Genomic DNA, 140507 nt, shown 5'->3' with positions numbered 1-140507 from the left:
ATCTCTAGGTAAAACAAGGCAAGGTGAGAGTATATCCCTTTGCCTGTCACATGCCTTAGTGGTGAATTCTTAAACAGACATCTCATTCTGAGACATCTCTTTTCTGTTCCTGTGCTATCAAATTTTATATTCGATGTTATTAAGCGCATTCACAATGCACATTTGAAACAAACTTTCTCCATGTTGTTCTTCATCTCCACGATGCATATTTTTATTACATTTCGTTCCTTTTGGTTTGCAAAGATGCATTAAAGTCTCTAAGTAGCACCTCACCTTTTATTTTACATTATTTTCTTAAAAAATTGATAAAGATTTACGGTTCATTGCAGTATCCACAACTGCCTGAAACTAATTAACTCATTAGTTTCAATTTTAAAAAGACAATTTTTGTGTTAAATTCGAAATATAAATAATCTGCTTTAGTAGCCACATCATTACTATAAAACCAAAACGGATCTAATGAAATTTTTTTAAAATGGTCAGCAAGGGTCACCTATTAATTTTGTGGAAAAGAAATTTAATAATAATTTTAAAAAGTAATTATAATTACAAGCCTGCTCGTAATTATGATTATTTTATTTAAGAGTAAATAATTAATGAAACCTTATAATACTATGATATACAGAGTATATGATAATATTATGAGATTTCTATTATTTGGATTGACAGACTTATTGATATTGGGTTCACTGCCTGGAAAGACAGGTCGCGGGATAAACTACAGTATTTGAAGCGGATCTCGCAGCGGTTCAAGGCTGATAATAAGAACAATGCGTATTCTTGAAGTGACTAGTACTACAAATACAAATAAAATCCCATGAATAATGAGCCTGAAGTTCAGCGAAGATTAAGAGCGTTAATTATTATCTTTATAACAATTTTCTGGTACAATTATCATTGATTGCCTTATGGCCAGGAGACGCCTACAATCAGGAGAAAGTCTCCGGTTTCATATTCTCAATAAAATTCTGAACTATATGAAACAAGGATAATATAAATAGTCTTGTAGTTATTTGATTCAGTTCATATAACTTATGGAAATTCTTTCTTAAGTACGATACAATTTTTATAACCAAAAAGATTCTCCCATGAGTAAGCCCACATGAAATAATTTTCTTCCAACAGTAGCCACTAGCTGGATATGGACAGGCCAGAGCAGCGCTGAATGCAAACTTTATACTGTATTATTAATTTTATATATATCAGTCAAACTGTGCCATTAAAAGTTTTATGTCATCTTCTTCTCACAACATTTTCTTTATTGACGGTCATTATCATACCTTTGTGGATCAATATTCATTTCCGAAGCGTATGGTATGTGAGCACTGCACTATAGTTTTACGTTTCCTTGAGCAGGGCAATGCAAAGGGGGGGGGCGCTGGATGCGATGCATCTGGTCCCCGACACAGAGAGAGGGCAAAAAGCATTTCTTATAACACATCTATAACAAAAGAAAGGGGAGCTGCATTGCATCCAGCACACCTCCACACTTTGCACGGTCCTGCTCATGGGAAAAAGCGGTTCTTAAGTGGTATAACACATCTATAACAAAAGAAACGGAGGCCCATAACCAATTATGCACCATGACGCCTTGCTGCTAGTTCACGGTCCTGCGTGTGTGTGTGTGTGTGTGTGTGTGTGTGTGTGAGAGAGAGAGAGATAGAGATTTGTTTTCCCTTAATCACATAATAGGATCCTCCAGTGACAGATTTGGAGTATCACTGATGACAGATATAATTTTCATGGGTGTATTGAGTCTGGTTTAATGCTTGGTGGACTTTACTTTTTCAGTGGACTTTAAGAGAGGCTAGTCGAGAATTATGGGGTGGATAACTTTAAGACATCGTTGCCTAGATGACATCCAATGGAGATACCGGTGCTCACCAGGGATGATCTTTTTAATGTTAATTGGATGGTGAACTCCTGATTTGTGCTCCATAAAGTGAATTAGGATGAATAATGTGGCATACAGAGGCAGTAGTAGACTTCAGATCTCTGTGTGGAGGCTATGTTTCTTCGTACTCCATCTCAGCTTAGTTATCTTGAAATGCAATGCATGTATCTGGTAATGAAAGTTTATTCTTGTATCTAATATTGTGTAATATCTTCTTGATTGGGATATTTGGGATCATGTAATATTCATTTTTGTAGAACTTGTGTAGGATACAATTTTTGAGAGAAAAGACAATTGAAGCTGATTAATCTGAAATTACCAACATTGCAAATTCAGAAATGTAAATTTGTATGCTTCTTGAATAGGCGATTCAAGTCTTTAATGAAATTATTTCGATCCTCGGATTGATGGATAATTCGAATGAGCCTGATATCATCACCACTATAAAAAACAATATTTTTTGTTTGGTTTTGTGATTTTGTGAATTTATTTGAAAAGCAGATAAGGCCAGCAGACATCACTATATTGCATATATTCGTTAGCTTGTCTGTTTTCTTGAACGAAAACTGATTTTCTAGGAGATAAACTCATGCATCAACTGACTCGGCTACGATGTGAAAAATATAAAAACTCCTCCCATCTCGACGGAAATCGAGCCTGACCTTTTCCACACAGTATGGAGGAAAAGTGGCAACGATATTGCTAACCATGAAAGTTTAACATATGACATTAGATTTGTTTTACGGAGAAAGGATGATGCAAGAAAATAAGGGGAACAGAAGGAAGTTTTTCCTTGTAAAATATCAACATCTGTTTGAAATGAATAAGTTGTTTCATTGATAGATAAGGTAAGTTCGCTTTTGAGAAGAGTGATGCTGGAAGCGCAGTATATTTCCCTTGACTTGATAGTAGTCTTCTAGTAGCCCTATATTTCTTGAGTTAAATTTAACTTTAATACTAATATATATATACGTCTCAAAAATAAGCTATTTTTAAAAAAATTGCGTATCAACAATTATCACTATCAAATAGGTAGCAATTGCTTGGTATAAGAGTTCTGAAACTCCAGTAAGTTTTTGAAAATATGAAGAATCACATTCCATACAAGAAATATGAAAAAAAAAAAAAAAAAAAAAAACTCGTTCTTTTTTATCTTTGCATTCTGTGCATTACTCCCCGAGAAGGCAAAATTCTTCTGTCCAGTCACGTTGCAACCAGATATCCGATGGTTCACAACCCTGCTTATTTAGCAAATGGTTATTTGGAGTTCCCAATTTGAGGATTTTCTTTAATCAGAACTGCTGCTATCCCTTCCACGACCGTTCTGCTAGTGGTGAATGACTGCAGCCATGAATTGAAAGAAAAGGAGCTGTGGGGCAAGGAGGAGTATTACAAATTCCCATAAGTTTATGTAAACTCCGTTTTATATCATGCAAAATTTCTATGGAAAAAACGGGCATCTTGATTATGCAATCTAACTTCTACTTTCGATTTCGCGACACAAGAAATAGTATAATAAAAATTACCATTAATTGATTATCCCAATTAATTGATTAAAAATTATTTGAATTTCTCCCCAACCACTTTCCAAGGTCCATCTTAAAATCTCATGATCTGAAAGAGAGAGAGCGAGATCGCCCCTGAGATCTTGCATCGTGCTTCTTCTCGAGTTGAATTGAGTTCTTGGCAAGACTGGAAGTATAACCGATAGCCCGTCAGTGCTCTGCTGAGGGAAAAGCGCAGTTCTCAATCCTTGAAAGTATCGAGTTATTCGACTGAGATGAGAGATTTAAAAAAAAAACATTTTGATCACATTTTTTTAAGAAGTTATCACCCGATAGTTTGACGAGTACAAACACTGAATCAGGGGCCGTGTTGGTTTACCAGGAGAATAATTTTTGCAATGACATACTGATGACAGGAGTCCTCACATTATCTTAGAAATGGAATTTGATATCTTTAGCCTGTGAACACAAATGGCTACATCTGGTAAGCAGTTTGGGTATTTGTGTTTGCACAATGAACTAATTATGACAAAAATAGTGCTTTTATTTAAAAAAAAATTATACTAATTATTTCCATTTTAACATTAATATAACTAATATTTTATTAATATAAAATTAATAAAACTAACTTTAACAGTAATAAAACTAGAATTTTTTATGACAATTTAAAACACGGTAAAAATACAAATTTCCTGTTTTAAGGCTGTCCCCCACTAACCCCTGTTTTTTTTTTTTTTTTTCATTATAGAAACAGACAAACGTCTTAGACCACACAACAGTTTGCAAACAAGACACTGATGCTTCATGACATGCGTTTACTTGGCGATAATTAAAAACAAAAGGAAATAATTAAACTTAAGGTTGTTGAATCTATTGGGCAGTCCTCTTAGATGTGTTAGATAAATAAGAAACTTATCGAAATTTTGAAGGACATAATTATCAGGAAATACCTGTGGAGAAAAGCTATTTCAATAAAGTAGGAAGGAAGAAGGGTAGTTTACAATAAATTAATCGAACGGAATAGTGAACGGGTGGGCTGTATGGCAAAAGTAGAGTTATAGATGGTAATTCGGACGAACGTCAAAAAACAGAATTTCTAGAAAAAGCTCAAACGAGAAAGAGGACCTCTGTGTGTGGTGCAAAAGTAGAGAAACAATGAAAGGAAAATTTTTCATTAATTTCGAGAGTGGAGAACTCTCCACTCTCGAAATTAATGAAATGTTTCTGCCAAGTAGTGAAACCGGAAACAAGAAAATTCTCTTCTAAAGTAAATCGTCATTGCTTTGGCAAATGCCATCCTGATGTTATGTTATGTTTACCTCCTGCTGATTATTATTATTATTATATTAAAATCAGTTTAATGAGCTAATAAATATGTTACCCCTTACACGGCCATTCAGCCAGCAGCGCAATCTGTCATACAATTAATTACAGTATTTACATTGTATACACTCTCTTAAAAGAAATTAAGAGAGTGTATATAATGCAAAGATATAAAATAAAAAGATATAAATCAGTTTTTTACAAACAGTAGATTTAACAAAGTCAACTTAAGTAATTAACCTAAATAATTACAAATTTAGGTAGCAGACTTAACGGCAAACAAATTTAGGTACAAATTTAGCAGCAGGAGTCAGGGGCGAACCGTGACACTCTTCAGTGTCTTGGTTTCTCGGGATTTTTCGTTAAGTAGTAGATATCATGGCTCCATCCACATGAAGGTTTACTGTAGTTTCTCCGATCTATATACTGTACACTGAAAGGACAGAATTCATGGGATATTTGGTTCCTGGGCAACCCGACGCTGTCACCCCTCTCACTAGTGGACGAACCCACCGCTTGGCAAGTATATATAGGTACACTGCGCATTCACGTAGACGGTAATTCGATGTCAGTATGGATAAACGTCGTGAGTTAACTGACTTTGAAAAAGGGATGATAGTGAGTGCCCAACGCATGGGTCCCTCTATCGTAGAGGTGGTACAGAAATTCCACTATCCTCGTTCGACAGTATAAAGAATGTGTTGGGAATGTGCCATTTCCGGAATAACATCTATCTCATCGTGGACAGCGTTGTGGGCGGAGAAAGGTGGTGGATGAAAGTGGCCGTCGACGTCTGTTTCGCATTGTTTCAGTCAACCGGAGAGCGACATTGGCACAAATCACCGCGAGGAGGGAGGTGCCAGAAACGTCTCCACCAAGACCATCAGGCGATCATTAGCCGCAATTGGTTATGAGAGCCGCCGACCAACCAGAGTCCAATTGCTAACACCACGTCATAGGACTCTACACCCCGACTGGGTTAAAGAATATCGGCACTGGACCTTGGATGATTAGAGACGGGTCTCCTGATCCGATGAGTCCCGTTTCCAGTTATTTCGAGCGGACAGGAAGGTGCTGGAAACCGCATAAAGCTATGCACCTATCATGTCAACAAGGAACTGTTCAGGCTGGTAGACGGTCGGTATATGGTCTGAGGCGTGTTCAACTAGTACATGTTGGGACCTCTGGTATGTCTAGACGCATCTGTGAACGGTCCAGGTTACGTGTACATCCTTGCAGACCATCAGCATCCCTTCATATTCATCGTACACCCACAGGGCAATGGAATCTTCCAGCAGGACAAGGCGCCTTCTCACAGAACCGTGGTGACTAGAACATGGTTCGAAGAGCATTCCGCAGATTTTACCACCATAGAATGGCCTCCCCGTTCGCTGGACATGAACCCTGTGTGAGCATCTTTGGGATGCGGTGGAAAGGTCCGTTCGAGCTTTGGATCCTCCGCCCAGGAATGCGACGGAATTATGGACAGTGGTGCAGCAATCATGGAGGGAAATACCTGTGAAACGCTTTCGTGAATTAGTGGACTCAATGCCTCGCCTTGCGACTGCCTCTATCCGGCCGAAAGGTGGGCCTACCCGTTACTAGGTAGATATCCCATGATTTCTGTCCACTCAGTGTACTTTTGATTCACAGAATTTGTTTAGGTCAATCGCTAGTTTGTTGATAAGCTGAATTGCGTTTCCGGGTTACATATTACTTGGGTGACCTAGACATCGATGCTTCCGGTTATAAGTTAGTAAGTGTTATGATATTTTGGGCAGGATATAGCTGCTGTTTCCAAAATGAAGAGCAGAACCCATCCGGACCTACTACTGACTTTAATCATAACTTTTTAATGATCTTGATCAGTTGGTCTCTGGAGATGGGGAAATTAGTGAATGCTGGTTTGCTCATGGACTATATCACTGGAAAGACGGATTCGTTATGCCGTTCATTGGGCTGCTCGAATGCCAATTTTGCCCATTTCACGACGGTGTTCTCTTCCCCTGTCGACTGTTTTCGAGTAAACGCGTGTATTTTCTTTTTTTCTTTTTTGAGTGTTGCATTCTGTCAATAATCAGTTTCCTCTGGGCCATTTCTTTTTTGTCTTAAAAATAAAGCTCTTTCCCTTTTGATGAGATCCTCTGATTATTCGTCCTTTTCCATCGTAGGTAGGTAGGTAGGCCTTCTGCTTGCGATGAAAACCGTTTGCTTCCCATAGTTCAGCATTGAGCTATGGGCAGGCACCTTCTCGATGTGGTCCGAACTTCTTTTGATGCCCCCCCGCCATCTCCTCTAGCCAGCGCTGTTTGTCTCAGTTCGTCAGCTAAGCAGAATAAAGCTTCCTTCGGAGGGAGGATTTATAGATTCTGCCAGTTAAACTCTTAGGCATTTAAGAATTATTTCAGGTTTCAGATACTTAACTGAAAAGATTGCGTTTGTCGTTATTTGCGGTTTAGATTGAAGGGAGTGGTATGCAGCATGAAGCATTTGCACCAGCAAGAATTCGCGGGCGATCGGGATGTATGATATATCATATTGATCCCTGATAGCCTTAGCTGCCTAACACACATAAGAATTGTATATTTCTGATATAATCTGGTGTGTGTGTGTGTGTGTGTGCGCTCCATCATGGTCAACGTTAGAGTAATATTCTCAGGACCACGTTGGCTCTGCAAATTCGGTTGGGGCACATCGGTTTTCCATTTACTTCCCAAATGTACCCGAATGACTAATTAAAATGCCGGTTTTTAGCAACGGCGGATTTGCCAATTGGCAGAATAAGAAAGCGTAGGGGTTGTTCCCCTGGGACATACGTAGGCGTAGGTCCAATTTCCTGGAAGATGACGCAGTGCTCGTAAAAAGTTGTCTTCTGAGAGCATATAATTCGCAATTTCCTGAGATTTATATAATCAAATTAAATTCTTTTAATTTTATTATATAAATCTCAGGAAATGACGCGAATAAGAAATTAAGCTAAATGAGCCTACAATTACCCATCATTCTTAAAGGAATGCTGCTTTTTTTTTTTTTTTTTTTTTTGTTAGTTTTTGGCGCATCGGCTTCTGTGGCCATAGTGCACCTCCCAAGGTTTTTGCAGTACTCTGATCCAAGCCCGAGGCGGGATTCGAACCCGCTACCTTTGGGTTGCCAGGCAGGCACTTTACCCAACCGTCTAGCCCGGTTGGCATGCTGCTTTGTTTGAGTTGCTTAGATTTCAGTTGTTTGAGTTGCACCGAGGCAGATAAGACCATGAGGTGCCAAGAAAACATAGTCTCCTCACTGAAAACCGATTAACTCTGCTATGGTGAAAAAAATAAGCCTATAAAAATTCCCTACATTCGACGCGAATCAAGTCAAGGACTTTTCCATACGGTATGAAAGACCATCTGCAAAGTTACTGTGCTTGTCAAGGGAGCGAGGAGGAAGAATGTCGAAAACACTATAATATTTGACTATATAGATCATTGTGGAAGGGAACATATATATTACGAAAACCAATATAAATTCGTTCAAAGAATTAAAAAAAAAAAAAAAATACTTGAAGCAATGTTGTCATAAATTCGGTAAATCCTCCTCTCTTCCTCCCCTCCTTTTCCATACTCAATTTGTAATACAAATTTGTATTTTATAACGGTGCAGACATAAACTACATTTCCGAAATCTGCTGTTGCTCACCAAATTGTCACCACTCTCCCAAATATAATCAGTTCTACCGTGAAAATTTAGTACTATTGTAAAATGTTTCTAGGTTCTAAATTGCCGCTACTAGTAGCTCCACTCGAAGTTAAACAGCAGCTGCAATTCTTTAGAAGCCAAATTTAACTTACAGCTCCCTCTAATGGCGGTGTAATGAAGGTGCGCGAGACAGAACTAGTAAAGTTTGTTTAGACTGAGCAAATAAATGCAGCGTGTTTCCGTACGTTCGGAAAGAGTGAAAGGAGCTGATGGTTAAAAGGTGGTGTGTCGAATAATTCGCGTCTGCCTTCATCCTTTCGCCGTAATGGGCTACATTTAGGCACCGTTCCGTCTGTCAATTAGCAATCGCGTTACAAATATTTAGGGCTCAGCTCCGAGGAAGAGATGCTAAGGCAATAAACAGACATCCCCGAGATGGAGACCAGAGCAGCGTCTTTTAGAGATGCTCGCAGCTTGCACGGGGCAATGATAGGCAGCGCGTGAAGTGATATGTCCCATGCACGTGGCCCAACGACCCGTTCGGTGGCCGTATGCGTGCCATCATCTGGCACCAATGACACATCTATGATGCTTGATGAGACCTACGAGGGAAACGAACGAATGACGGAAGACTGAGGAGAGTCCGTCACTGGCTCGGTGTTAACCAGCCCAACGATTAGACTCGTACGCAGGTGGGGGGAACCCGCTTTGTTTATCTCGATAAACAGCAGTGTGAACAGCACGTGCTTAAAAAGATTACTGCTAACGACTCTTCTGAAGGAACGTTTGGCTAGTGGCATAATCAGGACATTGGAATGGAGAATGACTTCGGCTAGTGTTGTAGTCAGATATTTTTAATGCCAGGTGGGGAGAATGTGAATTGTAATCCTTCGTCTTTCACTTTCCATTCCCAGCTGACACGTGTGCCTAGAAACGTATATGTTCAATAAGAATAGAAAAATAAACGCCTCGAATTCAACATGTAAATATTTTTAAAATTCTAGTGTGGAAGATGCGAAATAGCAGAAGTAAGCAATCGTGTGTATGGTATATTTTACGCTCTATCCGAACTGTTCAACCATTATGTTTAAAACAACACAATGGATGATCCTGGGGCAATCATATTATTTTTAACCGGATTTTAAGAGGGAGTTAGACAACTGCAATATGTTTTCAGACGGCTTGTGCAATTTCAAAAATTCGTTTCAAAATGTTATTTTGCAAGTTATAAGCCCTCTGAATTTGAGCCCGCTAAATTAAGTATATCATTTCATGCATTCCCTGACTTAGAGATAAAATCTGATCTAAACCGTCTAAATTCTATTTATGTAAACAGGCAGTGGCGCGTTATCCTATAGGCGAAAAAGACATCTGCCTAGGGCCCGATAAGTAGGGAGGGATCCTCAAAATCACTGCTTCAAAAACTCATTGCTGTTTTTACTAATATTTTTAAGTGATTTTTATCGGAAACTGAACATTCTACCTACCAAGGTCAATGAACTTTACATGAAGATTAATTTGAAAATTACGTTTTTTTTCAAAAATGGTTTTCCTGATTTTGATAAAATTTTATGTTTAGTTCTTATGTCATATAATTTGTTTAAATAAAAAACATTCTGTTTATACTCCGGGACGACCAAACGATCAGAAAAATTAACAAGATAGACAGAATACGAGAAACAGCACAGTATTTAACAGTCACAGGCTCCAACCGTGGTCACTGAAGGCACGTGTACTTATGCTCCCGCGTGCCTGATCACTCGGCTACGACGGCAGTTAAATTTTGTTTTGTTGTCACAATAATATGAAATTGAAAATGTTCTTTATTAGTATTTTCTTTAGATGGGGCCTCCAAATTCTACTTTGCCTTGGGCCACAATGAAGGTATAGATGGGGCCCCCAAATTCCATTTTGTACTGGGCCCCATGAATGCATAGATGGGGCCCCAAATTCCATTTTGCATTGGGTCCAATGAAGGTATAACACGCCACGTGAATTGTAGTTAATAATAATAATACAGGGCGCTTATAAAATCCCACAATTCCCACATAAAAAAAAAAACTGATAATTTGAAAACTATAAGTAGCATTATCGAAAAATGTTTTTTTGCATTGTAATCAGTAACTGTGGGAGCTTTTTTTTAACAATAAAAAGTTAGTTAGAAATTTAAGCACCAGGGGCTAAGTGATTTACATGTATTAATTCTAATAAACAAATTAGCTTTTGCGCTCGTGATTATGGGATCGTTAAAGTAGTCAAGTCAAATACGTTTTTCCCGTGTTATATTTCAGGCATGTGTTAGCAAATAGTAATAATTAATGATTTATAACAAAAAAAAAAAAAAAAAAAAAGGGAGAAGCAGAGAATTTTTTGCACGAACAGAGAACATTTCTTTTCTGTACCAGCCATATTGCACAATCATTTCTCCGATCAGCACTTAGGCCCTTGGACTTGGTAGCACAAAGCATAATCGGTCTAGGGAGGAACCGAGCATCACAGATGACATTCGGGTTCAGGTACGGTCCGGTAATATTCAGAGGTGTATTGCTAAAAAAAAAAAAGTACCGTAAACGCTCGTTCTCCAGAAGACTATATGATAACGCCACATCGACTGTACAGTAACTGAATCAGACTTCAGATTCATGGTTCATAGAACAACCAGTTCTAGCATTCAGCTCATGGCGAATCAAAATGCAGCATTCGAATGTATCACAGTATATCTCGTTCGCCGGATCTCTTTATCTAACACATTGTACTTTAGTAAGAAACGTTCAAGTTTCATTCCGAAATTTATATTTTTGTTTTTAAATATTTTTTTAAAGAAATCTATTAATTTTAAAGATTACTCAATATATATTTTTAGTAGAAATGGGTAAAATAGATATTTCTCACTCCCCTTTGATTATGCCATTGTTTCATAATATTAGGTGTATAAATTTAAGGATTTTCTATTATGACATTTAGAAAAAAGGACCGGAACGTCATTCCGGCCGGAATACATCATAAAATTTAAATCCAATATTTGGGTTTAAATTTTATGAAACGTTATAAGAAATATTTCAGGCTTCTCCGAGACATTTTTTATTCCAAAGAAAAGTTATTTGAATTAGAACGTAGCTCGTGATAGAGAAAACGTACAGCATAAAGTTATCTGGCACTGTTTGTGTTGAAATCGAGGACAAACGTGGCTATGAATACCTGATTGGTACTAGAGATTGAGCAGAGTTATTATTATTATTATTATTATTATTATTATTATTATTAGCTAGATGGTGCAAGGAAGCCTGAGGCTTATGCTGCACCAGCCAAAAAAAAAAAAAAAAAAAAAAATTCCCAAGTTACCCTAAGAGAGAGAGAGAGAGAGAGAGACAAGGGAATCACCAAGAAAGAGAAGAATGATGATGTCCAGCTCAGGACCCTGGGTGTGCCAAGCCCATACTCACCAGATGTGAGCCCCTGGGGTAAAACTTCTGTCAACTCAATCAATATGATATTTCATCCTTGTTACCCTAACTGTTTGGGAAATCCTAATGGTTTAGGATTTTTCCAAATAAAAACCATAAACCATTAGGGTTTAGGGTTTTTATAAATAGCTTGATTAATCACATGATACAGCTGTGATGAGGAAAAAATATCTTAACGAAATTGGCGGTTTGTATAGAAGAATTCACTTCTCGACAGCCAAGTTAACAGGTCTATACGAGTTTGGTGGGGCCTGGTCTTCATGCTTTGGCGCGGCTCGGGCGAGGACCGAGTACGTATCGGGTAGCAATAGCAGAGTTCGAGTACGAGCGGAGTGGACTATATTCGGGCCGAGCCGGATAAAATTTTGGCTTATGCAGGCCTCTGCTTCAGCTACAATACAAGGTAAATAAATTAGCCAATTGAAAAAATGAAATTATAATTGCTGGATTTCTGTTTTTCCGATTTGAATGAAATTTCGAACGAATCCACAAATCTTTTCTAAGTGAGTCAAATATAAAATTTCATGGAAATCTATCCATTAGGAGTCGAGTTATTGCATGACGAGCACGAACGTTGCTTGAATACGAGGGGCCTTTGGGCAAAGTATTATTTGCCCCTCCTCCCAAAAAAATAAAAAATAAAATAAAATAAGAATAAATAAATAAAGTAAAATGAAATAAAATATTAACTAAATATTAATACATAAAAATTATAAATAATAATAATAATCAATAAAAATAATAATAATAATAAACAATTGTGGACAGTTATTTTAATATACTTCGTAATCATCAATGAACACATAACTAATACATTTTGGAATTTAAAAAAATACAACTATGTTGTAACATAGTTGTAGTTTTACAAAAATAAAAGTGTATTTTATCAGAATGCTTCATTCTGTTTCTTATAATTTACGGCTCAAAATAAATTTTTAATTAAAATTTGCTGCTTTGCTAACTTGTTAGTAATGTTTATAGTAAAGTACAAACCAAATCAAAAATAATCATTCTGGTTTTCATTGGAGATAAGAGCCATGAAAGCTGAAGAGCAGAAAAACGTACTATGGAAGGATGAATCTAAATCTGAAATTTTTGAATCCAAGCATAGAGTTTATGAACTGAAGAAAAAAATATTTTATTTTGTGCCTACAGTCAAGCACGGTGGTGATAACATCACGATCTGGGGTTTGCTTCTGTTTTACTGAAGCTGGCCACATCGTCAGAATTGACGGAATTACAACAAGATACTACAAGAAGCTAATATTTCACCCATTTCACCCATCTGGTCACTCCAAATGTTTGTCTAGTCCAGCCTTAAATTTATTTAAGCTATCAACATCCACAACAACAGATGGAAGTCTGTTCCAGCAATCAACTACCCGATGGCTAAAGGCTCCCGCACATCTATTCTACAACTGTCTTTCCTCAATTTGAATCTATACCCCCTCAGGTTCTTAATCTGAGCAAGTGGAAGTATCCCGTCGGCAATGAGCCTGCTCAAACCATTCAAAGCCTTATACCTCGATCAGATCACCTCGCAGGTGCCTCGTCTCCAGATGCTGCAACTTTCAGAACTTAGCTTTTCTTCGTAAACGCATCTCTTTGTTCCTTGCATCAGTCTTGTTGCCCTTTTCTGTACTCGTTCTAGCAACTCTATATCCTTCCAAAAGTGAGGCCTCCAGACCTGTATACAGTACTCAATGTGTGGCCTGACCATTGCCTTATACAAAAGGGTAATCACTTCATTGTCTCTGCTAGCAGAATTCCTATATATCATTGAAAAAACTCCATGATCTGCTGTGGCAGCCCATCTGCACTGCTCAGGGAACTTCATATCTGATTGCACAATCACCCCCAGTTCTTTTTCATTCTCCACCTCCCTGAGTGTAGTAGTACACAGTTGGTACGTTTCTCTTGGGTTATTGCTACCCATATGGAGTACAGGCAGTTCTCGGGTTTGCGAGTTTTTTCCCCCAAGTATCAACAAAATCAAAAATATGAACATTAATTGCAAAAAATGAATGCTAAACATTCATAAATAACACATTTCAAACCAGGTGCGTAACTATACAATACAGTGTACCCAGCTTTACGATATTAATCTGTTCCAGAGACACCATCGTATCGTTAAAATATCGTAATGTGAACCCAATAACATTGTTTTTTGGTAATTCGTTTCAAGATCTCGGAAGTTGAAATTTTTGCTGTATAACTAAGCTATTTATCTCTATAAAATGTCATTTTTAAGGTCACGAACGTGACCTTAAGGCCATATAAAAGGTCGTGAGCATGGTTTGTAAATTGTATTAGTTACCAATTCAGGGGCTGACATCCGATGAGTATGGACTTGGCACGCACACCCAGGGTCCTGAGCTGGATATCATCATTCTTCTCTTTCTTGGTGCTTCCTTTCTATTCTCTTCTCTCTCTTTCTCTCCAGGGTAATTCACAAATTTTTTTTTTTTTTTTTTGGCTGGTGCAGCATAAGCCTCAGGTTTCCTTGCACCATATGGCTAATTATAATAATAATAACAAATCATTAAAATGCACTACACTTTCATCCTTATCATATGTTCCGTTATAAGAATCAATTTTAAACGCCTTTGTGATATTTTTCTAAAGCACATTTCTGGAGGTCACGACCATAAAACAATAAAAACAATTTGCGCTTTCCGGTTTATTGGGCTTTTCTGTTACTGCAAGCAATTATAAACGGGTAGTAAACTCGACCTTCTTGCATTTGCGAGTATACCGATAGCTGGAATTGTGTGGCGTTATTATGGTGAAATGTGTTTCTCCTTTACTGAAATCTTCAATCCTATAAAAAACATTAATAAATTTTTAGAATCTTCTCTGCATTCCTTTTTTTTTCAAGCTTCATAAACTTTTTACTCCACGCGAATCATGTTAGTTGCAATTTGTGTGCGCCATTAAAAAATGCTTATGCATGCAATCGTGAAATTTATAATTAAAACAGATTATCTTGGAGACAAATGCCTCTTGAAACCTTTCTGAAGAAGACGACTCCTTGTGCAACACACCAACGAGTGCCGAACCAATAGTGAGTGATAGTCGATGATGATGAAGAATAAACATTAACATTTGTAAGTAATTTCTCTATTATTATAATTTGCTTGATTTTACAGGCTACGTTTTCCTTTCTTTAAAAAAATCAATCATTGTTTAAACATAAACTAATTAGCTAATTTCATTGTTGAGAATGTACCCGTATTTTTAACCTTATGTCTATGTGATACAAATTCCCGCTTTACGAGCGCGCACTAGGAACGAATTAACTCGTAAAGTCGAGAACTACCTGTACTTTGCATTTGTCAATGTTAAACTTCAGTTGCCACTTCTCAGCCCATCTGCCTAAATTTTCTAGATCCTGTTGTAGTAGCATACTGTCTTTACTGTCATTAACAACCCTGCCAACCTTTGTATCATCTACAAACCTGGACTTTACGCCTGATATACCTTCATCGATATCATTGATAAATACACTAACAACAATGGGCCCAGAACCGAACCCTGAGAGACTCCACTAATAACATCAGTACATGTAGAACAGTGTCCATTTATTACCACTCTCTGCCGTCTCGCACTCAACCATCTGTTTATCCATTGCAGTAAATTGCTCTTAATGCCATACCGCTCCAATTTGTACAGCAGTCTTCCATGTGCAACAGTATCAAAAGCTTTCCTGAAATCCAAGTATATGATATCAAAATTATTTTTGTATCCAGTTCCTTTGTGACCACATCATAGTATCCAATCAAATTGGTCAGACAAGACTTCCCCTTAATAAACACATGCTGTGTCTGAACTATTACTGCTGTCTTGTTTGGGTGATTCTGTATCACCTCTTTAATATGTGCCTCTATTATTTTCCCCAGAACATAAGTAAAACTAACAGGTCTATAATTATTTGTGTTACCCTTTGAACCTCCTCTGTGAATTGGGGATACATTTGCACATCTCCTGTCCATGGGGGACCACCCCTGGTCTAAGGATGTTCTCATAATTATGGCTAAGTGTTTGCTTACTTCTCTTCATTATAAATGGATTCCATCCACCCCAGGTGCCTTTTTTAAGTTTAACTATAACAATTTCTCCACTACTTTGCTCTCAGTTATTACAAAATCACTTATCTCCCTTTTAGAGTTTGATAAACTTCTGGCATTCCTGTCCTTAAATAACTCCTCATGTGTGAATGTAGATGCAAAATACTCATTCAGTTTATCAGCTGCTTGAGCAGGATCATCAATAGTCGAATCATCTATGTTAAGTGGACCACTCTGATTCGTACCCTTCCTTCTAGAGTTTACATAAGTAAAGAACTCTTTGCTGCTTTTCTTTGCGTCATTTGCCAAATATTTCTCGTAATCTGCCTTCGCCTGCCTAACCTTCTTTGTGACTTAATTACAGACTAGCTTATATCTGCCATAGGCTTCTGTGTCGCCTGATAATTTATATGCATCCCATCCATTTTTCTTTTCTGCCACGAGCCTCAGTAATTCATCCCACATCCATTTAGGCCTAAACCTTGAAGAGTATTTCTTAGTTGGTATGAAAAGCCTAGTAGCCTCCAAGATTAAATCCCTGAAGGCTTCCCGTTTAGAATTCACCGTTGGTAACATCATCAGTTGGTCCCACTTAATAAAATATAATTGTAAATGGAGTTGTCTAGAAATGCTACCAGCAGACACATGGGGTTTGTCTAGACAGCACATGGCGTTTGGTCAATGATTTATACGGGAATTTTGCATGGATAAGGAGGTGATTATTCCCTTGTATAAGACAATGGTCAGTCCATATCTTGAGTACTGCATGCGGACCTAGAGGCCTCGTTTTAGAAAGGATGCGGGGCTGCTGGAGCGGGTACAGAGAAGGGCAACGAGAATGGTGAATTAAAAAAAGGATTGTCTTACGAAAAAAAAGCTTCAGGTTTGCAAATTGTCTGGAGACTAGTCACCTGCAAGGCTATCTGATTGAGGTGTTAAAGTTTTGAATGGATTGAGCAAGCTCAGTACTGATGGGATTCTTCCTCTTGCTCAGACGATACACACGAGTGGGCATAAATTCAAATTGAGGAAGAATGGATTCAGAACAGCCTTTAGCCAATGGGTGGTTGATTGATGGAACAAATTTCCATCCGATGTTTTGGAAGTGGATTATTTGAATAAATTCAAGGAAGAACTAGACAAACTATTGGAGGAGATGGATAGGTGAAATGGGATTTTTTTGCTGATGCTCTATAAGCTTGCTTTCTTGCATCATTTTCACCATTAATACTAATACCCTGCACACAGCTCAGGGAAGTTTTAGCAACTAAACAGTAGGAGCGGTATTGGAAATTATGGTTTGGCCACCCCAAATGCCTGACTTAAACACAATTGAAATTTTATGGGATCATCTAGACCGTTAAGTCTGTGAATTTTACCCATCTTCGCAAAATTTATGGGGAAACTTTCCGTTCGCTTGGAATAATGTTAGTCAAGACACTATTATAAAATTATTCGCCAGAATTCCACCTCCAGTTAAGGCAGCGAAAAAATCTCATAGAGGATATTTTGATGAAAAATTAGTATAGTTGTCTTAATTATTTCAATATTTTTTTGTTATGTATAGTTCAATGCTTAATAAAAAATCTTAAAATACTTTGTATTGTTTTGTTCTTTTGTAGTAAACTTTACGTTATCATAGCTAAATTGAAAAACAATTAACGGAAACTACCGCCACATGCTGTGATTCCAAACTTTTAGGTGGAAATATATGAACTCTAAAATGGCCGTCTCGGAGTTTTCCCAGGGAGTGGGCAACCAAAATTCCCTTGACACTAATGAATGAATATGAGCAAGGAACAGAGTGGGCAACCGTCCAGATATGGCCGGGATTTTCCCGATTTAGAACTTCAACTTCCGCTTTCCGATAATACCATCATTAGTCCCGATAAGAGAGGCAAAAACTTAATTTATTGATTTTACGTATTTTTAATTAATTCTTATTGGAATCTAACGGAAGTTTTAAAAATTAATTCTAATAACAAGAGAAAAATGAGAATTGAGAAATCTTTTTTTATCTCTGCCATACATTATTTTAGTAATAATTCTTAAATGAATTTTATTTTTTTTGAATTGTTAAAATGAAGTAATTTTGAAATCAATAAATTAAGAGATTCAAATTAAATGTTTCAAATTTTCATCAGAAGGCTATTCCATATCTAGAAAAGTGGTTTGATTTGCTATTTCTCTCTTCAAGCGAAGGTGTCAACTCTTCAACTCTTCCAACAACCAGCTCTCAACCAGGGGCTCACATCTGGTGAGTATGGGCTTGGCACACCCAGGGTCTTTAGCTGGATATCATCATTCTTCTCTTTCTTGGTGATTCCCCTCTACTTCCGACTCTCTCTCTCTCTCCCTCTAATTAATTCAGAATTAATTATTTCTGAATTCTGAAAAGTAATTCTGAATTTTTTTTTTTTGGCTGGTGCAGCATAAGCATCAGCCTTCCCTGCACCATATAGCTAATAATAATAATAATAATGTTTCAGCTTGCCACTAAGTCATTACTCGACGTGTTCTCATTCTCTTCTCTACTCCTTGCTGACCTGGATACATCCTTCATGTGCAGGTGGGATTTAAGTGCAAACGGCACAATGCAAACTCTGGCCTTCTCTCCTGAGTAGGATCTACTGACGCCGAACTCTCCATTGTGGGATTTATATGCTGTCATGCTAACCCCTTCTGGGATCAGGAATGATACCTGCCATGTGAGCAGGTATCATTATTCATATGGCACTCCAATGGGAGCATGTCTCCCATTACGATCTTCCTTGGGGCCAGTTCCTTTCCCCACTCCTGTTTCCATCTCTAGCAGGCCCCCTTTGCTACAGCCTGCTCTTATTTAACTACATTATGACCCGCCTTTCTTCACTACTTTCTTGCTCATTCCTTCCAAACTTTTTTTGGCAGAGGCCAGCCTGGCTCACCTCCCAGCGGTGGTGGTAGGCAAATTAGAGTCCCACTAGGAGCCCTGCAGCCAAGTAGCCAGAGACATGACAACAGAACATAATATACTAGTGTGCAAAACTTAAGGACCAACACTATTTCTAAAGGTTACAACCACAAAATCTTTACTTAAGGTACTCTTTACCGATGAGAGTAGATTCAGTCTCAGCAGTGATTCTGGACGTCAGCTAATCTGGCGAGAGGTTGTCACATGGTATTACCCGCAAATATCACTGAAAGGGATTGATATGGCAGTCGAGGTGTTCTCGTCTGGGGAGACGTTACCTTGGATGGACATACACCACTCCAGATACTGGAAAGCCGTGCTGTAATCGGTGCATGCTACTGTACTGAGGTAATTCTTCTCCATGTGCGTCTGTTCCGAGGTGCCATTGGCCCCAAGTTCGTGTTTATGGATGATAACGCCAAACCCCATCACACTGTAGCTGTAGATATGCTTTTGGAAATCGAGGACATTGTTCGTATGAATTGGCCTGCCCATTTCCTGACCAATCTAAATCCCATCAAACACATACGGGATGCTCTGGGGAGACACCTAGCGGCACGTCCACACCCACCAGAAAATGTTCGCCGGCTGAAGATGGTGCTGACAGAGGAATGGAAGATGTTACCACAAGAACTTATCAACATCATTATTCTAAGTATGGACAAGCGGTGCAAAGCGTGCATCGACATTAGGGGTGGCTATATCTTCTACTGAGGACCACCTCCTTCCTTTGTTCCATCTTTGGCAGTGATGCATCTGTACCATGGCAGTCAGTGCTATGTTGCTATATTTGAATAAAGTCCCTCTGTACCTTTTGTTTTCGTTGTTGTTTCCTTCATCATTTCTGTACCTCACGAGGTTCCTTTGGTAACTTAAGACCATATTACATTGTATATAATGTCTATAAATTGTGTTCTGTGGGAGAGTTGCTGTTTGCTGGAAGAAAAACCAGTTTCCATGACAAAATCACCAAAACCCATAAAAATTCCTTTGCATCATTGATGGGATTTGAACTCTGCCCTTTTCAACCCAATCTGGGAAGGATGGTGACTATACCAGCTGCCCTACCCATGAAGATCCCCCATATATACGTGATCGATAAGAAACCTCCTCAGATAATACTGAAGTTTACTTAGCCAGTACAGGGGAGAGCTTTATCAAGTTGATAAAGAGGGACTGCACCTCAAAAGCTTTTTATTTTTGTGCTTTCATTCATTGACCTTATGTTTTATTTGTTATTTTGCATCCAAAAAAAAAAAAAAAAAAACACTCTCATTCTAAACATACAGATAAGGGAGATATTCTGAACTTGGCAGTTGCCAAGTTCAGAATATCTCCCTTACTTATCTGTATGTTGTAATGCAATACATTGCTCTTCTGTTGCATCAATATTATATGTAAATTTATTTACATCATTTATTATACATACATTTTAATCTCATATAAAAAACAAACACGTTGACGACCTCAATGTTATTTTCTGCAATTAATACACTCCTACTTACACCCATTCTATTTTCTATTATATGCACCGATGAGCCAAAACATTATGACCACCTGCCTAATATGATGTTGGTCCTCCACATGCAGCCAAAACAGCTCGTACCCAGCGAGGCATGGTTGCTACAAGATTTCTAAATGTGTCTTGTGATATCTGGTACCAACACGTAACCAGCAGATCCTTTAACTCCTACAAGGTCCGTGGTTGAGACACCGCATATCGGAATTGCTGTTCCAACACAAACCACTGATGCTCGACAGGATTGATGTCTGGGGAATTTGGAGGCCACGGCAATACCTGGAAATCTTCCTCATGTTCCGCAAATCAGTCTCAAACAATCCGGGCAGTGTGGCATGGCGCATTATCCTGCTGAAAAACAGCACCGCCAGAGGGCAAGACAGTTGCCATTTAAGGGTGTACCTGGTCAGCAATGATGTTTAGGTAGGTGGTAGACATCAGTGCCAGACACATGGATGACTGGACCCAGGGTATCCCAACAGAATATCACCCAAAGCATGCCATTGCTGCCACCAGCCTGTTTTCATCCCATGGTGCATTCAGGTGCCATTTCTCCAGGAAAACGATGCACACGTACCTGGCCGTCCACATGGTGCAACAGGAAATGTGATTCATTGGACCAGACGACTTTCTTCCAATCACTCAAGGTCGTTTCGATGCTTGCGTGCCCATTGTAGGCGCTGTCACCAGTGGACTGTGGTTAGCATAAGTAGCAACCTGTGGCTACGCAGCCCCATTTTCAGCAGGGTTCGATATCCTGAAAAAGGCCTCTGAGGTTGGGAAAATTCATATTTTAGCATTAAATCAGCTCACACCAACCATAAGAATAAGTATTTACTGTAACTAAAATATTTACATATTAAAATAAAATAAATATTTACAAAAACTGCTATTATATTAAATTAAATTATATACATGTAAAAACATTAAAACTGTGATAAAATCCTTGAGATAAAATACACTAAAATAAACCGGATTAAAAGCGATAAAAATCTCTGGGGCTTTCGGAAGCTTCCGCTTCCTTCCTCAGCAGTAACAAAACTTCCTACAGCACGTCCATATATAACAGGCTCACGGTACCTATACACGTGGTGCAGTCGGCGCATGGTCTGAACTGGAAGCGGAAATAGCTCGGGAACGTGTTAAGCAAAACCGTTCATCCATACTTAGGATGATAGTTTCAAACAGAGGATGCATACGCATACCTCTGTCCCTATTCATAATATTGTGGTCGGACGAACAGATTCGTAGGCTCTCGAGCCATTTACGGTTCCAGAACCCATGCGTTCGATCCACGATAACCGCATCCTCTGGGGAAATTTGATGCTGCTTCTCCCAAAAATGTTCCGCCACAGCAGACTTATTGTAATCAGCGGTTTTTATAGCATATTCCTGTATACTACTCCACTTAAATGGCTCGAGAGCCTACGAATCTGTTCGTCCGACCACAATATTATGAATAGGGACAGAGGTATGCGTATGCATCCTCTGTTTGAAACTATCATCCTAAGTACGGATGAACGGTTTTGCTTAACACGTTCCCGAGCTATTTCTGCTTCCAGTTCAGACCATGCGCCGACTGCACCACGTGTATAGGTACCGTGAGCCTGTTATATATGGACGTGCTGCAGGAAGTTTTGTTACTGCTGAGGAAGGAAGCGGACACTTCCGAAAGCCCCAGAGATTTTTATCGCTTTTAATCCGGTTTATTTTAGTGTATTTTATCTCAAGGATTTTATCAGTTTTAATGTTTTTACATGTATATAATTTAATTTAATATAATAGCAGTTTTTGTAAATATTTATTTTATTTTATTTTAATATGTAAATATTTTAGTTACAGTAAATACTTATTCTTATGGTTGGTGTGAGCTGATTTAATGCTAAAATAGGGTTCGATATACTGCGTGTTGTAACACATTACTCTCGTCACCAGCATTCCAATTACCAGCGAGTTGCACCAGTTGCCACGTACCATCCAGGAGAGCCTTCACTCATCATGAGCATCAATGAGCCGTGGTCAACACCTTGCCGACGGTTCATGGGTTCCCCTCCTCGGACCACTTTCAGTAGGTACTAACCATGGCTGGCCGTGAGCACCCCACCAGCTGTGCCATTTCAGATGTGCTCTGACAGTTGTCTGGCCATTACAATTTGGCCTTTGTCAAACTCGCTTAAGTCCACTGCCTTTCCCATCTGAAGAACAAGAGTAACACTGATTAACAGAGCTTAGTATCAGGTGTTTTTTATACCATGTCCTGACCCATAGTTCATTTGCAGTTGCTTCGATTTGCATAATGACTCAATCATAATGTTTTGGCTCATTGGTACAGTTTGCCACTAAACTGTAATGTTCTTAATTATTCTTTTCTTCTCTGTATGTGGTTTATTAACTTTAGGAGCCATGTAAGTTTTTAATTTAAAATAAATGTAAAATAGCACTGTAATCCGTGATATCAGTATAGAATTCACTTTCAAAATGGCGAATTTAAACAAAAAAGTAATCATGTGATGCCGTTTTATTTTTTTTGGCACTGCAAGACATCTGTGCTATATATAAACATCCAATCTCAATGTGCCGTTATCTCGAATGTGTTGTTATTTCAACAGTCTACCGTACATTTCCATTAAACAATATACAAAATCATTTAATGTTCCTTCTGGAAATCGAACTAGGCTGTTCATATAATTGCTATACATGTAGAATCGTTTTTTTATAAAATTAAATTACTTTGCACTTTATATAATATTCAGAACATTTTAATAAAATTACCATTCCAGAAAATGTCTAGAAGGCAATTTTAATAATTTTATTAAAATATGCTGAAAGCACACCTCTTACTCAATGTTTAAGTGAACAAATGAATCAACTGTCTGTATAAAAAAATAGTTCGCCTACTTCACCTTCAACATCATAATGTATGATACACCCTTAAAATCACTTATTTAGCAATATAACTTCCTGATTTTAAATTGGCATTGCTGAATATTCAGTTCTCGCAGCAGCACAGTGGTTATAATCACTGTCACCAAACAAATGTAGAAAAGTCCCAAGTTCGAATCCACAATGCAGCAGGGTTGGTTGGTTTCGGATGAGGGTTACATGGTTTATCTTCTGGGTTTTCTGTTCGGAAAACACGAAATAGACTACAGAATACTTGTAATTTACAGACATAACATACCATTGCTTCACAACTTTAGTTTTTATCGCTTAATACACATGTTCAGGATTTCCATTATCTATAAATATTACAGTAGTCAATTGATAATTGTATCCAGAAAGATGGGCTCACATTTGTTAAAATATATTGGTAAAAAAAGCAAGGATTTCTTATACCTGTAATTATCTTTGTATACTTCATTCTTACATCTATTTTATTATTTTTTTAAATTTTTTATACCCTCCTTAGAAACATAAAATGATTGAATACCAATGTTGTGATTGTTTGATGATGTGTATATTGCAACCATAAGTAAAGTTTTGTAAACTAGCCTCACTGCCAGTGTCTTCATAGGGACTCCCTACAACATCACAGATTTTTTACACATTTCTTTGCAATATTTAAGTAAAAATTAAATGCAACAAGGTATCATATTTTAAGAGTATAATAATCTATATATATTGGTGTAAACACAACATAGACAACTCTTAAACAAAAAACTACATTAGTGTGAAGGGCAACATTTTATCTGTATCTCATATTGTGCTTTCCTTCACAAGTTGCCATGTATTGCACTACCTCGAATAAGCAATGCTTCACTAAAAGAGAAGACTATTGTTACTTATTCTCGGTGGGCACCACCACCCAGACGGCACCGTTTCAAGGCTTGTTTGTATATGTGTGGGATAATAATTCTACTATCCACTTGTCCCTATTAGACTTAGAAAGGCAAAAAAGTATGGGGAAAGTTATAGTAGGAGTGGAAGAAGAAAAGAAACGATGTAGAAGAATGAAAGGGACAGTAACTCCTTCGACTCGCACCACTCAAAAACTCAAATTCCTCGAATAGGCAACACTTCCCCAGTAGAGAAGGCTGTTGTTACCTATTCTCGGAAATTCTGTGAATATCAGGCTCCCCCTGGTGACCGTTTCAAGGCTTGTTGGCCTTTCATCTGCGTGGGCAAGTACCCTGGTATTGCAGACATGACAATCCAGTTGTGAAGATAATCCCACAATATGAGAGATGCCAGAAGGTGTACGTGATAATTTTTTAAATGCCTTGTTGCATTTAAAAAATTAAATGCAACAAGGCATCATATCTTTAAAAGTATAATAATCTATATAATATTGGTGTAAACACACCATAGACAACTCTTAAACAAAAAACTACATTAGTAGTGTGAAGGTCATCATTTTATCTGTATCTCATATTTGTGTGTCAGGAACAGCACAATATGAGATACAGATAAAATGATACCCGTCACACTACTAATGTAGTTTTTGTTTAAGAGTTGTCTATGGTGTGTTTACACCAATATTATATACATCTCTTTGCAAAAAAAAAAAAAAAAATTCTACACATAATCCAAAATCATAACGCATAAAAAGATTTAAGTTTTTATACTGGCTGGTAGCACTATTCACTGAAATATTTTACGTTTAATGAAAGGCAGATTCTGTTTTATATAGTTATAATTGATTGCATATGATCATTAAAACTGACAGCATCATAAATTATCACTAAAAAAACAGACTGAGAACATCACCAACTTCATCACAGTAATATAGCTTAACTTACTATAGTACACAATATACCTTAAAACAGCATGTAGTAGAAATGCATGCTATAGAACAGAAATTTTCATTTAATAGTCAGGGATAGATTCCACAAAAGTAATATTCATTACTTACTCCATTTTTGTATTTATTTTTATCAATATATATTACACTATGATTGGTAAATAACATATTAAAACTGAAAAGATTATTAAATAAAAACTTACTGAAATAAAACATACATGAACAGTATTTTTTTTTTTTTTTTTGACAGCTAGTTTTTCATTTTCAATTGGAGGAAGGGAAAACCTTGTATTTGGCCAATTTCTTAAATGAATGAATTAAGGTTGGTTTCAGAGTCTCTCTCTCTCTCTCTCTCCCTCCCTTCCTTCCTTCCCCACTTCTAAATTAATCTGTAACCGCTCATCAGCTAATCCAATTTTATTTTGAACATGCAGCATCATTTGATGAAAGAATCTGTTTGTTTGCCAAAACTTTAAAACTTCCATTTTTATTTCAGCATTTAATGCTTTCTGTTTTTTTGAAACTATTTTACACTCATTTAAAGTACAGATTGTAAGAATATGTATATATTAGGTACTGTACATAAATTTTTTACACACAAAATGTCACAAAGTGAAATATGCAACATGTGCTGATTGACAACCATATGCTGAAATGATGATAGTGACTGTAGCATGGCAGCTCATAACTTTAAATTTTTGTGCATCTATTAATATTAGCAGTAGGAAGTCCTAGGCTTTTAGTGCACTAGCCAAAACAATAACAACAAAAAAAATAATAAATAAAAATAACAGATAGAAAATAAAATACCTATGTGAATCCTTTCTTAACAGTCATCTATCGAGCTGTCTTTTTAATTTCCCCAAGCTGTCAGCTTCAGCATTATGGAGATAACTTATTCCAGAAATTAACACAGGCCAAAAAAAAACTTCCTTGTACAGGTAACCCTCGTATAACACGGTAGTTTGGTTCCTACAAAATCTCGTGTAATGCAAAACTGTGTTATACGGGACTAAGAACCAGTACAAAAAAGGGGGAGGGGTTACGTTCCAAAAGCCAAAAAAAAAAATACTCTATTTTTTTTTATAACTGTCGCAAACTTAATTTTTATAGTAATAATAACTTAAATAGTAATAACTGAACAAAAGTTCAAACCTTACAAACTGTGATACTTATATGTGAGATAATATAAGCTCATTTAATTTTCTTCCTCTTCATCGCTGCTAAGCACAATCTCTTCTGCAACATCTAGATTTCGTGTACCTTCTGCTCTCTTTAAAACTCACGAACTGCACTCTTCGTAGTCACAATTATTTTTTATGGTCTCAAACAAGCAAAGTTCAATAGCACAGAACCTAACCCAGGGATCTCCCAACAAAATACAGTGGACCCCCCCACTTTAAATGAAATTTATTTAATATGTGAATGGAGAGTACCTAAACCATTTACGATTTGCAAATGACATTGTGATCATAAGCCATGATCCCAAAGAATTGTAGGAAAATTTTAATCAGTTATGCAGAGTTAGTAAGGATTTTGGACTAAGGATGAATATGGTTAAAACAAACGTAATGACAAACAAGGATGCCACAGAAAGGGATATAATGATTGAAGGAGCAGTAATTGAAAAGGTGGATTCATACACTTATCTGGTGGATTCATACAAGTCAATAGTTGTAATAATGATAAATGGCTGGAAGTGAAGAATAAATTTCAGATGGATAACATTCACAAAATACAGTCACCTACTGAGGAGCAATATCCCAATTTGTCTGAAATGTAAAATAATGAACCAGTGTATACGTTCCACCATGACTTATGGAAGTGAAACTTGGGCACTCACCAAAAGAATGGAAGAAGAGCTGGAAACCACACGGCAAAGAATGGAATGAATTATATTAGGAATCAGACTATTGGATAAGAAGAAAAACACATGGATTAGGCAGAATGAACCAAACTGAAATGGACTTGGGCAGGACACATAGCTCGAAGACATGACAGATAGACTAAGAAAATAACAGAATGGTACCCAAGAGGAGCTAAAAGAAAACCTGGAAGACACCAATGGAGCTGGATGGCAGTGCACAAAACAGAAGGAACTGGAAAGTTGCTTGAGAGGCCATCATCCTGCAGTGGATTGATAATGGCTGATGATGATAGGCAGAAAAAAAAGGTAAGAAAACATTCAATCATAGTTATGAGAGTATGCTTGGATTCAGGGAAACTCCCTATGGATTAGAGATGTGCAAATGTCTCCCCAATTCAAAAAGGGGTGGGGATCTTGAGTGCGGTGAGTAATTACAGACCTGTAAGTTAAACTTCTCTTCCAGGGAAAATAAAATAAATAGTCAGATTAAAGTATGCACAACCATTTAGATAAGAATGTGGTTATGCAACAATTACAGCATGTATCTGTTAAGGGATGATCTTGCCTTACCAATCTGATTGGGAACTATGACACAGTAACAAAGGAACCAGATGGATAAAATAATTCTGTCTTTATATACTTAGATTTCAGAAAAGCATTAGGTACTATTCCACATGAAAGACTGCTACAAATTGGAGAAGTATGGTATTAGGGGCAAGTGGAGTGTCCCTGTAACTGTACCTCTCGGCCCACGCTAATCAGCTGAGAGGTAGCAACTGAAGTTTAATATTGACAAAGGCAAGGTAGTGCATGTGGGTAGCAGTAATCCCAGAATGACATAATAAATAAGTGTGACAACACTGAAGCTGGTGGAGAACAAAAAAGACCTGGAGTAACTGTGCAGTCAGACATGCTGCTAGGACAGCACATGGGATTTCATCAATGATATACAGAATTTTGTCAGCAGGGATAAGGAATTAATTATTCTGCTGTACAAGGAAATCATTAGGCTGCATTGAGTACTGTATACTGGTTTGGAAGCCTCATTTTAGGAAGGATCTGTTGGAAGAGGTGCAGAGAAGAGGGGCAATGGAACAAAAAGGATATGCTTACTAAGAAGCATTTCAGTTCTGCAAATTGCAGAATCTGGAAACTACGCACCTCATAGTAGATCTGATTCAGGTGTTTAAAGCTATGAATGGATTTAGTAAACTAAATGTTGATGGCATCCTTACACAACATGTAAACTTATTAATATTTTGAAAATAATATATAATACTAGAAAAAAACAACACAACCAATACATAATACTAATTTTTTCTTTTCTTTCCCAAAGGGGCATAAATTCAAATTGTGAAAGGATGGCTGCAGGATATAGATGTGCATTAATTTTCTTTCAGTCAGAGGGTAGCTTTTTGGTGGAACAAACTTCTATTCAGTGCTGTGGATAGTCTGAATACACATATGGAAGAATAAGATAAATTATTAGATGAAATGGATAGGTGATGTGCGAAGCTTTTTTCTTTGGCTGAAGCTATATAAACTTGCCACTAATAATACTAATTTTTTTATTTCCTTGGATATTTTATCTGGATATTCTCGAACACCATAATAAAACATGAATAAGTTAAGAGAAGACATTGACATTGCAGGATTATTATGTTTCTTTATAACTCTACAAACTATAGGTTAAAAAATTAATTCAAACTATTAATTCCAATTTTTAATTTTTATGAATTGCACATTTAATGAGTAAGATCATTTTAGCATTAATAGCAGCATATGATACAAGAAAGCAAGCTTATACAGCATCAGCAAAAAAAAAAAAAAAAAAAAACCCACTTCCCATTCACCCCAAAAGTATTTCCAGTTCTTTGAATTTATTTAAGCTATCGACTTCCACAGCAATAGATGGAAGTTTGTTCCAGCAATCAACCACCCACTGGCTGAAGGCATACCTCTACACTTGCAGAATAGATGTGCAATTTGAATTTATGCCACCTCAAGCACATATTCTGAGAAGAGGGAGATTCACATCAGCATTGAGCTTGCCCAAACCATGAAGGCCTTGTACACCTCAATCAGATCACCTCGTAGGTGCCCAGTCCTCAGGATGCTGCAACTGTAGAACTCAAGCCCTTCTTGGTAAGAAAACTCCCCTGTCCCCCCCCCCTCACCAATTTCATTGCCCTTCTCTACACTCATTCCAGCAGCTCCACATCCCTGCTAGGAAAGTTTCTGTATATTACTGACAAGACCACATGAGTTCTGGCAGCTTGTCTGCACTGCTCTGAAAACTTCATATCTGACTGCACAACTAGCCCCAGGTTCTTTTTACTCTCCACTACTCTGAGTGTAGTACTGTACAGTTGGTACATTACTCTGGGGTTATTGCTATCCATATGCAGTAATTTGCATTTGTCAATGTTAAACTTCAGTTTCCACCTCTCAGTCCATTTGCCAAACTTTTCCAGGTTCTGTTGTAGCAGTGTACTGTCGTTACTGTTATCAACAAACCTGCCAATCTTTGTATCATCTGCAAACTTGGACATTAAGCCTGTTATACCCCATCAATGTCAATGATAAATATAGAACATATTGTTATAGTGCACACTTTTACAACTGAAAATCATATTTTCACATTATGTACAAATTTATTACATTAAATTACTTTAGTTTACCATATTTCAGTAAACATTTATGGAATTTTATTCCAAACAAAAAAAAAAAAACATGGCTTTAACTCTTTTGGATACAAGTGTGGCTGTGTACTTAAAAGTGAATGTCTTCACTTTAATAAATTAAAAGAGAAAACAATAAATAAAAACTATTAAGTTAAAAATATGTACAACTGCCCAACTATGGCAGTGAAGAGGTATCTATCAGCTGCCTACTTTCTGAAATATATTTTTACAATACAAGAAGCCATTCAAAAAAGTGAGTGCTAAAAAGTTTATTTTAACTTAATGATACAACAATTAATAATTTATGTGTTGACCCAAAGTCAAAACTGGTACTTTAATTTACGTGGTGTCATAAAGAGATCTACAACGTCACTGGTAATTTGTTTCTTACATTCTTGATGTTTTGCTACTATGTGTTGCAATATCCTAATCAACTCTTTCTTGAGGTGACCTGTTAATAACTGTCCACTGGAATAGTCCTGCAAAAAAAAAAAAAAAAATATATATATATATATTTATTTTTATTATTAATTTACCTGTAGAAAAGGTCACAAAACAAGTAATATCTTTAATTCAAATACTCAATAAAGTGCTAATTATTATACAATGAAACCCAGTTAAGACAAAATGCTGGGGACTAATAAATTTTTGTGTTATCTGAATTTTGTGTTAACCATATTTGATGTGCATGAATTCTGCTGACAAACTGAGATAGGAGGACAACACCCAGCCAGGCATTCTAAAGGTCATTTTTATCAAAAAGATCAAACTTATATTTTAAAAAAATGGTGAAATTCATGATACTATCAGTAATGGGATATGATTAACAAAATAAACAAAACTCAAAAATGAGCAAAAATGAGCTTTGGGGGGGGGATTCACAGACTAAAAGGTTAAAAGTAGCCGCAGGCAGAGGTGAAGGTGATTCTTGCACAACTTCTATTAGAATAAGCAGCGACCTGGAACGAGGGGTGCTGGGGGTTTCAGGGACTGATGGCAGTCATCGTGAAACAGGTGGGTATATGGGATGTGTTAGGGTGAATAGGAATAGGTGCATGTATACCAATGCTAGAAGTATAGTAAATAAATTTGATGAATTTGAGGTGTTGGTCAAGACATCAAAGGTGGATATTGTTGGGATATCAGAAACGTGGTGTCACACTGATATTAGGAATGCAGAATTGGAATTTGGGGAGTACAATGTGTACAGAAAGGATAGACAGGATAGGAAGGCAGGAGGTGTTATGCTGTAAATTAAGAAAAACATAAAATCAAAAGAAGTGCATTCAGTTGATATAGATGAACAGTGCACCGTTGAGTCAGTCTGGTGTGACATAAGCACTGCGAAAGCAAAAATAAGAGTAGGAGTGTGTTATAGGCCTAATGACTCGAATGAGTACAATGAACAATTGTACAGAGAAATAGAGTGGGCTAGTAAATCAGAATGTCAGAATGAGAGGCAAACCTAACAAACCAACTTTCCTTGTCCTTTTTCTCTCAAATTGCAGCTTTTAACTTTGGAATAAGGCTGGCACAACATTCCATGTTATTGTGGTTTTAGGTGCAAGGCTATCAATTAATTACAATCCACTTGTGTTTCAGAGAAGGATTCCAACACTGAGGCCAACACTTTTCCAGTTGATGGTTGGGTTCAATTTTTTCAGGGTTGGAGATCTCTTACAGTTCTACTGCATGCTTTCTAATTTATATTCGGGATCATAAAAATGTAGCTAAGTTTCAATAACCAGTCATCAAACAGGATAAAAATCTAATGCCTTAGCAAGAATTAATTTTAAATTCTCTTTTGATGACTCCATACTTTCGTGTGTTCTGTGAATAGAAATGTTTCTGGGAATCAATCTCACACTCTCTCTGGAACAAACTCTGGATATTCCCAAATATTTTTAATTACTGTTAAAATGCTTTCATGGGAAAGCTTAGATATTTTTTTAAGTTCAGACACTTTGATTTTTTTTTGTTTTCTCAACTTTTTTCTTCAACAATGGCAAGTGTTTCAGAATTGATTGCTTCAGATGCTGAACAGATCCTGGATCATCTTTAACAGACTCCCATCCTCTTTTAAACTCTGCCAACTATCTTGCAATAGTAGCATAACTGGGTGATACTTCTCCAAACAATCTAGTCATTCTTTCATGGTTTTCTTTAGCATTTCTGCCCTATGGTCAAAAATTCGATTATTGAACAATGCTCAATTTACTGGTATTCATTCTTCTTCTACCTGCAACATAAAAAAATTAAATTTTAGGAACTTCATAAGACACTGACATAATTTTTTCATGCTATTTTTAGGACATTTTTTCATGTTATTTTTAAGACATTAAGCTATCAAAATAACTTATTCTGTATCCTGTTCTCAGAACTTTTTGACCACCCATTGTAGCTATTGATGATCCTGTTCATGTTGCTGACAAAGTGAATAAATATTCTGCATCTACACTCGCAAGTGAAGAATTTTTATTATTAATTTTATTTTACTTATTTAATTTTTAGTCCCATGAAGCAAAAGCTTGTGGTTTTTTTGCACTACATGTTTACTAACTAATACTAATACAAACACCAAATTTAAAACAATTATGGAAGTAAGAATAAATAGACAGAGATATAGTTCACTGAGTTTTCAACGTCATATTTTTTGCTACCAAAACATTTTCTACTCCTCATTTTAATCATTGGGGTAAAATGATGTACCCATTCCGTTTTCTGCTACTAAGGAAAAATGAAATACAAATGTGGTATTACAGTCTAATTACTACAATACAAATAAGTATTATTTCTTATAGTGACTTAAACCACAATTTGTATAATACAATGGACAGAAGTCTAAATTTGTTTCTTGTGAGGGCCTTAGATTTAAAAAAAAAATTTAAGTACCTTTACTTTTAAAATAAAATTTAAAAAGACCAAGAATAGAAAAAAAAATATATCCACAGGAAAATTTAGGACCATTTAGAAATCTTGTTTTTTCTGTAGTAAACTAGAGGAGAACGTCAAATTGTAGAAGCACAGAGAAACAGGACTACGTATTTCTTTATATACTAAGAAATAAGAACTGGGTTGTATATTATCTCAGATGAAGTCAAACTGTTCACATGGCATGTCTCTTGACTTAAGAAATGGGGGAAGCTTCAGACAGAAAAATAGAAATATGATAGTCTAAACCTGTTGAGTTTCCAAACTTGTGAGGGAACCATGTTATTTCATAAAACAATTAACTGCTTTTCCTATACAAATTATAAACACACACGACTATATTACTCTTCTATTACATTTTGACATCCATAATGACATAGATTAAACCTTCAAAACCTAAACATCTACAAGCTTTCAGAAGTGAATATTAGCATTAGAATCTTGCATATGATGCAAGAAAACAAGCTTATACAGAATGAGCCGAAAAAAAAAAAAAAAAAAAATCCATTTTACATAACCATTCACTCTAAAAGTTTGTCCAGTTCTTCCTTGAATTAATTTAAGCTATCAACTTCCACACGACAGATGGAAGTTTGTTTTAGCAATCAACTACCCGCTAGCTAAAGGAAAATTTCCAAACACCTATTAGCATTAGCATTAGTAGTGGCATTTGATGCAAGAAAGCAAGCTTATGCCGCATCAGCCAGAAAAAAAACAAAAAAAAACCCACTTCCACTTCACCCCTCTGTTCGTTCAAAATACCTGTCCAGTTGAGCCTTAAACTTATTTAGGCTATCAACCTCCACAACAAGGGATGGAAGTCTGTTCCACAACCAACCAACCACCTGCTGGCTAAAGGCAAATTTCTGCACGTCTATCCTACATCTGTCTTTCCTCAATTTGAATTTATGCCCTCTCAGGTGATTATTCTGAGCTAGAGGAAGAATCCCATTGGCATTGAGCATGCTCAAACCATTCAAGGTTTTATACACCTCTATCAGATCACCTCGCTGGTGCCTAGTCTCCAGACACTGTAATTTGCAAAACTTAAGCCTTTCTTCGTAAGAGCACCCCTTTGTTCCATTCACTAATCTTGTTGCCCTTCTCTGTACTCGTTCCAGCAGCTCTACATCCTTCTTGAAATGAGGCCTCCAGACCTGTATACAGTACTCTAGGTGTGGCCTGACCATTGCCGTATACAAGGGAATAATCACCTCCTTATCCCTGCTGGAAAAATTCCTGTATATCATTGACAATACTCCATGAGCTACTCTTGCAGCCCGTCTGCACTGCTCAGAGAACTTCATATCTGCCTGCACAACACCCCCAAGTCCCTTTCATTCTCTACCACTGTCAGTGTAGTACCACAGAGTTGATACGTTGCTCTGGGGTTGCTGTTTCCCCATGTGTAGTACTTTACATTTGTCAATGTTAAACTTCATTTGCCACCTCTCAGCCCATCTGCTCAACCTTTCCAGATCCTGTTGCAGCAGCATAGTGTCAGTAGTGTCCTTGACAACCCTGCCAACCTTTGTATCGTCTGCAAACTTGGGCATTAAGCTTGATATACCATCATCAATATCATTTATAAATACAGAAAACAATAATGGACCCAACACTGAGCCCTGAGGGACTCCACTAATAACATTAGTCCACGATGAGCAGTGTCCATTGATTACCACTCTCTGTCTTCTCCCCCTCAACCACCCCTTTATCCATAGCAGCAATTTGCCTCCAATGTTACACTGCTCCAATTTGTGCAGCAGTCTTCCATGTGCAACAGTATCAAAAGCCTTTCAAAGATCCAAGTATATAATATCAAAGCTATTCCCTGCATCCAGTTCTTTTGTGACTGCATCACAGTATCCAATCAAATTGGTCAGGCAAGACTTCCCCTTAACAAAACCATGCTGTGTCCAAGCTATAACTGAAGTCTTGTCTAAATGATCCTGCAGTGCTTCTTTAACCAGTGCCTCCATTAATTTTTCTGGAACAGAAGTTAAGCTCACAGGTCTATAATTACTTGTATCAGCCTTTGATCCTCCTTTGTGAATTGGGGTCACATTTGCACATTTCCAGTCTATGGGTACCTCCCCTGAGTCCAAGGAAGCTCTCATAATTATGGCTAAGGGTTTGCTTACTTCCTTTGCTGCCTCCTTTAATATAACTGGATAGATCCCATCCACCCCGGGTGCCTTTCTTGTGTTTATCTTCAACAGTTTCTCCTCCACTTTACTCCCAGTTATTTCAAGATTCTGTAGCTTACTGCTAGAGTTGAATACACCTCTGGCATTCCCCTTGCTGAATAACTCCTCATGTGTGAATGTCGATGCAAAATATTCATTTAGTTTGTTAGCTACCTGAGCAGGATCATCAACAGTTGACCCATCAATATCAAGTGGACCAATCTGATTCATCCCCTTCCTTCTAGAGTTTACATAAGTAAAGAACTCTTTGCTGTTTTTCTTTGCATCCCTTGCCAAGGATTTCTCGTAATCTGCCTTCGCCTGCCTAACCTCCTTTGTAACTTGGTTGCATATCAACTTGTATCTATCATAGGCTTCTGTGTCATGTGCTAATTTGTAAGTATCCCATGCATTTTTCTTCTCTGCCATATGCCTCATCAATTCATCTGACATCCATTTTGGCCTAAACCCTGAACAATATTTCTTAGTTGGTATGTAAAGCCTAGTAGCTTCCAAGCTTCCTATTTAAATTCTATACATCACTGTATAGAATTTAAATACTGTCTCAGTCCATCGTAGTCGCCTTTACGGAAGCAATAACCCTTCCCTTTACCCCTAATGGTAGTTACCTCTTTGAGTAAATCCCACTTCAGCACACTGTGATCACTGCCACCTAGTGGTTCATTTATCTGCAGATTCTTAATGCATGAAGAATCACTGCTGATAATCAAATCAAGAGTATTACTCCTTCTAGTTGCCTCCCGAACATGCTGATGTAGAAAACAATCATCCAATAAATCCACAAAAGCCCTGCTAGTGTGTGAGTGACCAGCCCCCAAATTCCAGTCAATATCGGGGAAATTAAAATCTCCCATTATAAGACTCTCTGATTTACTGGCCCACTCTATTTCCCTGTACAGTTTCTTATTATACTCATCAGAGTCATTAGGCCTATAGCACACTCCTACTCTAAATTTTGATCTCCCAATGCTTATGTCACACCAAACTGACTCGACACTGAACTGTCCAGCGATGTCGACTGGCTTCACTTCCTTGAATTTTATGTGTTTCTTAACTAATAGCATAACCCCTCCTCCCTTCCTATCCTGTCTATCCTTTCTGTAGACATTGTACTCCCCAAATTCCAGTTCTGCATTCCTTATATCTGCGTGACACCATGTCTCTGAAATCCCAACAATATCTGCCTTTGATGTTTTGAGCAATACCTCAAATTCATCAAATTTATTTACTAGACTCCTAGCATTGGTGTACACGCAAGTATACTTGCACCTGTTTCTATTCTTAGCTACCCTAACACAACCCATGTGTTTACTTGTACCGCAATGGGCCCCAGCAGTCTCTGAAATATCATGCGTCTTGTTTTTCAGGCTTCTGCTCATTCTAATAGAAGCAGTGCAAGAATCTCTTTCATCTCTGCCAGTGGCTACTGTCAATCTATTGGTCTTTGTCTCCCCCCAAGCTAGCAATTTTCCGACCCACCTAACACTGCCTCGATAACATCAGCAAATATTCTTGCACCCTTTCTACTTAAGTGTATCCCATCCCTGTAGAAGCAATCTGTCCTGTTAACAAGTACAGTCCAGGCTGAAAAAAATTCTACCCCTTGAGCCTTGCACAATCTTTCCAGGGCCGAATTGATTCTACAATTGTCCTAGTATTCTACAATTGTCCTTCCTCAATTTGAATTCATGCCCCCTCAGGTTTGTAATTTCAGCAAGAGGAAGAATCCCATGAGCTTTAAGCCTGCATTTAAGGCCTTATACACCTTGCAGGTGCCTAGTGTCCAGATAATACAATTTGCAGAATTTAAGTCTTTCTTGGTAAGAGCATCCCTTCGCTCTCCTCACCAATCTTGTTGCCCTTCTCTGTACTCATTCTAGCAACTCTACATCCTTCCTAAAATGAGGCCTCCAGATGGTTGGTTTGGTTTTTTTTTTTTTAGGAGCATTAGCAACTAAGGCCATATTGCTCTGGGGATATGCAGTGGTCATTCCCTGACCTTCCCACATCCTCCGTATTTGGTGGTCACGGGCTCGAACCCCGGTCTAATCAAGAAGCATGTGCTATGCACTGCTGTTCCTGCCCACCTGGCTATGGAGCCCCCCCAAGAGGCCTCCAGACTAGTACACAGTACTCAAGGCGTGACCTGACCACTGCCTTATACAAAGAAATAATCACATCCTTCTTCGTACTAGCAAAATTCCTGTATATCATTGACAAGATCCCATGACCTGCTCTGACAGCCTGTCTGCACTGCTTAGAAAACATATTTGACTGCATAATTACCCCCAGGTCTTTTACATTCTTTACCACCCTGATTGTTATACCACACAGTTGGTAGGTTTCTCTTCGGTTATTGCTACCTATATGCAGTACTTTGCATTTGTCAATGTTAAACTTCAGTTGCCACTTCTCAGCCCATCTGCCGAACTTCTCTAGATCTTGTTACAGTAGCATACTGTCATTAGTGTCCTTAACAACCCTGCCAACCTTTGTATCATCTGCAAACTTTGACATTAAACCTGATATACCTTCATCAATATCATTGATAAAAATACAAAACAACAATAGGCCCAATGCCGAACCCTGGGGAACTCCACTAATAACATTAGTCCATGAAGAGCAGTGTCCATTAATTACCACTATCTGTTTTTTCCCACTCAACCACTCTTTTATCCATTGTAGCAACTTGCCCTTAATGTCATACTGCTCCAATTTGTACAGTAATCTTCCATGTGCAACAGTATCAAAAGCTTTCCTGAAATCCAAGTATATGATATCAAAATAATTTTTTGCATCCAGTTCCTTTGTAACCACATCTTAGTATCCAATCAAATTGGTCAGACAAGATATCCAAGTATATGATATCAATTTTTGAGTGGTCAGTGGCATATGCAGGCCACTGACCACTCAAACCATATTGGTGTTCAATAAGTAAAACTGGGATGCCACAGTAAAATTTAAAAATTTCAATAATCCCTTTTCCTACACTTGTGACCAATAAAAAGGGTACATTCGAATGACAGAGCCATGGCAATTCATGCTATCATCAAACTCAATGAATTCCAAGTAGAGGTAAAGTAAACTACCATAACATGGCAAAAATTGGAGGAGGAGAACAGAAAAAGTCAAAGCAAATGCAGCAAACCAAAGGAAAATAATAACATACAATTTCAATTCACAATACCATTCAGGTAAATAAACAGCAGACAAGTAAAGGAAATTGTTATCTTAATATCTTCATTTGTCATCACTATTTACTTTTCAATTTTAATCAAATCATAAATTTAATACTAAAGAATGGAAGTCAAGGATAGATAATGTATGCCAGAGTCTAATATTTAATTTTGTATCAAAGATGTTATACGATCAATATAAAACAGTTATTCTACTTCCTAAAATTTTTTTCCCTACAATGAAACTGCATATATAACTTTTAAATGCCTACACTGGAAAGTTATATGTGGGAAATATTTTCCCGTTTATTTATTTCATTGGCAAGGTGGAAAAATTATGCAGAAAGTACTTATTTTATACTGCTGTCTGAGAGGTATGTGTTTTTTTGTTTTTTTTTGCGAATAGCCAAATTTTTCTTGTTGAGGTGGATTTAAATGTGAAAAGAGAGTGGTGATGATGACAGCTGCAACTCTTCTATATGATCTTAATTATTTATGTGAAAGCATAATAAAGTTTTCATTCTTGAACTTGTAAAATTACGAGTTCAAGAATGAAAACTTATTTACTCATAAAAATTCACAGATCATCTGCTTTTACATTAAAAGCAAAAAGATAATCAGTAAAATTACTCTTTATAAATATAATTGGTCTTCTATAATTAATTATATGAAAAACACTATAATCCATGTGATATTCACAAAATAATTAGTTTATTGACTATAAAACAGGAAACAAAATTTTTCATATTTGATTGACTAAATTAATTAATTTTCTATCTGCTGGTTATGTTTCTGAGCCTAGTTTAGGATTCATGTATACATTAATTTGCTTTTTATTTAAGAACTATGATTTATATAAATTACTGTAACTATAGCGGTATAGTACATACTTTTCTAATTTGTTCAAGCTCCTCATCATCTTCCATAAAGAAACGAAGATACTGATAAGAGATATCAATATCACAGTTTCCTCCTTTTTCACGATGTTCTTCAACTGTAGCACCTCCTCCAGAAAATGCATATTTGTTAATCTAAAGGAACAAAGAAATTAATTAAAAAACATTAGTACTCAAACTATAGGTGTAATGCCCCCAGGAGATGAGAGAAAAATTTCAAATGGGAGGGGGGGGGAACAAGAAGTGTGGATTACAGAAATCTCCAGATCAAATGCAATTTGGATTTTTTTATTTTATTTTTTAAAAAATATATATGTATTCTAGCTATAATTTACATGGCTGCCAAGTCCAGGTTGGTTTCTCTTCACTGCAAATAACAGTAAATAATATGAAAAAAAAATGAGTAATAGAATAAAAGACATATAAAAGTGAGAAAGTGTTAATATGAGTCAATCGTCTGCTAACGAGGCTAGTGGGAGCCAGACATGTTCAAAGCCACTAAGCAACTTTTTTTTATTTATTTATTTGAAATTATTGTTTTTGTATAACTTTTGATATAGTATTTTTCATTAGTAGTATAGTATTTTTTTGTGATTTTCTGATTAATTTTGTGCATTTATTCTTTACTCGGCCTTGTAATCACATAGAAACCACAGTCGATTTTGCCAGCATTGAATCGACTAGCATTCAAATCTGCTGCCATTGTTTTCCTATCAATATAGTAGATACTGGAAGTTTCTACATAAATTGTAGCAGTGTAATCAGTATTAGCAGAGGATTAGAAATTATAGCGCTACTTACGTGTTTTAATAATTTAACTTATTACACATCATAACATGTGACAGTAATATTCGTAGAGCTTTTAAAATTGGTGATTTGACATAGATAGCTAGCGTGAGAGGTTGAACTGGGTGGCAATAGATAGTTAAATTTATTATCTATTATAACTACTTAGATTTTACAAATGTAACGTTATAACTTAATACATATAACTTAACTTGATAGGAGATACGAAATTCATATAACGTATATTTGGTAGGAGATAAAACTCGATACTGAAATATATATATATATACATAAATATAAATATACTGCTTGTATGATGTTTGTGGAGCTATCAGGAATGGGACATGATATTGCCAAGGGGAATGTCTTTGTGTGTGTGTGCTTGACGTAAGGAGCGTGAGAAAATCAGGTGTCCACTCAGCATTGTTATGGGTCTTTATGACAGCTTGAAGATCAGGGTAGATGCCTTCAAAGGATTTAAATCGAGGGCCCGTCAAGCTCTCAGCTGCCATATCAACACCAGAGCTTGCACTTAAACATCAGTCAACACAGCGGCAATGCCCAAGGCAGAATGTGCTGGTCCACAGGAACTAGTTGTTGTCAGTGACTCTATTGTCAGGGAAATGGGGAATATATTGTGCAAAAAGGATAGATGGAACAGGATCAGAGTATTTCTGCCAGGAGCAAATGTTGATGACATTGTAGAGGAGTTATCTTTTAAGGGCACAAAAGGTAATATGTACACGTTGGCACTAATGATATTAAGAGTAGGAGAAATTACTTAACAAGTACAGGTCAATGTTGAAAAAGAGCCTTGAGTTAGGGCTGAAAATGAAAATGCCTGCAATTCTTCCCAGACACGATAGGAGGGAGTATATGATGAGAGCCTTGTCAATCAATTCGGCCCTGGAGAGACTGTGCAAGGCTCATGGGGTAGAATTGTTTTCAACCCAGTCTGTGCTTGTTAACAGGAGAGACTGCTTCTACAGGGATGGGATACACTTAAATAGAAAGGGTGCAAGAATATTTGCTGATGCTATTGAGGCAGTGTTAAGTGGGTTGGAAAACTGCTAGCTTGGGGTACATGGACTAATAGATTAACAATAGCAGTTGGCAGAGGTGAAAGTGATTCTTGCACTGCTTCTATTGGAATGAGCAGCAGCCTGAAAAACAAGGTGTTAGGGATTTCAGAGACTGCTGGGAGTCATTGTGGAAAAAGTAAATACATGGGCTGTGTTAGGGTAGCTAACAATAAGAACAGATGAATGTATACTTGTGTGTACACCAATGCTAGGAGTTTGGCAAATAAATTTGATGAATTTGAGGTGTTAGTCAAAACATCAAAGACAGATATTGTTGGGATATCAGAGACGTGGTGTCACACAGATATAAGCAGTGCAGAATTGGAATTTGGGGAGTACAATGTGTACAGAAAGGATAGACAAGGTAGGAAGAGAGGAGGGGTTATGCTATTATTTAAGGAACACATAAAATCTAAGGAAGTGCAGCTAGTTGAATTGGGTGGACAGTGCAGTGCAGTGTTGCGTCAGTTTGGTGTGACAAACACTGGCAAAGAAAAATTGAGAGTAGGGGTGTGTTATAGGCCTAATGACTCGGATGAGTATAATGGACAGCTGTACAGAGAAATAGTGGGCCAGTAAATCAGATTGTCTTATAATGGGGGATTTTAATTTTCCAAATATTGACTGGAACTTGTAGGTTGGTCACCCACACACACTAGCAGGGCTTTTGTGGATTTATTGGATGATTATTTTCTACAGCAACATGTTCGGGAGGCAACTAGAGGGAGTAATACTCTTGACCTGATTATCAGTAGTGATTCTTCATGCATTAAGAATCTGCAGATAAAGGAACCACTAGATGGCAGTGATTACAGTGTTCTGATGTGGGATTTATTCAAAGAATTAACTACCATCAAGGGTAAAGGGAGTGGGCCAGTAAATCAGAATGTCTTATAATGAGGATTTTAATTTCCCAGATATTGACTGGAACTTGTGGGTTGGTCACACATACACTAGTAAGGCTTTTGTGGATTTATTGGATGATTATTTTCTACAGCAACATGTTCGGGAGGCAACTAGAGGGAGTAATACTCTTGACCTGATTATCAGTAGTGATTCTTCATGCATTAAGAATCTGCAGATAAAGGAACCACTAGATGGCAGTGATTACAGTGTTCTGATGTGGGATTTATTCAAAGAATTAACTAACATCAAGGGTAAAGGGAGTGGGCCAGTAAATCAGAATGTCTTATAATGAGGATTTTAATTTCCCAGATATTGACTGGAACTTGTGGGTTGGTCACACATACACTAGTAAGGCTTTTGTGGATTTATTGGATGATTATTTTCTATGGCAACATGTTCGGTAGGCAACTAGAGGGAGTGATACTCTTGATCTGATTATCAATAGTGATTCTTCATGAATTAAGAATCTGCAGATAAAGGAACTACTAGGTGACAGCAATCACAGTATTCTGAAGTGGGATTTACTCAAAGAGGTAACTACCATCAAGTGTAAAGGGAAGGGTTTTTGCTTTCATAAAGGTGACTACAGTGGGACCAACTGATGATGTTACCAACAGCAAATTCTAAGTGGGAAGCATTCAAAGAATTAATCTTGGAAGCTACTAGGCCAGGGGTGGGAAACCTTTTTACATTGGAAGGCCATTTTTTTTAAAACCAAGATACTATTAGGCTGCATTTAATTACAGCCTATTATTGTATGAGGAATTTAAACAAAAAAATTAGCAAAGACATTTATTTGTATAGCAAAGATGACAACAAAACGAAAAATGGACGAACTTAGACAACAAACCATTTCAAGACTTTCTTGTGACTGTTTAATGCCAGATGGTAGTTTGATATTTGGTTCCAATATCATTGAGCTTAGTTTTAACTGGTCCTCCAAGTGAATATCCATGACCTGACATCTCAAGCTTGTTTTAATTTGTATCATATATGAAAATGTTGATTCACAATAGTAAGTTGTGCCAAAACAAGATAGCATTTGACGAGCATGTTGATGTAAATGTGGGTATTCAACAGCTTGTTCGTTTGTACTGAGGTTTAGTGGCACATGCACTATGTGGGTCATAATGCACCAGTTCATGTATTCAACAGCATTTTTCCATATTTCAAGAGAATCCTTCTTTGTGTCAAATAGAGAATTCAGAATATTATCTTCTGAGAGCTCAATTAATTCCATCTGTAAGTCATCAGGGGTGCTTTGGAGATATCAATCAGGTGTGGTTGAAAAGCTAGTTTCAGTTTGAGATCATGTTTCTCAAAAATCAGCAAACCTTTCATTGTATTCTTCAATCAGGGATTGTAGAACAGCTGTGTATTCTTTCATGTTGCATTTCCTTAATGATTTGTTTGTATCCTGTTCATTAATTGCTCTTGCTAATTCAGGAAAGTGTTCAGCTGAAAGTTCTGATTGGGTAAGCAAAGTTTTGAAAAAGGTCAGCTTTTTCCGAAATGCCTATTTTAAACCATATATCATATATACATTTGGTTTTACCTTGCAAAAAATATTCAGATCATACTTGATATCCTTTCTGATGAAGTAGAACATGCATTGAAGAAAACAATTTTAACAACTCTACAGTAACATCATCTTCCCGGGGGAAGATGATGTTACTGTAGAGTTGTTAAAATTGGGAGGAAGAGACATGACACAAAGACTGGCAAGACTCTTCACAAAATGCATTAGAAAAGGTGTGATGCCTAAGGAGTGGAATAACGAAATCATAGTTTTGATGCATAAGAAAGGAGATAAATCAGAAATTGGAAATTACAGACCAATTAGCTTGTTATCCCACATCTACAAGTTGTTCACAAGGGTTATTACCAACAGATTAGAAAGAATACTTGATAAGACTCAACCAAAAGAGCAAGCTGGCTTTAGGACACGATTCTCAACTATGGATCACCTTCATGTAATATCACAGCTAACGGAGAAAGCAAATAAATATAAAACACCATTATGCCTGGCATTTGGGGATTATGAAAAGGCATTTGATTCTGTACAGCATAAGGGAATGTTTTGGGCACTGGAAAGACAAGGCATAGATACCCCATATAGTATGATTTTGAAGAAAATCATACTATATGGGGTATCTATCTAATCATAAAAACTTGAAATATGTCTTTAACTGTATAATGAATATCATAGTATATTACCTTATGACCAGTATTATTGGGACTGCATCATAAATTTATGTTTATTTAACTGCTACATCTTTAATGGTAGTAATATATATAAACAGCATATAGGAATAGCTATGGGGACATGCAGTTCTTGCATAGTAGCAAATCTTTACCTACAATATTATAAAAGAAATATAAATATCATTACATTGATGATCTTATTGTAATAAACAAACCCCACTTTCAGAAAGATATGGCACCGCAGTATCCTGAGGAGTTACAACTGAAAAGTACTAATAAAGATAGCACTATAGCTGCAACATATATAGATACAGATATATATAAAATTGATAATAAGTGGTATACCAAAGTATATGACAAATATAAAGATTTAACTTTGAAGCTATTAGCTTAACGCATTGGCATTCCAATATTGCAAAAAGGATTCATAGTAACATTATTATTTCACAGAGTTTTAGATTAATAAAAATAAGAAATAACATCAAAAGTATTATAGAATCACTAAAAGAATTAAAAGCCAAACTGATTAGAAATGAATTCCCAGAAAAGTTCATAGCAATATGAATACTGTAATGGATACAATTCTGCATTCCACATCTGTTATATACTATTGTTATATATATCGATGGGTCAACTGTTGATGATCCTGCTCAGGTAGTTAACAAACTAAATGAATATTTTGCATCGACATTCACACATGAGGAGTTATTCAGCGAGGGGAATGCCAGAGGTGTATTCAATTCTGGCAGTAAGCTAGAGAATCTTGTAATAACTGAGAGTAAAGTGGAGGAGAAATTGTTGAGGATAAACACAAGAAAGGCACCTGGGGTGGATGGGATCTATCCAGTTATATTAAAGGAGGCAGCAAAGGAAGTAAGCAAACCCTTAGCCATAATTATGAGAGCTTCCTTGGAGACAGGGGAGGTACCCACAGACTGGAGTTGTGCAAATGTGACCCCAATTCACAAAGGAGGATCAAAGGCTGACACAGGTAATTATAGACCTATGAGTTTAACTTCTGTTCCAGGAAAATTAATGGAGGCACTGGTTAAAGAAGCACTGCGGGATCATCTAGAAAAGACTTCAGTTATAGCTCGGACACAGCATGGTTTTGTTAAGGGGAAGTCTTGCCTGACCAATTTGATTGGATACTATGATGCAGTCACAAAAGAACTGGACGCAGGGAATAACTTTGATATTATATACTTGGATCTTAGAAAAGCTTTTGATACTGTTGCACAAATTGCAGCAGTGTGGCATTGGAGGCAAATTGCTGCTATGGATAAAGGGGTGGTTGAGGGGGAGAAGACAGAGAGTGGTAATCAATGGACACTGCTCATCATGGACTAATGTTATTAGTGGAGTCCATCAGGGTTCAGTGTTGGGTCCATTAGGTGCCTCCATAGCCAGGTGGGAAAGAGCAGCAGTGCGTAGCACACGCTTCTTGATTAGACCAGGGTTCGAGCCTGTCACCACCAAATACGGAGGATGCGGAAAGGTCAGGGAATGACCACCGCTTATCCCAGAGCAATATGGCCTTAGTTGCTAATGCTCCTAAAAAAAAAACCAAATAACAAATAACAAAAAATGGGTCCATTATTGTTTTCTGTATTTAAAAATGATATTGATGATGGTATATCAAGCTTAATGTCCAAGTTTGCAGACGATACGAAGGTTGGCAGGGTCGTCAATGACACTACTGACACTATGCTGCTGCAACAGGATCTGGAAAGGTTGAGCAGATGGGCTGAGAGGTGGCATGTTGAAGTTTAACGTTGACAAATGTAAAGTACAACATATGGGAAACAACAACCCCAAAGCAATGTATCAACTCTGTGGTACTATACTGACAGTGGTAGAGAATAAAAGGGACCTGGGGGTGGTTGTGCAGGCAGATATGAAGTTCTCTGAGCGGTGCAGATGGGCTGCAAGAGTAGCTCATGGTGTATTGTCAATGATATATAGGAATTTTTCTAGCAGGGATAAGGAGGTGATTATTCCCTTGTATAAGGCAATGGTCAGGCCACACCTAGAGTACTGTATACAGGTCTCGAGGGCTCATTTCAAGAAGGATGTAGAGCTACTGGAACGAGTACAGAGAAGGGCAACAAGATTAGTGAATGGAACAAAGGGGTGCTCTTTCAAAGAAAGGCTTAAGTTTTGCAAATTACAGTGTCTGGAGACTAGGCACCAGCGAGGTGATCTGATAGAGGTGTATAAAGCCTTGAATGGTTTGAGATGCTCAATGCTGACGGGATTCTTCCTCTTGCTCAGAATAATCACCTGAGAGGGCATAAATTCAAATTGAGGAAAGACAGATGTAGGATAGACGTGCGGAAATTTGCCTTTAGCCAGCGGGTGGTTGGTTGGTGGAACAGACCTCCATCCCTTGTCGTTGAAGTTGAGATCCTAAATAAGTTTAAGGCTCAACTGGACAGGTATTTTGAACGAACAGAGGGGTGAAGTGGTTTTTTTTTTTTTTTTTTTTTTTGGCTGATGCTGCATAAGCTTGCTTTCTTGCATCAAATTCCTCTACTAATGCTATCGTCTGTTATTTTCTGCTATTTATTTTCCAACATTTTCGTTTTATACCAACTCTAGCAATTTTCTGTCATTATCTTCCATGGAAATAATTGTTTAGCATTAGCATTAGTAGAGGCATTTGATGCAAGAAAGCAAGCTTATGCAGCATCAGCAAAAAAAAATAATAATAAAAAAAAATAATAATAAATAAATAAAAAATAACCACTTCCACTTCACCCCTCTGTTCATTCGAAATACCTGTCCAGCTGAGCTTTAAACTTATTTAGGCTATAAACTTCCACGACAAGGGATGGAAGTCTATTCCACCAACCAACCACCTGCTGGCTAAAGGCAAATTTCCTCACGTCTATCCTACATCTGTCTTTTCTCAATTTGAATTTATGCCCTCTCAGGTAATTATTCTGAGCAAGAGGAAGAATCCCATCAGCATTGAGCATGCTCAAACCATTCAAGGCTTTATACACCTCTATCAGATCACCTCGCCGGTGCCTAGTCTCTAGACACTGTAATTTCCAAAACTTAAGCCTTTCTTCGTAAGAACACCTCTTTGTTCTCGTTCCAGCACCTCTACATCCTTCTTGAAATGAGGCTCAATTTATTTATTTAAGTTGGTCTTAAGGTAACCAATAATAAGAGTGTGTTGCTATCTTTCCTTGTCTTATCTTACTGCATAATCATACTACATTTTCTTATATTTACTTATATTCTTATAAGTAAATTTGTAATTCTACTGTTTTCTGCCTTTTTCTAACATCGTAGGTAGTTCAATTAATAATTTCATTTTTCCACATTTCAGTTATTAAATTAATTAAACTTTAATTGTTCACATAATAACCAAAAGTGAGAGTATGTTGCAGTCTTTCTCCATCATATATAAGGCAGCAAACTGAGTTATAAATCCTTTTAGCTAACTGGGCTATAATTATAGCAATTAATAAATGGCATGAAAATATTAACCCTAAATTAATTATAGCAGAATTACATAAAAAATAAAATTAATTCTCGCTAAGGTTATTCTGAGAGCTTGTACATATGTATATAATAGGCACTTCCCTTTGAGCATATTACATATAGCTTACACTATAGAAAGGTTGTACCTATATTTGTTCTAGTGGCAGTAATTAATTTTTGAATTATTTAGCATTATTCGCTCGTATTAAGGTACCAACTAATTTCTTTTAAAGTAAGTTAAAATATAACAGACATTTTCAGTTGTTTTCTGTAATGGATACAATTCTGCATTCCACATCTGTTATATACTATTGTCTGTTATTTTCTGCTATTAATTTTCCAACATTTTCGTTTTATACCAACTCCAGCAATTTTCTATCGTTATCTTCCATGGAAATAATTGTTTATTTATTTAAGTTGGTCTTAAGATAAACAATAATAAGAGGGTGCTGCTATCTTTCCTTGTCTTATCTTACTGCATAATCATACTACATTTTCTTATATTTACACAATTTCTAATACTTATTTAGGTTTTCGAATTTTTAATTTCTAATTCTACTGTTTTCTGCCTTTTTCTAACATCGTAGGTAGTTCAATTAATAATTTCATTTTTCCACATTTCAGTTATTAAATTAATTAAATATTTAATTGTTCACATAATAACCAAAAGTGAGAGTGTGTTGCAGTCTTTCTTCATCATATATAAGGCAGCAAACTGAATCATAAATCCTTTTAGCTATGTTATCCACAGCAAGAAGGTATAGTTCATTTTCTATTTATTTAATTTCTATTTTTACAGAAAACTAATTTTGATTTGATATTTAAGTAAATGTAAATTTCAGTAAATTTCCTAAAGAGCTTCTATATTTTTATCTTATCCATAAAACTTCTATAATATCAGGTATTTTCTATTCATTATTTTATTTTATATTATTTTTCTCTTATTCATAATATTCATAAAACTTCTTTCATATCAGGTAATATTTCTGTTCATTATTGGATTTATGAAACATTGGGTATTCTAAGATTTCTTCTAATTTACAACAAATATCACTATATACTGTAATACCGGGATCCTTACTAAAAGGTCGGGCAGTTACGCTCCCAGTAAATCCCAAGCATTTATGTAATATGCTGTTTCGATGCTTTTGCTTTCTGCTTGCTAACTCTAAATTTTTATACCTCAAAATCTATTAGAGTAATTTGAGGTCTGTTACTATCCTTATTCCTCTTCCTCTTCCTATTTTGGCATAAGCCTTTACTTTTCACCACATAAATAAATTACACTAATTAATAGTTAGTACTCACTTTTATTATTCTTGATTCACTTCCATTATTTTTTATTAATAATTTTCACTGCTATCTGTCGGGCTAGTGCTTATTCTGCCAAATTTAATCTATATTAAAGTAATTAAACTAAATTGATAGAATATTTGCAGTAAATTCTCAGTATATTTGAACCTAGAAAAGCTGGCAAATGACAAACAAAAACAGATAGCCTCAGCTAATTTATTGATGGGATATACTGAGTGGAGTTAGTCCAAGTTAAAATTCCATTCAATGTATCCAAATATCAATAATTAGCTACATCATCATTTTAATTTTACTATTTTATTATAATCTACGGGTTTATTTATAGGGTACAACAAAGAAGCCCAACTTAGGTTACCTAAATACTAGGCCCTTTGGCCTCATGGGTATAGTTTTCACCCCTAATACTTATATTCTAAATTCTTATTAAATTGCTCCAGTTGTATGCAATTTCTCCAATTTATCCAGTTGGTATAAGTTTAAAAAATACGGTTATATACAGACTGATGTAATGTTCAATCATTATTTTGATGGCATTAATCTGTTCTTATACTCTTTTTCTATTTCTATTCCTCATATTCCATATTCTTCTACATAATTTCATATAGATATATATACAGTAAACCTCCGCTATTCGCGGGGGTTACGTTCCTGAGAAATGCTGCGAATACTGAGTTATGGCTCCCATAGTAATAAAGGAGTTCCGTTCCAAAGTATGAAATATATAAGAAAAACTAGTCTAAAATTTTGTCTATGTATGTATTATATGTATCTTCATAATATGAATATGTACATAGACAGTACATAGTGAAATGCAAGCATATGGCATTGAAATGAAAATAAGAAACAATTTAATATTAAATGTAATATTTATTAGAAATTTCAAACAAATCTTTCAAAACAGCTAAAAAACTTATCCTGCCAGTGCTATCACCAGTTTCGCTAAAGTGTTGATAAAGCAGTTTTGCCTTTTCACGAATGATGAGTGAACTTAACGGAATTTTATTTTGAGTTCGGTCTTCTATCCACAGATTTAAAGCCTTTTCCATTTTTTCTAATTTAACATCACGAGTTACAGAGCAAATTTTTGAAGCAATTAGCACGTTTTCACTGACACTACGGCAGATTTTTTCTTCCGATTTTTTGACTGATCGTACCGTTGACTCATTGATTTTATAATGTTTTGCCACTGAGAAGACACTTTCACCATTAGAAATTTTGTCCAATAACTCAATTTTATTCGCTAATGCCATCACCTTCTTTGATCTTTTCACATTTCCCTTGTTATTCGTAGCCATATTTTTGTACGGGTTAGAAAGAACTTGTCCACAATAAAGTCACTTTCTTCCGTTAACACACTCAAAAAAGTCTGTTTTACACTGCAAAACGGTAGATTTATCACTTTTGTAAGCATATCAATTTATAAATTGATAAATTTATTCAATTTATAAACATATAAATTAAAAGCAAACGACGAAACCTTCCATGGCAAGCGCATAACACATACTGAACAAGGATTAGCAAGAAACATCCACGCTCGCGATTTTGTCACCCCTCTCCCCCCACCCACTGAGTGCTGTTTTGACCGGGAAAGATAATTTTAGCCACACCCATGTTTTTTTATGGCGGAAAATGTTCACGGCGCTTTAAAATTCACATTTTTTTAGGTTTCATTTTATATTAAATCAGCAACCGCGAATAGCGGGGTTTACTGTATAATAAAAAATAAAAAGTTTAACATTATGTCTAATACAGAATATATACTGGTTTTTCTTGCACATTAGAATTTCAAGCAAAAATTTTTTGCAGAATGTTTTAAAAGTCAGATATCTGTGTGTGTATTACCTTATTTTTGATCTGATTTGGTGAATCTGTCACAAAAATAGAGCTGTTAGGATCACTTGCACTCATTTTTGTTTGGGAGCCTTGCAAAGCTGGGAAGAAAGTTGAATGAATAAGAGCAGGCTTCTTAAATCCTAACTTTGGAGCAACATCTCTTGTCATACGAAAATAAGGATCCTGAAATTTCATAAAAAACCTTTTATGAAAACACCTAATAGGAATTTTAAATAGTTATTTCAAAAATAATTTATATTTATATTAATAATTAATTAATTAATTATATAATTATTTAATAAATATAAATAATTAATCTACATTTATATCAATATAAATACTTTACGATATATTTTTATATGGTACAGGGCAAATCTGCAGCTGTAGTTTTACATGCATTCTAGTCATACCTTTTTAGCTCTTCCATAGTTAAAATTTTTTATTAAGAAGATTTTTAGAGATTTAAGTTAAAGAAGATTTTTTATTTCGAGAGTTCTTTAACTCTGAAAATAAAAAATCTTCTTTAACTATAGAAATAAAAACAAATTGTAGGATGCAAGGTCAGGGATGTAGGCCAGATGAAGAACACATCCTGACATTAATGCTGACTAAGTACTCAATGACAGTATGCACAATGTGAGGTCTTGCATTATTGTGATGTAGCATCCACCTATATGCATACAGTTGTGATTGTGATCCTGCAGTGTGCAGTACAGTCCTGTAGTAAGGTCCTGCAACAGTCATATAACATAGCACTACATGCTAGTAAACCATTCCTTGAATGTAAAAAAAAAAAAAAAAAAAAAAAAAAAAGAGATGGCCATAACCTTTCATGCAGGTCACAACTTTTGCTTTTTTCAGTGTTAGACATCCAAACAGAGCTTGGTTGCTTACTCTCTGGGTCAAAATGATTGATCCCTGTCTCAACTAACTTTATTATCTTGTGCAGAACCTCACAGCGAAATTGCTGTTGCTCATGTGCAAGTAGTCTTGGAACCCAGCATGCACAAACACATATCATACGCATATGGTCATGGAGAATACTGTGCATGCTTCCTACTGATATTCTCAACATCTCTGCCAGTTGCCTTACTGTTATACGACAATTTTCTCTCACAATTACACAAGTGTTTATGGTTTCTGTGGTGACAGCAGTGGTTGGAGCTCCAGGAACACTGATTATTGTGGTTGAATGTTCATCTTTAAACATTCTAAACTGCCTACAAGCTATGTTATATGAAAATGTAGATTCACCATAAGCCTCTTAACATTTCATATACTTCAGCTGATGTTTTCTTGAGATGAAAAACAAATTTGAGAGCAGAAGCATACTGTTCCTTGCATGTCATGTCCATTGTTACATAGGCAGAACTGAACAGATATAAACTTGACCAACTGCCAACTCACACTATGTGCATGAGTCAACTGCACAGTTGCTATGTGATGCAGCCTGGTTTGATCTCAAATTCCACATCTCAGCTAGAAACAGCAAGCAGTATATGGTTGTTCATGAAAAATATGATCATTCTTTATTGAACAGCCCTTTCCTTTCTTTTTTTTTTTTTTTTTACTTTCTTAATATTCTTTACTTAACAGTATTAAGTAAAGTTTCTTAACAGTATTACTGTTATTCAATTATGTCGCTTCCAACATAAGCAATGATGAACATCAAAATCAAACTTCAGTTGAAAGCAAAATTCAATACATAAGCAGATGCATATCACATTTTGTACATCAACACCAGAGATATGATTTTTTTATGGCTGCACGCCTTCAATTAAAAAATAATCAATGTTGCAAATTACATCCAAAGACCATACTAGAAACATACTAAATTACAGAGTGATGTAATTCTGATAGTTATTTTAATTTTCAGACTTATTTATTGAGATGAAATTATATTTTAACACAGATTAAGAAATAATCAAGATTTAGAACTGTCACTGGTTTTCAAAGTATTTCATGGAATCATGAGGTTCTGTAAAAGGATTCAAAAAGGTTCTGAAACTGGGTTCCATGAGGTTTGGCAACTGTTCATTAATTTGAACACACACACTTATTACTATTTTATATTGACCGTATATTACTGTTATTAAAAATATTAGTGTTCTATGAAAGATTTAGATTGACAAAAGAGTTACATGGAAGACATTTTTTTTTTTAATGAAAACCCCAAATATCTATGGGGGGGAGAGAAAGAGAAAGACAGAGAGAGAGAGAGAGAGAGAGAGTTGTTGTTATTTGGTTTTTAGGAGCATTAGCAACTAGGGCCATATTGCTCCAGGGATATGCGGTAGTCATTCCCTGACCTCTCCGCATTCTCCGTACTTGGTGGTCACGGGGCTCGAACCCCAGTCTAATCAAGAAGCGTGTGCTACGCACTGCCTGCTCCTGCCCACGGAGGCACCAGAGAGAGAGAGAGAGAGAGACTGTTAGAGATGGACTACTAATTAACCTAACTGCCTTCTTTTGAATGGAATCTAGAAGCCTGAGAGATGCTTTGGGGCACCACCACAGATGTGGGAACAACATTCCATGGAGCGGCAGATATGCAATTTGTACAGAGTGAACACCTATTTGGTGTCCACTCTGTATATAAGAAAAGTAATTCCAAGAGCAAAAGAGAAAACCCAGTTTTTTTGGATGAAGTGGAAGCAATATTTGTAATGTGTTTATGTCAAGAGAGAGAAATTAGAGGTCATGGTAATTGACAATAGAGATATATGATCTTGCCTAGAAATCAGTGTCTTCAAAGATAAGCATAGGAGCAGAATTACCTGGAGATGAGTATTTAAGATTTGGTAGTGGATATTTGAGAAGTCAAAGCTGTTCATGCAGGGCAAGGTTTCTCAAACTGGAAGATGGAATTCAATGTGCTATCAGCAGCAAAACTATGGATAGGATTTCCGGTCAATGGAAGGACATTAATATAAAACTGGAAAAGAGTGGGAGAAATAACTGAACCTTGGGGAACACCAGCATTAGTGGAGAAGTTAGAAGACAGAGGACCATCTATTATCACCTACAGTGAGCAGTCAGAGAGAAAACTGGATACCCAATTACAAAAAACAGTTGGCAAACCATAAGATGGAAGCTTATTTAGAAGACCTTTATGCCAAACATGACCAAAAGTGTTTGAAATGTCAAGAGCAATTGCTTGAGTTTCAGCAAACTTTTCCATTGAATTTGTCCATAGATGGATAACATAAGCCAGAATATCACCAGTGGATCGACACTGAAGAAATCCATACTGGTGATTGTTGATAGATGGAAGGTCATTAGATAGTTTAAGAGTTGGCAGTTAATTGATTCCTCCATTGTTAAAGAGTAAAATTAAGTACAATGGGACAATAATTGAATGGGAAGGATTTGTCAACTTTTAGGAACTGGCTGGACACGAGCAAACTTCCAAGCAGAAGTAAAAACATCTTTGAAATAAGAAAGTGAAAATGGGGGACACAGAACAGAAGTAAGTTCGGGAGCACAGATTTTAAGAACAAGTGGAGAAATACCACGAAGACACGGATCTTTCTTGGCATCAAGACTGTTCAAAATGCTTATGACATTCTTTTGACGGAAGACTAAAGAGGGCATTGAATGGAGTGTACTGGGAATGGTGGTTTACCAAGATCATCAATACATTAGTTGGAAAAAAAATAGAGTGCTAGCAGGCCAGATTTATCTTTAGCTGAAACTGGCAAAAGTTGTCGAGAATAGCTTTGGCAAGAAACCAGAATGCTCAACTACCATTTGAATAAGAAGCAAGTTTTCTACTTTTAGCCTGTTCGAAATCTAGTTTAGACTGATAAATAACTGCTTTACAATTGTTGCGAGCTTTGATGTGGGCAGAAAATGAACCTGGAGATTTCTATGCAACATTCTTATCATGAACAGCCTTAACACATTTATTGGAAAATCAAGGCTTAGATGAAGGACGAGATTTTAAGGTGAAGTGTGAAATAAAGGATTTCATCCCCATAAGAATAATTTCACTGACATAATCTGAGCAAATATTGACCAGAAGATTTGAAACAATAATCCGACCAAGGAAAAGAAGAGAAAAAATTTCACAGATCATGCTGTTTTGCATCCTTGTAATGCCAAAGATGCATGAAGTAGAGAATGGCCATGAGAGAAATGTTCCATTGAAGAAGAGATCATCACAAGTTATAATCTCAGGTGCCTAAAGGACCAATCACCTGACCGTGCACTTAGAAGGTTTAGATCGTATACTAAAGAACCATGCAGCCAACAAGCTAACCTCATCAAGTGTGTTGGCGGTGTGGTTAGAATTGTCTGGTATTCTGGTAGGTAAATGAACATCTGTGCGAAGATAATCCGAACTAACTGGGACCACGGGTGTTCAGACTATCCGATTTGTTTGGATTTTCGAACTTTATCATAAATACTGTTCTGGAGACTATAAAAAAAAAGGTCTTGGAAGTTTAGAAATAAAATCACTAAGTTGTACCTAAGTATTTTTATTCATAGGTAACAATCATGATTTCTTATAATAGGCAATTTTAACTTTCCAGATATCGACTGGAACTTGTAGGTTAGTCAATCGCACACTAGCAAGACTTTTATGGATTTATTGGATGACTGTTTTCTACAGCAACATGTTCAAGAGGAAACCAGAAGGAGTAATACCCTTGATCTGATTATCAGCAGTGATTATTCATGCATTAAGAATTTCCAGATAAAGGAACCACTGGGTAACAGTGATCACAATGTACTGATGTGGGAATTACTTAAAGAGGTAACTACCATCAAGGCTAAAGGGAAGGGCTATTGCTTTCGTAAAGATGACTACAGGGGTCTCAGACAGTTTTTAAATTCTGTACAGTGGGATCAGCTGATGATGTTACCAACATTGAATTCTAAGTGGGAAACCTTCAGGGACTTAATTTTGGAGGCTACTAATATTTTCATTCCAACTAAGAAATACTGTTCAAGGTTTAGGCCAACAACTACTAGTTCTCACAAGAACTAGTAGTTGTTGGTGACTCTATTGTCAGGGAAACAGGGAACATGGTACGTAAAAAGGATAGTTGGGACAGGACCAGGGTATGTCTGCCAAGAGCAAAGGCACACTAGCAAGGCTTTTGTGGATTTATTGGATGATTGTTTTCTAGATCAGCATGTTCAGGAGGCAACTAGAGGGAGTAATACTCTTGATCTGATTATCAGTAGTGATTCTTCATGCATTAAAAATCTGCAGTTAAAGGAAACAACTAGGTAGCAGTGATTACAGTGTGCTGAAGTGTGATTTACTCAAAGAGGTAACTACCATCAGGGATAAAGGGAAGGGTTTTTGCTTTCGTAAAGGCGACTACTGTAGTCTGAGACAGTATTTAAATTCTATACGGTGGGACCAACTGATGACGTTACAAACAGCAAATTCAAAATGGGAGGCATTCAAAGAATTTATCTTGGAAGCTACTAGGCTTTACATACCAACTAAGAAATATTTATCAAAGTTTAGGCCTAAATGGATGTCAGATGAACTAATGAGACATATGGCAGAGAAAGAAAAATGCATGAGATACATATAATTTAATGGGCGACATGAAAGCCTATGATAGATATAAGCTGGTCTGTAACCAAGTCACAAAGGAGATTAGGCAGGCAAAGAAAAACAGCAAAGGGTTCTTTACCTATGTAAACTCTAGAAGGAAATGGATGAATCAGATTTGTCCACTGGATATTGATGGTTCAACTGTTGATGATCGTGCTCAGGTGGCTAACAAACTAAATGAGTATTTTGCACCTACATTCACACATGAGGAGTTATTCAGGGGAGGGGAATGCCAGAGTTAAATTAAACTCTGGCAGTGAGTTAGATCATTTTGTAATAACTGAGAGGAAAGTGGAGGAGAAACAGCAAAGAGTTCTTTACTTATGTAAACTTTAGAAAGTTGTTGTTATTTGGTTTTTAGGAGAATTAGCAACTAAGGCCATATTGCTCCAGGAATATGCGTAGTGGTCATTCCCTGACCTTTCCACATCCTCCTTATTTGGTGGCTCACGGGCTCGAACCCCAGTCTATTCAAGAAGTATGTGCTACACACTGCTGCTCCTGCCCACAGAAGCACCACTCTAGAAGGAAAAGGATGAATCAGATTGGACCACTTAACAAAGATGAGTTGACTACTGATGATCATGATCAGGTAGCTAATGAACTGAATGAGTATTTTGCATCTACATTCACACATGAGGATTTATTCAATGAGGGGAGTGCCAGAACTTTATCAAACACTAACAGGGAGCTAAGTGTAATAACTAAGAGCAAAGCGAAGGGGAAATTGTTGAAGTTAAACATTAAAAAAGCACCCGGGTGGACGGGATTTATCCAGTTATATTAAAGGAGGCAGCAAAGAAAGTAAGTAAATCCTTAGCCATAATTATGAAAACTTCCTTGGACTCAGGGACTGGAGGTATGCAAATGTATCACCAATTCACAAAGGAGGTTCAAAAGGTGACACAAGTAACTATAGACCTGATAGTTTAACGGGGAAAACAATGCAATCATTGGTTAAAGAAGCATTGCAGGATCATCTAGACAAGACTGCAGTAATATGTGGCCTGACGTAGCTGAGTGGTTAGGAGCGAGAGTGCATAGCATGCGTTCCTTGAGTGGACAGGGGTTCAAGCTCGTGACTACTAAATACGATAAATATTTGTACTAACGATTTATTGTAAACTCTACTGACTTGGTTGTTGTGCTGGAGTATAAACAGGAATTTTTTTTTAAAGACACACCATGGGTTTCTTAAAGGAAGGTCTTGTCTGACCAATTTAAATAAATAAATTTTCTGTTTATACTCCGGGACAACCAAACAGTCAGAGGAGTTCACATGATAGATTGAATACAAGAAACAGCACCGTATTCAGTAGTCACGGGCTTGAACCCCCGGTCACTCAAGGCACGTGTACTTAGGCACCCGCATGTCTGACCACTAGGCTATAGCGGCCTATTTGATTGGATACTATGATGTGGTCACAAAGGAACTGAATGCCAAAAATAATTTTGATACCATATACTTGGATTTCAGGAAAGCTTTTGATACTGTTGCACATGGAAGACTGCTGTACAAATTGGAGAGGTATGGATTAAGGGAAAGTTGCTACAACGGAAAAAAGGATGTTTGAGTAGGAGACGACCGAGAGTGGTTATCAGTGGACCCTGCTCTTCGTGGACAAATGTTATTAGTGGAGTTTCCCAGGGTTCAGTGTGGGCCCATTGTTGTAGTAGTAGTAGGAGTGGCATGTGATGCAAGAAAGCAAGTGTATGAGCTTATGCAGCATCAGCCAAAAAAAAAAAAAAAATCACACCATTCCCTCCAAATGTCTGTCCAGTTCCTCCTTAAATTTATTCAACCTATCAACTTCTACAATGACAGATGAAAGTTTGTTCCAGCAATTAACCACCCGCAGGATAAAGGCAAATTTCCGCACATCTATTCTACATCTGTCCTTCTTAATTTCAATTTATGTCCCCTTAGGTTCGTAATCTGAACAAGTGGAAGGATCCCATCAGAATTCAGCTTGCTCAACCCATTCAAGGCCTTATACCCCTCAATCAGATCGCAGGTGCCTAGTCTCCAGCCACTGCAATTTGCAGAACTTAAGTCTCTCTTGGTAAGAGGATCCCTTCATACCCCTCACCAATCTTGTTGCCCTTCTCTGTACACGCTCAAGCAAATCCATCCTTCCTAAAATGAGACCTCCAGACCTGTACGCAATACTCAAGGCATGGCCTGACCATTGCCTTACAGAGGGACAATCACCACCTTTTCCCTGCTAGCAAAATTCCTATATATCATTGACAAAACCCCATAACCTGCCCTGGCAGCCTGTCTGCATTGCTCAGAAAACTTCATATCTGACTGCACAATTACTCCCAGATCTTTTTCATTTTCTACCACCTTAAGTGTAGTACCACACAGTTGGTATGTTTCTCTGGGGTTACTTCTACCCACATGCAGTACTTTGCATTTGTCAAGGTTAAACTTCAGTTACCACTTCTTAGCCCATATGCCAAAATTATCTAGATCCTGTTGCAGTAGCACACTGCACTGCTGTCATTAACAACCCTGCCAACCTTTGTATCATCTGCAAACTTCGACATTAAGCCTGATATACCTTCATCAATATCATTGATAAATATACAAAACAACAGTGGACCCAACACCGAACCCTGTGGGACTCCACTAATAACATTAGTCCATGAAGAGCAGCACCCACTGATTACCACCCTCTGTCTTCTCCCACTTAACCATCCTTTTATCCCTTGTAGCAACTTATCCTTAATACCATTCTGCTCCGATTTGTACAATAGTCTTCCATGCGCAACAGTGTCGAAAGCTTTCCTGAAATCCAAATATATGATTTAAAATTATTTTTTGCATCGAGTTCCTTTGTAACCACATCATAATATCCTATCAAATTTGTCAGACAAGTGGTTCCTTTATCTTTTTCCCTTAACAAACCCATGCTGTGTCTCAATTATTGCTGCAGTCTTGTCTAGATGATCCTGCAATGCACCTTTAACCAATGACTCCTTATTTTACGCGGAACAGAAGTTAAACTAACTGGTCTGTAATTACTCGTGTCACTCTTCGATCCCCCTTTGTGAATTGGGGATACATTTGCACATCTCCAGTCTGTGGGAACCTCCCCCGAGTCCAAAGATGCTCTCATAATTATGGCCAAGGGTTTGCTTAGTTGCTTTGCCGCCTCTTTTAATATAAATGGATAGTTCCATCCACCCCAGGTGCCTTTCTTATGTTAAATTAACTTCAACAATTTCTCCTCCACTTTGCTCTCAGTTATTACAAAATCATTAAGCATCCTTAATGATTTGTTGTTTTTCTTAGCATCTTTTGCCAAGGATTTCTCGTAATCTGCCTCCGCCTGCCTAACCTCCTTTGTGACCTGATTACAGACTAGCTTATATCTACCATAGACTTCTGAGTCGCTTGAAAATTTATATGCATCCCATGCATTTTTCTTCTCTGTTACGAGTCTCATTAGTTCATTTGATAACCATTTAGACCTAAACCTTGAACAATATTTCTTAATAGGTATGAAACTTTTAGTAGCATCCATGATTTATTCCTTGAATGCTTCCCACTTAGAATTTACTGTTGGTAAAATCTTCAGTTGATCCCACTGTACAGAATTTAAAAACTTTCTGAGACCACTGTACTCACCTTTACGGAAGCAAGAATCCTTTCTTTACCCCTGATGGTAATTAAATCTTTAAGTAAATCCCACATCAGTACACTGTGATCACTGCCACCTAGTGGTTCCTTTATCTGCAAATTCTTAATACACAAATGATCACTGCTGATAACCAGATCAAGGGTATTACTCTCTCTGGTTGCCTCTCGAACATGCTGCTGCAGAAAACAATCATCCAATAAATCCACAAAAGTCTGACTAGTGTGTGAGTGACCAACCCACAAGTTCCAGTCAATATCTGGAAAGTTAAAATCCCCCATTATAACACATTCCGATTTACTAGCCCACTCTATTTCTCTGTACAATTGTTCATTGTACTCATTCGAGTCATTAGGACTATAACACACTCCTACTTTTATTTTTGCTTTCACAGTGCTTATGTCACACCAAACTGACTCAACAGTGCACTGTTCATCTATATCAACTGGGTGCACTTCTTTTGATTTTATGTTTTTCTTAATTAACAGCATAACACCTCCTCCCTTTCTATCCTGTCTATCCTTTCTGTACACATTGTACTCCCCAAATTCCAGTTCTGCATTCCTTATATCTGTGTGACACCACGTCTCTGCTATTCCAACAATATCCGCCTTTGGTGTCTTGACCAACACTTCAAATTCATCAAATTTATTTACTATACTTCTAGCATTGGAATACATGAAAGCATACATGCTCCTATTCCTAGTTACCCTAACACATCCCATATACCCATCTATTTCACGATGACTGCTATCCGTCCCTGAAACCCCCAACACCCCTCGCTCCAGGTCGCTACTTATTCTAATAGAAGTTGTGCAAGAATCACCTTCACCTCTGCCTGCGGCTACTGTTAAACTATTAGTCCTTGAATCCCCCAAAGCTAGCAGTTTTCCGACCCACCTAACATTGCCTCGATAGCATCAGGAAATATTCTTGCACCCTTTCTATTTAAGTGTATCCCATCCCTGTAGAAGCAGTCTCTCCTGTTAACAAGTACAGACCAGGCTGAAAAAAATTCTATCCCTTGAGCCTTGCACAATCTTAACCAGGGCCGAATTGATCGACAAGGCTCTCATCATATACTCCCTTCTATCGTGTCTGGGCAGAATTGCAGACACTTTCAAATTCAACCCTAATTCCCGGCTTTTTTTCAACAGTGACCTGTACTTGTTAAGAAATGCTTCCTGTCTCCTACTCTTAATATCATTAGTGCCAACGTGTACAACTATACCACCTTTTGTGCCCTTAAAAGATGATATGCGCTGTACAACGTCATCAATCTTTGCCCCTGGCAGACATACCCTGGTCCTGTTCCACCTATCCTTTTACAAAGCATGTTCCCCATTTCCCTGACAATATATATTGTTTTGTATATTTATCAATGATATTGATGAAGGTATATCAGGTTTAATGTCCAAGTTTGCAGATGATACAAAGGTTGGCAGGGTTGTTAACGACAGTAAAGACAGTATGCTACTCCAATTGGATTCAGATTAGTTGGGCAAATGGGCTGAGAAGTGGCAACTGAAGTTTAGCATTGATAAATGCAAAGTACTGCATATAGGTAGCAATAACTGAAGAGAAACCTACCAATTGCGTGGTACTACACTCAGGGAAATGGAAAGTGAAAAAAAAAAAAAAAAAGACTTGGGGGTAATTGTGCAGTTAAATATGAAATTCGCTGTGCATTGTAGATGGACTGCCAGGGCAGGTCATGGAGTCTTGTCAATGATATATAGGAATTTTGGTAGCAGGGACAGGGATGTGATTATCCTGTTATACACGGCAATGGTCAGGCCACACCTAGAGTACTGTGTACAGATCTGGAGGCCTCATTTTAGGAAGGATGTAGAGTTGCTAGAACGAGTACAAAGAAAGGCAACAAGATTGGTGTGAGGAACAAAGGAGTGCTCTTACTGAGAAAGGCTTAAGTTCTGCAAACTGCAGCGTCTGGAGAGTAGGCACCTGCGAGGTGACCTGATTGAGGTGTATAAGGCCTTGAATGGGTTGAGCAAGGTGAATACTGATGGGATTCTTCCTCTTGCTCAGATTAATAACGAGGGGACACATTCAAATAGAAGAAAGATAGTTGTAGAATAGATGTGCGGAAATTTGCTTTTAGCCAGCAGTTAGTTGATTGGTGGGACAGACTTCCGTGTTTTGTTGTGGAAGTTGATAGCTTAAATTTTTTTTGGCTGATACTGCATAAGCTTGCTTTCTTGCATTGTATGGCTCTAGTAATGCTAATGCTAAAAACAAATGGAACTTTCAGCCACAATAACACATATGTATAGGTTTAATGAAAATAATTACTTATTTTTTGATGCACCATTATCAAACTTTGTTTCTTTGCTCTCTCACTCTTTTCAGAAAGAGTAATTGAGTTGGACAGTATTCAGTCTATTGCTTGTACCAAGCTATCGCAGTCTCTGGCACGGCTAATGCCTCAGGAAGAGTAGGGCCAGTGTTGATGTAATTTTCTTCATCATCACCTTCGTATCATTTTCAGAAGCTCCAGTTTCTTCATCATTCACAATTTCATTTTCATTTAAAACAGGAAACCCTTAGCATCAATATCACTTTCCATCCATGCCCTTGCATCACCTTCATCAATCTTCAAACCGAGGGATTAACTGAAACAAGTTGATCATCTCATTTAGTATTTGTCCTTCATCTCCTTCTCTTCGATTCTGCTCATCTCCTACAGTTTCTACTGCAATATGCCACAGTTTTTAATAAGCATTTTTTAAATTCTGCACGGTGAGTGATTCCCATGCATCAGCTTACATGTAGCATCCGTCCTTGGGACCGAGCTTTTTTGAAAAAGCTACAATGCTTTCTTCATTGCTTTCTGCTAAAAGTAAATGACACAAGACTTGTTTTTTGTAGATTCTCTTCAACTTTTCGATGACTCCCTGGTCCATCGGTTGGAGTGACATAACGATTGATGGAAAAAACAACCTCGAATCTGTTGTCTATTTTGTTTGATGTTTCCACTGAAGGATGAGATGGTACGTTGTCAAGGATAAGCAAGGCCTTGCACATTTTGCCTTCTCGTTCACAATACTTCTTGACATTCAGAATAAAATCATTGATAAACCATATCAGATTACAAAGTGTTATGTTTAGTTAGTACTGAATGTCGTAGGGTTTTAGGACCATCAGTGACTAAGGCCATATTGCTCCAAGTATACTGTCTGTAAATTGCATATGTACTGAGGTCAATTTTCTGTTTGCTGGACGAAAAACCAGAGTTTTACGGGAGAAAAAAAAAACCATGCTGCCCTTGCCTGAGACCAACTAACTCAGCCATGTTGTGAAAAAGGCACATAAAAATTCCTGACGTCATTGATGGAATGTGAACTGAGGTCTTTTCCATCAGTTGTGGGGAGGATGGAAATCCTACCAACTGTGCTACCTACGAGGTCTAGTTAGTATCATATGTATATTAATTCTTCTACGTATGTAAGCGTAACTTTTTTATTTTGCTAACCTGTGGATAATATTCTTCCAATTTCCACGTATCATTTAATTTTGTCAATTAGTAAGGTAATAAGAGAGTGCACATTTGTGCTTTACATCTTCATTTTTATAGCCTGTGCATAATATTTCTCAAATTTTCGCTTATTAGAATTGCCGTTTAATAGAACCAAAATTCAACTCGCAAACGTAAACACAATAACTAGTGCTTTTTTTTTTTTTTTTTTTTTTTATGAAAACCGCAAACACGAGGTATTAGAACCTACAGTACTTAGTACCGTGCTTGGGTTGGAGGCTGAGAAGATGAAATAAGATATTTATTGACATTAGATTTGAACTTCTGTAGACTGCAATTTTCAGGAAATACGTATGAAGGAAGGTTGTTCCAGAAAACAGCAGTTTGAATAAATAAATGAGGAAAATGAAAAGTTGGTACTGTGAGTTTGAAGTTGGACAGTAAATGGATGTTGGCTGGTGGCGGTACGTGTATGGACTGTTTTGAAAGAGAGAGAGCAGGAATTATAGAAGCCAATTCAGAAGAACAGTGACCATGGAAGTATCTGTAGAAGAGGCATGCAGCAGAAACAGTACGTCTATGAGACAGCAAGTGGAGAGACTCTGTTAGAGATGAATCATTAATTAACCTAACTGCCCCTTCCCAATGGAATCTAGAAGCCTCAGAGAAGTTTTGGGGGCACTGCCCCAGATGTGGGAACAATATTCCATGGCAGGGCGGATTTGCGATTTATACAGAGTGAGCAGCTGTTTGGAAGAAAAGTAACGCTGAGAGCAAAAGAGAAAACCAAGTTTTTTAGCTGCAGAAGAAGCAATATTTGTAATGTGCTTGTGCCAAGAAAGATTAGAAGTCAGGGTAATCCCCAAAAGAGATATATCATCTTGCCTAGAAATTGGAGTGTCACCAAAGTTAAGCATAGGAGCTGAAGAATCCTTTTTGCGAGATATAAGACATGACTGAATTTTAGAAGTGGAATGCAATGTGCTATCATAGGAAAAACTATGGATAGGATTTCCGGTCAATGGAAGAAGGTCATTAATATACAAGAAGAAAAGAGTGGGGGAAAGAACTGAACCTTGGGGGACACCAGCATTAGTGGAGAAGTTAAAAGACAGAGAGCTATCTACCATCACCCTCAGTGAGCGATCAGAGAGAGAAAACTGGATACCCAATTACTAAAAACAGTTGGCAAACCATAAGATGGAAGTTGTTTAAAAGACCTTTATGCTAAACACGATCAAAAGCCTTTGAGATGTCAAGAGCAACTACTTGTGTTTCACCAAACCTTTCCATTGAATTAGTCCATAAATGGGTAACATAAGCCTGAATATCACCAGTGGATCGACACTAATGGAATCCATACTGGCGATCATTGATCAAATGGAAGGTTTCTAGGTAGTTTAAGACTTGGTGGCTAATTGATTTCTCCATTGCTTTAGAAATAGTAGAAGTAATTGCAATAGGATGATAATTGGATGGGAGAGATTTGTCACCCTTTTTAGGAACTGGCTGGATATGAGCAAATTTCCAAGCAGAAGAAAAACACCTTTGGAATAAGAAAGTGAAAAAAGGTGGAGCACAAGTTTTGAGAACAAGTGGAGAAATACCATCAGGACCTGGAGCTTAAGCAGTATCAAGTTTCATCAAAATCCTTCTGACATCGTTTTGATGGAAGACCACAGGAGGTATTGAATGGAGCATGTTGGGAATGGTGGGAAGTGTTTTACCAAGATCATTAATACATGACTTGGAAGAAAAATGGGATGCTAGCAGGTCAGCTTTATCCTTGGCTGTAGTGACAACAGAACCATCTGGTTTTGACAGAGGTGGGCAAAAGTTGCGGCCAATAGCTTTGGCAAAAGACCAGAATGATCGGCTACAATTAGGGCAAGAAGCAAGTTTTCTACTCTTGGCATGTTCAAAATCTAGTTTGGACTGATTAATAACTGCTTTACAATTGTTGCGAGCTTTGGTGTAGGCAGAAAATGAAACTGAAGAATTGGAAACAAGCCAATTACGATATGCAATATTCTTCTCTTGAACAGCCTTAGCACATTTATTAGAAAACCAAGGTTTAGATAAAGGACAAGATTTTAAAGTGGAATGTGGAATAAAGGATTCCATTCCTACAAGAATAATTTCACTGACACGATCTGAGCAAACGTTGACATCAGAAGTTTTGAAACAGTAATCTGACAAGGAAAATAAATCTTGCGGGTCATCCTATTTTGCATCCTTGTAATGCCAAACAACACGAGGTTGGGAATAGCCATGAGATAAAGGCTCCATTGGAGAAGTGACAATCAACCAAGTTGTGATCTGAGGTGCCTAAAAGACCACTCACTTCGAAAGTGTACTTAGAAGGGTTGTTTGTGAGAAAAAGATCAAGCATGTTGGCTGTATGGTTAGGATTGTCCAGTATTCTTGTAGGCAAATGAACAATCTGTGCGAGGTCATTAGTAATTGCAAAACCCTCAGCATCTTGACCAGCTGGGTCGGTGTGACTAGAAAACGGAAGTCAGCTGGAGTTGTGAATATTAAAATCATCAAGGAAAATTACCTCACTGTTAGGAAAGTTGGACTAGAGAAAGTCAAGTTGCAAACAGAGGAAGTCAAAGAGCTCCAGGTGATTAGTAGGTTTGGGAGAATGGTAGAGACAACAGATGAATTTGACACAATGAGGTAGAGAGATTTTAAGCCAGAGAAGATCGAAAAGAGGAGATTCCAAATTATCAAGTCTCTGACAGGGAATATCAGAACAGACATATACACAAATACCAACTTTGAGGCGAAAAGAATCATACAGCAAATAATTTGGGCAACTGAGGTGAGCAGTAGTTGAATCAACTGATAACTGAGATTCTGTCAGAAAAAGTACATGGGGTTTGGCAGTCTGCAAGTGGAAATAGACATCATTGAGATTAGAACTGAGATTAGGTATATTTGTGAAATGAACTAGGAAGTGTTTGGGAGGTTCGGATCTTTTCGCAAATAAGCTTACTTTATTAGTTTGACAATTCATGATGTATTCAATAGTAAGAAAAAGTAGAGGTGGGGGGGACATGCTCTATGAAATAATGAAATTTTTGGATATGGTGTACACAGGCAAGAATATATCCAGAGCCTTGAAATAACGTGGCCTCGACAGTGCCCCCCCCTTCCTGCATACACACTACTCGAACTCCCTCCAGTCACTATATGGCAGAGTAGAAATAGCAAGATTATGCGCTAGCTGATCCGGAAGCCTCCTAGAGAGTTACCAATAGGTTTGGTCTGGTGTACTAACTAGTGGCTGGTCTGTGAACACTGTTTTAGAGCTGTACCCTCGAAATGTAAGGAAGATTGGATCTCGCCATGATGTCCATCATAACCTCAAAAGTTATCAGTCATACTGCATGATGGAAGAGATGGGAAAGGTTGACCAGAACTTAGCTCTGGAGACTAAACATGGGTTCCACCACTTCAAGCCTCCAATAAGCAAAATGGTGGTATTGCATCTGTTGATGAGAGTCATCTTCCACCTAGGTATTGCCTGGTAACACAGAGAGGTGGCATTCCTCCATGTGGTGTGGGTGGCACACCTCGACCCCTGATTACGTTGGTTCACACCTGGGTGGTAACGCACAATGCACTTGTGCATGGGGGTTATACCCAGGATTACTAACAGTCCCACATTGTGAAGGTGCAAGCAGAGGATTTGGCTGTCACAGACCATCCGGACTTAGCTGAAATTAGGTCCACTTGACTTGAGTGTCACCCTAATATCAGTTCCATCAGTGTTTTAAACTCCCAGGCAGTGTTGCCATTTTAGCGGTTTTCCCACTAGATTTAGCGGAATTGCTTCAGGTTTAGCGGATAAAAATATGAAATAGCGGATAGCGGATTTTTTTTTTTAGCGGGAAGAGTATAAATGTTTAGCATTTTATGTATTTTGGCAATATAACATTTAAATTAAGAAATATTCATTTAAGAAATATTAAATTAATTGTTCAATTAATTATTTAATTAACAATAAAAATAATTCATAATTGAAATAGTAGGGATAACATATTTCATAGTTTTTTTTTTATAAAGTGAAGAATCGGTTTTATATTATTCTGGATTTCCCTGAGGAGAACCCCAACAATTTTACGTAGTTATGCTCGCGGTCAAACGACCTGATCATTGTGTCATAGCATTAAATTGTTGAATCAAATCTAAAAATGTGGAAAAAATTCTAATGACGCCTTTTTTTGAAACCGTGAAGGAATGGCATTGGATAATTTTTCTTCGTCGTATTTGTTTGGCTTCCAAGAAATGCGATCCGAATTACCGACATCTCTTTCAACGTTTCTAATAACCACAGAGCAATAAGTAATAAGAGTAATAAGTAATAATTATTTCTAATAACCACAGTGTAATAATATCTTAGTATAGTCAGTCCTCGTATAGCACGATAGTTATATTCCTAGAAACCCTCGTGCAATGCAAAATCGTGCAATATAAACAACAGGCCCTATGGGAAAAATTGGGTTAGGTGCCGACCACCCAAGATTGAAGACACATTTGTAACCAAAACATTACCAAACACAATAAATAATCGTAATAAAATACATAAGTATTTTATTACGATTATTACGTATTTTTTTATTACGTAAAGGTCGTAATAAAATATTGCTAATGCTTTTGCTTCTATCGTAAGCAAACTTGTTTTTTGTTTGATTTTCTATCCAAACAGATGACAGCCGTTCCACCTCTTCCAATTCTTTGTCTTAATCTAATGGATTTTAATTACACTTTTAGTTGTTCCTGCTATCAAAGTTGTTTTTATTTTCTCCGCATTCTTTGTAATTCTCGGCATTGCCTCATTTAGGTCTGTAGCACGTGCAATATCACATGGTCTTTCATTTCGCTCAAAGTGTTTCACGATTTCATATTTTTTTCTCTATCGATAGAGGCGATAAGCCTTACCGTGGAAACCCCGGTGGGCCGGAGGCCTGTGTGATTTTGGCCATAAACCATAGTGTGAGGCCACTATAAATTTTCCCGGGTAAGAATTTTTGACCCAGTCCGCCTCTGTTTATCGATATTGCTTTTCTTTTTCTCTCTGAATCTGCAGTGTCTTCACAGGATGCTTCCTTTTCACACCTTTTAAGTATTTTACCCTCGAAATGTAAGGGAATAAAGCACAATTACAAAACGAGGAGGCACGCTTGATTCAAATAAACAAAGCTGCGCGTGTGTAGCAACTGAATAAACAACACGATAAAGGCAGAGATACACTATTAACACCTCACATTTTACTAAAGCACATTTCTAGGGGTTACTACCATAAAACAATAAAAACAATTTCCAGTTGCATTTCTGCTAGTGGAATCTGTTATAAACTGGTAGTAAACTCGATCTAATTGCATTTGCGATTATACCGATAGCTGGAATTGTGTTGGTTTTTACGTTATTATGGTGAAATGTGTTTCCCCTTCACTGATATAAAACACATAAATACATTTTCAGAATCTTCTTCATTTCTATCGTGTTGCGTTCAGTTGGGGTGATTTTGCGTTCGACTGCCATTTCTTGTAAACACAAAGGCGAATCGTGCATAAGCGAATTCGGTTCATGTTATAGAAGATATCATTCCCCTATTTATAAATCGTGTATGATCGAATTCGTGTAGTGTAAACACGTGTTATACGAAGACTGACTGTATTCTGTGCTAATAACTAAATTCAACGCTTCTAATAACTATTCACAGGTGAGTTTTAATACTATTTAAAAATATATTTGTTATATATTTTTTATATTATATATTAATTTAATTAATTAATTCGTTATATTAATTTAAATAATATGTTGTTAAAAAATTAAAGTAAGATATTTAAGAATATTATAAAGAATATATAATTCTTTACTGTTTTTATCATATTTTTACAGAATTTTGTATATCTAATATGACTTTAAAATAGTAATAATAATAATTTTTATCTGGTTACTATTAAAATATAGATAACTTTTTTTTCTAGGGATGGCGGACAAAAACAAAACGAAATATACCCAAAATTTTTGGAAAGAATGGTTAGCTTTTCCACAATTCAAAGACTGGTTAGTAGAGATTCCAGGACATTCAACTCGAGCAAGATGTAAATATTGCAAATCTGATTTTACTGCTAAAATTTCGGACATTAAAAGTCATTTAAAAACTTTCAAACATATTAAGTCAGCAGAACCACTTTCACATAATAGATCAGGCAACCAATCTAAATTAAATTTTCCCACCAAGAATTTACAAACAGTGGAAGCTGAAGCAAAGTTAAGTTTGTTTGTTTGTGCTCACTCATCAATACTGGCAATAGACCACCTTGGTGAATTATGTAAGAATGCATTCCAAGATCAAACAGCCAAAACTTTAAAAATTCATCGAACAAAATGCAGCGGCATTATAAAATATATCCTACACCCCCACTTTCAGAAAGATTTATTGAAGTCAGTGCTCAGTGGCTTTTCAAACTATAGTTTGTCACTAGATGAATCAAACGATATTAGTGTAACAAAACTATTAGGTATTGCAATTGTGTATTATCATGAGCAATTCGATAAAAGAGTTTCTACATTCTTAGCTCTTGTAGAATTAGATCAGTGTAACGCTGAAAATATTTCAAATTCAATTAAAATAATGCTGGAAAATTTTAAACTTCCTTTAAATAATCTTGTGGGCATTGGGACAGATAATGCTAGCGTTATGATTGGAGTTAATAACAGCGTTTATACACATTTGAAGTCCGATGTACCGAACTTGATATTAATTAAATGCGTATGTCGTTCTTTGCAATTAGCAGTATCTCATGCAACCCGCGAAACATTCCCTAGAAGTCTAGAATTCACGATCGCTGAAACCTATAATTGGTTTAGTAAATCCACCAGCCGACAAAATCAATTCAAATATTTATACAGTGCCATAAACGATGGTGCAGATCCGAAAAAGATAGTTCATTCGTGTCAAACAAGGTGGTTATCCATATAACAAGAATTTTAGAACAGTATATTGAATTAAAAGCCCATTTTGAAATAACTCGTTTGACTGACAAATGTTATACTGCAGAACTTCTTTATTCAATGTTCAAAGATGAAAGTAATTTAGCATATCTTTTATTTTTAAAACCTATCTTATCTGAAGTACAAAGAGTAAACAAATCTTTTGAATCAAATACTGCCGATCCTACATTATTACTACATGATTTAAACATGCTATTGTCGATGATTGCCAATAAAATGTTTTTACCAAATACACATATTGAAAGGATAGAAGAGGACATTAATAATTATTTAGACCCTAAGCCATATTTAGGTTACCAAGTTGAAAGAAAAATAAATGAATTAATAATGAATAAACTTATCACAACAACAGATGAAATGGCAATAAGAGAGAGATGCCGTAATTTCTTGATTGATTTGTATCAACAATTAAAACAACTCTTCTTCCGGACAACATAAAAGAATTAGAAAAAATATCATTAATCTCAGTTAACAATATATTAAAGCAACAAAAACCACTGATAAATTTATTACAAAATTTAAAATTGTCTGAAGTAGAAATTGAAAAAATTGAGCAACAGTATATAAACATTACTCTCGTTAAATGGGAAAACATCAACAATACAATGAAGTTTTGGTCAGAAGTTTCGAAATATCGAGATGCAAGCGGTAAAAATCCATTTAAAGAAATTAGCGAATTTGCATTGGGTATTTTAATTTTGCCATTATCCAATGCAGATGTGGAAAGAATATTCAGCAACTTAAATCTAGTAAAAAACAAAACACGCAACAGAATGAGTGTTCGCATGGTTAATGCAATCTTATCAGTACAATACGGGCTCAAAAGAGTTGAAAAGTATTGTAAAAATTTTTTTTTTACCTGAAGAAGTGCTTTGCAAAATAGGTACACAAGAAGCATATGATGAGGAGGTATTGAATTTCGAAATTAATTTAGATTTTTAGATATTGATTTTATACTAAAAACAGAAAAATAAATAACTATTTATATATACTATTTGTTTGTTTGTTTTTATTCACTACAAAGAACAAACAAATGAAAATTTTAAAAATTTGGCGGGTCAAGTGCTAAAAATAGCGGATTTTGAGTATGCGGCTAGTGGGAAATATTATTAAGAGTTGGCAACACTACTCCCAGGTAGTAAGTACAGCTTGTCTGGCATATCTGAGAGAATGTCTGCGACAACCTCAAGGCTTGCTGTAATTATTTTATGGCATCAGCATAAAAATAATAAAAATAAATGCTGGCTTGTTCGGATTACTAACGTTGGATTTTTGAAGCTCTACTGTAATTGCAAAGCCTCAGCATCTCAACCAGCTGGATCTGTGTGACTAGAAAATAGAAGCGAGCTGGAATTGTGAACATTAAAATCACCAAGGAAAATTATCTCACTGTTAGGAAAGTTGGTCTGGAAAAAGTCAAGTTTCAAACAGAGGAAGCAAAAGAGTTCCAAGTGATTAGTGGAGTTGGGAGAACGAGAGGCAACTGATGAAATTGAGAGAATGTGGTCAAAATATTTTAAGCCAAAGAAGATCAAAGAGGAGATTCCAAATTACTGTCTCTGACAGGGAATATCAGAATGGACGTATGCATAATACCATTTTTATAGCAAAAGGAATCATACAGCGAATAATTCGGACAACTGAAATGAGCAGTGGTTGAATCAACCGATAACCAGTATTCTGTCAAAAAAAGTACACGGGGTTTGGTAGACTGTAAGTGAAAATGCACATCACTGAGATTAGAACTGAGACCACATATATTTGTGATATGAACGAGGATGTGTTTGGGTGGTTTAGATCTTTTTGCAGATAAGTTTGTTCTATTATTCTGACAATTCATGATGTATTCAGAAGTAAGAAAAGGTGGCGAGGACATGCTGTATAAAGTGATGAAATTTTTGGATATGGTATAGACATGGTAAGAATATACCCAACTCCTTGACATAACATGGCCTTGACAATTCCCCCCCCCCCACATCCAAAAGCCTCCTAAAGGGTTACCACCAATAGGTTTAGTCCGGTCCGGTGGACTATCAACGGCCGACCTGCGAACGTCATTTTAGAGCGTTACTCTCGAAATGTAAGGAAGACTGGATCTCGCCATGATGTCCATCATAAACTCAAAAGACATCAATCATACTGCATGATGGAAGAGTTGGGAGGATTGCCGGAACTATGCACTGGAGACTAAACATGGGGTTCCACCCCTTCAAGCCTCCAATAAGCAGAGTCATGGTATCGCACCAGTTGATGAAAGTCATCTACCACCTACTACTGCCTAGTAACACAGCGGGGTGGCATCCTCCATGTGGTGTGGGCACCGCATCTTGACCCCTGCTTACATTGGTTTGCACCTGGGTGGTCACCTCCAGTATGCTGGGTTCCATATTTCAGGCCTTGCACATAGGTGTTATACCCAGAGTTACTAACAGTCCCATCATCATGAAGGTGCAAGCAGAGGATTTGGCTGTTACAGACTGACCAGACTTTGCCAAAATTAGGCCCCTTGACTTGAGAGTCACCCAAATATCAATTTCATCAGTGTTTTAGACTCCCAGGTAGCAAGCACAGATTGGCTTACCGGAGAGAATGTCTGTGACAGCCTCAAAGACTTAATCGGCAAAAACGTTTGTGGCTTTTCTTTTTTTTTTTTTTTTTTTCGGTAGTTGTTGGCGCATAGGCTTCTGTGGCCATAATGCACCTCCCAAGGTTTTTGCAGTACTTTGATCCAAGCCCGAGGCGGGAATCGAACCCGCGACCTTTGGGTTGCCAGGCAAGCACTTTACCCACCCGGCTAGTTTGTGGCTAAAAAAAGTTTGAAAAACCATATCTATGCCACTCCTCAGTGATGATCTGTGGTGACTAATGGCCATAAAAAATTTGCAAGCAACAAAACATATCACCTGGAGTTAGTAATTGCACTACAGCATGCTGAAAACAAATCCGTCAATATGTTCCCCTTGCACATATACAATACAGTTAACTATAGGCTTCATATACTCTGCTTTCCATGTTCTGATGAAACCTACATTAACATATAGTGTGTGCATACATGGGGAATGTCAGTTTTCCCTTTGTTTAATGTTTATACATTTTCATTTGAACAGCCATGATGGTTTACTCAGAAATATCAAACCTCAGATATGGCATCTGAAATATCATTTGGACCAGTGCTTACATCTTAATGTTCTGTGGTATCCATTCAATAGTATGACTTGTATTATGTGTACTGTAGTATAAATAAGATATCAATATCCTGGCAGTGCATATCTCCATCACATTTGCTTTTTGAATCCTATCAGCAAGAGTTTTACTGATAGGGTTTTAACCCTATCAGCAAACCAGCTGCTTACACCTTTTTATGCAATTCATCTAATTTCATTTCAACAGACTTTCTGATAATTATTACAAGAACTTATTATGGACATTATTAGATAGATATGGCATTCTGAACAAACAGAAAACATGGCTTTGTTAAGGGGAAAAATCATGTTTAACTAAAACTATTAGGCTATTCTGACACAGTTACTGATGAGCTGGATTTAGGGAACAATTTTGACATAGTTTATTTGGATTTTGGTAAAGCATTTGACTCAGTTCCTCATAACAGGTTACTGTATAAGCTTGAACAGGTTGGGATTACTGGGTAGCTGCAGGGAAGAAGGCAGAAGATTGTGATTAATGAATATTCTTCAGATTGGTGTAACACCAGGTGTGGGGTTCCTCAAGGATCAGTTCTTGGACCACCGTTGTTTCTCAATTTCATAAATGACATCGAGGAAGGGATAGAAGGTATGATGTCAAAATTTGCAGATGATGTAAAGATTGGCAGAGTCGTTCATGATCAGTGCCAAGCAGCACTCCTTCAGGATGACTTGAATAGACTGACTTCAAAGATCGTCAGAGAAATGGCAGCTATTTTAATGCTGCTAAATGCAAGGTCTTACACTTGGGGAATGGTAACCCATAAATAAATTATACACTTCGTGGAGTTGCATTAAAATCAGTGGAGGTGGAAAAGGATCTGGGGAAAAGGGATCATATATTTAAGCAGAAACTGTCACATGATTTGGCAATTAAACCATTGCCAAGTTATGTGACACAGTGAGAACTTGGTTATATCACCCAAGAGCAAGCATGTCTGACTTTTATACATAAACCAGCTCCAAATGAAGTTAGGAAGTCACATACCACTTGGAAATATTTAAACAATGGTACAAAGGGATATTCCCCATAGAGGAACAAAAGTCAAAAGCTAGGTATCCTCTTATGCCACTGGTAAAAATTTGCATAACACTTTTCCATTGTTGCTGAGCACTGTGGACTGATTTGCCATGAAACAGCTATAACACACACAAATGGAGAAGCAGCTCCAATATAAAGCATTTTTTTACAATCAATTTTTTTACACTGGCCCTGCAAAGAACAAAAATTAAAAGCTAGTTTTTTTTTTTTTTTTTTTTGTGCTGTTGGTGAAAGTTTGACAGTGTTCACTATATCCCTTTGCAGTGAAACACATCTGACAGCTGGAAAAAGCACTTGACTTTTGCATGTAAAATAACTCTGATCAAAATTAGAATGTTACAAACTAGAAAATCTTTTTAAATGGTGAAATAATTGACAAGGCATACTGAAAAAGAATTTACAGAAAAAAATTTAGAAAATCTGATATTAAATGTTTAGGTAAAATAATTCATTAAATGACATACCTGATCAATAGCACAAGGAATCAGACATGGAATATCTTTCCTTGATCCAAAAATGTGGGGAAATGATGAGCTAAAAGAAGGTGCAGCCTGTACTGCTGGGAAACTTATTTTTCCAATGCAATCACTGTCTCCAAATCCAAAAATGCCTTTAACTTGGTTAAAAGTCACACTCTTTTGAACACGTACTATATTTTGATAAAATTCTGGAGACTTGCTATTAAAAATAACATACCTTTACATCAGTATATTAATTAACATTAAAATTAAGACATCTAGAGAATACATCTAGAGAATAAATTTCTAAAAGTCAGAATTTGAAAATTAGCCAGTGTGGCCAATTAGGTTATAAAGAAAGTAGTTTAAAGATTTAGCAAAGCTTATAAGACGTGACAACAAAAGACTAGCTTTGTTGTATCCATTTAATGTAACACTAATATTAATGAGCGAGAAAACTTAAAGTTGGCTAATTGCTAATAATTGTTTTGATTTGATTTTCAAATTATTAAGTACTTATCAAAAGAATACCAGAAATTTGAGACCCCATTCCACCAATGCTTTTGAATATTTTTTATTATCAAAATATTATGTTATATAGTAAGGGTAATCAAGTTCAGTAAACTTAGCCACAAGAGATGATTTGCAAGGACTTGAAATCCAACAAAAACAAATTATTAAAGGCTTGAGAGCTGCATAAAATAATCTTCAGAAGCATAACAGACTCATTTATGAGTCTTATTTTACTATAAATATAGATTACATATGCAATAAAAATATTCTTCATTTCAACATCATTATTAATATCTGTTCAGATCCCTTCACAAGAGGTGTGAAAGTAGGTAATCACAGAGCACAGAAAGAGTGGGAAATTAAATTATTTATAATGGTGTCTAGCTTGGGTAATATATATATATATATATTTTTTTATGTAAACCCCAAACACGAGAGGTGTTAGAACCTATAGTACTTAGTACCGTGCTTGGGTTGGAGGTTGAGAAGACGAAAGAAGATATTTGTTGACATTGGACTTAAACTTCTGAAGACTGTAATTTTCAGGAAATACGTATGAAGGAAGGTTGTTCCAGAAAACAGCAGTTGAATGAATAAACGAGGAAGATGAAAAGTTGGTTCGGTGAGTTTGAAGTTAGACAGTAAATGGATGTTGCCTGGTGGCGGCACGTGTTCGGACTGTTTTGAAAGAGAGAGAGTGGGAATTATAGAAGCTAATTCAGAAGAACAGTGCCCATGGAAGTATCTGTAGAAGAGGCATGCAGATGAAACAGTACGTCTATGAGAAAGCGAGTGGAGAGACTCTGTTAGAGATGAATCATTAATTAACCTAACTGCCCTCTTCTGAATGGAATCAAGAAGCCTGAGAGAGGTTTTGGGGCACCACCCCAGATGTGGGAACAATATTCCATGGCAGGGCGGATTTGCGATTTATACAGAGTGAGCAGCTGTTTGGAAGAAAAGTAACGCCGAGAGCGAAAGAGAAAACGAAGTTTTTTAGATGCAGAAGAAGCAATATTTGTAATGTGCTTGTGCCAAGAGATTAGAAGTCAGGGTAATCCCCAAAAGAGATATATCATTTTGCCTAGAAATCGGAGTGTCACTAAAGATAAGCATAGGAGCAGAAGAATCCTTTCTGCGAGATATAAGACAAGACTGAGTTTTAGAAGGGTTGAAATCAACTAAGTTGTCTTTGCCCCACTGGAGAATCACCTGAAGATCGGCATTTAAGGAATTGGTAGCAGATTTTCGAGAAGTTGAAGCTGATTGAGCAGGACAAGGTTTCTCAAAATGGAAAGTGGAATGCAATGTGCTATCATCGGCAAAACTATGGATAAGATTTCCAGTCAATGGAAGAAGGTCATTAATATACAAGAGGAAAAGAGTGGGGGAAAGAACTGAACCTTGGGGGAAACCGCCATTAGTGGAGAAGTTAGAAGACAGAGAGCCATCTACCATCACCCTCAGTGAGCGATCAGAGAGAAAACTGGATAACCAATTACTAAAAACAGTTGGCAAACCATAAGATGGAAGCTTGTTTAGAAGACCTTTATGCCAAACACGATCGAAAGCCTTTGAGATGTCAAGAGCAACTACTTGTGTTTCACCGAACCTTTCCATTGAATTAGTCCATAAATGGGTAACATAAGCCAGAATATCACCAGTGGATCGACACTGACGGAATGCATACTGGCGAACGTTGATCAGACAGAACGTTTCTAGGTAGTTTAAAATTTGGTGGTTAATTGATTTCTCCATTACTTTAGAAAGAGCAGAAAGAATTGCAATGGGATGATAATTGGATGGGAGGGATTTGTCACCCTTTTTAGGAACTGGCTGGATATGAGCAAATTTCCAAGCAGAAGGAAAAACACCTTTGGAATAAGAAAGTGAAAAAAGGCGGCAAAAAATAGGAGTAAGTTCAGGAGCACAGGTTTTGAGAACAAGTGGAGAAATACTATCGGGACCTGGAGCTTTCTTAGCATCAAGATTCGTCAAAATCCTTCTGACATCCTTTTGACGGAAGACCACAGGAGGCATTGAATGGAGCGTGTTGGGAATAGTGGGAGGTGTTATATGACCATTCATCCAAGCCAGACACCATTATAAAACCCCCAAAATTATATTTGCAGCTGAAATGGATAGTGAGAGAAAATAGCCCTTTGCACTGAGCTGAATTGATAGAACTCACATAAATGTAGGAACAATTTAAAATTTTTTTTTAATCTAGTGTTTACATGCTTGTTTGTTTTGTTTATTTGGTTTTTAGGAGCCTTAGCAACTAAGGCCATATTGCTCCGAGGATATGCGGTGGTCATTACCAGACCTTTCCGCATCCTCCGTATTTGGTAGTCACAGGCTCGAACCCTGGTCTAATCAAGAAGTGTGTGCTATGCACTGCTGCTCCTGCCCACCTGGCTATGGAGGCAGCTTGTTTACATGCAACTTTCTGTTGTTTCTTCTCATCAGTCTAATCCAGGGCTTGAAAAATCCATGCATCTGGTAATTACAGAACCTTAAAAATCTGGCCTGCTGCTCAATATTTTACAGCTCAATCTTGTGACAATAACGAGTTGAATATCAACTTCATTATTTTACAACTGCAGTGGCCTGCAGTTGTAAGACTAATCCTCTGTAAAATAGGGAACAAAAATACTACAAAAAAACAAAGAACAAAACAATAAATTTCAAAAGATAAAAATCCAGATTTTACCTATATTTCCAAATTAAATGATTTATCGACTGTTACCAATAGTAGAAAAAAGGATTTCCTATACAAAGGCACCTTCACTTAACTAAATAAAATTATAACTGATGTCAAAACCTTCAGATCTGTTTTGAGATTCTGATCTCAAGACAAGCTGTGGAGGACATTTCCAAGATGGGCTGTAAACTGAGTCCAAAAAAACTGTACTCTTTCACCTGGCACCCACCCTGCAACTTTCACCTTTTTAGGCACTTGAAACAGTATTTACTGGTATTTACTTTTGACTTGGACATCATCCCCCAGGGTTCAGTGCTGGGTCCATTGTTGTTTTCTGTATTTATTAATGATATTGATGATGGTATATCAGGCTTAATGTCCAGGTTTGCAGACGGTATGAAGGTCGGCAGAGTTGTTAATGACACTAATGACAGTATGCTGCTGCAACAGGATCTAGAAACACTGAGCAGATGGGCTGAGAGGTGGCAACTGAAGTTTAAAATTGACAAATGTAAAGTATTGCATATGGGAAGCAGTAACTCCAGAGTAACATATCAACTGTGTGGTACTACACTGATAGTGGTAGAGAATGAAAAGGACCTGGGGGTAATTGTGTAGGCAGATATGAAGTTTTCTGAGCAGTGCAGACGGTCAGCATGAGTAGCTCATGGAGTCTTGTCAATGATATACAGCAAGGATTCCCAAAGTGGTAGGTAACGACTCCCAGGGGTCTTTTAGCAAGTTTGAGGGGTCTTTAGTTCCTAATAAAGCTAATGGGGTCGGAAAGATTATTTTAGGGGTCTTTAAAGAAACTATTTCCTCACAAAGATAATTCTAGAAATCTAGAATTAGTATATGAAATAAGTCGTTAACTCAAGTTGTTAATGAAATAAGTTGTTAATGCAGCAGGCAGTCAGCAAAGCGGCTTAGGGTGGAATCACACTATTGTCACCAGTGGCAGACTGGTCAGGGTGTCAGCTTGCTCGATGGCAAGTGGGCCCCTTTGCAATAACATTAGACAATATGTTAAAAATGTTAATGACCTTTTAGTAGCTTGAAAATATAATAGTTGTGGGTGGGACCCCTTTGTCTCCTGGCAACAAATATTTTTAGACCCAGTCTGCCACTGATTGTCACCTCATGTGAGGTGACAATCTCACATGAAAACAAGTCGAACGTCAAATGTATGGGGGAGAGAACTATATTTCCCATTTTGTTTATTGGTCAGAGACAAACTGTTGTTAATGGCTGTAGTTGCAAGATAACGTGTTAGCCTTCGAGGCCGATTCACGTACTCATGAGTTCGCAGTTTTCTGTTCGAGCAGAAAATTTCATATGGCGTGAGTTTTCTGTCACGCTGACAGAAGAAAATAGAGGAAATAATAATAGAAACATGTCCGGTCACATAGACGCTCAAAGATGGCCAAAGGAGGATAATAGACCAACAGTATTACAATTTACAAATTTAGAGGAGGAACAAGTCGATCATTTCAGTTTGTACAACTCATAACAATTTCTAACAAGTTCAATTTTTAGCGTTGTGAAGTTGTTTTTGTTATTAAATTTAATTTAAAAAAATTTGTTTTGTATTGTGACCAATAAATCCTTATTCCAAATTAAACTTACAGTATTTCAATTTTCCTTAAACATACAACTAATTTTTGCTTATCGCTGACTGAATTTAAAAATTGCATATTTTGCCTTTGTATGTCATCCTTAATTAGATTATACTGGAAATTAAATTCTACTTTATTCATCTGTAAGTACATCTTTAAACAATTTTCATCTTCTTCTGTTCTCTTCCAGTTTATGTCGTGTATCCATTGCTTACTCCCTTTTGTTTTCTCGGCCAGGGATGCATTAACACTATGACCAAACCGGCCATGGCTGGAGGCCTCATCCGAAGAGGGGCCTCATTTTCAGTGTAAATATTTTCTGAAGTAGGTGTTTGTTTGTTATTTGGTTTTTAGGAGCATTAGCAACTAAAGCCATATTGCTCCGGAGATATGCGGTGGTCATTCCCTGACCTTTCTGCATCCTCCGTATTTGGTGGTGATGGGCTCGAACCCCAGTCTAATCAAGAAGCGTGTGCTACGCACTACTGCTCCTTCCCACCTGGCTAGGGAGATGCCTTTCTGAAGTAGTGATAAAAAATTAAAGGTATACTAAAGGGGCCCCAAAATTAAATATGGCCAGAGGCCTATTTCATCCTTAATCCACTTCTGTTCTCAGCTATAAGAAAATCATTTTCTAAATCTTCAAAATCTGAAGAAGAGGATGAAGTGTGGCAATTCATTTCACTTCAGCTTTCCCCAAAGAGAACAACACATATATAATGTAGGGTGGTAGTAATGTGTCTCTTACAACCGACTTCATAGTTTACACTGAACACTTGTTGTTGTTGGTTTAGGGATTTATTAGGCACATCGGCAACTATGGCCATAGTGCGCCACACCGAACAGTGTGTTTATGGTCAAATGGTACCGGGGAGGGTTTCCCTTCTCCGAGGGACACGACGTGAGGTGACAATCACTGTGTATCCTTGATAACATAAATTATTTTAGTTAGTGTCCAAGCAGATTTTCGTTCTAGTGGTTGTGCTCAGTTTTCGTTTTGCCGCCATTGCTGTTGTCAAACTTCAGTGCTATTTCTAGTATCAGTAGATATTTTCATTCTGCAGTGTATGGGAGTGGATTATTCATTTTGTTTTAATAGTTTCTTATTAAATTATTTTAGTAAGAGTTTGAGTTATGTTGAAATAATTTCTTACAGAAAAGTCCTAATGATCATGTCTGATGCAAAAAAGAAGTGTCGTCAATATTCGGTAGAATGTTTACATTTCGGAGTTTTATGCCTTCTCCCAGTAATGAAACAAAATCAATGTGTCTTTTATGTGAGAAAACGTTTAGTAAAGATGAAAGAACATTTAAAAAAACAGCATAATGATAAAAGCAACAAAGACCTTGAATATTTCAAGACAATGAATGAAAAATTTTTAAATCGTACAATGCTTAAGCCTTTTATAAAATCATCTGCAGTACCGGCAGCCAGTGGTGGACTACAAGCACTGTATGATATTGCTCTCCTACTCTTGGTGAAGAAATAATTCTACCCTCTATAAAAATAGCAATAGAGTCAGTTATGAAAAAGGATGCTAATCCATTTTTAAGGAGTATTCCTCTTAGTAATAATACAGTGCAATGGAGCATTGCTGAAATGGCAAATGATCTCCAAACAAATGATTGATTGAGTTTTATTGGCGCATCAGCAACTTGGGCTATAATGCGCCAGATCTCCAAACAACAGTAAATTCAGAGCTGAAAGAGGTTATGCCTGCTATGCAATTAGATGAGTCAACATTTGGAAGTATAAATATTTTAATGTCATTTTTTTACGGTATTACAGTACGAGTAAAAAAGTAGTAATTGATGAATTCCTTTTTGCCAAATCTTTAAAAACTGATTCCAAAGGTGAAACAATTTTTAGATGTGCGCAAGAGTATTTTGAAAAGTACGGCATTCCCTTTAGTAATATAACAGCAATTGCAACGGATACGGTTGGTAAGTACAGAGGATTTTTAGCTTTAGCTAAAAAAGAAAATACTAAAATACAAACAGTACATTGTGTTTTACACAGACAACACCTTGTTGCAAAAAACATAAGTGAAGAATTGCATGCTGCTTTACAAATTTGTATTAAGGTAATAAATAAAATAAAAGCAAATGCTCTTAACAGCCGACTATATGAAAAAAATTACGAAAATTTCAAACAATTGCTCCTTCATACAGAAGTAAGATGGTTGTCAAAAAGTAACTGTTTGCAAAGGCTTGTAGAACTTTATATCTCAGTGGTGGAATTTTTGTCCAAGCACGATCAATCATTTGCTGATAAATTTAGTCAGTGTAAAAACCACCTCTTTTACCTTGCTGATATATTTTCAAAATTCGATGAAGGCCAAAAAAAAAAAAAAAAACTGCAAGGCAAAGACATTACAATCATACAGTCGTACAATTATTTTGGGATTTCAAGAAAAGTTAATGCTCTTTAAAACTCCACTGGGTCATAGAGATTTTCACTTCTTTCCAAATATATCATCTTTAGAACAAGAAGCTGAAGGAAATTTTTAAGATGCCGACATATTTATTTATGTAGCTCACCTCGATCGCTTAAAAGAGGATTTTAAAATTAGATTCAAGGATCTCAAGGATATGAAAGTTCCAGAATGGATTATGTCTCCAATTCATGCAGAGGGTGATTTTTTTTTTTTTTTTGATTTGGTAGTTGTTGGCGCATCGGCTTCTGTGGCCATATTGCACCTCCCAAGGTTTTTGCAGTACTTTGATCCAAGCCCGAGGCGGGAATCGAACCCGCGACCTTTGGGTTGCCGGGCAGGTACTTTACCCACTCGGCTAGCCCGGTCGGCCGCAGAGGGTGATAGGGACAATTTGGATCTGGATTTGCAAGAGGAAATTATTCAAATGAAGATGGACCTAGAAGCTAAATCACTGCACTCAAAAGAAAGTTTCTGGGGATTTTGGACAAGTAAAAATATTATTGAAAACTACCACAAACTGTATAAAACTGTCGAGCCTTTATTATTGACCTTTCCAAGTTCATACATGGTAGAAACCGGATTTAGCCATGCTAATAGTATTTTAACTAAGCAGAGAAATCGACTAGATCTCGAAAATAATGGAGATCTAAGATTAAAACTAACAAATCACAAACCCAATATTTCCTCTCTTCTAAAAGCACATCAACCACATCCTTCACATTAGACATGCGGTAAGTGTTAAGTGTTCATTAAATTTTTTTAATATGCATTGCAAATCATAATTGGATACATTTTCTACAAAATTGTTTATAAAATATATTAACTTTAAACTTATTGCTCTTGGGGGGGTCTTTGTTATTACTGAATTTTTACTTAGGGGATCTCTGACCAAAAAGTTTGGGAACCCCTGATATATACAGGAATTTTTCTAGCAGGAATAAGGAGGTGATTATCCCCTTGTATAAGGCAATGGCCAGGTCACACCTTCAGTACTGTATACAGGTCTGGAGGCATCATTTTAAGAAGGATGTAGAGCTGCTGGAATGAATACAGAGAAGGGCAACAAGGTTATTGAATGGAACAAAGGGTTGCTCTTACAAAGAAAGGCTTAAGTTTTGCAAATTGGTGTCTGGAGACTAGGCACCTGCGAGGTGATCTGATTGAGGTGTATAAAGCCTTGAATGGTTTGAGCATGCTCAATGCTGATGGGATTCTTCCTCATGCTCAGAATAATCATCCGAGGGGGCATAAATTCAAATTGAGGAAAGACAGTTGTAGGATAGTATGAAAGTTTGCCTTTAGCCAGCAGGTGGTTGATTGCTGGAACAAACTTCCATCTGTCGTTGTAGAAGTTGATAGCTTAAATAGATTCAAGGCTGAACTTGACAAACATTTGGAACGAGTGGATGGGTGAAATGAGTTCCCCCCCCCTTTTTGGCTGATGCTATATAAGCTTACTTTCTTGCATCATGTGCCTTTACTAATGCTAATAACAATAACAACATATACTAAAGGCATGCATGAGTGATACAAGAACCGTCCGAGACAACACGTTGAAACATTTGCCACCAGCATCATCAAAATCAAGTTGCTGGACTTTAGTAGTACTACACTGACTTTGTGTGTGTGTGTGTGTGTGTGTGCGCGCGGGTGTGTGTGTACTGTAATTTTTAATTAGTGATTATTTTCAGAAGTGGTAATTATTATTGTTACTTTAAAATATGTAATACTAATTAGGTAAGCATATCTTTAATTATAAATTTTTGTGATAATCAAATAATTTTTCTTAATTTCAGCCTAAAATACCATGTCACACGAGTAGAAGGTATTGAAAGGAAAAGCCATTCTCTCGAAGAAAAGATACATTTAAATTGGCTAAAGCAAGGGATCGAGTTAGTTGCCAAGGCTTTAGATTTAAATGAAGCAACAGTTTGGACAATAAAAAATAGAAAAAAATAAAAATAAAATAGGGAAAATTAAGAACTAGAAAAAACTGGCAGGAAAAAGTACATGGAGAATATGACCTTACGGATGATTAAAAGGATGCTTTGGGCTTTTTTAAATATTTTATTTGAATACTTACCCAACAAAGTCAAAATCAGAAAATATGAATGTTTTCTCCACATCAAAGCCACAGGCAATTATATCCTTAACATTTTCTCGAGCTAGCTTTCTGGCTTGCTCTAGTGTTAGATCTTTCCAGAGAAATTTTTCATCATCCGTTAACTGAATCACAAGAGGAACATCAAAAATCTCCTGCAGCCACCTATACAGTTTGAAATGTGTAATTATTAAATTCATTTAAAAATTTGTGAATCTTGCTATCTAAAATTAACTTCTTACTACTAGAAACTATTGATAGAAATTATAACCAGGGATACACAAAAATCTAACAAGCTTTAGACCTGGTGTGTGAATAAAATTACTTATTAACTCCTGCAATTTTCGATTTACATTATTTACATATGTAAATTTATGATTTAAAAATGTAATTAAACAAATATTACACAATAATTGTTTAATCACACCACTTCATTCTTATTTTCTCCTTAGCGAGTTCTTGCTCCTCTGACCAACTTAACAAAGATGATTACTGAACAGAATTTACGAGAACCAGTTCGGTCATTAATGATCTATATTACAGAGATCATTAAAGCACGATAGGATGTTAAACAGAGTTGCCACAAAAAACTTCAACTGCATGTGCGTGCGTGCACGTTTCACTTTTACTTTTGTGTTTTACTTCCCCTTTTTTCCTTTCATTTTTATGTTAATTTCTGCTATGCTTTAATTTTCTTAATGCCTTAATTAACTCCAAATTATTTACATCTCGTAGTTTTAACCTAAACCTTTTATATTGTCACCTTTACTTGGAATCTTGACAACTAGTTCTTGAAAAGTGACACTAAGGTTGCACATTATGTGGCATTATCTTTTTGCTTAGTATTATTTCATTTTGTATCATATATACAGGTAGGACCCGTTTTACGACATGGTTAGGTTCCAGCAAAACAGGGTCGTAAAACAAGACCAAATTATAATGTAATTGAATGAGATAGGTTCCAAAATTCCCACAATTTTTCAAAATATGCACTAATATTTCTGTTCTTTATAAATAATTAAATATTTTAAACATTTAATGCACATATTTTATTTATACTTATATATAAAATAATTAATAAAATAAAATTATTTTATTAATTATTTTTATATATAAGTATAATTATTTTTATATATTACCTTCGTCTAGGCACCTCCGTAGCCAGGTGGGAAGGAGCAGCAGTGCGTAGCACACGCTTCTTGATTAGACCGGGGTTCGAGCCCGTCACCACCGAATACGGAGGATGCGGAAAGGTCAGGGAATGACCACCACATATCCCGGAGCAATATGGCCTTAGTTGCTAATGCTCCTAAAAACCAAATAACAACAACAACCTTCGTCTATTAAGCATTTAAATTCCAAAGGATACTCTTCTACCACTGCAACGTCAGCTAGCAGCCTCACCACACACTTTCACATTGTGAATTTTACAATTTTAAACTGATGAAACCACCCTTTGCTGGCCGTAAATGTTTCAGTGCTACCAGACTCCTCATGTATTTCATCAAATAACGACTTTGCCTGGTCCAGAATTACCACCTGTGTAATAGGAATGTTATTTTGGTTCATATCATCAACCCACAACACTAAAAATTTCTCCATTGTCTCACTGCATGAATAAGTTGTTCTGGAGGATAACACACTTGTTATCCCTGTGTGTGTGTGTGTGTGTGTGTGTGTGCACACTTTATTTTATCAACATTGTTCATAATCGTTGATACAGTAGAAGGTGCTAGCTACACCTAATGGGACCAAACCCCTGGTTTCCCCACAGTAGGATTATTGTCACACAGGGGGCAAAATAAGGGGTTGAATACTAGACATGATAAGAAAAATAAAATAAAATAAGAAATTCTGCTGGGGTGTGTGTGTGTGTGTATATATATATATATATATATTTATATATATATATACACAGTAAACCCCCGCTATTCGCAGTCGCTGATTTAATATAAAATGAAACCTAAAAAAAATGTGAATTTTAAAGCGCCATGAACATTTTCCGCCATAAAAAGACATGGGCGTAACTAAAATTATCTTTCCCGGTCAAAACAGCGCTCAGTGGGTGGGGGGAGAGGGGCGACAAAATCGCAAGCGTGGATGTTTCTCGCTAATCCTTGTTCAGTATGTGCTATGCACTTGTCATGGAAGGTTTCGTTGTTTGCTTTTAATTTATATGCTTATAAATTGAATAAATTTATAAATTGATATGCTTACAAAAGTGATAAATCTACCGTTTTGCAGTGTAAAACAGACTTTTTCGAGTGTGTTAACGGAAGAAAGTGACTTTATTGTGGACAAGTTCTTTTTTACCCGTACAAAAATATGGCTACGAATAACAAGGGAAATGTGAAAATATCAAAAAAGGTGATGACATTAGCGAATAAAATTGAGTTATTAGACAAAATTTCTAATGGTGAAAGTGTCTCCTCAGTGGCAAAACATGAAATCAATGAGCCAACGGTACGATCAATCAAGAAATCGGAAGAAAAAATCCGCCGTAGTGTCCGTGAAAACGCGCTAATTGCTTCAAAAATTTCCTCTGTAACTCGTGATGTTAAATTAGAAAAAATGGAAAAGGCTTTAAATCTGTGGATAAAAGACTGAACTCAAAATAAATTTCCGTTAAGTTCACTCATCATTCGTGAAAAGGCAAAACTCCTTTAGCAACACTTTAGCGAAACTGGTGTAGTACTGGCGGGATAAGTTTTTTTAGCTAGCAAAGGCGCTGGATTGAAAGATTTGTTTGAAATTTCTAATAAATATTACATTTAATATTAAATTGTTTCTTATTTTCATTTCGATGCCTTATGCTTGCATTTCACTATGTACTGTCTATGTACATAAAATACATACATAGACAAAATTTTAGACTAGTTTTTCTTATATACAGTAAACCCCCGCTATTCGCGGTATCTGTATTCGCGGTTTCGCGTATTCGCGATCGCCGATTTAATATAAAATGAAGCCTAAAAAATGTGAATTTTAAAGCGCCGTGAATATTTTCCGCCATAAAAAAACATGGGCGTGGCTAAAATTATCTTTCCCGGTCAAAACAGCGCTCAGTGGGAGAGGGGTGACAAAATCGCGAGCGTGAATGTTTCTCGCTAATCCTTGTTCAATATGTGTTATGCGCTTGTTATGGAAGGTTTCGTCGTTTGCTTTTAATTTATATGCTTATAAATTGAATAAATTTATCAATTTATAAATTGATATGCTTACAAAAGTGATAAATCTACCGTTTTGCAGTGTAAAACAGACTTTTTCGAGTGTGTTAACGGAAGAAAGTGACTTTATTGTGGACAAGTTCTTTCTAACCCCTACAAAAATATGACTACGAATAACAAGAGAAATGTGAAAATATCAAAGAAGGTGATGACATTAGCGAATAAAATTGAGTTATTAGATAAAATTTCTAATGGTGAAAGTGTCTCCTCAGTGGCAAAACATTATAAAATCAATGAGTCAACGGTACGATCAATCAAGAAATCGGAAGAAAAAATCCACCGCAGTGTCCGTGAAAACGCGCTAATTGCTTCAAAAATTTGCTCTGTAACTCGTGATGTTAAATTAGAAAAAAGGGAAAAAGTTTTAAATCTGTGGATAGAAGACCGAACTCAAAATAAAATTCCGTTAAATTCACTCATCATTCGTGAAAATGCAAAACTCCTTATCAACGCTTTAGCGAAACTGGTGATAGCACTGGCGGGATAGGTTTTTTAGCTAGCAAAGACGCTGGTTTGAAAGATTTGTTTGAAATTTCTAATAAATATTACATTTAATATTAAATTGTTTCTTATTTTCATTTCGATGCCATATGCTTGCATTTCACTATGTACTGTCTATGTATATAGTCATATTATGAAGGTACATATAATACATAGACAAAATTTTAGACTAGTTTTTCTTATATATTTCATACTTTGGAACGGAACCCCTTTATTACTATGGGAGCCATAACTCAGTATTCGCGGCATTTCTCAGGAACATAACCCCCGCGAATAGCAGGGGTTTACTGTATATATATATATATATAAATAAGAATTTAGATAGTAAGAGGGGATGAGTAGGCAGTTCTGCTGACAATGAGGGATTTGCATGTTGGAGCAAAAGAAGGGACACCATTGTGTAATGGCATAAATTTCTGATCAGAGATTCTAGGCAAATATATCCGTTGCAATTCTGAAAACAAGTATGATGGCTGTGCAAGTGGCCTAGGGGCTGATTCAAGCCAGTGACTAAATGCAAACATCCCACAGCCTCAAATTCCAAATGGTAAAAAGCCTTGCTAATACCCAAGGTTAGCAACTTGGAAGATATTTAGTCCACGAAGGAGCAGCCCCAAAACAACCAGTAGAGAAGCCCCAGCGAAGAGGAAAAGAAACAGAAGGAAGTAAAAGCAAGTTCATTCTTTTTTTGCCACAAATCCCTACAAAAGACACGATCCCACAGACATTCTGTCTTTTCAGCAGGAAGCTGGACCAATATGTTGTAATGTACTAAGTGATGAGTTTGTATATCTATTACATAATAAAGATCATACATGTTTTTAGCTTAGTGATGAGAACTAAAATTTTAGAACTAATAGAGCTCAACAGAAAAAATTCTTTACGTGTTACAGTAAACTGAAGGCACTATATTCATTATAAAGTACACCATATAGTAGATTATGGAGTTGATTTGTAGCATAGAGTGAAAGGAGAGGAGTTATTTGTAAAGCAGCAGGATCGTCAAAAATTAAAATTAATAGATTTCTAGATGCTGTTGTTGTTTTGGTTTTTTTTTGGAGCATTAGTAACTAAGGCCATATTGCTCCGAGATATGCGGTGGTCATTCCCTGACCTTTCCACATCCTCCGTATTTGGTGGTGACGGGCTCGAACCCCGGTCTAATCAAGAAGTGTGTGCTACGCACTGCTGCTCCTTCCCACCTGGCTACAGATGCGCCTAGATTTCTAGAGAGTGAAAGGAATGCGAGTTTGGCTGCAACATGCACGAGATTTAATTTACAACTTAGGTACACTATTTACCATTTGTATTTAAACCTATTGTTTAATTGGGTGTGCATCATTAACTGTTATTTACTGATAGGTGTTGAATTGGTGATTTTCAGTGTTCTGTGTATCATTAACTTCACCCTATAATCTGAACTTCTGCGACAAAGTAGCTGGATAGCGTGTTTGCTATTTGCCCTCTAGCCTTATTTGGAGTAGAAGCTGCTTAAATAATAATAATATCATAGATAAAATAAAGAAGATGAGTACAATAGTGGAAATGTAAACTCTAGAAGGAAGGGGGTGAATCAGATTGGTCCACTTGATATTGATGGGTCAAGTGTTGATGATCCTGCTCAGGTAGCTAACAAACTAAATGAATATTTTGCATCGACATTCACACATGAGGAGTTATTCAGCGAGGGGAATGCCAGAGGTGTATTCAACTCTAGCAGTAAGCTACAGAATCTTGAAATAACTGGGAGTAAAGTGGAGGAGAAACTGTTGAAGATAAACACAAGAAAGGCACCCGGGGTGGATGGGATCTATCCAGTTATATTAAAGGAGGCAGCAAAGGAAGTAAGCAAACCCTTAGCCATAATTATGAGAGCTTCCTTGGACTCAGGGGAGGTACCCATAGACTGGAAATGTGCAAATGTGACCCCAATTCACAAAGGAGGATCAAAGGTTGACACAAGTAATTATAGACCTGTGAGCTTAACTTCTGTTCCAGGAAAATTAATGGAGGCACTGGTTAAAGAAGCACTGCAGGATCATTTAGACAAGACTTCAGTTATAGCTCAGACACAGCATGGTTTTGTTAAGGGGAAGTCTTGCCTGACCAACTTGATTGGATACTATGATGCAGTCACAAAAGAACTGGATGCAGGGAATAACTTTGATATTATATACTTGGATCTTAGAAAGGCTTTTGATACTGTTGCACATGGAAGACTGCTACACAAATTGGAGCAGTGTGACATTGGAGGCAAATTGCTGCTATGGATAAAGGGGTGGTTGAGGGGGAGAAGACAGAGAGTGGTAATCAATGGACACTGCTCATCGTGGACTGATGTTATTAGTGAGTCCCTCAGGGCTCAGTGTTGGGTCCATTATTGTTTTCTGTATTTATAAATGATATTGATGATGGTATATCGGGCTTAATGTCCAAGTTTGCAGACGATACAAAGGTTGCAGGGTTGTCAAGGACACTACTGACACTATGCTGCTGCAACAGGATCTGAAAGGTTGAGCAGATGGGCTGAGAGGTGGCAAATGAAGGTTTAACATTGATAAATGTAAAGTAATACACATGGGGAAACAGCAACCCCCAGAGCAACGTATCAACTCTGTGGTACTACACTGACAGTGGTAGAGAATGAAAGGGACTTGGGGGTGGTTGTGCAGGCAGATATGAAGTTCTCTGAGCAGTGCAGAAGGGCTGCAAGAGTAGCTCATGGAGTATTGTCAATGATATACAGGAATTTTTCCAGCAGGATAAGGAGGTGATTATTCCATTGTATAAGCGATGGTCAGGCCACACCTAGAGTACTGTATACAGTCTGGAGGCCTCATTTCAAGAAGGATGTAGAGCTGCTGAACGAATACAGAGAAGGGCAACAAGATTAGTGAATGGAACAAAGGGGTGCTCTTACGAAGAAAGGCTTAAGTTTGCAAATACAGTGTCTGGAGACTAGGCACCAGCGAGGTGATCTGATAGAGGTGTATAAGCCTTGAATGGTTTAAGCATGCTCAATGCTGATGGGATTCTTCCTCTAGCTCAGAAAAATCACCTGAGAGGGCATAAATTCAAATTGAGGAAAGACAGATGTAGGATAGACGTGCGGAATTTGCCTTTAGCCAGCGGGTGGTTGGTTGTGAACAGACTTCCATCCCTTGTGGTGGAGGTTGATAGCCTAAAATAAGTTTAAGGCTCAGCTGACAGGTATTTTGAACGAACAGAGGGTGAAGTGGAAGTGGGTTTTTTTTTTTTTTTTTTGGCTGATGCTGCATAAGCTTGCTTTCTTGCATCAAATGCCTCTACTAATGCTAAGATGCTAATGCTAAAATCAGAAATTAAAAGGGGAGGATGCCATAGTATACTAGAACACTGCACAATCTTTTGCTAATTGTGATGCTACCACCAGAAGTTCGCTATAATATTAAGTTACAAGCCTCTAGGAAAGCTATATCCAATGTCACTGAAATTACCAAATTATACCATATTCAGAAAAGAACCTAATGTTCCCAGCTAAATGATGCCAAGAATTTCAAATAAAAGGTATCAATATCTTATTTTTTTAGAATTTCCTAGTCTGTGTGCTCTTCTTATTTACTTAATCATCGCACATTGCAGACTCTTTGAACATAAAGATGAAAAAGTGGGAAAAATGTCTCTGTTTGCATAATAACCAAAAAAAATTATTTTCATCAAAACAAAATATTTTTGTTTTTATTGCTTATTGTCATCAGTATATACATTTGAAGACTCATTTACTAAAATAAATATAATTTTAAGTTACTTCTTACTTAGTAAAAAAAAAGGAATAAGGTGGCCTAAATGAAGAGCATCTGAGGATGGTCCACGTCCAGTATACAAAAAGAAGGTTTTCGCTGCTCATATCTTGACAATATCTGATGAAAGTCTCTGCAATAAAACAACATTTATATTCATATTTTGGCATATTTCAAAATGGAGTAAAAAAATGTCATAACAAAATTTATATAGCAAGAATTATAACACTTTAATCATCCTTAATGAGAAACTTTATATACCACCACAGACATTTCAATAAATTTTTAAACTTAAGTTGCAAATTAAATTTATTAAAATATTAAATATTTTAACGAGAGATTGCAACACTATAGTGTTGCAATCTCTCGTTAAAATAGTCTCTCTCATTTCTTAATGAATTCCGATGCTTTCTAAGCTTAAAATTAAAAATAAAACATTGTGGTAACTATTTGGTGAATGTAGAAGATTCATTTTGTAACACAGTTAAGGAATTCATTTAATAGCAGAGTATCTGATATAATCATTCCAAGAAACTAAGCAGGCATTAGTTAGTGTCAGGAACACAAATGACAACATGTTGTTAAGAAAAAAAGTTTATTATTACTGATCACTTTGGAAATAATTACACATTTTCATGCTTAGAGTAATTGCAGAATATCAGCGTTGCAACCTGCCTTTAAATTATACAGCAGGGATGTTCACTTCTTAGGCAGGTGGGCACATTGAAGGATATGTTACTAGAGCTGGAGCATTCAAATATCTCTACCAAACCAATATAAAATTAACATTACAATAAAAATAGCTGATTTTTATTGTAATGTTCATTAGCTGATTTATAGAGCTTCTTTAATTAAGCTCTTATTGCTATTATTATTAATAATAAAAATAGCCTAAACTTATCTTATTAATGCGAAATTTTGCCTTTGCTCTGTAAGAGACTTAATATTTAGTTCTATTTTTGAAATGCAATTGACTTTACATCCCATAAGTGAACATCGGTGATTTTTGAAAACAACTTCGTTTTGTTTATTAAATTAAAGGAGGCTGCCTCCTTTATATTAAAGGAGGCAGCAAAGGAAGTAAGCAAACCTTAGCCATAATTATGAGAGCTTCCTTGGACTCAGGAGAGGTACCCATAGACTGGAAATGTGCAAATGTGACCCAATTCACAAAGGAGGATCAAAGGCTGACACAAGTAATTATAGACCTGTGAGCTTAACTTCTGTTCAGGAAATTAATGGAGGCACTGGTTAAAGAAGCACTGCAGGATCATTTAGACAAGACTTCAGTTATATCTCAGACACAGCATGGTTTTGTTAAGGGAAGTCTTGCCTGACCAACTTGATTGGGATACTATGATGCAGTCACAAAAGAACTGGATGCAGGGAATAACTTTGATATTATATACTTGGATCTTAGAAAGGCTTTTGATACTGTTGCACATGGAAGACTGCTACACAAATTGGAGCAGTGTGACATTGGAGGCAAATTGCTGCTATGGATAAAGGGGTGGTTGAGGGGAAGAAGACAGAGAGTGGTAATCAATGGACACTGCTCATCGTGGACTGATGTTATTAGTGGAGTCCCTCAGGGCTCAGTGTTGGGTCCATTATTGTTTTCTGTATTTATAAATGATATTGATGATGGTATATCAAGCTTAATGTCCAAGTTTGCAGACGATACAAAGGTTGGCAGGGTTGCCAAGGACACTACTGACACTATGCTGCTGCAGCAGGATCTGGACAGGTTGAGGAGATGGGCTGAGAGGTGGCAAATGAAGTTTAACATTGACAAATGTAAAGTACTACACATGGGAAACAGCAACCCCAGAGCAACGTATCAACTCTGTGGTACTACACTGACAGTGGTAGAGAATGAAAGGGACTTGGGGGTGGTTGTGCAGGCAGATATGAAGTTCTCTGAGCAGTGCAGACGGGCTGCAAGAGTAGCTCATGGAGTATTGTCAATGATATACAGGAATTTTTCCAGCAGGGATAAGGAGGTGATTATTCCATTGTATAAGGCGATGGTCAGGCCACACCTAGAGTACTGTATACAGGTCTGGAGGCCTCATTTCAAGAAGGATGTAGAGCTGCTGGAATGAGTACAGAGAAGGGCAACAAGATTAGTGAATGGAACACAAGATTAGTGAATGGAACAAAGGGGTGCTCTTACGAATAAAGGCTTAAGTTTTGCAAATTACAGTGTCTGGAGACTAGGCACCAGCGAGGTGATCTGATAGAGGTGTATAAAGCCTTGAATGGTTTAAGCATGCTCAATGCTGATGGGATTCTTCCTCTAGCTCAGAAAAATCACCTGAGAGGGCATAAATTCAAATTGAGGAAAGACAGATGCAGGATAGACGTGCGGAAATTTGCCTTTAGCCAGCGGGTGGTTGGTTGGTGGAACAGACTTCCATCCCTTGTGGTGGAGGTTGATAGCCTAAATAAGTTTAAGGCTCAGCTGGACAGGTATTTTGAACGAACAGAGGGGTGAAGTGGAAGTGGGTTTTTTTTTTTTTTTTTTTTTTGGCTGATGCTGCATAAGCTTGCTTTCTTGCATCAAATGCCTCTACTAATGCTAATGCTAATGCTAATGTTTCAAACGTGAAAAAGCTTGTTCACATGTACGTGTCCTACTAAATATTCTTGCCAAATTTCATGCTAAAACTTATCAGAGATACTGGTAAAGAAGCTACATAAAAGGTAAGGCTTCCTTGTTGAAACTGCCATGCAAAATTGAGTGATACTACAGTTCAGTCAATTCACCTTGCAGTTTTTTGATGTAAACTATACAGATAATGGATTTAAAAAAATACATGTATTTGTAGACGTGGCTACAAAAGTCACTGAATCTCATTTTAAAATTCTCAGCCAAGGAATCAATCATTTCTACAGCATGGGCACCTGGAAGGGGAATACTTACTGATCTATCCTTATGGAGCAAATCACAGAAACAAAAATGACATGGATTAATATTTTCTAACTATTTCTGAAATAGTTTCAGCTTCATTTAAAAAGATATGACAGTCCTAAACATACAAACGAGTTTCTGTTGATCTTGAAGTTTGGCATTAACGTAATTTCAATAGCAGCTGATAGCCAAGTCCAAAATAACTTTTAATCATTAAGTCAAAACTTTGCCATTCTCTTTCACGAATTGAATGAGAAAGGCAAAGTTGTGGCTCAAGTAACATTAATATGAATGTGAAGTGAATTTCTCCTCACAAAACAAGGTAGCACATATAAAAACAGTCACACACACACCTTTAAGGAACCTGATTGCTATCTTAATAAAAACAAACTGAGAGAGCTTAGTCACCTTAGACTACTGTTGACAGCAAAATTCACTGCTCAACAAAAATGTATTTATTTAAAGGACTATGGCAAATTGCACATACAGTATTTGCAATTAGGACTGCACCCTTAGGAATGGTCCTAGTTGTAAGTTACTAATTTTTTTGCTACTTGGTGCACTGATCTCTTATTGTGGAGGCATTTCAACCTTGAACTGCCTTGATATTGCATCACTCTAAATAAAAGACACTACCCTAATGGAGATATGTATATTGCTTTTTATTTAAAGTGCATGCCACTACCCAGACCAGGGTTTCAACTCAATTGGAATAATTGTGGCCAAAACTTCAATTTAGCTCAGGGTTGACAAGTCTACCCAGACCTGGGTTTCAACTGTAACTGGAGTCACTAAGTAGGCAGGCAGACATTGTGAAGACTTAAGTAACCCAGTGACAAAACACATCCACAATATGTGAAGTGGTGATGTAAGCAGAGACTATTAGGTCCAGGGCAAAAGCCTCAAGTTATAGTATTAGTAAGGCCAAACGATGCAAGAAAGCAAACTTATTCTGCATTAACCAAAAATAAATAAAATAATAATTAAAATAAAACAATCTTTATAAAATTCCCATCCCCACAAGTAATCATCCAATTCTTGCTTTAAATTTAGCTAGACTCACTGCCTCCACTGTGTTGGGAGATAACTTATTCCAATGTTTGACAACCAGCTGCTCAAAGGCAAATGAGATAAAGCAATACACTTTCACATCAGAGCAGTGTTTCTACAATGAGATTGATGCACTATGTAGCACACCTAATTTGCTCATAGCTTTATACAGAAAGAGGCCATGCCTGACATGTACAATGACTTTACACAGCTTTCATAGCTGTAGACTTTTGGCCCAGAATTAACTATTTTTACTGATATTATGTTAAATGTGGTCACATTAAGAGATGATGAGGGTTATGCCCAGCCTGTAGGTTCGGCACCCCTGTTATACAGTGATCAGAGTGACACCAACTCCACTTGAGAAACACATGGCACAGACTATCACGAATTCAATAAAAACTGGGTAAACAAAGCATATTTCTAAAAATCATGAAAATTGCTCTCAGTGGCGAGCAATTTTCAATATAACAGTTTTCAATCTGTTAGAAGGAAGGGAGAAAAGTAGGAGCTGTGCAACATAAGGCTTTGGTTGGATTTGTGACGTGAAACTTTCAGTAAAAATGGTGGGTGCTGTGTGGAAGATAAATCACTAGCAGTAATAATGTAAAAACCAACAGGTGCTGAGAAAAGGGCAAATGACAGACAAACCATAAAAACTTAACTCAAGAATTAAATAATAAACTATAATAAATATGCTACATTAAAAATGAGTCATTAATGTTAAAATAATTTAATCAACCATATAATGTACTACATATATTCCATTTCCTTAGAAATGTTTGCCACTCAGGAAGTTTTTCTTAAAGTAGTAGTAGTAGTAGTAGTAGTAGTAGTGGCACATGATGCAAGAAAGCAAGTGTAGGAGCTTATGCAGCATCAGCCAAAAAAAAAAAAAAAAAAAAATCACACCATTCCCTCCAAATGCCTGTCCAGTTCCTCCTTAAATTTATTTAACCTATCAACTTCCACAACGACAGATGGAAGTTTGTTCCAGCAATTAACCACCCGCTGGCTAAAGGCAAATTTCCGCACATCTATTCTACATCAGTCCTTTCTTAATTTTAACTTATGTCCCTGTAGGTTGGTAATCTGAACAAGTGGAAGGATCCCATCAGAATTCAGCGTGCTCAACCCATTCAAGGCCTTATAGACCTCAATCAGATCACCGCGCAGGTGCCTAGTCTCCAGCCACTGCAATTTGCAGAACTTAAGCCTCTCTTGGTAAGAGAATCCCTTCATTCCCCTCACCAATCGTGTTGCTTTTCTCTGTACACGCTCAAGCAAATCTACATCCTTCCTAAAATGAGGCCTCCAGACCTGTACGCAGTACTCAAGGTGTGGCCTGACCATTGCCTTATACAGAGGGACAATCACCTCCTTTTCCCTGCTAGCAAAATTCCTATATATCATTGACAAAACCCCATGACCCGCCCTAGCAGCCTGTCTGCACTGCTCAGAAAACTTCATATCTGACTGCACAATTACTCCCAGGTCTTTTTCATTTTTTACCACCTTAAGTGTAGTACCACACAGTTGGTACGTTTCTCTGGGATTACTTCTACCCATATGCAGTACTTTGCATTTGTCAAGGTTGAACTTCAGTTGCCACTTCTTAGCCCATCTGCCCAAATTTTCTAGATCCTGTTGCAGTAGCACACTGCCATTACTGTCATTAACAACCCTGCCAACCTTTGTGTCATCTGCAAACTTCGACATTAAGCCTGATATACCTTCATCAATATCATTGATAAATACACAAAACAACAGTGGACCCAATACCGAACCCTGTGGGACTCCACTAATAACATTAGTCCACGAAGAGCAGCACCCACTGATTACCACCCTCTGTCTTCTCCCACTTAACCATCCTTTTATCCATTGTAGCAACTTACCCTTAATACCATTCTGCTCCAATTTGTACAGTAGTTTTCCATGCGCAACAGTGTCAAAAGCTTTCCTGAAATCCAAGTATATGATATCAAAATTATTTTTTGCATCCAGTTCCTTTGTGACCACATCATAATAACTAATCAAATTTGTCAGACAAGACTTTCCCTTAACAAACCCATGCTGTGTTTGAATTATTGCTGCAGTCTTGTCTAGATGATCCTGCAATGCATCTTTAACCAGCGACTCCATTATTTTACCCGGAACAGAAGTTAAACTAACTGGTCTGTAATTACTCGTGTCACCCTTCGATCCACCTTTGTGAATTGGGGACACATTTGCACATCTCCAGTCCGTGGGAACCTCCCCTGAGTCCAAGGATGCTCTCATAATTATGGCTAAGGGTTTGCTTAGTTGCTTTGCCGCCTCCTTTAAAATAACTGGATAGATCCCATCCACCCCAGGTGCCTTTCTTGTGTTTATCTTCAACAATTTCTCCTCCACTTTGCTCTCAGTGATTACAAAATCATTAAGCACACTGCTACAATTTGATAACCTTCTTCCATTTTCAAATTGTAATAATTCCTCACGTGTGAATGTAGATGCAAAATACTCATTCAGTTCGTTTGCTATCTGAGCAGATCATCAACAGTCGAACCATTGATGTCAAGTGGACCAATCATATTCATCCCTTTCCTTTTAGAGTTTATATAAGTAAAGAAATCCTTGCTGTTTTTCTTAACATCTTTTGCCAAAGATTTCTCGTAATCCGCCTTCGCCTGCCGAACCTCCTTTGTGACCTGATTACAGACTAGCTTATATCTGCCACAGGCTTCTGCGTCACCTGATAATTTATATGCATCCCATGCATTTTTCTTCTCTGTCACGAGTCTCATTAGTTCATTTGATAACCATTTAGGCCTAAACCTTGAACGATATTTCTTAATCGGTATATAAAGTCTAGTAGCTTCCACGATTAATTCTTTGAATGAATTAATTGCTTGAAGAAAGCAAAGTCCAGTTTGCTTTCTCCGCTTAAGAAACCAGCATTAATCTTCCATTATGGCAGTATCTCAGTGATCTTGTTACAGTTTCTCCATCATGAATATGCCCTGATGGAAATGTTTCCCTTGCTCCCAAATTCTGAGGGAAAAACTGAGATGGGAATGAAGAAAATAACTTTTCAGTCATTCAGCAACCATATATCTATATAACACTACAGTAAAGTTGATTCATAATTATATTTATTTCCTTCAAGAAATCAATGCACAGCTGTTTTAAATGATTGCCAAGCTGTTAGTTCAATATCCTATAGCTTTGTTTCAAATACATCATATTTGAGAAGTTTCTTTATTTGAGGCCTAATGAAATTTCCTTCTTTCAGTTTTGCATTGGTTAAACTGGAAACATTTCCCTTATGTAGCAAAATCCACTTCCTTTCTTTATCTAGGGCCTAAAGAAAATTTTTCATTAATCCAAACTTTATATGCAAAGAGGGAAAAAGGAGAATCTCTTTTGGTTCAAACAGTGGAACATAATTGATATTACTTCTCCCTGGCAAGATTTGTCCCTCTCTTCCTTCTACTGCACAACCATCCCACAAACATAAAAACAGTATTTTGTGAAGCCTCCCTGTAGGCCAGTGAGTAATCCAATTACTTTAAGATCACAGACATTCTAAATAACATCATCGTATACTTTATTTTACCCAATATTTTGGCCATACTTCTATATGTTTCTTTCAAGTCAACAGAAAAATGTAAAGGAACTGATGGATTCCACTGTACAGTAAAACTGCTCTTAAACTTCATTTTGAAGCATTAATAAATATATACCATTCATTAGGATTGTGTTCATTTCCCAGTTTGTTTAGAAGACCTCTAATATTTTTACAGAAACATACTGTCTTCCATAACAAAATATTTTGAACACACTTTCTAATGTTTTCAATATACTCCTATCTCCTAGAACCAAGGAGTTCTCTTGCTCTTTAGATAAGTTTAAACCACAATTTTTTTTTAATTTTTACAGCATTCCCTTGCTTTCAGTCAAGATTAACCTTACAAAATACTCAAGAAATTAGTCAACATAAACAGGTCATCATCAGTTAAATAACCAATAATCATTCACTGATGAGCCCACAGCAGCTCAACATTCCCTGTAGAACCCGGACCAGAATTATCTTTAGGTCAGCAGAACTAAATCTTAAAGAAAGGAGTAGTGTGGCAGATGATTGAGGACATTATGGGTTGCTGGTTATACTTTTGGGCTATAAGTTCTTTTAGGCTCCTATTATTATTATAGTAACTTGATTTAAGTCTATGGCAAGACTCCAGATCCAGGCCGGAACCAACAACCCGAGCTTCAAGAAGGAATGGAGACCACACAAAGAAGGTCAGACTTCTGTAAACCTTCTTGAGTTTGGAAATGAGGCTCCTTCTGGACCTTCAATCCTTTCTGGTTGAGCCTATTATATACGATGTTAACTACATGGTGCTGTACACACAAACCATGGGTGCTGTGGCACTTTTGAGAAATAAGGGAGAGTGACTCCACTGTGTTGCATCCAGCCCTGCATAATCTCTCCATACTACATCCTCTAGATGTTCTGGAGAGGGTAGGGAGAGCATTAATCCTAGTTGTGATGAGGTCTACATATGCAAGACCAGATAGTAATCTAGTGCTGTCACCCACCGATGCTGGAAGTGTATTTTTGCTGACTTCTTTAGGCCACAACCATCAAAGGATGAGTGCAAGAGACGACTCCATCACTCTTTCACTGATGCCTTACTCTCATCTTGCTCTTTAGATAAGATTAAACCACAAATTAAGTCATTCAACTCTTCTTCCTTAATTAAGTGTGGCATGTTATAATTTTCTGATGGGTAGTCCAACAAAGTTGATGAAGTGAAGAATACGAAAATTCTGCAACACAATATTCATCTGCTACATTTATCCCATGATTGCAGGGATCTAGTATCGGCAGGTTTCATTATGTGGAACAGAGCATACTGCAGATGTGTTAGGATATTTCATGCTGTTTTTGCTTTTCTGGACATCACTGATATTTTTTCTTGCAGAAATAGTAATTGTCAATGTGGTTGTAAAGTTCTCGGCACACCACTGGAACAGCAATAAGGTATATTTTTATTTTTCCAGTTAATCACATCCTCAGATTTGTGGCAATACAGCACACATGTAGAGTCCAAGTTTTGTCATGATCACCAAGGCGCAAAAAAAAAAAAAAAAAGAAAAGCATTTTTAGTAATATTGTTGATGTTTTTACTTGGAGTTTTGGATGCAAACTGTCCACATGTGAAGCAAAAATTGAGACATTTCCTTCGCTTCTGCTTAAAAATTTTAATGACACAAGGTTAAACAAAAGACAGAAGAAACAAACAGTAGGCAACAGATAAACTGTACATGTACTCACACTACAACTGTTTTTCTGTTACTGAAAGAGAGAAGTGGGAAGCAGATAGACAAAGTTGAACATTTTAACCTTCCCCATAATTACTGCCATCTATGAGTAGATGGCAAACATTTTTTTCAGGTAATACAATAGATCAGTGTCATATCTACATCCCTAAATTGTAGTAACACTTGGTTTGTGCAGCTAAAGCTGCAATTTCATTTTATTGTATTTTAATTTTTCTTTTAATTTCAAATGTGTTATTTTATTATTTTATTGCAAAATATCATCGTGTACAATATTTTTCATGTAATGTCCTTCATAGTTCCAAACTCTCCCTTTACAGAGATACAGTTTATTTTAATTTTGAAGTCGGCCACAGAACAGGCTCTGCTGAATGTGGAGCCTGTTCTGTGGAATACACATCGAGACAGATAGATTCCCAACTTTTAAAACATTTGCCCTTGAGATTTGCATATAGTAATAGCAAAAGCAAGGCGAATAGCAAACTGTTTTCTTTTAAAGGTGAAAGGCAAGTTTAGGTCAGCGGAGATCATTTCTATTCTTGGCAGGAATATCTTGTGTCCTTGAACTTGGTCAGTTAAGGTTTCCAATTTGAGAGCGTGATTATATAATTCTTTTACAACAATACTGACACCATTCACTAACTTGTAGCCCAAGTTCATATTCATATCAGCATAACAATTGCATGTTTCTTTAATTGAAGATTATGTGGAGGCATGCCAGATGGTGTTAATGGGTGTAGATATTCAATTGGCATCCCACCAAGGAATTATCTTCGAACTGAATGGGATGAATACTGAAATACTCTTTTTTGATATCTCTAGTAATTAGGTCTAGAATCTTTTTATTTATACATGCACAGTCATCATTAAATGGGCTAACTATAGCTTTGTTTGCATAATCAGAGTAGTTTCCACTCAAGGAGTTGCCAAAGACATGTTATTAAGGAGTTGTTTGTTATGAAATTATCTGGTATTCACACAATGTTTTTTTGTATGGCAACTGGCATTTTGTTATTTCCAATTTGCAGCAACCAGTTCACAAAATCTATCTCCGATGGTTTTGTGCATGTTTTACATTAAGTGTAAAGTTTTGATACTGTTCCATATCTTTGACCTACGAATGGAAGACACAATAATTTGAACTTCCTCCATATGGAACAACTGGAAGCACCTGCAAAAAATCGCTACAGAAAACAACCTTCCCACCCATTGGGAGATCACACAGCATGAGTTCCATAAACGACCAATATCAATGCAGTTAATAGCAAGTGCTAGAACCACAGAAGCCTCATCAATGATGATGAGGGAACATTTATGCAAAACAGCAGCCTGTGGCGAGTTTTGCTTTATGGAAGAGAGAGAGAGAGAGAGAGAGAGAGAGAGACATGTCTGTCAAAGGTATACTGTTAGACTGAACAGTTTATGAATGGTTTTTGCCTTCTGGCAACAGAGCTGCAATCCTTGTCCATGCTGCGGCCAAAGCTACTTCATCTCTACTTCTTACTATGTGAAGGAAGCAAGAATAAACAAATGTTTTCTCACAACCTCCCAGAGCTTTGAGAAAGAATAATTTGTGAGTGGATTGTCCATCAACAGACTGAAGTATTTCTTCCACGACTTTTTGTTGTTCTCTGTTTAATTCCCTAAAAAATTGTTTACCTTTCTTCATGTTCAGTGTTGTCAGTATGAATGATGGGAAGTTGTGTGGTACCAATATTCAGTAGGCCTAATTACTTACACGAAAGACTGTTACCTTTTAGAATGGTCTCAATTATTGGTATAACTTTTTGTTCTGCAGATTCTGCTCCATGGATTGAGAGCAAATCTTCAATCATAAATCGTTAGAAGGTTGCTCAAAGGGAGGAGGTGAAGCAGGTTGACACAAGAAGGATATATAAGCAAAAAGCTCCTGCAACTGTTTAGGGATCTGAAATAAAGACATTTCTTACAAGCATGCATGCCACTCAGTCATCACTGACTAACTGCTGTTTCCCAGAAAGTTGGGTATAATGTATAATTGAAAGATTGTAAGTTTTCAAAAGATATGGCTCCTGTGACATGTAGCAAGTTAATGAAATATTGTTCTGGGTCAATCGGAGCAGCTACATACATCTTGCCAATGACATTTTCACCTCCTCGCTGTCATTTCTTCCACATACCGTTCGCAAAAATGTAATGATTTGGGATCTCAGCATATGAAATACTTTGTGCATGTTCATCAGTTGCATTTAGCTGAAATCATGCAGTGAGTGTCATGTTTATTGAGAACGTTTGCAAGTGCTTCCTCCTCTGATCCTTTTCAAAAATAATAACTTGACAATTTGGTTTGTGTACAGCAAGGCGAATGACTGTATGAGACTGTTCATGCATTTCGTTTTCAAATAATCTCCAGCAACATTTGTGTGACCTGTTGTATCTCATCATAATGGAGAGCACTCTTATTGACAATTGCAAAAAACACCATATTAGCCTGTGTCGTGGCCTTTGTAAACGTTGAAAAGGTATTTCACACTACGCTTGAGCAAATGTCCACATTTATATGAGCATTGTATTTTAAGAGTAACTGTGGGTTGTAAGGCACAATATTGCAATTATCAATTTCATATACACCCTTTGTAGCTATAGCATGTTTTGACATAGTCTATATATAGGGCAAGAACCATCTTTCATGCACAGAGATTAAGGATTTTTAGCACCACAGGGTCTGTGAACCATCTGCTATATAATATCATGCAATTGAGGGAAAGCATTCTTGTCTTAGCAAACACCAAATCATCAATATCTTCTGGTTTGTGCAACTTTGCATCATTTTCAAGCATTAATAACATATGGCAGTGCAGGTGCCATCTTTTTTGAAATTCTACAACACAGACATATGCTACAATTTTACCAAAAACACTGCACTGAAATAAATCTGTTTTTATCTCCTTCAATTTAAAATGAAAGATGTCAGATTTATCAATAGGTCTTTCTTGTGGTTGTAATGCTGAAATGATGTCGGGCCAGTGTGGGTTGCAAGTGAAGGTTAGAAAAAATCTGGTTTCTCATATTTTCTGACAATGCCCTTAGCAACATGGTATCGCTACTGCATACTCCATGGGCTTCCTTGAAAAGTTGATGGTGGTACTACGATTCTGCCAGCTATTAGATTTCTTGGTTGCGTCAAGAAACAAAGTCTTGAAGACATTGCAACTGTTCTGTGCATAACTGTTTTTGAAAGGCTGTAGATAACTGAACCTCTCACCTTCAATGCCAGTATATTGGTCAACTACATACTGTTTAAAGAGTTTTTTGGACTGGTGTAAGTGAGTGAACAGCATCCAAACTTCCAGACTAAATATAACAAATTGTAATATAGTGAGCCTCATTCGAGTACGTTATAGTCTACAGCCACTATGCTGCAAATATTTATTTCAGCTGGGTTCTCTGTAAGGGAAGATAACCTGGTACATCATTGGATTGCAAATGTGGGCTCAATGTGGAGAGTATTTTTGCATCTCCTTGCTTGTTGTGTGCAAGGTGCCTCCGTAGCCAAGTTATTATTATTATTATTATTATTTGGTTTTTAGGAGCATTAGCAACTAAGGTCATATTGCTCCGGGGGGGGGGATGCGGTGGTCATTCCCTGACCTTTCCGCATCCTCCGTATTTGGTGGGCACGGGCTCAAACCCCGGTCTAATCAAGAAGCCGTGTGCTACGTACTGCGGCTCCTACCCACCTGGCTATGGAGGCGCCCTGTAACAAACAAACAAACAAGCTGTGTGCAAGGAAGTGCTAAAATACTCCTTGCATGCTGAACCACCTGCTTATTGGCAACTACATGCCAATGAGCAGGTAGTTCTCCTTTTGCAATAAAAACTCCTGCAATCTAATCTGAAGTGTGCCTGTTACACCTACATTAGTCAGTGTTGACATCAACAAATAGTACAACGATATGAGGTGTTATTCTCTTGCACCACAGCTTCATCTGCTTTGTTGTTATTTGTTTGTTTGTTATTTGGTTTTTAGGAGCATTAGCAACTAGGGCCATATTGCTCCGGGGATATGCGGTGGTCATTCCCTGACCTTTCCACATCCTCTGTATTTGGTGGGCACGGGCTCGAACCCCGGTCTAATCAAGAAGAATGTGCTATGCACTGCTGCTCTTGCCCACCTGGCTACAGAGGCGCCCTGCTTTATTGTATCAATGGTGTATGGATTATCCCTCAAAATATTTTCAATTTTTTAAATAGTAGCCACATTCAGAGTGAATCAGAAACATACAGTTGGCTGTGCATCAGCGATGTTCCTTTTGGTGGGAGCAAATCAGAAATGTAATGGTATATTTCTCCTTGAATCATAAATCAGAGTGGGCTAGCACTAGCATCATTTGATTTTGACATGCTGAAAATGAAGTGAAAGCCATGGCACTGTTGTACATATAAATATTTGCTATAAACTGTTGGTTGGTCAATGTTAAAGGCTTTAATTCTTCATTAACTTTTATCTCATGAGAAATACGCTAAGCTATTGTGGCAGCAAGAATTGTAATGATCAGATGTTTTTTCTGCTGAGAAATGAAGTGGCTGACAATGATTGCACATTTCATCCATGAGACTGACATTATGGAGAGAGCAGCAGTGTTCTCTTCAATACCCAATGTTCTCCAAGGAAATACAGCAGTAGCTCCAGTCACGTGGCATGATCTAACATTACGCATGGAAACACATACTGCCTCTCTAACTGTTGTAACATTTCTATACACTTGGCCACGTCTGCAAGGATGATCCCTTGCATTCATGTCTATGAAATATGTACACAATGAGTGTGCTAACAATTGAATTGAAATGCTATCAAGGTCTACTTTACAGCTGGCTCTCGAGGGGCATGGAGAAGGTAACCTGGTGTTAACCAATTGCTAGATGATCATTTTTATGATTCCATTTAGGGGTTGAGAGTGTGTTTCATTGTAAAACTTTTATTTTTCTCAACCCTGACAGTGTAAGGTTTAAAATGAGAAAACTCACATCAAAACTCTTTTTATTTGACACACACACACACACAGAGAGAGAGAGAGAGAGAGAGAGAGAGAGAGAGAGAGAGAGAGAGAGATCTGAGAACCAACTTTGAACACCAACACTTGAGCAATACAAAACACTAACTTCTTTTATAGACAACACAAACTCATTTTACAGCACACACAAGCTGGCTAATTTAAACTCTGAATTCAATGCCAGAAGGCTAAACTCTCTTCAGTCACATGCTGTCAAGGTCAAATCCACCTTTTAAATGTCTTGGAAAAAACATCAAACTCACCAAATTCAACTTTTCAAATCACTTATTTTTTCACAAAATAACTGTGCTTTTTATAACGTATAGTTTCAAACCTTTTTAAACAACGTGTTTAAAATAACTTCCAAGCCCCCTTAAGGGTTGAGGGTGTGTTTCATCATAAAACTTATTTTTTCCAACATCCTGACAATGTAAGCTTTAAAATGAGTGGTCACACAGCGAGGGATCATCTAATACCAGTGTTTATCGGGTATTAGATGATCACTTTTATGATCCTTTTAGGGGTTGGGTGCATTCCATTGTAAAACTTTTATATTTCTGGCCATGCTGACAGTGTAAGCTTAAAAATGAGTGGGTGCACGTATCTGTAGCTGTTTCCAGTTGCTTGCAATTTTGATAACCAGAAAATGGATTACAGAATTATATATAATACTGAACAACAAATTTTGGGTAATATCTTGTTACAAACATGAAAGTAAGTTTACTGTATAGATTTTGAGGGACTTAACACGGAAATAGTGCTTAAAATGGCAGATTGGGTATTGTTTTCGAAAAAAGTAGTTTTTCATATTTATACAAGATTTTTTTTATTTATATGGCAGTAAGATGTGTAGCTAGGAACATACCTGTATCAAACACAGGATCTTTTCACTTTTTGCTTTTATTCGGCTTTGGGAGCATCCCTTTTCACTATCCAAATCAGCTAAAACGGCGGCACTCCATTTGCTTTTGTATCTTTGTTCCATCCTACAATGCCTTGATGGAAATGCTCACCATGTTCGTTGTTGACGACACCACAGTTTGGTGGGAAGAAATCAAAATGTGAGTGCAAGAAATGCATCTTCAGTAACATGTTGTAACCCAGTTTTTCGTAAGAAGTAAGGTGGTGGTGGGTGCAAGGAGTACTTAGTGTCAGATGGCAGCAGGAGTTTCCCACATCTTCGCATAGTTTTCATTGTGGGTGTACCAGTTTGCTGGAAATGCCAGAGATTTAAAAGTGTATGAATATTGTATGTGTAGTGTCGTGTACCATTGTTCATCTGGTCGTTTAGATGCTGGACCCCTGCTGAGGCCAAATGTTTTGGAAACTTCTCTTGCAAATATGTGAATACAGGACCATTCACTTCCAAAGCTTTCACAAAATTTTTCATGAGTCCCAGTTTGCATTAGCAAGGGAACATGATACAAGAAAGCAAGCTTATATAGCATCAGCCAAAAAAAAAAAAACAACCTTATTTCACCAATCCCCTCGCTCCAAATGTTTGTCAAGTTCTGCCTTGAATCTATTTAAGCTATCAACTTCTATAACAAAAGATGGAACTCTGTTCCAGCAATCAACCACCTGCTGGCTAAAGGCAAACTTCCGCATATCTATCCTACAACCGTCTTTCCTCAATTTGAATTTATGCCCTCTCAGGTGATTATTCTGAGCAAGAGGAAGAATCTCATCAGCATTGAGCATGCTCAAACCATTCAAGGCTTTATACACCTCAATCAGATCACCTCGCAGGTGCCTAGTCTCCAGACACCAATTTGCAAAACTTAAGCCTTTCTTTGTAAGAGCAACCTTTTGTTCCATTCAATAACCTTGTTGCCCTTCTCTGTATTCATTCCAGCAGCTCTTCATCCTTCTTAAAATGAGGCCTCAAGACCTGTATAGAGTACTCAATGTGTGGCCTGACCATTGCCTTATACAAGGGGATAATCACCTCCTTATCCCTGCTAGAAAAATTCCTGTATATCATTGACAAGACACCATAAGCTACTCATGCAGACCATCTGCACTGCTCAGAAAACTTCATATCTGCCTGCACAATTATCCCCTCGTCCTTTTCATTCTCTACCACTGTCAATGTGGTACCACAGAATTGATACATTACTCTGGGATTACTGCTTCCCATATGTATCACTTTACATTTGTCAATATTAAACTTCATTTGCCACCTCTCAGTCCATCTGATCAACTTTTCTAGATCCTGTTGCAGCAGTGTACTGGGCACCTCCGTAGCCAGGTGGGCAGGAGCAGCAGTGCATAGCACACACTTCTTGATTAGACCGGGGTTCGAGCCAGTGCCCACCAAATACGGAGGATGCGGAATGTCCAACGCATATCCCCGGAGCAATATGGACTTAGTTGCTAATGCTCCTAAAAACCAAATAACAAACAAACAAACAAACAAACAGCAGTGTACTGTCGTTAACAATCCTGCCAACCTTCGTATCGTCTGCAAACTTGGACATTAAGCCTGATATACCGTCATCAATATCATTTATAAATACAGAAAACAACAATGGCCCAACACTGAACCCTGAGGGACTTCACTAAGATTAGTCCACAAAGAGCAGTGTCCATTGATTACCACTCTCTGTCTTCTCCCACTCAACCATCCCTTTATCCACAGCAGCAATTTGCCTACAATGCCACACTGTTCCAATTTGTGCAGCAGTCTTCCATGTGCAACAGTATCAAAGGCCTTTCTAAGACCCAAATATATGATATCAAAGTTATGCTTTGCATCCAGTTCCTTTGTGACTACATCATAGTATCCAATCAAATTTGTCAGACAAGACTTCCCCTTAACAAACCCATGCTGTGTTCGAGCTATAACTGAAGTCTTGGCTAGATGATGCTGTAATGCTTCTTTAACCAGTGCCTCCATTAATTTTCCTGCAACAGAAGTTAAACTAACAGGTCTATAATTACTTGTGTTGCCCTTTGATCTTCCTTTGTGTATCAAGGTCACATTTGCACATCTCCAGTCCATGGGTACCTCACCTGAGTCCAAAGAAGCTCTCATAATTATGGCTAAGGGTTTGCTTACTTCCTTTGTCGCTGTTTGTTGTTTGGTTTTTAGGAGCATTATCAACTAAGGCCATATTTCTCCGGGAATATGCGGTGGTCATTCCCTGACCTTTCCGCATCCTCTGTATTTGGTAGTGATGGGCTCGAACCGTGGTCTAATAAAGAAGCGTGTGATACGCGCTGTTGCTCCTTCCCACCTGGCTACGGAGGCACCTTCCTTTGTCGCCTCCTTTAATATAACCGGATAGTTCCATCCACCCCAGGTGCCTTTCTGATTTTTATCTTCAACAATTTCTCCCTCACTTTACTCTGTTCATCTAGCTTACTGTTGGAGTTGAATACACCTCTGGCATTCCCCTCCCTGAATAACTCCTCATGTGTGAATGTAGATGCAAAATATTCATTTAGTTTGTTAGCTACCTGAGCAGGTTCATTTGATGTGGAATGAAGGAAGTAAAACTTTATTTAGATCTACCAGAGGTTCAAATGCTATGTTTTTCATTTCAGGTGTTAATGATTTTTGTTGAGGCCAACTTCTCTTCTCGTAGTGCATATCCTTGGCATGACTATCCCACTCTCACAGAGAAAGCAACAGTGTAACAGAGAGGGTGCTGACTCTCTTTAGAAAATACAGCTGTGAGTTACAGGCTCCAAAAAAAACGATAAGTGTTTGCTTTTTATTTACATAATTGTTATTTTATATTGTACTTAATACGTAGTCTTATAGTTAAAATTACGCTGGTTATTTTTATTTTAATTTATATAAACAGTTTTTGTAGATATACGTAATACTTTATAAAACCGTTATTTCATTCGAATATTGCAGGCATTGTTTTTGTATATAGTGATATGGAATTCAAATTTTTAATTGAGGTAGCTAGGTAGCTCTAACGTATAATTATAGAAACAGTAATACGCTTCACTGTTTCTATTAGATAGCGTAGTATTGACATTTAATTTAATTTAATTTATTGATCTTATTAATGTAAAATATCATGCACCAAACTTGAGCAGCAAAGCAATGGGCACAAAGTGGCAGGAATGCTGTGACTTTGGGGAGAACTGAGGGGGGCGATTCTCCAACACATCACAGCCTAAAAAAATGTGCGACTTGTGAAATGTTTGCCGAACTATCTGGAATGAAACATGATATTGCCATGGGGGATGTCTTTGTGTATGTGCGATGTAAGGAGTGTAAGGAAATCAGGCGACAACTCAGCATTGTTATGGGCCTATATGAGAGTTTGAAGGACAGGGTGGATGCCCTCGAAAGGTCTAAATTGAGAGGCCCATCAGGCTCTCAGCTGCCCACATCAACGCCAGAGCTTGCAATTGGTCATCACGCAACACAGCGGCAACCCCCAAGGCAGATTGCGCTGGTCCCAAAGGAACTAGTAGTTGTTGGTGACTCTATTGTCAGGGAAACGGGAAACATCCTTTGTAAAAAGGATAGGTGGAACAGGACCAGGGTATGTCTGCCAGGGGCAAAGGTTGATGACATTGTAGAGCAGATATCATCTTTTAGGGACACAAAAGGTGATATAGTTGTACACGTTGGCACTAATGATATTAAGAGTAGGAGACCGGCAGAATTACTTAACAAGTACAGGTCACTGATGAAAAAAAGCCGTGAATTAGGGTTGAATTTGAAAGTGTCTGCAATTCTGCCCAGACACGATAGGAGGGAGTATATGATGAGAGCCTTGTCGATCAATTCGGCCCTGGAAAGATTGTGCAAGGCTCAGGGGATAGAATTTTTTTTAGCCTGGACTGTACTTGTTAACAGGAGAGACTGCTTCTAGAGGGATGGGATACACTTAAATAAAAAGGGTGCAAGAATATTTGCTGATGCTATCGAGGCAGTGTTAGGTGGGTCGGAAAACTGATAGCTTGGGGGGATACAAGGACTAATAGTTTAACAGTAGCCGTAGGCAGAGGTGAAGGTGATTCTTGCACAACTTCTATTAGAATAAGTAGCGACCTGGAGCGAGGGGTGTTGGGGGTTTCAGGGACGTGTTAGAGTAGATAAGAATAAGAATAGGTGCATGTATACTTGCATGTATACCAATGCTAGAAGTATAGTAAATAAATTTGATGAATTTGAAGTGTTGGTCAAGACATCAAAGGCGGATATTGTTGGGATATCAGAGACGTGGTGTCACACAGATATAAGGTGCCGAACTGGAATTTGGGGAGTACAATGTGTACAGAAAGGATAGACAGGACAGGAAGGGAGGAGGTGTTATGCTGTTAATAAAGAAAAACATAAAATCAAAAGAAGTGCATCCAGTTGATATAGATGAACAGTGCACTGTTGAGTCAGTTTGGTGTGACATAAGCACTGTGAAAGAAAAAATAAGAGTAGGAGTGTGTTATAGGCCTAATGACTTGAATGAGTACAATGAACAATTGTACAGAGAAATAGAGTGGGCTAGGAAATCGGAATGTGTTATAATGGGGGATTTTAACTTCCCAGATATTGACTGGAACTTGAGGGATGGGCACTCACACACTAGTCAGACTTTTGTGGATTTATTGGATGATTGTTTTCTGCAGCAGCATGTTCGAGAGGCAACCAGAGAAAGTAATACTCTTGATCTGGTTATCAGCAGTGATCATTCATGCATTAGGAATTTGCAGATAAAAGAACAACTAGGTGGCAGTGATCACAGTGTACTGACGTGGGATTTACTTAAAGATTTAATTACCATCAGGGGTAAAGGAAAGGGTTTTTGCTTCCGTAAAGGCGAGTTTTTAAATTCTGTACAGTGGGATCAACTGACGATGTTACCAATAGTAAATTCTAAGTGGGAAGCATTCAAGGAATTAATAGTGGAAGCTACTAAAAGTTTCATACCTATTAAGAAATATTGTTCAAGGTTTAGGCCTAAATGGTTGTCAAATGAAATAATGAGACTCGTAACAGAGAAGAAAAATGCATGGGATGCATATAAATCATCAAGCGACTCAGAAGCCTATGGCAGATATAAGTTAATCTGTAATCAGGTCACAAAGGAGATTCGGCAGGCGAAGGCAGATTACGAGAAATCCTTGGCAAAATATTCTAAGAAAAACAGCAAGGATTTCTTTACTTATATAAACTCTAAAAGGAAGGGGATGAATCTGATTGGTCCACTTGACATCGATGGTTCGACTGTTGATGATCCTGCTCAGATAGCAAACAAACTGAATGAGTATTTTGCATCTACATTCACACGTGAGGAATTATTAAGGTTTGAAAATGGCAGAAGGTTATCAAATTGTAGCAAGATACTTAATAATTTTGTAATAACTGAGAGCAAAGTGGAAGAGAAATTGTTGAAGTTAAACGTAAGAAAAGCACCTGGGGTGGATGGGATCTATCCAGTTATATTAAAGGAGGTGGCAAAGCAACTAAGCAAACCCTTAGCCATAATTATGAGAGCATCCTTGGACTCAGGGGAGGTTCCCACGGACTGGAGATGTGCAAATGTATCTCCAATTCACAAAGGGGGATCGAAGGGTGACACGAGTAATTACAGACCAGTTAGTTTAACTTCTGTTCCGGGTAAAATAATGGAGTCGCTGGTTAAAGATGCATTGCAGGATCATCTAGACAAGACTGCAGCAATAATTCAGACAGCATGGGTTTGTTAAAGGAAAGTCTTGTCTGACAAATTTGATAGGATATTATGATGTGGTTACAAAGGAACTGGGTGCAAAAAATAATTTTGATATCATATATTTGGATTTCAGGAAAGCTTTTGACACTGTTGTGCATGGAAGACTATTGTACAAATTGGAGCAGAATGGTATTAAGGGTAAGTTGCTACAATGGATAAAAGGATGGTTAAGTGCGAGAAGACAGAGGGTGGTAATCAATGGGTGCTGCTCTTCTTGGATTAATGTTATTAGTGGAGTCCCACAGGGTTCGGTGTTAGGTCCACTGTTGTTTTGTATATTTATCAATGATATTGATGAAGGTATATCAGGCTTAATGTCGAAGTTTGCAGATGATACAAAGGTTGGTAGGGTTGTTAATGACAGTAATGGCAGTGTGCTACTGCAACAGGATCTGGATAATTTGGGCAGATGGGCTAAGAAGTGGCAACTGAAGTTTAACCTTGACAAATGCAAAGTACTGCATATGGGTAGAAGTAACCCCAGAGAAACGTACCAACTGTGTGGTACTACACTTAAGGTGGTAGAAAATGAAAAAGACCTGGGAGTAATTGTGCAGGCAGATATGAAGTTTTCTGAGCAATGAAGACAGGCTGCCAGGGCAGGTCATGGGGTTTTGTCAATGATATATAGGAATTTTGCTAGCAGGGAAAAGGAGGTGATTATCCTTCTGTATAAGGCAATGGTCAGGCCACGCCTTGAGTACTGCGTACAGGTCTGGAGGCCTCATTTTAGGAAGGATGTAGATTTACTTGAGCGTGTACAGAGAAGGGCAACAAGATTGGTGAGGGGAATGAAGGGATCCTCTTACCAAGAGAGGCTTAAGTTCTGCAAATTGCAGTGGCTGGAGACTAGGCACCTGCGCAGTGATCTGATTGGGGTATATAAGGCCTTGAATGGGTTGAGCACGCTGAATTCTGATGGGATCCTTCCACTTGTTCAGATTACGAACCTAAGGGGGCATAAATTCAAATTAAGAAAAGACAGATGTAGAATAGATGTGCAGAAATTTGCCTTTAGCCAGCGGGTGGTTAATTGCTGGAACAAACTTCCATGTGTCGTTGTGGAAGTTGATAGGTTGAATAAATTTAAGGAGGAACTGGACAGGCATTTTGAGGGAATGGAGTGATTTTTTTTTTTTTTTTTTTTTGGCTGATGCTGCATAAGCTCATACATTTGCTTTCTTGCATCACATGTCACTACTACTACTACTTTTTTTTTAGTCCTAATAAAATGGCGATTACCTTTAAATCACCACATATCTGCCACTCATACTTCTGATAGTGTACACCTAAGAGGATGTTCTCCATGTTTGTGTATGTTTCTTTTTTTTTTTTTGTGGATGGCATAAGCAAGAGGTATTATTGGTGTAATAACACAGCCTTAAGGCTAACTTTAGAAGCATCTAAATGGTCGCCATTATTCGGGAACATGCCTCATGTTCATTTCTGCCATTAGACCATCAACATCCATACAAATCTTGAGTTCATCTTCTGTTTGATAGAATTTATCATAGTCTTTATTTTGAGTACAAAATGTTGTCACTTTCACAGAATCATCTAGAAGATTCCACGTTGTAGCCTTGAGGCCAAAAGCTCTGCCTTATTCTTCAGCAGTTCAAGATCCCCGAAGAAGTCATTAAGCTCACTTTCTGTGATCTTATGTGGTTCAGAAGGATAAAGGTTTGGACAAAATGGTGGATCCCTTGACATAGACGGTTGCTGTACTTCTTCACGTATATCAAGTTAATGTTCATCGGTGTCTTCATCTTCATCAGAGTGTACAGAAAAACAGTTGGATGATTCAAGAATAGGTAGTACTTCACTGTGAGGCATGGGACTTTCAGATGGTATATTTGGGTATGTCACTGTCCACTTTTTCTTCATTGTCATCCCTTTTCTAATAGGAGGCAACATATAGAAATAATAGTCTGTGACGTGATTTGTTGGCTCCCTTAATATCATGGGCACTGCAAAAGGCATAAAACATCCCTTTTGATTCACCCATGCATTGAGTTTTGATGAACAGGTAGTGCACATATATGTGGAGCCCAGTTCTTGTCCTGGTCACCAACTTTACACCCAAAGTACAAGAAGTAGGCCTTTTTTATGGCTTGAGTTAAGAGATGCTTTCTTGAAGCTAATGTGACTTCTCCATATACGTAACAGAAGTTATCCAGACTATTCACACAACACGGGGCATATTAATCTAACACAACACAAACACTGTGCAAAAAGTAGGAATCTCACAGAGAACAACCGTTTACTGAGAACAAATCACCCAGTATTTGAGGCATATTTGAGGCAATCAGCCATATTTGACAATTACTGCAACAGAGTCAAATATGCATTTGAGACAATAACAACTTATATCACGTGATGCAGAGTGAGGCAACAGTTGCCGATCGTGTGATAAGAGCGCGGTGGTACTGAAACTGCAGTGTTGTCATGTGTTTTGCCAAGGGCCGTAATTGATAACGTAGAGTAACTCGCTGATATGAGACCCCAACTGTAATTCAAAAACAAGAGCCAATCGACAAATTTTAATATGATTTTCATGTTCGGTAGCATAAAATTAGTCAAGATTTGGTATTTTCATCTTCGTAACATTTTACATGTTGACCAGTGTAATAGACATACGTATCATGGGTAAATACAAAAAATGTATATATAGAATTTATGACATAATGTGATTTTTTAGAATTATTTTCAAAATCTTTGCATAAAAATTGATTGAAAACAGCTGATATATTAGTGGAGGTAAAAATCGTGTCAGTCAGTATAATTAAAAGTAGGTTTCCTAAAGGATAACCAATCTTCAAATTATTTATTTTTTAAACTCTACATCAGGCCTGATGTAGCTGAGTAGTAAGGAGCGAGAGTGCATAGAACGTGTTCCTTGATTGGACCGGGGTTCAAGCCCGTGACTACTAAATACGATAAATATTTGTATTGACGATTTATTGTAAACTCTACTGACTTGGTTGTGCCGCAGTATAAACAGAAAAAAAAAAAAAAAAAATTATTTATTTATCAGTCTCTTTTAGGGATTTGAAAAAATTCCAATTATATCTTTCTAACAAAAATGAACTATTTACCTATGGGAAAAAAATATTCCTCTTCTAAGCAAATGATGTGCAGGTTGTCCAGTTAAATTTTCAAACCTCTGAATCAAGTGTTCATCAATTTTTGAAGAGCCAAATCTAACTAATAAAAAATATCATTAAATACTAGAAAATTCTGCATGACATAGAAAGCACTTTATTATATATACTCTTTATTACTATTATTATATTATATCTTAGCTTATTTTAAAATCTCTCTCTCTTGCATTTAACTGACTATATAAAAATTGCTGATCAGTCTATTAACTGCATCAGTTCAGATCTACAGTAGAACCCTGTTAATCCGGACCCCAATGATCCGGACTTTCTGTTAATCCGGATTGGATTTTCAGTCAGGGGAAAAATTCTAACTATCTAAAAAAAAAAATATTTCTGTTCACTGACATTTGGGAGGCGATTTAAAATTTAAAACAATAAAAAAGATCAAGCAATCAATAACAAAGAAAAGAACACCACACACACACACACACACACACACACACACACACACACACACACACACACACACACACACACACACACACACACACACACACACACACACACACACACAAACTGCAACTAACACATTACGCGCAAGTGAGAACGGAGTGGCAAGTTACAAAACTTAAAAAATAGGAAAGAGAGCATGCTGAAAATTTATTTGTTTTTGATATGATTGATGATTTCATGGAAGGGGAAACACATTTCACCATAATAACATAAAAACCCACAGAATTCCAGCTGTCGCTATTATTGCAAATTCAATAAGATCATGCTTACTATCCATTTATAATAGAATGCACTAACACAAAAACCTCATAAACAGGGGACTGCTAATTGTTTTTATTGTTTTATGGTTGTGACCTCCAGAAATCCGACCGGACCATGTGGTATGGTCAGAGACAATCGTTAGGTAATCTCGAGTGCTAGCCTATTCAGTTGACAGCTAGCATTGTCCACACATACACGCATAAATTTCGAAAGTGAGTTTCGAAATTAAAGCAAAAAAACATTGGGGACTATTTCAAGTAAATTTCTTGAAAATAGTTGTTTGTTTTGTGTTGTAATATATATTTTTTTGTGTGTTTAGTTTTGTATAATATAATGTTCTACATTAAAACTTCATTGCTTTGTACAGTATTTTGTTTACTTACCATGTTCTTTTACTTTTTATAATTTTTACTTTAAAATATTGTTTTATTAATTTAGTATAAAAACCAATTTAGTTAAAATACTGCCATTTAGTAATTTTAAATAAGAACTGGTACATTAAAGATAGCTTCCAGTTAATCTCGACTTTCACTAATACCGACCGAGTGTGGTCCTGTCAAGTCCAGATTAACAAGGTTCTACTGTATTTAACTTTTAAAAAAATAATGCTTTAATAATTAGACAGAGAGTGGTAATCAATGGACACAGTTCTTTGTGGACTAATGTTATTAGTGGAGACCCTCAGGGTTCAGTGTTGGGTCCATTATTGTTTTCTGTATTTATAAATGATATTGATGATGGTATATCAAGCTTAATGTCGAAGTTTGCAGACGATACGAAGGTTGGCAGGGTTGTCAAGGACACTACTGACACTATGCTGCTGCAACAGGATCTGGAAAGGTTGAGCAGATGGGCTGAGAGGTGGCAAATGAAGTTTAACATTGACAAATGTAAAGTACTACATATGGGAAACAGCAACCCCAGAGCAACGTATCAACTCTGTGGTACTACACTGACAGTGGTAGAGAATGAAAGGGACCTGGGGGTGGTTGTGCAGGCAGATATGAAGTTCTCTGAGCAGTGCAGACGGGCTGCAAGAGTAGCTCATGGAGTATTGTCAATGATATACAGGAATTTTTCCAGCAGGGATAAGGAGGTGATTATTCCATTGTATAAGGCAATGGTCAGGCCACACCTTGAGTACTGTATACAGGTCTGGAGGCCTCATTTCAAGAAGGATATAGAGCTGCTGGAACGAGTACAGAGAAGGGCAACAAGATTAGTGAATGAAACAAAGGGTTGCTCTTACGAAGAAAGGCTTAAGTTTTGCAAATTACAGTGTCTGGAGACTAGGCACTGGCGAGGTGATCTGATAGAGGTGTATAAAGCCTTGAATGGTTTAAGCATGCTCAATGCTGATGGGATTCTTCCTCTAGCTCAGAAAAATCACCTGAGAGGGCATAAATTCAAATTGAGGAAAGACAGATGTAGGATAGACGTGCGGAAATTTGCCTTTAGCCAGCGGGTGGTTGGTTGGTGGAACAGACTTCCATCCCTTGTGGTGGAGGTTGATAGCCTAAATAAGTTTAAGGCTCAGCTGGACAGGTATTTTGAACGAACAGAGGGGTGAAGTGGAAGTGGGTTTTTTTTTTTTTTTTTTTGGCTGATGCTGCATAAGCTTGCTTTCTTGCATCAAATGCCTCTACTAATGCTAATGCTAATTTTTCTAGCAGGGATAAGGAGGTGATTATTCTCTTGTATATAAGGCAATGGTCAGGCCACACCCAGAGTACTGTATACAGGTCTCATTTCAAGAAGGATGTAGAGCTGCTGGAACGAGTACAGAGAAGGGAAACAAGATTAGTGAATGGAACAAGGGGGTGCTCTTACGAAGAAAGGCTTAAGTTTTGCAAATTACAGTGTCTGGAGACTAGGCACCAGCGAGGTGATCTGATAGAGGTGTATAAAGCCTTGAATGGTTTGAGCATGCTCAATGCTGATGGGATTCTACCTCTTGCTCAGAATAATCACCTGAGAGGGCATAAATTCAAATTGAGGAAAGACAGATGCAGGATAGACGTGAGGAAATTTGCCTTTAGCCAGCAGGTGGTTGGTTGGCGGAACAGACTTCCATCCCTTGTCATGGAAGTTGATAGCCTAAATAAGTTTAAGGCTCAGCTGGACAGGTATTTTGAACGAACAGAGGGGTGAAGTGGAAGTGTTTTTTTTTTTTTTTTTGGCTGATGCTGCATAAGCTTGCTTTCTTGCATCAAATGCCTCTACTAATTATGATTATATTGATGAGATTTCAGAATTCTTATCCTTACATGTTTACTCCCTAATTTTATGCTTACTAATACTATTTCATTTCATTATTGTCAATTTTCTTGAGAATCATCAGTTTCAACAAATATCCTTTTATTCACTAAAGAAATGCATGTGAACATTTTAAAAATCTGAATTTTGAAAGATGTCCAGGGCCATTTCCTAAATAAATAAACAAATGAAGCCTAAACAGAGCAATCGATGTATAAAACATTACCAACAAGTGGCCAGTTTTGTTGGTTTCAACCAATAACAGAAGTTCCTGTATATCAATGGCAGAACTCCATGGGCTTTCCTAGCAGCTTGTTTGAACTGCACAGAGAACAGCATATCAGACCACAAAATTATTCCTAAAACTTTTTCATATTCCACAACCTTGGGCTTGGTACTACCCAGATGGTATGTTATTCTGGGATTACAACTACCTGTCATTTATCACTGTTAAATCTCAATTGCTATTTTTAGCCCATCTGCTGAGTTTATCTAGATCCCCTTGAAGTAGCAAATCCTGATTAACCATTGTACTCACCTTTGTACCATCAGCATCTAGACAAGCTTGAAATAATTTTTTTAAAGAAAACTCCAATCACAAAAGGTATTAGAACTTGTAATATTTAGTACCATGCATGGGTTGATGGCTAAGAAGGCAGAAGATAATAAATATAAAAAACAGCAAGGAGGCCCAACACTGACCCCTGTGGAACCTCACTGATCACATTAGTTCATAAAGAACAGTGGCCATTCTAAACCACTTTCAAATGTTTTTTTTTCTCCCACTACTTAACCATCAATTTATCTGCAGTAGTAATGCCCCTAATGTCACATTCCACCCATTTGTACAACAATCATATATATCAGTATATGGTACAGTATAAAACGTTTTACTAAAATCTAAGTATATGATGTCAAAATGATATTTCTCATTCAGTTTCTTCATAACAATCTCATAGTAACTAATCAGATTGGTGAAGCATGACCTCTCTAACAATCCATGATGTGGTTGCTTATGGCTACTCTCCTACCAAAATTATCTAGCACTACTTCTTTAACTATTGATACCATTATTTTTCCTGGCACAGGGGTCAAACTTACAGGTCTATAGTTACCAAATTCATCATTTGAACCACTCTGGTGAATAGAAGACACTTTCACACCTCCAATTTTCAGGTACTTCTGAATCTATGGATGATTTCATTATGAGCTTCTTTTATTATAATTGGAGAGGATTCCAACAGTCCCAAGTGCTTTGTCTGCTTTTAGCTGCGTGTATTTAATTTAATAAATGAGTATTTAATTTTTTAAATTAAATACCCATTTATTTGTAAGAATAAATTTACAAGGTATGTAGTAGTACATAACCTGGTGGCAAAGGCAAAAAGGTTTACAGAGCTTGTAGCATGACATATATATACATAGCAAATACATGAAAATTACATAAACAAAGCAGATCCATATTAAGACCAATTTTAATGTTATAGAGCACACAGGTGAACAGCACATACAAATCATAAGGTTTAACTGAGCACTGATACAAAGTACAAGAACAGGAAAAAAAAAAAAAGAAGAAAGTATAAGTTATTCCAGTGCAAAAATTTTGTGGTGGATTTTAGCTTCATACTTTTTAATCATTTATAAATAGTGAAAGATCAGTATAAATTGCATTAATAAGTTCAAGGGCTGGACCTATAAAAAACTTATTGAGGATTTGTTTGTTTGTTATTTGGTTTTTAGGAGCATTAGCAACTAAGGCCATATTGCTCCAGGGATATGCGGCGGTCATTCCCTGACCTTTCCGCATCCTCCGTATTTGGTGGGCACAGGCTTGAACCCCAGTCTAACCAAGAAGTGTGTGCTATGCACTGCTGCTCCTACCCACCTGGCTACGGAGGTGCCACTTACTGAGGATTTAACCCTATTATCCAGTAGTACCTGAATGGGCTTGAAGCAGGTATTTTGCGTACACATGCATGCATATGAGTGGGGGGGGCATATCCAATTTTGCTTCAAACAGAAAGTACAGATCAATATTTGTTATAAGGATTGCTAGAGAAGAATAGAGATTTTAAGCTGATAAGAATCTTAAGGTCAGGAAAACACAAATTTCAGGACAACAGTTCTTGATATTGTGTAGATAAAACCACATTTAAGATCAGCCTGTTTCAGAAGCTAATACTCTATTGCTAGAAGGTTCTTCAGCATCTGACCAAACTTCAAAACCATCGAGAATGGAAAAGTAAATAAATACCCCAATAAATTTTTGGATAGCAGCAGCATTTTAATGTATTATCAGTGATGCAAGTGAAAGAGTAATTTTTAAAACTAGATTACCAGGTCCTTATGCACAGGCACCTATGAAACTGTATGCCCAAAATTTGTAGAGCTGTCACACCAAAGATATCACCACCAGATTCTCAGAAGCCACAGGCTGGACTCCATCAGCTGTTAAGTTTGCTGAAAAATGGTGGTTCTGTTGGTCTTATCAGCACACAGTTACTTTTTGTCTATGCTAAGTTGGTTCAAATGATTTACCACAATGTATATGAACATCCAACTATGACCAGGTTTCTGATTTTGGTCATAGTTGGGGGTCTGACCTGAGTTTTGTGTGATATCCTTTGCTGCAAGGAAGAGAAATTAGGTTCAGAAAGGTTTAATGTGTCTAGTCTTTATAAAAGTAATTTCAGTAAGATGATAATGCCAGTCCTGATTACGATTAATTCCCAGGGATCCAGTTAAAGGATTATTAGTTTGAGAGCATCCATGTACCAGTTGAAGGATTTTGAGCTGCTGGGAACAGATAAATTTTTGAACAATTTGCAGTTTTGTTGACCCAATTAGCATATTAAATCATATTCTATAAATAGCTTTATAATCCTAGTCGTGTTCGTTAGTTTATTTTTTAATTTACCTAGAGATTTTGTAAATTACTACACTTGATATACGTAGAACCTTTGTATCGTGATTTGGTGCAAATATTGCATCTCGTAACTTTGTACTGCAGTGCATTGGGGAATTCTAGTGCCAATTGTGGTAAATAGTCATCTTGAAAGTTTGAATCACGTAGGTTACCATTAATAGATAATTTTATTAGCTATTTTAATTAACTTATAACTACACAAGCATAATGGCATTGCATAAACTCAATAACATAATACGTATAACATAAGCTCAATAATGTAATACATATAACAAACTCAATAACATAAACTTGATAAAGTAACACATATAACTTAAATTCGATATCATAATATATATATTTAATAAAAGAAACTTGATAGTGTAATATGTATTACTGCTGCATAACTGGTGCATAGTGTTATTATTACATTTCAGTATATTACTTTAGAGTAGTAATCTCAATTAAATTGAATCTGAATGAGAATCATTCCTCAGATCAGAGCAGCAATGCAAAGGGCTCAAAGTAGCAGAAGTCCCATAGCTTGGAGGGAGAACTGAGGGGGGGGGGTTGTTCTCTAAATCAAGGCCTCATGAAATATACTGCTTGTTTAATGTTTACGGGTCTATTGGGAATGGAATGGGACATCATAGAGCCAAGAGGGATATCTTTGTGTGTGTGTGTGTTCAATGTAGTGAGTGAGAGGTTATTACGCATCAACTCAGTATTCTTATGGGTATTTATGACAGCTGGAAGAATAGAGTGGATGCCCTCGAAAGAATTAAGTTGGGGCGTCATCATGCTCTCAGTTGCCCACCTCAATGTCAGAGCTAGCACTTGTACATCAGACAGAATGCACTAGTACCAAAGGAGCTAGCTATTGTCAGTGACTCTACTGTCAGGGAAACAGGAAATATATTGTGCAAAAAGGGTTGGTGAAATAGGACGAGGGGTATGTCTGCTAGGAACAAAAGATGACATCGTAAAGCAGATATCATCTGTTAAGGGCACAAAAGGTGATACTGTTGTGCACGTTGGCACAACATTAAGGGTAGGAGATTGGAGGAATTACAAGTACAGAGCAATGCTCAGAAAAAGTCGGGAGTTAGGGTTAAATTTGAAAGTGCCTGCAATTCTGCCCAACACAATACGAGGGAGTACAGGGTGAGAGCCTTATCAATCAATTTGGCCCTGGAGAGACTGTGCAAGGCTTGTGGGGTAGAATTTTTCACAGTATGATCTGTACTTAACAGGAGGGACTGCTTCTACACTGATGAGATAGGCTTAAACAGAAAGGGTGCAAGAATATTTTCTAATGTTATTGAAACAGTGTTAGGTGGATTGAAAAAATGGGGAGATACACAGAATAATAGATTAACAATAGCCGCAGGAAGAAGTGAAAGTGATTCTTATGCTTCTTCTATTGGAACATGCAGCAATCCAGAAAGCAAGGTACAGGGGATTTCAAGGCCTGCTGTGGGTCAACAGAAAACAAAGAAATGCATGGGCTATGTTAGGGCAACTAAGAGCAAGAACAGGTGCATGAATACTTGCATGTACTCCAAGGCTGATCAAGTCATCCAATGCAGATATTATGGAGGATATCAGAGAAGTGGTGTCGCTCAGATATAAGAAGAATATAATGTATAAAGAAAGGACAGACAGGAGGAGAGGGGTTATGTTCTTAGTTAATAAGTGCATAAAATCTAAGGCAGTGCATGCAGTTTACTCGGGTGGCCAGAGAAATGTTGAGTGAGTTTGGAGTGACATAAGCACTGGTAAAACAAAAACGAGAGTTGGGGTATGTTATAGGTTGAATAACTGTGATGAGTACAATGAACAACTGTACAGAGAAATAGTGGGCCAGTAAACCAGAATGTCTTATAACTGGGAATTTTAACTTTATGGATATTGACTAGAACTTGTGGTTTGGTCACACACACCAGCAACACTTTTTTGGATTTATTGGATGACTGTTTTCTACAGAGGCATGTTAAAGAGGCAACAAGGGATAGCAATACCCTTGATTATCAGCAGTGATTCCTTGTGCATTAAGTATTTTCAGATAAAAGAACCACTGGGTGGCATTTATCACAGTGTATTGATGTGTGATTTACTTAAAGATGTAACTACCATCAAGGGTAAGGATTTTTACTTTCATGGAGAAGTCTCAGACAGTTTTTAAATTCTATATAGTGGGACCAACTAATGTTATTACCAACAACAAATTCCAAATGGGAAGCATACAAGGAAATCATTATAGAAGTTACTAGTCTTTTCATACTAAACAAGAAATGCCATTAAAGGTTAGACCTAAATGGATATCAGGTGAACTAATGAGACACACAGCAGAGAATAAAAATGCATCGGATGCACATAAATTATCAGTTGATACAAAAGCCTATGGTAAATATAAACTAGTCTGCAATCAAGCCACAAAGGAGTTTAGGCAAGTTAAAGCAGATTACAAGAGGTCTCTGGAAAAGAATGCCTGGAAAAGCAGTAAAAGAGTTCTTTACTTATATTAATAGTAGAAGGAAGGGGCTGAATCACAGTTGTCCACTTGATGTGGATGGTTTAACTGTTGATGATTCTGCTCATGTTGCTCACAAGCTGAATAAGTATTTTACATTTACATTCACACATGAGGAATTCTTTAGGGGGGGGGGGATGTAAGACGTTTATCAAATCATAGCAGGAGCTAAATGATTTTGTGATAACTGAGAGGAAAATGGAAGAAAATGGGTTTAGCAAATTATAATTAATAGATCACCATTTTCAATTCAGTAAAAAGAGCTAAAACTTTATTTTCATAATTAAAACAATAAGGGGTATCACAGATGTGATGCAAGTGTCCTTGTTAAAAATGAAGGTGAAAGTGATGAAAGGTTATTAGATACACAGACACAGCCTTGATAACATCAGAAAATATTCTTGTGACTCATTCATTTTGTAAAAACAGTCCCTGCAATTTATAAGCACAGACTATGCTGAGAAGTCTACCTCATGAGCTTGGCAGAATTTCTCTTTCTTCCCCAGAACTGAACTGATTGACAAGTTCCCATCACATACTCCCTCCTATCACATACTGGAAAAACAAAAGCTGGGAAAATTAAGTTGGGGAATATACTTATTGTAGTAGGAGATACCTCCTCCCATATGTCCTTGTTCAAAGAGGGGAAAAATTAACAATTCATTAATAAAGGTAAAGCGCAGCCATTATCAACCCACTGCAGGATGGAAGCCTCCTCAACAATTCATGCTAAGGGAAACGGACCATAATCTGCCACGCTGGTCCAGTGCGGGTTGGAAGATCGACCGTATTCAGCAGTCAGGGGCTTGAACCCTGATCTACTCGAAGAGCGTGTGCTGCTGCACCCCCGCTCCTGACCACTCGGCTACGGAGGCCGTTAATATGGAACTTTTTTTTTTTTTTTTTTTTTGGATCTGGGCAAATTCCATATGTTAAAATTTTGCTCTAACTTGAGACTCTCAAAAACAAACACAATAAGTATATTTATTTTTGAATTTATCCCAGTTTAAAAAATAAATACACAAAATTATAATTAAGTGTTAACTTACACATAAAAACTCAAATTTGTGAATTTTACTTTTTTTAATTTGAAAATTGGAATTGGGGAAGGGGTAAATTTTTTGTTGCCCAAGGATGCCCAAGCATTAAATCCAACCTACTACTGACCTATCATTTAAGATTTCATTGAAAAGTACTAAAGAATACTACAGGATTGGAAATTAGCACACCTCTGCACTCAATCTCACATAAACCATAATATTATACACAGTGAAGCATCATGTCTGGCAGCATGGCTATTCAATGCAATCTTTTATATCAATCAACCAATATCACTTTATTGCATCTGGCCAATACAGATTGTTTAAGCAGACTACAGTAAAAGTTACAAAAACACAAGTTGGGTGGTAGATATTTTACCCTGCAAATAGTACATAAGCTGTAAAGAAAGACAAGATGGGAGAACACTATAAACATTAAACTAAATCTACAAACTAACCAACCACTAAAATTACAAATATGTATTGATAACCAAAGTTAACTAGGAACATAAAAAAAACATGATCATATGCAAAGAGAGAATGGAGGTTTCCTACTCTATCGATGACCTTCTTTATGCTTCTGTAAAAAAGATTTTCTTGGCATACTCTGCTAGCAGTTTCTAATTAGTAATTCAACTGGTTAAATCAATGTTAAGCGTATTTGCATCTTTGATAATTTTTAAAGGAAAATGTTCCAATGTCCATTACTGATGGGGATTAGGGAGGTTTTAATTCTAACTGATCAGGGAATTTTCCATCCTATGAGAATCCATTACTTGGGGTAATCATGTCCCAATTAGTTTGGTCAGAAGAACTAAATCGTTCATTATAATAGAAACATGAAATGCTGTAAAATCAAGACATTACCATGCAAGTTCTTGATCTCACTGCTTAAAAGTTAGATTTAAACCCTAAAACTATGGCTTATAAAATTTATGACATAGCAATGGTCTCCATCAATTTAAACAAACATACAAGCATACCATAAAACTTGTATATTTTTTCATACTTCTCTGCTCATAGACAATGTCATAATCATATTTTATTAATGACCATTCAAGAAGAAAGGAAATTTTCATGATGGGAGATATGAATGCTAGAATAGGACGCAAGATCCAAGTCGAGTGGTGGGAAGATTTGGAGAAAAAAGAAATGACAATGGTGAACAATTAATAAAGTTATGTAGACAATTTGATTTTAAAATCAATAACACATTTTTTCAGCATAAAAATATTCACAAAATTTAGATCCATCATTGATTATGTCACATCAAAACAAATAAGTTCAGTTATATTAAATGACGTGTGAGCGTATAGAATATTTGATTGTGGATCAGACCATTATCTTGTCAGAGCAAAAACTGTTTGGCCTTGGATACAGACAGATACAGTACAACAAAGGGAGGTAAAGGAAGAGAAGGATATGATAAAAAAATTTAATAATGAGTTGCTCCATGATGAAAGTATAAGGACTATGTTCAGAGAAAGGACCATGAAATAGATGGAGTTTGAAGGATGCACAGATAATATTTGGTAAGAGAAGATGGACATAAAGATAACTACTGGTGGACGGAGGAGGTTAGCAAAACAGGAGAAGAGAAAAAGAAGGCACATCAAAAATGGTTAAATACAAAAAGTGAGGAAGATAAGATATCTGATAAGGTAAAGAAGAAGGAAGCAAACAAGGTATTAATGGATGCAAAGAATGAAGCATGGGAAAGAATGTGTGCAAATATAAACAATAAATTAGGGTTTAGAAGATCAACAGAAGCCTGGTCAGTATTAAAGGGTATGTGGAATCAAAACATGCACAAGACAAATCTGGAGATAATAGATATGGAGGAATGGCTACAATATTATAAGGAACTACTAGGGGAACATGGAAGAGAACAAACACCTGCATAAGGACACAGGTGACAACAGAGGAGGTGGGGAGAGAGAGAGAGAGAGCTGAGGACAGGGAAGAATGGTAAAGCACCAGGAGGGATTAGCTTAGAATTGATGAAATATGGAAGGAAAAAAGTGATTACATTAATCACAAAACTAATAAATGGTATATTTCAAGGAGAAAATACCAAAGGAAGTAACTTCAGGGTATATGGTCTCAAATTTTAAAAAAGAACTTGTTCAAATTATAGATCAAATTACAGTATGATAGAACAAACTACATTATGAAAACCATCGGAAGGATTATAAGAATTTGATTGGAAAAGAAATTCCAGGGATCAGAAGAATAATGCAGTTTTACAACAGGCAGATTGTGCGTAGACCATATATTCACATTCAGACAAATTCTTGAAAACAGGTATAAGAAAGGTCATTTCAGGATGACCTTTATAGATTTAGAGAAGGTGTATGACAATGTGCCTAGAAAACTGCTATGGAAAGCTTTAAAGTGGGCGTCTATCAGTGAACCACTGGGGCTCACATCTGGTGAGTATGGGCTTGGCACACCCAGGGTCCTGAGCTGGATATCATCATCATTCTTCTCTTTCTTGGTGATTCCCTTCTATTTCTGACTCTCTCTCTCTCTCTCTCTCTCTCTCGGGAGTAACTCAAAAATATATTTTTTTGGCTGGTGCAGCAAAAGCCTCACGCTTCCTTGCACCATATGGCTAATTATAATAATAAAAATAATATAATAATAATAAATATCATTAAGACCATGTATAAGGAGAAAATATGTAGAGTCAAAATGGAGCAAAGACTATCCCAAGAGTTTACTACTTCAAAGGGCATTCTGCAGGGCTGCTGTATGTCACCAACTCTTTTTAAGATCTATATCCATATACACTGGTGTTCAAAGAAAGTGCACCTGGAAATTTCACATTTCTAACCCTTTTTTGTGATGATAAGTTACATTAATGACTAGCATCACAAATAGAAATATAAACAAAAGATATTTATTAATAGTTAAGGCAAAGTTAAGTAATATTTGACAGGTGCTCTCAAAATATTCCAAAATGAGCATTTGCAACCTTTATATAACAGTTTAATAAACACAACAATTGTGGCTGGCTGAAATGGTATCAGAAGCCCTCAATTTGCTTCAGTTTATCATTTTAAATGGAAAGCAAAATGAAAAGTTCACCAGGTGCAAACTAATATTTAGTTTGCACCTAAATTGCTTCTGGCCCTGATGACAGCAGCACACCATCGTGGCATTGACAAGATCAATTTCTGAAGGTAATCAACTGATAGTTCATGGTTCCAAACACGAATTATAGCTTCCTGAAGTTCATGAAGGGTCTTTGCTTTCTTTCTGGCAACTGCAGACTCCAGACGATGCCAACAGTTCTCTGTAGGATTCTGGTCCGGGCTGTTTCCTGGCCAGCTAACAGTTGTACTGGGCCGTTCTTCGAACCATTTTTTCACTTGTAACAAATGTAAACACATTACTGTCAAACCACTAATGCAGAAATGAAGCTAAAGTAACTAAAGCAAGGAGCAGAATCGTCCTGAAAGATGCAGTTACTTGGCAGGTTGAAATGGTCTCTAATGGTTGGTAGCAATTTGCCTTCCAATATAGCCAGGTATCCATTGGCATTTACTGAACCTTTTATAAAATGCAGGTAACCTACTCCGCAATACGAAATGCACCCCCATATCATTTGGCTGGTAGAGAATTTCACTGTAGACACCATATAGTCTGGATGGTATTCTTCACCACGTCTACGGCGAATCGTTTGTCTCCCATCAGAACCATGCAGGTTGAATTTCTCATCTGAGAAAATAACTGACTTCTACTGGTCAGGGGTCCATTTGACATGCTCTTTACACCAAATTAACTGGGTCTTTTTCATTTTTTGTGTGAGAAGGGGCTTCTTCATAGGACGATGGGCTACAAGTCCTTTTTTTTGAAGAGGCATCTTCTGAGTGTTACTGCACTTACTACCACTCCTGTATGTTCTTGCCATTCTCTTTTCAGCTCAGACAGAGAAGCTTTACAGTTTTTAAGGCATAAGCACTTAAAAATGCTGTCATATTTTGCGTAGAGACTCATTTGTGTCCGGTTCCTTTGAGATGGTCTCCTGGTCCGATGAGTTCTGTTTCCAGTTATTTCAAGCGGTCAGGCAGGTGCATATCTGACGGAAACCACACGAAGGTATGCACCAGTCATGTCAACTAGGAACTGTTCAGGCAGGTGGATAGTCGGTAATAGTCTGGGGCATGTTCAACTGGAACACGTTGGGACCTCTGGTACGTCCAGATGCATCTCTGAACAGTTCAGGTTACGTGTCCATCCTTGCAGACCATCTGCATCCCTTCATAGTCATCGTGCACCCACAGAGCAATGGACTCTGTCAGCAGGACAATACGTCCCCCACAGAGCCATGGTGACTAGAACATAGTTCAAAAAGCATTCCGCAGATTTTACCACCATGGAATGGCCTCCCTGTTCACAGGACATGAACTCTGTGGCGCATCTTTGGGATGCTGTGGAAGGGTTCATTCGAACTTTGGATCCTCCACCTAGGAATGCAATGGAATTATAGACAGCAGTGCAGCAAACATGGATGGAACACTTTTGTGAACTAGTTGACTCAATGCCTCGCCGTGTGACTGCCCTTATCCAGGTAAAAGGTGGACCTACCCGTTACTAGGTAGGTAACCCATGATTTCTGTCCACTCAGTGTACGTACACACACACGCATAGAAGGTATATGCCATAGCTGTATACCCTCTGGAATTCGATTAATAAGCCTGATATGCACAGTATACTCTCTGCTTTTCGTAACATTCATAGAGTATACCTTCTGCTAATTTTACGACTACAACACTGGTGATAAGTATGCTGAATGCAATCCTTTGGAGTAGGGATATACTCAGTAAGACAAAGAGACTTATCTACCAAAAAGAGTATAGAGCATTAAGCTCTATGAGGCAGAAACATGAACTGAATAAATGACAACAAGGTAAACTGCTTGCAACAGAAATGGACTGCTAAAGAAGAGCAACAAGAAAATCGAGACTGGAGAAAATAAGAAATTAACAGATTTGGCAAATTATGGAAGTAAAAACTGATATAATCCAGGTAATTAAAACAAAAAAAAGCTGAGGTGGTATGAAGATATCAGAAGAATGGAGAAGGATAGACTTCCAAAAGTGATTATGAATTGGGTAGCACCAGGATGAGATGAAGAAGGACAAAAGATAAAGACCAAGGGAGGTGTGGGTGGATGGAGTCCAAAAAGGCATAAAAAGATGAGGACTGAGAGAGGAAGATACAAAAAACAGAGAACCGTGGTGAAAAATGACTAGAATAGAATTTTTCCTTTTTTTTTTTTAGGTTGAGGAAACCCATTGCATAATGGAAAATTACTAATGAAGAAGACTGTTCTTTTCTCTCCAGTTAAGTGTGGATTGTATACATATTGATAGTACTATTTAAATTTTGTACCTTATTTTTATTTTAAAAGTTTTTTGTTTTTTTTAAATTATATTTCCAAAAAATCCAGAAGTGGTATTACACCCTTCTGACAACATTTAAGAAAAAAAAAAACATTGTCCATTTTATTCAAGCTCCCCAGACTCTAGGTTGGTCCTAGAGTCTGGGGGAGTCCCCGGTTCCTTCTACCATTGCATTTAATATTATTATTAATAGCCATATGGTGCAAGGAAGCCTGAGGCTTATGCTGCACCATAAAAAAAAAAAAAAAAAAAAACCCCAAGTTACTCTGAGAGAGAGAGAGAGAGTCAAAAGTAGAAGGGAATCATCAAGAAAATGAAGAATGATTATATCCAGCCCAGGACACTGGGTGTGCCAAGCCCATACTCACCAGATGTGAGCCCCCGTATGAAATTACTGAATTTGCAAGTGGATTATTCACTTCTCTAGTACTTTTGTTTGGACCTTGAATAAAATTAGCAAGTTTTTTCCCCCTCGGATTGAGGGGGGGTGGGACTCCCTTTTTTGGACTCTCAGATGGGTACATTTCATCTGCTGCAGCCCTCCAAGTCGGCATTGTTGGAGAAATGTTTCCCAAAGACAGCACAAGAAGCATCAACTAGGGAAGACAGAAGGTGCACATTCTGCCCATCAAAACCACTAATTATCTAAAGAATGTCCAGCATTGAATCCGATATTCAAGAAAATAAACAAAGTTAGCAACACCACCGGACCAGTGGGTGAGGCACGAAACCACTTTGCTGAAGTATTTAATATTTGAATTAGTGGAATAAAAATGCTGCAGCTCTTGTTTTGGAGACCAACTGCCTTGTTGAACATACTGCTCAAATAGTTGCAATGATGAGCAAAAGTAAATTTAGAGTATATAAAATGAAATTAAATAAACGTAACTTACTGATCAGCTTATCATAATCAATTCCAGTAGAGGACTGACTAACTACGTTCCAAGGATTAACGACATCATCGATAATTTTATTTGAATCAATTTGTCCACGATCAACATCATTAATCGTTAGTTTTTCAACTTCGTCAGAAATAATATCGCCGTTTGACATTACCTTTATTGATCAAATATGTTCTCCGCGGAACGAAGATAAGGCTAAGTACTAAACAGCAGCACCATATGAAAACTTAATTGACGTCATATAGGACACAGAGAAGTAAGATATGTTACTACTCTGTGATATAGGGCTAGTTGTTAACGAAATAAGCTTCAATATATATATATATCTCCTCAAAAAGATCGTTTTATCCTACTTATCAATGATGAAATATGAAGAAATGTAACACTATAACGGTACAAAATCAGAATTTACACTAGCCTCTTTCGAAGCACAAAAACTAATACCAGACTTAGCAAGCATGGAAATTGGGGCTGGTTTTTTTTTTTTTTGTTTGTTTCACTTTCTGAAACCGGACGTCACCCAATCATAACAAGAATTGTGCCGGCATACTGCGGACCACAGAGTAGTAAGATATCTACTACTCTGGTTAATGCGAAACATCCTTCGCGTTTCTTTTATGTATTTTGGTTTGTATATATCGATTACGAAATAAAAGAACTTTTTTATTGTAAATATTTTATTGATCATTCACAGATTTTCATAAATTCTGGAAGACAAGATACAATGGATTTATTAATTAAACTTATTTATTGCTGCTAAGTACGGTACATGTACTAGTGACAATAGTTCTCATCACGGCGACATGGCCAGGAGTTTTATATTATATATGTGATTAAATTGGTAAAAATTACAGTTACATGGGAAATTATGAGTTACACAAAATTAAACATGTAAAAATGAAATTATAATAATAGGAAAATATAAAGAGGAACTGAACGTCGTAACCCAGTTTGGAGGAATTTATCCAAGTTTCACAGATGTAATCCACTCGAGCAGCATGTAACGGTATTTGTAGTCGGTAGCCATTTTCTGTAGGTTGACTCCAAGACGGAGCTGTGCCTGAATTTTGGGGAGTGCCTAGGCAGGTAGGAACCAACTACACAGTTTCAACCAGTTGTCTTTGAGGATTAGTGTGGGCTGTGACCTCAAGGATGGCAGAGGATTGTGCCACTGACAGAAATCACAGATGTTTGGGGGGGTTTATGATTCCTATGTACATTTTTAATGTAGTCATTAAACGCCTGCTGTCAATTAACCTCGGGAGCCTGGGTACATTTAGATGCTCAGCCAGGGTAAAGGGAAGGGTTATTGCTTCCGTAAAGGCGACTACGATGGACTGAGACAGTATTTAAATTCTATACAGTGGGACCAACTGATGATGTTACCAACAGCAAATTCAAAATGGGAAGCATTCAAAGAACTTATCTTGGAAGCTACTAGGCTTTACATACCAACTAAGAAATATTGTTCAAGGTTTAGGCCAAAATGGATGTCAGATGAACTAATGAGGCATATGGCAGAGAAGAAAAATGCATGGGATACTTACAAATTAACACATGACACAGAAGCCTATGATAGATACAAGTTGATATGCAACCAAGTTACAAAGGAGGTTAGGCAGGCAAAGGCAGATTACGAGAAATCCTTGGCAAGGGATGCAAAGAAAAACAGCAAAGAGTTCTTTACTTATGTAAACTCTAGAAGGAGAGGGATGAATCAGATTGGTCCTCTTGATATTGATGGGTCAAGTGTTGATGATCCTGCTCAGGTAGCTAACAAACTAAATGAATATTTTGCATCGACATTCACACATGAGGAGTTATTCAGCGAGGGTAATGCCAGAGGTGTATTCAACTCTAGCAGTAAGTTACAGAATCTTGAAATAACTGGGAGTAAAGTGGAGGAGAAACTGTTGAAGATAAACACAAGAAAGGCACCCGGGGTGGATGGGATCTATCCAGTTATATTAAAGGAGGCAGCAAAGGAAGTAAGCAAACCCTTAGCCATAATTATGAGAGCTTCCTTGGACTCAGGGGAGGTACCCATAGACTGGAAATGTGCAAATGTGACCCCAATTCACAAAGGAGGATCAAAAGCTGACACAAGTAATTATAGACCTGTGAGCTTAACTTCTGTTCCAGGAAAATTAATGGAGGCACTGGTTAAAGAAGCACTGCAGGATCATTTAGACAAGACTTCAGTTATAGCTCAGACACAGCATGGTTTTGTTAAGGGGAAGTCTTGCCTGACCAACTTGATTGGATACTATGATGCAGTCACAAAAGAACTGGATGCAGGGAATAACTTTGATATTATATACTTGGATCTTAGAAAGGCTTTTGATACTGTTGCACATGGAAGACTGCTACACAAATTGGAGCAGTGTGACATTGGAGGCAAATTACTGCTATGGATAAAGGGGTGGTTGAGGGGGAGAAGACAGAGAGTGGTAATCAATGGACACTGCTCATCGTGGACTGATGTTATTAGTGGAGTCCCTCAGGGCTCAGTGTTGGGTCCATTATTGTTTTCTGTATTTATAAATGATATTGATGATGGTATATCGGGATTAATGTCCAAGTTTGCAGACGATACAAAGGTTGGCAGGGTTGTCAAGGACACTACTGACACTATGCTGCTGCAACAGGATCTGGAAAGGTTGAGCAGATGGGCTGAGAGGTGGCAAATGAAGTTTAACATTGACAAATGTAAAGTAATACACATGGGAAACAGCAATCCCAGAGCAACGTATCAACTCTGTGGTACAACACTGACAGTGGTAGAGAATGAAAGGGACTTGGGGGTGGTTGTGCAGGCAGATATGAAGTTCTCTGAGCAGTGCAGACGGGCTGCAAGAGTAGCTCATGGAGTATTGTCAATGATATACAGGAATTTTTCCAGCAGGGATAAGGAGGTGATTATTCCCTTGTATAAGGCAATGGTCAGGCCACACCTAAAATGCTGTATACAGGTCTGGAGGCCTCATTTCAAGAAGGATGTAGAGCTGCTGGAACGAGTACAGAGAAGGGCAACAAGATTAGTGAATGGAACAAAGGGGTGCTCTTACGAAGAAAGGCTTAAGTTTTGCAAATTACAGTGTCTGGAGACTAGTCACCAGCGAGGTGATCTGATAGAGGTGTATAAAGCCTTGAATCGATTGGGCATGCTCAATGCTGATGGGATTCTTCCTCTTGCTCAGAATAATCACCTGAGGGGGCATAAATTCAAATTGAGGAAAGATAGATGTAGGATAGACGTGTGGAAATTTGCCTTTAGCCAGCGGGTGGTTGGTTGGTGGAACAGACTTCCATCCCTTGTGGTGGAGGTTGATAGCCTAAATAAGTTTAAGGCTCAGCTGGACAGGTATTTTGAACGAACGGAGGGGTGAAGTGGAAGTGGTTTTTTTTTTCTTTTTTTTGGCTGATGCTGCATAAGCTTGCTTTCTTGCATCAAATGCCTCTACTAATGCTAATGCTAATGCTAATGTCAGTTGTTCTCAATTGAGGGGGGTCGGCGATGCTTATTTGTGGCCTATTTCAGGGTTCAGTAGTCACACGAGAACACCGGTTTTTGAATTGAGGGCGACGCAGATGCCCAAATTTCAGCAGCGTATAAAATAACCGGATAAAAAGTGGTTTGAAGATATCTGGTAGTGGTTGCGGCATCGTTGGAATGAAGTAAGTGTTGCTTCGCTTTCCAGCGTAGGGTGTTAAATCACTTCCGGAGGTATTCTGTGTGAACATTAAATTACGGCTTCGGATCAAAATAGACACCGAGTTCATTATGGCAGGTAACCACTGCGATGAGAGTACCCAAAATTGATGGTTGAATTACTGTTGGTTGCTGTTTCAATGAGTAAATCATTATTGCAGATTTCGAAGGGTTAAGGTTTAATCCAAACATCTTCAAGTAAGTCGAAAGAGTGGTCAAGTTCTCTGTGATTGAAGACGTAATTGCCATTGGATTTGGAGACGGTGGGATTAAGGTAAGAAACTTTATATCATCGGCACATATTAGAGCATCATCACGGGGACTCATGAAAGGAATTAGAATAGCTGAGAATATAGGGCCAGACAGGATGCCACCTTGCCGGACTCCTGCATTGATTTTTCTTGTAAAGTGGGTCTTCTTCATTGTGAGGTGAACAATTCTATTCCTCAATAAGGCGGTGAAGAAAGCTAGTAGGTCTCCATTAATCATGAAGAAGATTCATTCAATATCGGTGTACACAATAGTTAATTTGGATTGAGTTTCGAAGGTTTGAAGAATTGATGTCTATGCGGCCATGAGGTTTGTTATGGAATCTATTTGCGATTTGTTTGTGAATCTATTTGCGATTGCGAAATGGAACTGTTTCGGCTTCTGTGGCATCAGCTGTTTGTTTAATGCTGGAAGGAGTACCTTTTCAAGAAGTTTGAGGAGACTGGAAGTTGAGATTGGTTTAAAATCTTTTAGGCTTGTTGTCGCTTTAACTTTAGGCAGTGGCCTCACAGACTATTCATTCAATTGAGCAGGAAAAACTCGTGTGGAAAGAACAGAGTTGTAGATTGAGAGCAATTAATCTAGGATATAGGGGCTAAGGCACTTAATTATCAAATGAGGTATCTTATCTCGGCCTGCGGTATATCAATTGCTGTCTTGTGATGGAAATTATGGAAAGGTCATCAGCAGGAGCAAATTGAGAGGTTTCGAGAGGAATTTCAGTAGAAGCGGAATTGGCTTTGAATCTTGAAATGTAGTCCATCCAGTTATCTAGATCAAGATTTTAATTAATGAGACTGTGTCTGGATGAGTATGGCGCTTTTCCTTTAGCCAAGTTAGCATCGGTGTATCTCTTTATTGCTGATGCTTTGAGTCTGTTGAAAATAGCTCTTGCTCTGGAGTACAGGGTTCGATCTTTGGTTGTGTCAGAGTTTTTTCACTGCCGCTTGGTTGGTTGTTGGGTTTTATTGCCACATTAGCAACTTTCCTAATGATATCAAGAGTAGGAGACCGGCAGAATTACTAAACAAGTACAGGTCACTGCTGAAAAAAAGCCGTGATGTAGGGTTGAAATAGAAAGTGTCTGCAATTCTGCCCAGACACGATAGGAGGGAGTATATGATGAGAGCTTTGTCGATCAATTCGGCCCTGGAAAGATTGTGCAAGGCTCAATGGGTAGAATTTTTTTCAGCCTGGACTGTACTTGTTAACAGGAGAGACTGCTTCTACAGGGATGGGATACACTTAAATAGAAAGGGTGCAAGAATACTTGCTGATGCTATCGAGGCAGTGTTAGGTGGGTCGGAAAACTGCTAGCTTGGGGAGACAAAGACTAATAGATTAACAGTAGCTACTGGCAGAGGTGAAAGAGATTCTTGCACTGCTTCTATTGGAATGAACGGAAGCCTGAAAAACAAGATGCAGGATACTTCAGAGACTGTTGGGAGTCATTGCGGTACAAGTAAACGCATGGGTTGTGTAAGGGTAGCTAAGAATAGAAACAGGTACATGTATATTTGCGGTTACACCAATGCTAGGAGTTTAGTAAATAAATTTGATGAATTTGAGGTATTGCACAAAACATCAAAGGCAGATATTGTTGGGATATCAAAGACGTGGTGTCACACAGATATAAGGAATGCAGAACTGGAATTTGGGGAGTACAACGTCTACAGAAAGGATAGACAGGAGAGGAGAGGAGGAGGGGTTATGCAATTAGTTAAGAAACACATAAAATCCAAGGAATTGAAGCTAGTCGACATCGCTGTACGGTGCAGTGTCGAGTCAGTTTGGTGTGACATAAGCATTGGGAGATCAAATTGAGAGTAGGAGTGTGCTATAGGCCTAATGACTCTGACGAGTATATTAAGAAACTCTACAGAGAAATAGAGTGAGCCAGTAAATCAGAGAGCCTTATAATGGGGGATTTTAATTTCCCAGATATTGACTGGAATTTGGGGGCAGGTCACACACACACACTAGGAAGGCTATTGAGGATTTACTGGATGATTGTTTTCTACATCAGCATGTTCGGGAGGCAACTAGAGGGAGTATTACTCCCTCTAGTTGCCTCCCGAACATGCTGATGTAGAAAACAATCATCCAATACTCTTGAGTGATACTCTTGATTTGATTATCAGTAGTGATTACATTGTGCTTAAGTGGGATTTACTCAAAGGGGTAACTATCATTAGTGGTAAAGGGAAGGAAAGGATTATTGCTTTCGTAAAGGCGACTACGATGGACTGAGACAGTATTTAAATTCTATACAGTGGGACCAACTGATGATGTTACCAACAGCAAATTCACAATGGGAAGTATTCAACGAACTTATCTTGGAAGCTACTAGGCTTTACATACCAACTAAGAAATATTGTTCAAGGTTTAGGCCTGAATGGATGTCAGATGAACTAATGAGACATATGGCAGAGAAGAAAATGCATGGGATACATACAAATTAACATGTGAACAGAAGCCTATGATAGATACAAGTTAATCTGTAACCAATACAAAGGAGGTTTGGCAGGCGAAGGCAGATTACGAGAAATCTTTGGCAAGGGATGCAAAGAAAAATAGCAAAGACTTCTTTACTTATGTAAAGTTTAGAAGGAAGGGGATGAATCAGATTGGTGCACTTGATATCGATGGTTCAACTGTTGATGATCCTGCTCAAGTAGCTAACAAACTAAATGAATATTTTGCATCGACATTCACACATGAGGAGTTATTCAGCGAGGTGAATGCCAGAGGTGTATTCAACTCTGGCAGTAAGCTAGATAATCTTGTATTAACTGAGTAACGTGGAGAAGAAATTGTTGAAGATAAACATAAGAAAGGCACCTGGGGTGGATGGGATCTATCAAGTTATATTAAAGGAGGCAGGAAAGGAAGTAAGCAAACCCTTAGCCATAATTACGAGAGCTTCCTTGGACTCAGGGGAAGTACCTACAGACAGGATATGGGCAAATGTGACCCCAATTCACAAAGGAGGATCAAATGCTGACACAAAGAATTATAGACCTGAGTTTAACTTCTGTTCCAGGAAAATTCATAGAGGCACTGGTTAATGAAGCACTTCAGGATCATCTAGACAAGTCTTCAGTTATAGCTCGGACATGGTATGGTTTTGTTAAGGGGAAGTCTTGTCTGACCAATTTGATCAGATACTATGATGCAGTCACAAAAGAACTTGATGCAGGGAATAACTTTGATGTTATATACTTGGATCTTAGAAAGGCTTTAGATACTGTTGCACATGGAAGACTGCTGCAGGAATTGGAGCAGTGTGGCATTGGAGGCAAATTGCTGCTATGGATAGGGTGGTTGAGGGAGAGAAGAGTGGTAATCAACGGACACTGCTCATCGTGGACTAATGTTATTAGTGGAGTCCCTTAGGGTTCAGTGTTGGGTCCATTATTGTTTTCTGTATTTATAAATGATATTGATGATGGTATATCAAGCTTAATGTCCTAGTTTGCAGACGATACGAAGATTGGCAGGGGTTGTCACGGACACTATTGACACTATGCTGCTGCAACAGGATCTGGAAAGATTGAGCAGATGGGCTGAGAGGTGGCAAATGAAGTTTAACATTGACAAATGTAAAGTACTACATATGGGAAACAACAACCCCAGAGCAACGTATCAACTATGTGGTACTACACTGACAGTGGTAGAGAATGAAAGGGACCTGGGGTGGTTGTGCTGGCAGAAGTTCTCTGAGCAGTGCAGGCGGGCTGCAAGAGTAGCTCATGGTGTATTGTCAATGATATATAGGAATGTTTCTAGCAGGGATAAGGAGGTGATTATTCCCTTGTATAAGGCAATGGTCAGGCCACACCTAAAATGCTGTATACAGGTCTGGAGGCCTCATTTCAAGAAGGATGTAGAGCTGCTGGAACGAGTACAGAGAAGGGCAACAAGATTAGTGAATGGAACAAAGGGGTGCTCTTACGAAGAAAGGCTTAAGTTTTGCAAATTACAGTGTCTGGAGACTAGTCACCAGCGAGGTGATCTGATAGAGGTGTATAAAGCCTTGAATCGATTGGGCATGCTCAATGCTGATGGGATTCTTCCTCTTGCTCAGAATAATCACCTGAGGGGGCATAAATTCAAATTGAGGAAAGATAGATGTAGGATAGACGTGTGGAAATTTGCCTTTAGCCAGCGGGTGGTTGGTTGGTGGAACAGACTTCCATCCCTTGTCGTGGAAGTTGATAGCCTAAAGAAGTTTAAGGTTCAGCTGGACAGGTATTTCGAACGAACAGAGGGGTGAAGTGGAAGTGGTTTTTTTTTTTTTTTTTTTTTGGCTGATGGCATTTTGGATAAGCCTCCTTTCTTGCATCAAATGCCTCTACTAATGCTAAACTGCCGCTTGTGAAGGTACTGCTTATTGTGGAACCTGCGTGCTAGATCTTTGGTCCACCAAGCTCTAGTTCTTGGAGAAATGTGTACAGTTTTGGCTGACGCACAGAGGGTGACTGTATTTATCCATCTTGTGATTAGATCAATGGCGAGGATTGGTCACATTGATCAAGCACATGCCATGGAATGACTGCACTGCCTCGAGGCACTTTTTCGGATTCAGAAAAGTCGGAGAAAATATGATTTTCCTTTCACCAGTATTATGGGAATTGAAGCTGGGCATAGGCAGAACAAGTAGTAATGCAATTGGGTAGTGATCTGATTTGAAGGACGTTTCTGGTGGATGTC

The 140507-nt window shown here is 37.4% G+C and overlaps 1 protein-coding gene across 1 annotated transcript; it reads right to left on the bottom strand.

Annotated features, from left to right (window-relative positions):
- Positions 1–29949: 29949 nt before the first annotated feature.
- TrpRS (Tryptophanyl-tRNA synthetase) lies at positions 29950–132371 on the bottom strand. The gene is given in 9 exon segments (XM_090368861.1): positions 29950–30174; positions 38900–39040; positions 50536–50709; positions 74989–75202; positions 84337–84519; positions 91870–91951; positions 91954–91994; positions 115986–116094; positions 131804–132371. Coding segments are annotated over 9 exon segments (1263 nt in total). The 5' UTR covers positions 131964–132371; the 3' UTR covers positions 29950–30015.
- Between the last annotated feature and the right edge of the window lie 8136 nt (positions 132372–140507).

Source organism: Mastigoproctus giganteus, chromosome 2 (assembly GCF_048544385.1).
Source record: "Mastigoproctus giganteus isolate SK-2022 chromosome 2, ASM4854438v1, whole genome shotgun sequence".
Taxonomy (NCBI): Eukaryota; Metazoa; Arthropoda; class Arachnida; order Uropygi; family Thelyphonidae; genus Mastigoproctus; species Mastigoproctus giganteus.
The sequence above is the reverse complement of the archived record's forward strand: the minus strand, read 5'-3'. Positions and strand labels throughout refer to the sequence as shown.